The 121,896-nt window shown below is 40.4% G+C and overlaps 2 protein-coding genes and 1 long non-coding RNA gene across 11 annotated transcripts; 2 read left to right on the top strand and 1 right to left on the bottom strand.

The window, feature by feature from the left end:
* Positions 1-760: 760 nt before the first annotated feature.
* On the bottom strand, positions 761-47,393 carry LOC137442459 (granulocyte-macrophage colony-stimulating factor receptor subunit alpha-like). Of its 4 annotated transcripts, none has more exons than XM_068141274.1 (9): positions 47,351-47,393; positions 14,890-15,019; positions 14,622-14,797; positions 13,715-13,854; positions 11,947-11,976; positions 5,582-5,720; positions 4,937-5,024; positions 4,313-4,394; positions 761-3,425 (listed from the first exon to the last, which is right to left on the bottom strand). In XM_068141274.1, the coding sequence occupies exons 2-9, from the start codon at positions 15,015-15,017 to the stop codon at positions 3,357-3,359; spliced, it is 852 nt and encodes a 283-aa protein (XP_067997375.1). In that variant the 5' UTR covers positions 15,018-15,019; positions 47,351-47,393; the 3' UTR covers positions 761-3,356. The 4 variants fall into 4 exon arrangements, with proteins under 4 accessions (XP_067997375.1, XP_067997384.1, XP_067997365.1 ...); XM_068141283.1 differs by lacking the exon at positions 47,351-47,393 and adding an exon at positions 23,283-23,356; XM_068141264.1 differs by lacking the exon at positions 47,351-47,393 and adding an exon at positions 15,467-15,661.
* On the top strand, positions 42,947-70,153 carry LOC137442435 (interleukin-5 receptor subunit alpha-like). Of its 6 annotated transcripts, none has more exons than XM_068141208.1 (11): positions 42,947-43,033; positions 46,835-47,030; positions 47,365-47,519; positions 47,654-47,801; positions 48,394-48,502; positions 48,588-48,775; positions 53,582-53,718; positions 57,356-57,431; positions 60,381-60,468; positions 62,128-62,221; positions 65,883-70,153. In XM_068141208.1, exons 2-11 carry the CDS (start codon positions 46,928-46,930, stop codon positions 66,222-66,224), a joined length of 1,440 nt encoding a protein of 479 aa, XP_067997309.1. In that variant the 5' UTR covers positions 42,947-43,033; positions 46,835-46,927; the 3' UTR covers positions 66,225-70,153. The 6 variants fall into 6 exon arrangements, with proteins under 6 accessions (XP_067997309.1, XP_067997343.1, XP_067997304.1 ...); XM_068141242.1 differs by having other exon boundaries at positions 57,287-57,431; positions 62,128-62,218; positions 69,595-70,153; XM_068141203.1 differs by having other exon boundaries at positions 57,287-57,431.
* A 2,343-nt stretch (positions 70,154-72,496) lies between these two features.
* On the top strand, positions 72,497-95,723 carry LOC137441419 (uncharacterized). The gene is made up of 3 exons (XR_010987406.1): positions 72,497-72,604; positions 85,585-86,497; positions 95,002-95,723. It is a non-coding gene; the product is annotated as an uncharacterized lncRNA (long non-coding RNA).
* The last annotated feature ends 26,173 nt before the right edge of the window (positions 95,724-121,896 follow it).

Below are 121,896 nucleotides of genomic sequence, written 5' to 3'. Positions count from 1 at the left end.
GCCAGCTGAGCATGATCCAGCAGTGTGCCCAGGTGGCCAAGAAAGCCAATGGCATCCTGGCCTGTATCAGGAATAGTGTGGCCATCAGGAGAAGTGAAGTCATTGTACCCCTGCACTCAGCACTGGTTAGGCCACATCTTGTGTCCTGTGTCCAGGTCTGGGCCCCTCAGTTTAGGAAAGATGTTGAGTTGCTGGAATGTGTCCAGAGAAGGGCAACAAAACTGATGACGGGTTTGGAGCACAAGCCTTATGAGGAGAGACTGAGGGAGCTGGGGTTGCTTAGCTTGGAAAAGAGGAGGCGGTCTCAAGCTGCACCGGGGGAAGTTTAGGCTTGAGGTGAGGAGAAAGTTCTTCACTGAGAGAGTTGTTCGCCATTGGAATGGGCTGCTCAGGGAGGTGGTGGATTCACCATCCCTGGAGGTGTTCAAGAGGGGATTGGATGTGGCACTTGGTGCCAAGGTTCAATCATGAGGTGTGTGTTGACAGATTGGACTTGATGTTTTTTGAGGTCTCCTCCAACCTTGGTGATTCTGTGATTTGATGATTCTCTGATTCTATGTGGTGGGTTGAAATTACCCCCAAAATATAATTGCCAGACCAGCTCAGTTGAAAGCAAATGGAGCTATATTTACAAGCAGACTAAAATCCAGAAATAGGGAATGCAATGAATATGTACAAAATATACAATATTTACATATACTTACAATTCATAAACAACACAAGACCCCACCCCCCCCACCCCCGGACAAAACCAGGGGGTCTTCCTATCCTTCTCGGCCCCTGACCTCCCCTAGCCCCTGTATATGGGATGAGAGAAATAGCGGATGGTAACTTGTTAGTACTTAGCCACAAGAAGAATGCAGCCAAGGTCAGCAAGCCAGCAGAAACACCAGTTAGTATCTGCCAGAGTGAAGATATGAAAAGAGTGAGAATTAGTTTACACAACTAACTTTATGTTAGATACAAGAACAATAGGATTATTTAGACCTTATCATTATTTTCCCTTTTACATCCAATGGCAATTTATTTACATTCTATCACTTTCTATTCAATATCTGGAAAACTTTGTAGGAACAGCCTAAAATGGTCACAATACAGTAAATCTTATGAATTATCATAATAAAGTTAATAAATCTTAAACTGATGCCACTTCAAAGTTATATTGGACCCATAGTAGCATATTGAGTTAATATCCCTGAAATCCCTACACATAATTCCATTGACAAAATTGGGGACTAAGTTTGGATCTAGCTTAATCTAGACTCCTCTCTGAGAAGGAGTTTAGAAAAGCAAGAGGGTCTATTCTGAACCTCATGACTCCATGAGAGGATGTCCCTTACCTGTTTATTCTTTATATAAATAATTCTAGCCCAATTCTAGCTTGATTTTGCTTTGTCTGCTTCTTCCATATGGCCTTGCTATCAAAATCTGCTAAGCTGCACTCATAAAGATCCATATTAAAAATCACTTTTGCTAATATGTCTAGTGGTGATCCCTTAAATGATATGCATCTTTCTAAGCTGGATTTTGTGACAAATTATTTAATCACTTTAAAAGATTTAAAACACTATTCTATGACATTGTGAGATTATTTCAACCACATGAGATGACTTTAATGATCATGCCCTGATCGAAGCGCAAAATAGCCAGGTACAATCAAAACAGGAGAATTATAGTAATTACCATGAACAACATTTTGGTACAGATGCTGGACGAGATGACTGCAAAAGGTACTCAGCCAGATCTTCAACTAATTAAAGAACAACTGGTCACAGACTGTCATTGATAGTCTTGACTGTGAGTATCATGGTGCGGTGGACTTTAGGATCTTGAGAGAAAGAGGGTAGACTTCAGCTTGCACAGGACAGAATGGGATCTAAAATCTCTTAACTGAGAGACTGGCAGTAATTCAGAGACTTCCACTATGGATGTGCTAGACTCCTGCCAGCAGCTTGGGTTTAGCCTTCAATACGTCCTTCCTATTCTTTTCTGTGTTTTGGTTATCATGACATGCGTCACAGCTCATCCTTTACAGTCCAAAGTAATCTCTTTAAGCAGCTCATGGCATCTTCCATTTTTGCCCTGGTACACAATGTACTATAGAGAGTACTACAGAAGAGTCCTCATATACCAAGTTTCCACACCCTCTCCCACCACTTGCTTCCTCCTGTCCTTGTGGATCTGGCTGAAAAGTAGAGCTCAAAGGGTTGTAGTGAATGGGACTGCATCTGGATGGCAACCAGACACCAGCAGTGTTCCTCAGGCTCCAGTTCTGTTCAATATATTTATCAGTGATCTAGATGCAGGAGTTGAATGCACTATTAAGAAGTTTACTGATGATACCAAACTGGGAGATACTGTTGACTCTCTTAAGGGGCAAGAGGCCTTACAGAGGGATCCAGATAGATTGGAGCACTGGACAGTGATAAAAAGAATTATATTTATAAAGTCCAAATGCAGGATTCCTCATGTAGGATGGGTAATACTGGGCAAAAGCATAAGATGGTAGAAACCCTACAGAAAGGGATCTGGGGATTCTGGTCTACAGAAGACTCAATAGGGATCAACAGTGTGCCCTGGCAGACAAGAAGGCAAACTGCATCCTGGGGTGAAGTAAACTCAGCATAACCAGCAGATCAAAAGAGATGATTGTCACACTATACTCAGTGTTGGTGCAGCCTCACCTGGAGTACTGTGTGCGGTTCTGAGTCCCACAGTTTAAGAAGGATATGAAGGTCCTTGAATATGTCTGGAGGAAGGCAACAAAGTGGTGAAAAGGCTGGAAGTAATGTTCTCTGAGGAGTGGCTAAGGACTTTAGGTTTTTCTCATTTGGAGGGAAGGAGGGTTAGGGATGACCTTATTACTGCCTACAGCTTCCTGAAGAAATGGAGAAGGAGATGTTGATCTCTTCTCCTTGATATCTAATGACTGGATGTATGGGAATGGCTCAAAGCTGTGCCAGGTGAGCTTTAGCCTGGGTATCAGGAAGCATTTTTTTTTTTTTTTTTTTTTTTTTTTTTGTGAAGGGAGTGATTAAACTCCCTTAAGTTTGATAGTTCTTATTTTATTATTTTGCATGGTGTTGAAAAGCAAGTATAATATCTTCCAAAGCACTACTGATTTTTTTTTTTTTTTTCTGAGCCATTGCAAGAATACTTATCATAAGGAAAATAAAAAGTAAAACCAGCTACAATTATTTATGGAAAATTCAGTCAACTACAAAGAAGCTTTTTAAGATAGGCTCTTGGGGACTTCTCTCTACAGACAACACTATCATCCATGCTAGCAAGAGGGAGAGAATGTGAAAAACCTGTAAACTGCTGCCAACAAGGTACATGCATTCAATTTGCATGCATTATGTCACTTCAATAATTGTTATTAGTTCTTCAGTTTCATGCTTTATTATTTGATTGTTATGTTCTGCCTGTTAAAGGAAGAAAAAAAGTATTTCATTAGTGTTTCATGCATGAGATTAGCTATGAGTTTACAATTTATTACTTTGCTGTCATTCAGAGAGTTGCTATTTATTATATAGAAGCTGTAATGGGACTCTGTCAGTGAGAAGACTGAAGTAGACATGGCTCCTCCCCATGATGAGAAACAAGATTGTTCAACTCAGAAGCCAGAAAACTGATCTTTTTAAACATGAAAAAGTGAACATGACAAAGGAACAGAAAAGGCTCACCAGTGACATAGTGTGTTCTTGCAGACACATTTTGGCTTCCAGACTTGGCTGTAACAACTTGCAGTCTTTGCAAATTGCAGGAAACTTTGCAACACACTCTCTGAATGAACAGTTTCCTATCTAGATGTGTAGTATCTGCAATATAGGCCTGGCCCTTCTTCTTCTCATGAGTGTCTCCATCTACCTTCTGAAGTTAGAACCACCCAGCCCTCTTCTATACTTTTGTGCTTACCATGTCCTAGACAATTTTCCCCCTTCAGCATCATTACCAAATACTACCATAAGCCTCCATGTCAGCTCTGGTATAACTATTTTTGTCCAGCAGTAGCTTTCTTTGTCCCTTGTCTCTGCATGGATGACCAGCTGTCAGATTCTGCATTATAATTGTTCTGAGAAGAACAATTCTTCTGACCTCTGAGAAGAAGAATTGTTGTGCTCAGCATTATTCAACTGATAGTGTATGTCTTACAGGAAGAGCAGGGTAAATTGTATATTTTATTAAATGCTCCAGGTAGAATGATGAAAATTGTTTGAGAATGGAAAAGGAAAATCAGAATAATTGTTTGCCTATGGGCATTCTCTTTCAATATTCCATCTAATTTCTGGTAAATGGAAAGAAAACATACCTGGAAACCTGTTGAATAGAGTTCATGGAACGGGTCTCTTGGTTGTGGTATTGTAGCAGATGTTTTTCTCAAATAAATGCTTCTACATTGACAAAAAGGATTGGTGAAGAAAAGACATAGTATGCAAACATACCAACATGTACTGTATAATGGTGCTTGTGAGGTATTTTTCTATTCCTCTCAGACAAAAGTAGTGAAAGTTTAACTAAAAATCACAGAGACCAAATACAGTGGTATCATTTCATTAATCAGAATTTGGATGACAGCAATTTATTTTATGACTTCTTAAAGTATTATATGAAGCTGTTTAAGTACCCAAAAGGGGAATATTCTAAAAACAAGGGAATGAGTTCATGTACTACCTATCCACATTGCAGGGTCTGGAGGCAGTAACGTAGCACTGATACATACGCTGGAAAGTGTTGTGTTATATTGATCAAGTTGATTAAAATGTTGGCAACCAAAAATGTAGTGCCCACTTATAAGGAACACAGCGCAGCATAGATTTTTCTCCTTACCTCTTCTTTAAAAGGAGGCCAGATTTTTATTGTTGTTGTTGTTGTTGAGGAAAGATGTGTTATTTCAACTCCAGAATAAAAAAAATACACAAGAAATAAGACTTACACTGTGAAGAGAAAAAGTACAGGACTTGCTGCCAGCACCAGTATCAGAAGTAATACATATGATGAAATAGATGCAAATTGTTCTTTTCCTGAAAGACAAGCAATCATCAAAACATTGATTAGTATCACAGAACAGGAATGGTTGCACAGCAGTGTGTGATCTATTCTGCATGATGGTATTAAACACCAGTATGAAGTGGCTTCTTCTTTAGCTTAGCACCTCATTGCCCTGTGAAGAAATGGGATGGCTGACAGCATGTGGACTGCCTACAGTAACTTGAGACCTTACCAAGCATTTTGTGAGGAAATGAGGCCTACAAACTACTTCAAAATTCAATGTGGTAGAGAGTAATAGGGGAAAGAGGGGCATTTAGGCTATGAATGTTGTTAGGAATGAAAAGAGGTGGTAACAGAACTCAAAAAACTCTGATCTATTCTGCATCTCCTTACAAGAAGCTCCCAAAAGCACACCAGAGTGCTTGGACACCACCCTCATATTAAGAGATGTGCCAATCCATCCTTCCCTGTCAACTTAGCAAAATATTGTGCAAAAATTGATGTGCTTTCATCTTCGTGTATGAAGTAATAAATGAGGCAGACAAGTAATATCTGAGGGAAAACTAGGTCAAGTAATTTTCATTCTTACCAAACTCTACAGGTGTACTCCACTCTCCCCAGCTTTGGCTCACTAAACAACCATTGTCCGTTGCTCTGAGTTTGACACTGTACCTCTTCTCTGTGTTGAAGCTCCCAAATATGTAGGAGTTTCCTGTAATGTCTCTTTCCTAAATACAAAACAACTAGATTGAGAGATTTTCATTCCCTAGATGCACAGATGTTAAGAGAGAGTAAGGTTTAGAATAAACTTTAGAATAAACCAAACCAGGTTGGAAGAGACCTTCAAGATCATCGCATCCAACCCATCAAGCAGTCCAACCCACCCAAACAGCTAACCCATGGCACCAAGCACCCCATCAAGTCTCCTCCTGAAAACCTCCAATGACGGCGACTCCACCACCTCCCTGGACAGCCCATTCCAATGGGCAATCACACTTTCTGTATAGAACTTCTTCCTAATATCCAACCTGAACCTCCCCTGGCGCAGCTTGAGACTGTGTTCTCTTGTTCTGGTACTGGCTGCCTGGGAGAAGAGACCATCATCCACCTGTCTACAACCTCCCTTCAGGTAGTTGTAGAGAGTGATAAGGTCACCCCTGAGTCTCCTCCTCTCCAGGCTAAGCAACCCCAGCTTGCTCAGTCTTTCCTCATAGGGCTTGTGTTCCAAATCCCTCACCAACTTTGTTGCTCTTCTCTGGACTCGTTCCAGCAAGTCAACATCCTTCCTAAACTGAGGGGCCCAGAACTGGACACAGCACTCAAGGTGTGGCCTAACCAGTGCAGTATAGAGGGGGAGAATGACCTCCCAAAAATGATTACAGCAGAAAATGGTACATATACTTGGCTAAATAGACTGGAGTGAAATAACAAATGGAAAATGATCCCTTAACAAATCAGCTCATTCCATACTAACTGCTTTTGTCTGAGCATTATTGTTACTGGTGATATGAAGAGGAAATACGTAGTATGCTTCCCTGGCTTCTTAGCCTCTGCTAAAAAATGAGACTAGGATAAAATACAAAAAAATAAATTTTCAGTCTGTAAATTGTGATTTTACTAGAAGGTAATTCTTTAAAGATCTGACATCTGCTTAAACAGAAAGGAAGATCTTGACATGTATTGAGAAGAATATTCAGACGAATACTGAGTCTTCTTGAAAAGCTGATTTTATTTTTCTTCCTTCTTTCATAGTTTCATAGTTTCATAGTTTCATTCAGGGTTGGAAGGGACCACAAGGATCATCTAGTTCCAACCCCCCTGCCATGGGCAGGGACACCCCACACTAGATCAGGCTGGACAGAGCCTCATCCAGCCTGCTCTTAAACACCCCCAGGGACGGGGCCTCGACCACCTCCCTGGACAACCCATTCCAGGGTTTCACCACTCTCATGGTGAAGAACCTCCTCCTCACATCTAGCCTGAATCTCCCCACCTCCAGCTTCATTCCATTCCCCCTAGTCCTATCACTACCTGAGATCCTGAGAAGTCCTTCCCCAGCCTTCCTGTAGGCCCCCTTCAGATACTGGAAGGCGACAATTAGGTCTCCTCAGAGCCTTCTCTTCTGCAGACTGAACAGCCCCAACTCCTTCAGTCTGTCCTCATAGGAGAGGTGCTCCAGCCCTCTGATCATCCTCGTGGCCCTTCTCTGGACACGTTCCAGCACCTCCACATCCCTCTTGTAATAGGGGCTCCAGAACTGGACACAGTACTCCAGGTGGGGTCTCACCAGGGCTGAGTAGAGGGGGAGGATCACCTCCCTGGACCTGCTAGCCACACTTCTCCTGATGCAGCCCAGGATCTGATTGGCTTTGCGGGCTGCAAGTGCACACTGAGAGCTCATGTTGAGCTTTTTGTCCACCAGCACCCCCAAGTCTCTCTCCTCAGGGCTACCCTCCAGCCAGTCACTGCCCAGCCTGTATTTGTGCCTGGGATTGCCTCGACCCAGATGCAGGACCCTGCACTTGCTCTTATTGAACTTCATGAGGTTGGCTTGTGCCCACCTCTCCAGCCTGTCAAGGTCCCTCTGGATAGCCTCCCTTCCCTCCAGCGTGTCTGCTGCACCACACAGCTTGGTGTCATCAGCAAACTTGCTGAGGGTGCACTCAATGCCACTGTCCATGTCACCCACAAAGATGTTGAACAAGACAGGTCCCAGGACTGATCCCTGAGGGACTCCACTTGTCACTGGCCTCCACTGGGACATGGAGCCATTGACAGCCACTCTTTGGGTGCGGCCATCAAGCCAGTTCCTTATCCATCTAGTGGTCCACCCATCAAACCCATGTGTCACCAGTTTGGAGACCAGGATGTGGTGTGGGACAGTGTCGAAGGCTTTGCTCAGGTCCAGGTAAACGACATCAGTTGCTCGCCCCTCATCTATTAATTTTGTCACCTGCTCATAGAAGGCCACCAGGTTGGTCAGGCAGGATTTGCCCTTGGCAAAGCCATGCTGACTGTTCCCAATCACCTCTTCACTATTCTTTTGAGCGAGTAGTGACTCCAGGAGGATCTGTTCCATGATCTTTCCAGGCACAGAGGTGAGACTGACTGGCCTGTAGTTCCCTGGTTCCTCCTTCTTGCCCTTTTTGAAGATGGGGGCAATGTTTCCCTATTTCCAGTCTGTGGGGACTTCACCAGACTGCCAGGACTTTTGAAATATAATAGAGAGGGGTTTAGCAACCTCCTCTGCCAGTTCTCTCAGTACCCGTGGGTGTAACCCGTCGGGTCCCATGGACTTGAACACTTTCAGGTTCTTCAGATGATCACGAACCTGATCTGCACTTACAATGGGCAGTTCTTCCTCCCTGTCCCTGGCTTTGACTTCCATAACATCAGGAGTGTGGCTAGAGGCCCTTGCAGTGAAGACTGAGGTAAAGAAGTTATTAAGTACCTCAGCCTTTTCCTCATCACATGTGACCATGTCACCATTTTCCTTTCTGAGGGGGCCCACACCTTCCCTAGTCTTCTTCTTCCCATTAATATACCTGTAAAAGTTCTTAGTATTCCCTTTAATCTCCCTGGCTAGATTCAACTCAAACTCTGCTTTGGCTTTCCTAACCAGGACTCTTGCTGCTTGGGCAGCTTCCTTGTATTCCCCCTGTTCTACCTGTCCTTCCCTCCACTTCCTGTAGAGTTTCCTTTTAAGTAATAGTGTGTCCAGTAGCTCCTTGCCCATCCAGGCAGGCCTCCTAGCATTCTTACCTGCTTTTCTCTTTGTTGGTACACAGAGCTCCTGGACACAGAGGAGGTGGTCCTTGAATACTGACCAGCTGTCCTGGGTCCCTCTTCCCTCCAGGGCTTTGTCCCACGACACTTTGGCTAGCAGATCCCTGAAGCGATCAAAATCTGCACGCCTCAAGTCTAGGGTCGTGAGCTTGGAATACTTCCTCCTGATTGCCCTGAGGATGTTAAATTCAACTGCTTCATGGTCACTGCAGCCAAGGCCGTCTATGAGCCTCACATTGCTTACCAGCCCTTCCCTGTTGGTGAGAACAAGGTCCAGCATAGCACCATTTCTTTTTGGTTCCTCTACCATTTGGAGGAGGAAGTTGTCTTCTATGCAGTCCAGGAACATCCTGGATTGCTGGTGCCTTGCTGTGTTGTCCCTCCAGCAGATATCCGGGTGGTTGAAATCACCCATGAGGACCAGGGCATGTGACCTGGAAGCTGCTTCTATTTGCCTATGGAGGGCCTCATCTGCTTGGATCTGCTGGTCAGGTGGCCTGTAGGAGACCCCCACAGTAATATCTTCTTCCCCTGTCCTGCCTTTAATTTTGACCCATACACTCTCAACTAGCTTATCATCCCTCCCCAGTTGGAGCTCCACTGATTCCAACTGGCTATTGACATAGAGGGCAACACCTCCTCCTCTCCTTCCCTGCCTATCCTTCCTAAAGAGTTTATACCCATCTATGCCTACATCCCAGTCATGGGATTCATCCCACCAAGTTTCAGTAACAGCCACTATGTCGTGGCATCCCAGCAGCACAGTGGCCCTTAACTCATCCTGTTTGTTGCCCAAGCTGCGCGCATTCGCATAGAAGCACTTCAGCTGGGCTGGCCCTGTCCTCCTCTTGTGCCAAATCCCCTCGGTTTCCACAGAATGTCCTGGTGGATCATTCGTGGCTTGCCTCAGGGCAGCAAGTTGAGAGCCCTTACCAGCTCTCCTTCTCTCTACTGCTGGTGAGCTGCCCCTCTGTTTGTCACCAGCCAGCAGGAGACTATTAACCCCTTCCCCCTTCAAATCTAGTTTAAAGCCCTATCAATGAGCCCTGCCAATTCCTGCCCCAGGATTCTTATCCCACTCTGGGACAAGTGTGTCCCATGAGTTGTTTTCAGCTCAGGTGCCTTGAAAACCAATCCATGATTGTGGAACCCAAAGCCCTGTCGATGGCACCAGCCCCTGAGCCATGAATTGATCTGTTGGCCCTTCCTCAGTGTGTCCTCATCCATTGCTGACGTTAGAGGGATGGCAGAGAACACGACTTGAGCCCCTGATCCCTTTAGCATTTGCCCTAAGGTTCTGAAGTCTTTTTTAATAGATTGTGAGCCTCTCATTGTTACATCGTCACTGCCCACCTGAAAGACCAGCAGTGGGTAGTAGTCCGAAGGACTCACGAGGTTGGGAATTCTATCTACAACATCTTTTACTTGGGCACCAGGGAGGCAGCTGACCGCTCTACGAAATGGGTCTGGTCTGCATATTGGGCCCTCTGTTCCCCTCAGTAGGGAGTCTCCTATGACGATGACCCTGCGAGGTTTCTTTTCTGGGTAAGTTTTGATGGCTGGCCTGAGGCAACCTGTCATTGGTGCAGCTTCTGACCTTCTTGGGTCCTCGACCTTACCAATGACCTGTTCCTCCTGCAGATCCTCATACCTGTTCTGTAACTGCACTGGAGGCAGCGTGCTGCTCACAGGAGCAGACTTCCTTTGTTTGCATTTCTTCCGTCGGGCAGAGACCTGTTCCCATTGGCCCTGCTCATGGGGGTTACTACAGGGAGGTTGAGAATCTTGCTTCTGGGAAGGTATCAAACTCCCTGTTCCCCTAAGTGTTACCCCCTGTTCTGGTTTAGAAGAGATTACATTATGGGAATTATCAATTTTCTGCTCGCCATCTCTTCTAGCTCTTAGCCTTTCCACCTCTTCTTTTAGTTTGACCACCATGCTCATCAGATCACTGACCTGCTCACACCTGAAACAGGAGCTGCTCCCTCCAGCCTCCATGTCGAGTGCCAGGTTCCAGCACTCACTGCAGTCACCTGCCTGAACATCTGCATGCTTGTGTGTGGTCTCTGTTTGGGTGCCCACTGTCCTTCTGTTAGCCTTTGCTCTAGTGGTGACCATCTTGTAGTAACCACCCTCTCCACACGGCTTTTTTTTTTTTTTTTCCCTGTCAGTGAGAAGCTGAGCTGCGCTCCTCAAGCTGCCTCCTCTCTCCTCAGCCACGCGCTGGGGTCTGTTTGGTTTGCGCGCGGTCTCCGCGGCAACCCCCCCTCCAGCTACGTCACTGCCCTCCGGCAGGTAGGCAATCCGAGCCCGCTGCCCCTCCTCCTCTCTTTGGAAAGTCCCAAGCCACCAGCCCCTTACCGCCTGAAAAGCAAGGGAATCAAAGCCAAAAGCCAAACTCCCAGAGCTGCGCTCCTCAAGCTGCCTCTCTCCTCAGCCACGCGCTGGGGTCTGTTTGGTTTGCGCGCGGTCTCCGCGGCAACCCCTCCCCCAGCTACGTCACTGCCCTCCGGCAGGTAGGCAATCCGAGCCCGCTGCCCCTCCTCCTCTCTTTGGAAAGTCCCAAGCCACCAGCCCCTTACCGCCTGAAAAGCAAGGGAATCAAAGCCAAAAGCCAAACTCCCAGAGCTGCGCTTCTCAAGCTGCCTCTCTCCTCAGCCACGCGCTGGGGCTTATATATATATATATATAATATATATAATATAATATATATAATATTATATATATATATATATATATATATATATATATATAGGCTTAATCTCTCAGGTGACATTTTCTTGCCTCCTCCATCTTAACCCCTTCCAGAGATCATTACTCAAGAAAAAAATTATTCACATTTTTGTTGTCTAGCTGTAATATGGAATCACAATCCACATTTCTATATATACAGGAATTTGGTAGGAATTTAAAAGACTATATAATTGAAGACTTTCTGACTTGCCTAGAAGTAATATAAAGTTTCACATGTGTAGTGTTTTCCTTTGTGCCATATTTTACAAATCAGAGTTTCAAACTCTGAGTTTAGGGACCTTGCTAGTAAAGAGTATACATAATATACTACAACAGGGAGTGTGAAACTAAACCAATTTGGCTGGAAGATTCTCCAATATAGATGAAATTTCAACCCAGCATAAACATTGGACTAATATAGTAATAAAGACTTACTGTTTTAGATATGTTTTTCTTCAGATCCACCTAGTAAAAAGAGAAAAAAATAATTTTTTATGATTATTCCTTTTGTTACTATATTATCAAGGGTCTTGCCTTATGTACGTTAGGCTTTCTGAACAAAATAAATAATTAAAAAAATGTTTCCAATGTTTTAAATTTCATCTTTTAGAGACTGTGAAGTGAAGCTGCTCTTTCACTGAGTGGTTTTCCCACACCACTGGTCCTCTGAAAAACTGTACCCTTTAAATTTCATTGTGCAACTGAGTAACAAAGAACTAAGCAAAAAAAGACTCAGGTCATCCACCTATCAAAATTTTAAGTTTTACCTGTAAAAAACAAAGTATGTAAAAAACTACTAGCAACCTCAATGCTTTTTCCCACTACAACTTTTGTCTCTATAGCTTTTACATTTAAAAACATTTAACTTAGCTACGCCGTTTCATTTTTAAAATGAATGAACAAACAAAACCCCAACTTTTACTTCTTACTCATATATATTTCCACAAATATTGCAAACTTTGCTTTTGATGGATGTAATGCTACTTTCCAAATTCATCCAAATCTTCAAAATACTTACAATTCTGTTATAATATAAATTCAAAGACACTGATAACTGTTTTCACTGTAAGTTAAAAGGAAAGGACACCAAACTTAATACAACCCCACAGTGAACAGATGATGTACTACTGTTTCTTACATCTAATTGTGACACTATGCTACAACCACCTTGATGGTGTGTGCTGTAGATCTACTTTAGATAAACCTAGACTCCTAAAGTCCTTCAGCAATACCACACTGGTGTCAGTAAATGGAGACAACAGGAGAATGAAGAGAAATGGAGAACAGGCTGGATACACAAAGAGCAGGATGGATAATATGGGAGATATATAGCATATTCTAACTCACAGTTGCACTTTTGTAGTAAAGTGTGTGTTACTTCTTTGGATTTAATTTAGCAATGCTATAAACCTGACTGAACAATAGTGATGACTACACAAAGCAGGGACAAATGTAAAGTAAGTTTATGAAAGACATAATAAAAAGTGACTGATGGCACAGGAGGCTGAAGAAAAGAAAGCCACAGAACAAAACGTCCTGACCTACCTCCATCAAAAAACAATACAACTGAAAGACTACATTGGGACTCAAACTGCTTTACAGGGACACATGAAATTGATCACATCCAATTTAACAATATCTTTTATTTTTTTTTTTTTTTCCCCATAATGTATTAATTTGTAGTGTAGTTCATTTGGTGTATCCTATAAACTTGTCAAATTATAGAGTAGACTAGACTAGACTAGACTGGACTAGACTAGAATAGAATAAGCCAGGCTGAAAAAAACCTTTGAGATCATCAAGTCCAATCTATCATCCAGCATGATCTAATTATCTAAACCATGGCACCAAGTGCCCCATCCAGTCAAGTAAGCTCATCCATCTCCATATATGTGCTAGAACAGCTATTCAGCCTCAGTGTGGGGAATCATAGAATCATAGAATCAACAAGATTGGAAAAGACCTCTAAGATCATCAAGTCCAACCTGCCACCCAAGACCTCATGACTACTAGACCCCCTTGCCTAGTTTCTCTAAGGACCAACTGCAGAGTCAACTGAAAGCATTCCTTCAATTTGCTACCCGTTTGTGAGTGTCAGCACTCTTCAGATGTAAGACACACACTACATATCAAAAAGGAGAGATTAGTTAAGTATGGGGAAATAGAAGCATACAAAATAGTATTAAGTCTTAATTATTCTTACCTTGTTTTCTATTACAATTTCATACTTGAAGCAAGCATGTTTTTTCACATGACTTGTGTGAGGTGGCTGCCAACGAATTTCACAACTGTGAGAAGCTTCTGTACAGTTCACAGTGATGTTTAATGGAGGAGTGAGTATTTCTACAATAATATAATTAGAAATGCAGTTGATTAGTAATAAGTTCTATTTACTCTGCCTTTTAAAAATATCAGTAGATGCTCAAGCAGTTGGTCTAAAAAGATGCAATTCAGCTTTACCAAAATTGTTATGTGCATCCCATATTCTGAAGCAGGATTCCCTGGTTTTAAATGCCGGCCAAGGAGCATGGAATATCAGCAGCAGTAGGTAAAATTAAAACCCACAAACTATTTGTTAGGGCTTACTGAACTTAGCATATATATGTATGTTTGGTTGTGGTTTTTTGTTTGTTTGCTTGTTGCTGGTTTCTTTTTATTGCCTTTTTTTTTTTTTTTTTTACTGTGTTCATATTGAACATAAGTGTTGGGTTTTTTTGTTTTGTTTGTTTGTTTGTTTTAATTAGCATCATTCTTCCATTGGGGGAAAAAAAAAAAAGACAGAGATTTTTTTCACAGTCCCACTCAGACATCCTTAGCTAGTTAATCTCAGAGGATGACACCTTTCTGTCAGAGAATAAATATTGGACTGAAATGTTGTCCAGTTTGGGATTTTAGTCAGTCTCTGCATTCATTTGTTTTTATGTATTTTCATACTTTTGACTTCTGAGTTATCAAGGCTGTAGCAAGGGGCGGGGGGGGGGGGAAGACTATTCTGGGGAGCAGTATTTAAAAACAGATATATGCCTCCCCCCCCCCCCCCCATGGATGAATTCCCCACTCCCTTAACATAAAACTGGAAATAAAATATAAATAAATAAGTAAATTCTTACCAATTTTGTACAGAAAAATCTTCTTCTCAAATGACTGAATGTTTTGTCCGCTTCTAGACCCGTTTACCAGGAACTCAGCTCTCTTATGGTCTATTGTAACATTTTGGAATCTACATCCTGTGTGTCTTCCATAATTATCTTTGATGTAATTCTGGCATCCTGTGAAATCTTCTTTCCTTTACATGACATAGTGTATGAGTTAAGTATTGACCATGTGACATGTCAGACCAGAAATCAAAATTTCCTAGGTTCATATAGACCTACTTACCTTGGCGGCTTCCAGTACAGGTAATACTGGGTATCTCCTGAAGCAGTTCTGCCCACATGCCAAGTACAGTTCATGAAGGAAACATTAAAAATTACACAGACAAAATTTTCAATGGCTGTCCCGTTCATTCCTGAAACACAGGAAGAATGTCCCATGTCCACTCTGCAGAAAAACTGCATAACTGTTCAGGTCATGCACATCACTGCAAGCACATTAGTAAATTTTAGCCACCTCACTAGTAAATCAAGACGCTTATTGTGTGAGTCTTGCAGATATCAATTTCATTTGTGTTGAGCTGTAAGGATTATCTACTATCATTACAGATGCTGAAAATATGTCTAGGGTTTAATCAACTTTTTAATCAACTCAGGCACAGTAAAATAAAAGCTAATAACAAAGGCAGTCACTGTTGTCTCCTTTATTTAGATCTGCTGTTGGTCTAAGGTTCAGTCTACAGTGGAATATAAAGTGTACAGCCATGAACAAGGCAGGTTCTCTCTCCTGTTTTTGTATAAAGTCCTCTGATCCTTGACTGACTTATAAAGGACAAAAGATTTAAAAGTAAACTGTCCACCACCTTCTTCTGTGTGCAAGGGTGATTACAACCTAGCACTGAGAATTCTTCCTGAAGCTAGTCCCCACAGAAGTGTTACAGTTTTGAAGAGAAAATGGCAAATTTTTTTTTTCTGGAATTGAAAAGAGTTGACAATCCTTTCTGGTACTTCAGGTTAAAGGATAGGGGGAATTTTCTTTCTACTTGATAGAAGCAGGCTTGAATATCCATGCCATTAATAAAAAAACAAGACAAAACTGAAGCAGAAGTTGATAGCTTGCTGAAGTATCCTGGTTTGACCTAGAACAGAAAGAATGCTTTCTTCAATCACTTAACTTTTCAGGTCAGTCTATTCTAAATGATTGCACTTTCTGGAGTTAATGACACATTTGTGCTGACAATATCTCCTTCTAGATGTGATAGCACTCAGTGTTTGAGGTTACCACTGGTAGAATGTCATGTTAAAAGACTGTTGCTTACACTTGCTCCTATAGAAACCCAGGTCACTTCTAGATCTTGTGTACCACGTTGGAATGATGTAATTAAAAGAGTCATAATTAGTGAAAAGATCTCACTTGCAGGGAGAAGAAGACAGGGTGGGTGACCCAAACCTGGCATTCTATTCTATATACATCAGAATCAGTATAAAGCTGAAAGATCACAAGTGTCAAGCCTCCTTTTTCTATGGCCAGCATCCATGAAGATCTCTGTGTTCGTCTGCCCTCAATCCCAACTGTAATGTGGGAAAAGGCAAATCTTCTCCAGAAAAGAATAAACTCAAACATACTCTTGTACCTAATATTTTTTTTCATGGATTGCTCCTAGTGGCTACAGTACTGTCTGGAGGCTTTTGGGACTACTTTGCAGAATGAAATTTAGTTTATTTGGATGTACTTGAAATGTAAGCAGGGAATAAAGGATAATAACAGGATAACAGTTTTCAGAGGAAAAGGCTGTTATCTAGAAGACCTGACCTAATATTCTGTTGTATATCTTGGCTACAAGTAGTTCTGGATGAATTAAACCTCATTCCTCAGAATGCTCTAGTGAAAGGCTTTATGTGCATCACACTTGGAGTCAGCATGCACTAGGATAAATGTTAGGAACAGGACAAAGAAGTTCCAAGAGTAGCAAACATCTGATTGTTACACCTTTGGAAATAAAGAAATACTGTTCAAGAGACAATAAAGTTGTTGGAAACCTCCTGGATTTCTGGAAAACTTCCTCTCTTCCAAGAAGATTGAAACTCTTTCTAGGGCTTGGTTCAACAGCACTTCTTTTAAAAGAAGTATTGGTCTACATGTCCTTTGGCCTTCCCCATTCTCCATGGCTCCTTTCTGATTCTATCCTGCCTCCCTAATTGTGCTAGTGCTATTCATTGTGGGGCCTCGTAGACAGTAGTCCTGAAGAAATGATCTTCACTATAAATAATAATGTTTCTTCTTTAATTTTTTTTTTTCATGTGGCTTATCATCCTTTACCCGAACACACAATCAACTGAAATGACAGTGTGGGTTACTGACAAAGATCCAGAGAAGAGTTACCTAAGCTGTTTCTGCTGCTGCAAGCGTTGTTGGTCCCTTGCCTAGTCACTAGAAACACTCTTAGTATGGATTTGCTTATATCCAGTTCATGTCTAGGTCTGGAGAAGAGAAGGCTCCAAGCAGACCTAATTGTGGCCTTCCAGTATGTGAAGGGGACCTACAAGAAAGCTGTTGGGGGACTTTTTAGGGTGTCAGGTAATGATAGGACTAAGGGGAATGGAAACAAAATAGAAATGGGTAGATTCAGATTGGATGTGAGGAAGTTCTTCACTATGAGGGTGATGAGGCACTGGAACAGATTGCCCAAGGAGGTGGTAGAAGCCCCATCCATGAAAGTTTTTAAGGCCCAGATGGATGTGGCTCTGGGTGGCCTGATCTGGTGCGAGGTGCCCCTGCCCATGTGTAATGGGTTGGGGCAAACCCCCTCCCCACCACACGCAGAAATAACGACTCAGACAAACAGATTGCAAAAGTGATGGAAAGTTTAAATAGAGAACAGTGAGTGCATGCAGAAGGATAGAAGCACAGTGGCAAGAGAGACCCCAAAACAGTCCCAGAAAGATCCCATCCCCATTTGAGGGTGCACCCAACACCCCAAGGGCTCCTCCTTCCCCACCCCACTGCTAGACTAGTCTCAGCTGGCCAGATCTGAGACTGCCCATCCCCACCATGGCCTTGGGCCTAACCAGGCCCATGGCCGGGAGATCTCTTCCCCAGCTACCAGGTGTCAGAGAGAAAGGAAAGAGGAAGTGCCAGACCCCGCCGTAAAATTTATAGTGGTGCAAGGGATTATGGTGGAAATACATAATTTCCTGTGTCCACCCTTTGGGCTGGACTTCTGGACACCGGAAACACCCCCATAGCAGAGGGCACCCAACCCAAACTACGACACCATGGCAGGGGTGTTGGAACTGGAGGATCCTTGAGGTCACTTCCAACCCTAAAAATTCTATGATTCCATGTTTTTATATATATATATGTATAAGACAAACCACTTCTGAGAGTCCAGTTATTATGGTGCTGAAGTGGTGCAGTCTGCCACAGACTCAGATTATGGCACAGTGTCAATTAAGTCTGTGTATTTCCTCATTTACAAAAGAAATAGAGAAGTTTTCTTCTCATCAAGACAATGTGCGGTAAATGTAGCAGTCTGAAATATGACCACAGGTGCTGTGCAAAGGTCTTAAAGGCGTGGTCTTTGGTAATGCTGAAAAAAAACCCCACAACAACGGTTATTCTGATTTCAAATCACATCACAACCTGATTTGTATGTGGCCCAACAAGCAATTCAGTTGGCCGGTGACAAAAGAAATAGGGTGAAATGAACTCCCCAAATGGCATTGTGGTCAAAGAGAATGCAAATAAAATCACTGTCTTGGCCTCTTTAGTAAAGACCTCAGTTTTTATATCCAAGAGAATAATACAGAGATACACTCAGATGTTTGTTAATTAGTCCAAGTTCTACAGCCAGAACATTACTTTGCTTTCAGAACAGCCACGATCATGCCAGCATCAAGCACATGCTGGGAAGATCATTTTTGTGTTTGAGTCACTCTGTTCCCTTTGATGACAGAACTTCTTTCCAGGTTTTGAGGAGATTTTTCTTTTTTTTTTTTTTTTTTCTTTATTCACGTTTCTGTGGAAATGCAAAAGACAATTGTGAGAGACTAAATCTTATCTCTGTTGATGTGACTCAACAAAGATAAAATCACTTTTGCTGCTTGCCCAGACAATAGCTGATGTGTATTGGGCAGAAGCCACTGGACAATGACTCTCTGGAATGTGCATAGACAAGATCATCTCTACCCATCAGCTACCCCAGAAAGGGAGGATGATGCAAAGGATAAAGATTGCTCATGACTTCAGCTGCCCTGGAAATAATGGGCGAAGCCACTGTTATGGATACTGTCTGGAATACGCATATTCACCACCTGGACACATCCCTAAAAAGCTGTATAAAAGATCTCAGCAGCTACTGGCTCAGTAAGAGGAAAAGACCAGGGCAATGCTGCTCTGAAGAAAATCTAAGAGAATACCAGGAGAGAAAAGGACAGACACAGGGGAAAAGGATATCACCTTGTAGCCTGGAGGCAGCAGACCAGGAGGACCCCTCTCTCTGTGTCCTAAGTTCTGCCTGCTGCAACTCATGGAGCTTAAGAGGCTGATCAGAGGAGGACCTGGACATGGACTTTGGGGTCTCTCCCTCCCTCCACCAGCAGAGGACAGCACAGCCAACAAGGATGACGTCTCATCCATGCCAAAGCTGCAGCAGCCTTTCTCCACAGACCCAAACTGTCTTGGGGGTGAGGGGTGTGGTAATACAATTCCTTTCCTCTTCTCTCTCCCTCTTCTCTCTCACTCTCTCCTTCTGATCCATCCACTGTATTCTGTTAATAAATAGCCTCACTGTTGATATTTTGGCCTCATTTATGCCTCTAATTTCATAACACAGGAATATTCAAAAGAACTGAGTTTCTTTCCCTCTCTGGACTGGGACAACAATCTAGCAGAATAGACAAGTATGACTACTCTTCCTTTAACATTTATTTCTGAAATCAGTATAGTTTTACTTTTAGCAGCACCTGGAATGGGGCTAAATTTTCATGAGACATTTCTCTCATTATCTCCCATGTGGTGGTGAGAGAAAGTTCCCCCTCCCCCACAAAGAAACCACATCTAGCTCAGCCAGAGAAGCAAAGGATATGAGCTATATTTACAAGCAAGATGACATGCAGGTTATATATATACACAATACACAATATTTACAATATATACAGAAATACACAGCAAAGAAAGTAATACAGAACAAAACTCCCTCCTCCGGACAGAGGAGGGTTCCCCCCCTGTACCCCCTCTCTCCCCCTACCTCCCTTTTTTCCCCAAAAGGGCTAGAGATAGAGAAAAGGTAATTAATAAGGATGAAATTTTGTTAGGCCTCAAAGCACATGCAGGGATTAGTCCTCTTATCTGTTATCCAAGGTCAGCTCCGGCTAGTTGCTCAGAAGCAGACAGGTTGGAAAGGCAGAACAGACTGGAACTGAGAAAGATTCAAACTGAACTAAAACTTAAAGTTGCATTCTACCAATCTACCAATGAAATTCATTTAGACCTGTCTTTGTTTTCAAAATATTCAGCCAGAGTGTCCCAGCACTGTCCCTTTCTCAAAGGCACAGCCTAAAATGGTCACATTTTAATGAAACTGTGAAATTTTCTCTTTCCAATTAACTCTTGATGACTAACTAAATTGTTCTAGTGACTTCTTGCTTAACCACTCCTCTTTTACTTAAAAATGAGATAAGGCGATACTCTCATGTTCCTTTTCTATATGTAAAGAATAGTTTAGTTTCTTTGTAGTGTACCCTGCCTTCTGAACTGCCTTCTGTATTCTTTCACAATGATAATAAAATACATATGCAAGTATACAAATGACCTCACTAACATCCTCAATTTCATACATGAATAACTTATTTTCCCAATTTTTTTTTTTAATTTTTCCCTAAGTTTGAAATAAGAGGACACAGTCTCAGGCTGCACCAGGGGAGGTTCAGGTTGGATGTTAGGAAGAAGTTCTATACAGAAAGAGTGATTGCGCTTTGGAATGGGCTGCCCGGGGAGGTGGTGGAGTCGTCGTCATTGAAGGTGTTCAGGAGGAGACTTAATGGGGTACTTGGTGCCATGGGTTAGCTGTTTGGGTGGGTTGGATTGGTTGATGGGTTGGACACGATGATCTTGAAGGTCTCTTCCAACCTGGTTTGGTTTATTCTAATAAAGGTTTATTCTAATAAATCTTTCTTGGTTTTTATTATAAGTTTTCATACAGAGGCGAAGTACTTAACTGAGTAATACAGATGTGACAACTACATAGCAATGCAGATTTTAAGCATGGACAATGCTTTCTTGTATTTAATTTGTTATTTATTTTTCTTGAGTCATCTCAGATTACCTCCATCTCTTGGGTAGATGTTAGAAATGGTGTAGTATCTTTAGAAAAGGACTAGAGAAAAGAAAATTATACTCTGCAATCCTTTGTGGGAATCAGGATTATTAACAAGGAGAGACAGGACCTCACCTCTGGGCCTTGAGCCCAAGAGAAATTTTACTTTTATTCAGTAGCTCTTGAACAGAAAATGTATAAACTGCTCATGACTCTTGGGCACAAAGGATCAGATAATTTGTAAAGGATTCTTGGTATTGAAAATGAATAAAAGGAAACTAAAACACTTTAATCTTTTAACCTAATTCTGAAGATGCTGTCAGTTGTGGCATGGATTTTCTCTTAAGTAAACTTACCAAAGTACTGTATAGCTATGCCCACAGGGGAAGTGGTAATTCTACACCATCTTAACTGTGCCTGGAAAGAAACTCTTACTTTATAGAAAATTTATTTGACCTAGTCTAGGTCAAGATGAATGAAGGCTTCTCTACGTTTATTTCCTGCCAGTCACTGAAAAGATATCTCAGAGTGCTGAGTTTGGAAGAACTCCTTTAAGATTAAGTTATCCACCTTGGTCAGGTGAATCCAAGAGGATTCATTCCTTTCCCTTACCTCCACATGTAAGTACTAAACAGAAATACTGCCACTATTCTTTTCTTACTGAAAACTGAAAAATTATATTTGGCAATGTCTTTTCCCCCTTTTTCTTACACCATTCCAAGTATCATGTGATTCTTCTCCTTAGAAAAGCATTGGCAGTAGAATAGCAGTACTGTTTTCCTCAGTGGTGGTCCAAATTTTCTTTCACATCTCTAATAATTTCCTTGCAAATTATTGATCAAAATCTTAAGGAAACTTAAAGCATTTCTGTGTGAAGTTTTTCGTTCTGTACTGTATTGTATGATTTTTTAATGAAAATTGGCTACTGAGAGACTCCCTGCTATAGGGCAAGCCACTTTCAGTTGCTTCTCAGTGAATGCTGAATCCTCACATGTATGTGCAGAAGATGGTCATAGTAGGAATTTGGAAATATCAGTGAGGCTGAAATACTTTTGCAGTGACTATTCACATCCAGATGGATTTAGGAGTTGATCATAGGAGAGTAAAAGTTGTCCAATAACTTTGTAAGTAACATATAATCACAGAATCACCAAGGTTGGAAGAGACCTCAAAGATAATCAAGTCCAACCTGTCACCACACACCTCATGACTAAACCATGGCACCAAGTGCCATGTACAATCCCCTCTTGAACACCTCCAGGGATGGTGACTCCACCACCTCCCTGGACAGCCCATTCCAATGGCAAACCACTCTCTCTGTGAAGAACTTTCTCCTCACCTCCAGCCTAAACTTCCCCTGGCGCAGCTTGAGACTGTGTCCTCTAATCATGTATCTTATCATGTTGTGATGCTGCTATGATTTTTGTAACCAAAGAAATAAAAACCTTGCAATAGAAAAAACACCCCACAAACAAACCAAAACCACAACCTTCACACCAAACCCAAACCCAAAACACCAAAAAACCCCCAAAACCTAAACCAAACCAAAAAGACCCACCCCAAACCAGACAAAACCAACCCCAAACCAAGCCACCTAACCAAACCAAAACCCTACACTTTGTTTGGTTTTATATCACTGTTTTGTGTTAAGGGAAATGTATTATTTGCACTGGATATAGTACTCTGAGTTTTATTTCACAGCTTTGCCTGCAAAACACTAAAATTATTTGTGGTCAGAAGATTGCTTTTGATAAATAGAATTCCTAGTTGCATGTTGAATGTTATATGAGTAAAATTATACCTACATTCCTGTGACATTTATGGAGAATTGTGTATGTGTGAAATCTGCTTCAGTACTATAACTGTAGTAAGAGAAAAGATACTGACACTGCCATTCTACTAGTAATAAAGATAATGTTCCTAAAAGGGATTCCTGAAAGGGATTCACTCTTCATAGTGATTTTACTCTTTGGATGTAAAGAGCTAAAATTTGAGCATTTCCAGTTTGACTGCGTTTTCAAGAGAGAGAGCGTGACATAGATACTCTTCAATGCTGTAATGCAGACTTTATCTTAATGAGCAAAATACTGTTATGTAGATGAGGCCAGTAATAGTGGAAGCTCTTCTCATGTTAAAACATTTTTATATAACAATTTTCAGACTACAGAAAAAGTACACTACTAAAATTTTGTCAAAGGCATTTATCAGACAAGAGCATGTATTTGCAGATAGCGTCTATATACCCTTCACAGTTATTTTAACACATTAGCACAAATAACAAAATGAACCATTTCTTTGCCTAGCTTCTTTGGAGTAAAAGAAAACAGAGTACAAAACCAGACAAAAACAACATTAAACCTACCTCCTGCTTGAAAACCCCCTTCTCTGTAGCAGTTACAGTAATGAGGCACAAAAAGGAGGGAAGGCGTGAGTTTCCCTCTGAGGCATATTTCCGTGTGCTTTGACAATGTGATTTCATTACGAGGTTATTCTGAACCACTCATGTAACAGGGTGTAAAATTCCCGCCTATGCCTTACTCATTTCCCTTACCCTGTATTTCTGTAACATAGCTGGTAAAAGCATAGTTACAGATATTGTGTTAAGTATTTTTTGCTGTTGTTGTTGGTTTTGTTTGTTTGTTTGTTTTTTACAGGGAGACAAATAGGTCAGAATAGAGGGACAGACTGTTTACTACTCCATTCATTTGATATTCTCTCAGTTCTGTCACACATTTTTCATATAGATTTCTAAACAGGGCACAACCTCAAAGGCAGGGGAATATATGACTCTACCTTCAGGCTCAGGTATAGGTCAGGTGCCATTGTTTCAATCCATGCCATTGTTTTTTGCTTATTGCTTAGGGTCACTGCCCTGTGCAGAAGAATAAGCCTAGTGTTCTGCACTTCATTAACAGCTGTTTCCAGCTTTACCCTATCCAGCCCTCTGTAGGTGGGTAACAAATCAATGTCCCCAGCCAGCACAACTTTTCTCCTTGATCCGTACAGGCTTTTATGGGCTAAGTGAATTCAATGCCCAGACTAGGAAGAGTTTCTACACATTTGCACTTGTCTGTGAACTGCATTCAACAATGTAGTGCATCCACAGTGTGGTGCAAACAGTTGTACATTGCACAGCCACAGACCTCCAAACTGTCCTTGTTAACAGGTTCCAAAGTGAGTATTGGCGAAGGCTTTTTTTTGTCATCTTGACTGCTTTAGACACCAAAGAGTGCACCTGGGTCTTGAAAGCAAAGCAACTTTCTGTGAACTGAGAAATGCAGCACCCACCTTCTCACTTACCCCATAGTGTAGTCTGGTACAGAGCTTACCTTTACATTAATTGAAATAATTTGAACAGGAAAATTAAGTTGTTAAAATACACAATAGCATTTAATTCTGTTTGCTTAATTGAATGTACGAGTCTTGCTACACAAATCTGTCATGTCCTGTCGAAGGAATGATAAATCAGATTTGTTCTGCTTCTGTCTGTATCTTGTACAGTTTAATTCTTATCAGCCTTTGTTCTTGTTGCTCTTCTGGGCAGAGGAAGAATTGGGGGGCAGTTATTCACATGTTTCCTCTTCTTCAGGTCTCAATTCCTCAATTTTATTCACGGAACAGACAACAGGACACTAGTGTGTTCCCTGCTAAGACACAATTTCTGGACCTGCAGAAGTAATGCCTTTTGTTCTCCTTCCCACTTTCTGTTGTAGACACTTCTATAAAATTGGAGTGAATTACTGTTTGGGGATAGATTAGTATCAGTAAACTTGGAACTTAATTTTCTATTAGCTATGTGCAACTTTTCCAGATAGAATACAATAAAGCTGTGTAGATCGGAAGCTAAAAACCTGATTCTCACAGGTATTCATAAGTTACACAGAATGAAACAGGACTTCTGTGGAAAGGATGCAAGTATATAATCATATTAATGCCAAAGCTTGTCAGTATGGCAGGTGATCTGGTTTTGTGTGAAACTGGTAAAATTTCATCAAGAGATGGAGTCAGAGGGAGTCAAGTAGCATGCCACAATTAATATTGCTAATGAGCTTTTCTCAGTGTGATTTTCTAAGTGGCAGCAGGGTGCAGGTGACAGTTTTATTTTACTTCAAAGAGTGTCCAGTGTACTTGGAATCAACATTGTCAAAGGGATGAATTATGCAGGAAAACAACTGCACTAGTCCAGTAATTTCTTGGATATTTTTTTGGTCATGTTCTTTAGTCCACTGTTAGGATTGCTGCTTTCCAAACTGTCAGTTAATTCTGCATTCACTTTTAATGAATTTTTGATAAAGCACAAGGTCCTTGAACCTGTGAAGGGCAGACTGCCTAGGAAAAGAAAAGAAACTAAAAAACTAAAAGAATATAGAAAGGTCAGAGCAGAGAAGAGTGCAAATCCCATCAGCATAGTACATACAAACTCCTACACAGGGACAGAGGGAGAACTTGTTATTGGTTCAGAAATCAGTATTTAATTTATCTCCAAGATGTGTACTTGCATGATTTGCACTCACTACTCTTTTCTAAAACACAAGATGCAACTAAAACCCAAAAGTCTTGACCTAAACTCAGGAAATAAATGAAACTGACAAAAGATAAGAAAAACAGTTTTAGTGATGAGAGTTCTAGATAAGATACAATTTAGTTCATCTTTAGAACATCTGGCAGACCTTATGAAAACAAGATTTTCAGCACTGTTTCTCTTTTACTGTTCTACAGTGTATATAAAAGTAATCACCAAATTGTGAAGAGTCCTTTTGTATTATTATATTCAGATAGAACAAAGCTAATTGGCAATCTTGAAACTAGTGTGCATTATTCATTTGGCCACTGAGGAAATCTCATTACTTGTGCCTTGCAATGACTAGAGAAAATTCAGACAAATCAACTATGCCTCTGTGGCTCCTGGTGCAAGATGACAAGTTGGCACCAGCTTAACACTTTTATGACAAGCACTTTCATGACAATACAGCATACAAGTAACTCATGCTCTGTTTACTCATGATTTAAAGGAAAAAACTCAAGCATTAAGTGGTAGTCATTTCACAAGATAAAGATACCAAGAAAGGTCACTGTTTTGATTTCAAACAGAAACCAAGAGGGTCTCTTTGAGCCTTTGAGCAGAATGAGTAAACTTTTGTGAGAGTCAAGGGATTTCAGTAAGAAGACACAGGATTTGCTTAGCCTTACAAAGCTGATGCTACCTGTTGCTGAAATCTGTTCAACAAGAGAAACACCTTCCCAAGGCAGTGAGGAGAGGAAGTAGCATATGCCAGTGCATGTGGAACAACACTGGCACTGATCTGAAGAGAGCTATCTTATGTAGGTATAGTTCTAAAAGAATACTTGCATTAAGCACACCCCAAACCAGTAAGAAAATAGAAGTCCATAATTAGGTCGATAGTTTATTTTGATAAATAGTGTTAGGGTAGTATCTGGGAGGCTGAGTCATGTGAATTAGGGGCCAATGCATTTCTTTACTGCAATCACTGTCTTAATAAAACAGGAAACAGTAGAGGAGAAACACTAAGTTGTTCTGGTTGCAGTCTTGTAGAGGAATTGAAAGACTCCCACTATAAGATAAAGATAGCACTGAGACTTTTGTGTCTACTCAGCTTCTGTAATTCTTCAAACTGGACTCTGAAAATTCTTAAAACACAATTATTCTTGAAACACTGAGTTGCAGCACTGCAAAAGCTGTGTCATGATGAAGGTTACAGGCAACTGAGATGGTATAAAAGCCTTAATGTAATGTCAAGTGAATTTCCTTAATTATGAACTTTTTTTCATTGGAAAATTTAAAACTTTCAATATTTATACAGAATAAGCATCATTTAAGTACAGGTAATTTAACTAGATATATGGAATGTATGATTTAATGAAAATTCACAAAATTCCCAAGATCACATTGGCAGAGGATTTGGGGTACTACATATGTATTCTAGTCTTGTCATTCAGAGTCTGATAATCCGTATTTGATCAAGACATTGAAGTTTTCACCAAACCAGTTAACTTGAATCACAGAATCACAGAAACATTCAGGTTGGAAAAGATATTCAGGATAACCCTATTCTGCAAGGCTTACCCCTAAACCATATCCCCAAATACCACATCCAAATGACCCTTAAGCGCATCTACGAATGGCAACTCAACCACCTCCCTGGGCAACACATTCCAATGCCTGGCCATGCTTTCTGTGAAAATTTTTTTCCTAATGTCCAGTCTAAACCTACCCAGTCATATCTTGAGGCTGTTCCCTCCTGTTCTATCACTAATCACCTGTGAGAAGAGACCAGCACTGGCCTTTCCACTATGTCCTTTCAGGTAGTTTTAGAGAGCAATGAGGTCTCCCCTCAACCTCCACTTTTCCAAACTAAACAGCCCCAGCTCCCTCAGTTGCTCTTCATAAGATTTATTCTCCAGGCCCTTCCCCAGCTTCATTGTCCTTCTCTGCATTTGCTCCGGCACCTCCACATCTCCCTTGTATTGAGGTGTCCAAAACTGGACACAATACTCAAGATGTGGCATCACATCTCTACTCCTATTGGACACAGCACTTGTAATACAAGCCAGAATACCATTGGCTTTCTTGGCCACCTGAGCACACTGCTTGCTCATATTCAGTTGCTTGCTGATTAGAACCCCCAGGTCCCTTTCTGCCAGACAACTTTCCAGCTATACTTGCTCAAGCCTGTAGCATTGCTTGGGGTTGTTGTGATCCAAGTGCAGAACCTGGCATTTGGCCTTGTTGAAGCTCATACTGTTACACAGTACTCCTGGTAGGCAGGAGGGTTTGGCAGGATCGTGCTCTTGTGAGCCTGCGAGGGAACGGGAGCGTGATATCAGCTGCGGGCTGTGTGCATGGTGCCATTTTGGTTCGAGCACCTTTCGGCTGATTGCATTAAAAAAAAATATATATTTTTTTTTATCTCAACCAAACATTGAACTATGGTCGTCACTCAGACGAAGGGTAGAAAAACAGCATCTACCCAGACAGAGTTGCTTCATCAGCATGCTGGAATCCAAGCTCCCAGCTGCAAAGAGTGCTTGAGCCTGGCACTTGGAATGGAGAGGGAGGGAGAGAACACCTGTGTCAGGTGTGACCAGGTCAACTTTCTCCTCAGTCTGGTGGCAGAGCTGAAGGAGGAGGTATCTAGGCCAATAAGGGAAAGTGAAAGGGAGTTAGATTTGTGGGAGAAGGCTCTGCAGATCTCCCCTGCTGAGGGAAGGGTCCCCGGGAATGGGGAGGGATGGATACAGGTCCCTGCCAGGGGTGGCAAGAGAAATCCATCCCGGCCCTCTTCTCCTCTACCACTGCCCTTGCATAATAAGTATGAGGCCCTGCAGGCCGAGTGCAGTGGGGATGAGAGGGCTGAGGAGCAGCCATCCAGAGTGGAACCTGAGGCCAAGCGGTCCCCACCAACTATAACGACCAGCTCCACAAAGAAAAGAAGGGTTATAGTTGTTGGGGACTCTCTCCTGGGGGGTACTGACGGACCCATATGTCGTCCCGACCCATCCCACAGGGAGGTCTGCTCCCTACCCAGGGCGCGAGTTAGCGACATTGCAAGGAGACTCCCAAAGTTAATCCAGCCCTCTGACTATTACCCATTGCTGGTAATACAAGCTGGGAGTGACAAAATTGACAAGAAGGGCACCAGGGCGATTAAAAAGGAGTTCAAGGCCCTGGACAAGTGCCGAGTGCTGCCCTTTGGCCATGGCAACCCCACTCAGAACTATAGGCTGGGGTCAGACTAGCTGGAGAGCTCCCAGAGATGGACCTGGGGGTGCTGATTGACAGCTGCCTAAACACGAGCCAGCAGTGTGCCCAGGTGGCCAAGAGGGCCAATGGCATCCTGGCCTGCATTAGGAAGAGTGTGGCCAGCAGGAGCAGGGAGGTCATTGTGCCCCTGTACTCTGCACTGCTTAGGCCACACCTTGAGTCCTGTGTCCAGTTCTGGGCCACTCAATTTAAGAACAACATTGAGACACTTGAACATGTCCAGAGAAGGGCAACAAGGCTGGTGAGAGGCCTTGAGCACAAGCTCTATGCAGAGAGGCTGAGGGAGCTGGGATTGTTTAGCCTGGAGAAGAGGAGGCTCAGGGGAGACCTCATTGCCCTCTACAACTCCCTGCAAGGTGGTTGTAGCTGGGAAGGGGTTGGTCTCTTCTCCCAGGCAACCAGCACCAGAACAAGGGGACAAAGTCTCAAGTTGCTCCAGGGGAAGTTTAGGCTCGAGGTGAGGAGAAAGTTCTTCACTGACCAAGAGAGTCATTCGTCATTGGAATGGGCTGCCCGGGGAGGTGGTGGAGTCACCATCCCTGGAAGTGTTCAAGAGATTAGACGTGGCACTTGGTGCCATGGTCTAGTCATGAGGTCTGTGGTGACAGGTTGGACTCAATGATCCTCAAGGTCTCTTCTAACCTTAGTGATACTGTGATACTGTGATACTGTCTATAGTTTCCCAGATCCTCCTTTCTTTCTTGTAGATGGGTGTTATATTTGCTACCCTCTAGTCTGTTGGGACCTCCCCAGTTAGCCAGGACTTCAGGTAAATAATGGAATGTGGCTTGGTGACGACATCTGCCAACTCCCCCAGTGTACTCCCTTGGGTGTAGCCCATCTGGCCCCATAGACTTGTGTGCGTCTTAGTGGCACAGCAGGTCAGTGACCACTCCCTCATTTATTATGATGACCTCATTCTGATTCCCTTTCCTGACTCCTATTTCATGTGGCTGGGTGTCCAGGGAACTGCTGGATCCACTGCTAAAGACCAAGGCAAAGTAGGCATTGAGTATCTCAGATTTCTCCTCATCCTTAGTCACTATGTTTCCCTCTGCATCCAACAAAGGATGGAGGTTTTCCCCAGTCCTCCTTTGTTGTTAATGAATTTATAGAAACACTTTTTGCTATCCTTAATGGCTGTACCTAGGTTGAGCTCTAGCTGTGCTTCAGCTCTCCTAATTTTCTCCCTTCATAACTTCACTACATCTTTGTAGTCCCAATTTGAGATGTATCTCCTCTTCCAAAGGCCATAGACTCTCCTTTTGTTCTTGAGATCCAGCCAAATGTCCCTATTCGGCCAGGCCAGACACCTTTCCTGATGACTCCTTTTTCAGCACACAGCAACAGCCTGTTTCTGAGCCTTTAAGACTTACCTGTTGAAGTATGCCCATCCTTCCTGGACTTCTATATCCTTCAGCGTGTCCTCCCAAAGGAGTTTGTCAACCAGTCTCCTGAACAGGCCCAAATCTGCCCTCTGGAAGTCCAAGGTGACAGTTTTACTAATCCCTCTCCTTGTTTCCCCTTTTCCATCCTTCAAGTCTTACAAGAAGAATTTATAACCTTCCAAGAAACAGGGCTAAGATTCACAGATTGCATTAGGTTGCAAGGAACCCTCAAAGGTCAGCTTCTCCAAACCCCCTACAGTCAGCAGACACACCTCCAACTAGATCAGGCTGCCCAGGGCCACATCAAGTCTGATCTTAAATGTCTTCAGGGACAGCAACTCAACCACATCCCTGGGCAACCTGTTCCTGTATTTTGCCACTCTCATTGTAAAGAACTTCCTTATGTCTAATTTAAATCTAACCATTGCCCCTCATCCTATCACTACAAGCTCTTCTAAGCAGTCCTTCTCCAGTATTCTTGTAGGTCCGCTTCAGATACTGAAATGTAGGTATAAGGTCTACCTGGAGTGTTCTCCTCTTCAGTCTAAACAGCCCCAATTCTTTCAGGCTGTCTTAATAGCAGGGGTGCTTCAGTCCGCCTCTCATCTTAGTGGCCCTCCTCTTCTGGATGAGCTCCAGTAGGTCTGTGTCTTTCTTGTGTTGGGGAATCCAGAGCTGGACACAGTACTCCAAGTCAGGTCTCATCAGAGCAGAGTAGAGTGGCAGAATAATCTCTTTGTACCCGATGGCCGCACTTCTTTTTGATGCAGCCCAGGATGTGCTTTGCCTTCTGGGATGCAAGTGTGCATTGCTGGTTCATGTCTAGCTTCTCATCCACCAGTACCCTCAAGTCCTGTTCTGCAGGGCTGCTCTCAATTTTATTGTCCCCCAACCTGTATTGATATTGAGGGTTGCTCTGCTCTAGGTGCAGGAGCTTGTGCTTTGCATTATTAAACCTCATAAGAATCTGTTGGCTGAATTTGATTCAAGTCTGTAAATACCACCAGGTCTCTTCAAGCTACAGAATCAGTTGGTTTTGTCCAACGTCCCACCCTTCTCCCTGATTGGTGACATACAGCCAAAACTACTTATTTTTCTAATGAATAAGACATTCTGAGACCATCAAAAGGAGACTTGTTTAAACCTTTTGGTCCTTCTGTTTTGCAGTTTAGAAGACAGAAGGCAACTGCAGCTGATGATATGCTGACCTCACATGGTAAGAGGGTGTAAGCAGAAATTTGCTAGATACAAGTTGGTCTATTAACAGTGCAGAGCTCCAGACATCTAGCATATCTCAGTGTAGGGCTATCCAGTAGCTACACTAGATCACTCTATTGTGGATATTAGACTACTTGGAAGCTGAAATATAGCTCAGCTTCTCAAAGTGACTGGTCTCATGTCACTTACAAAAGTAATTTTTAATTTCCTTTGCCGTGGTGATTTAGATGTCTCTGATCCTAGGCTACCATCATGTGGCCACTTTGAGAATCTTCACAAAACCTGATTACTCAGCCTGGGAAGCAGCATTGCACTGCCTGCTTACAAGATGAAGGTTGTGTTTAGTTTTCAAAGGGCATAATTTTGCTTCTTGGCTTCACACAGTCATCCTTTACTTAAAAACTCTTCCCTTTAATTTGTGTTTATTTTGTTCTGTTTAATTCTTCTCTCACAAATACTGACAAAACATACCCTAATTTCAGAAGGAAAAAGTGCTGTAAGTAACAGCATTGGGCCACTCCATGCATTAAATTCTATGATATAGGTTCATCTATACTGGACATCCCAAACTCAGACTTTCAAATCATTATTGTAAAAATGCCTTCTGTAAGCCTATTAATATGGTCCCACCACAACATTCTTGAGGATAATATCCAAGATTGGAGAGATATCAATTTGACAGATGGACTTAGATGACTATGGAACTGGCTGGATAGCCACATCTGAAGACTTACAGCAGTCAGTGGCTCAATGTCCAAGTGGAAAGCAATATCAAGTAATGTCCCTCAGGGATTTGTAGTGGGACCAGTACTATTCAACATCTTCATCAATGACAGTGAGATTGAGTGCCCCCACAGCAAATTTACAGACAACACTAAACTGTGGGGTGCATCTGATGCACTAGAAGGAAGGATCCCATGCAGAGGGACCATGTCAGGCTTGAGGAGTGTGCCCATAGCACCTCATGAAGTTCAACAAAGCCAGGTGCAAGTTCCTGCACCTGAGTGAGTGCAATCCATAATCTCCTTACAGACTGTGGGACTCTGAAGAAAGTCTTGAGGATATTGGTGGAGGAAAACATTGATACAAGACAGCAATTTGTGCTGCAGCCCAGAAAGCCAGCTGTATTCTAGGCTGCATCAAAACAAGTGTGGCTGGCAGGTTTAGGAAGGTGATTCTTGCCTTCTACTCCTGTTTTGGTTTTGGGGTTTTTTTTTGTTTTGTTTTGTTTTGTTTTGTTTTGTTTTGTTTGTTTGTCTGTTTTGGGGTTGTTTTTGAGACTCCACCTGCGGCACTACATTCAGCTCTGGGGTCCCCAGTACCTGTAGAGCAAGTCCAGAGCCACAACACTGATCAGAGGGCTGAAACGTATCTCCTCTGTAGAAAAGTTAAGGGAGTTGGGGTTGTCCAGCCTGGAAAAAAGCAGGCTCTAGGGAGACTTTATTATGGCCTTTCAAGACACAAACTGGAACATAGGAGATTCCTTGTAAAGAAAAGGAAAAAAAAATATTTACTTCGAGGGTGGCCAAACACTGGAAAAGGTTGACCAGAGATGTTGTAGAGTCTCCACCTCTGGAGACACTCCAAAGCTTCCTGGATGTGTTCCTGTGTGATTTACTCCAGGTGATCCTGCTCCATCAGGGGCTCAGACTAGAAAATCTTCAGAAGGCCCTTCCAGTCCTCACTATTCCGTGATTCAGTAAAATATAATTGTAGAAAACACTCTCCACTTCTGAGCTATCATTTCAGACTGTGAATCCAAGCAGACAGATAGGGAAACATCTAATACTGTAGACTTGGAGTTGTCAGGGAAGGAAGAGAGATCTTGAGGTCAAACATGAAGATATCCTGACAGGCAAAACTTTGTGCCAAATGAAGGCTCATCTACTGGACTAATTTTTATTCATATAGTAATGGAAATAATATTTGAAAAAAACTACATGCTTATATATATTTATCACAGAACACACTTGTATTGTTTGTTGGAGCACTTAATCAGGAAATAATCTATGTTTGAGTCTGTCACAGTTTGAAATGTAAGTCCAGACTCCAACCAAATGGGATGTTTCATGCGGTCTTAATATTTTACCTTCTAACCCTTAATATCAAAACATATGTTCTATTAACAGTGTGTATACCAACAAGAAGCGGAAAAATGCTGAATTTTCAGGCAGACTGACTGACATTACAAAATTTTGCCTTTGTTCACAATCATTTTGTATATTACAGCTTCATACAGTGAATATTAAACAAGACCTCAAGGATGGGATCGATTTTTCACATGTAGGTAAAAAATACACTTTGTAGTAATCTATGCTTTATAGTATATTTTAGATGACTCTGTGCTCACTTCAGAGTCTGTGAAGAGAAATACTTTCTGGATGAAAATAGAGTGAGGGGAATGTTGTTTTGCCAGAGTCTGTTTCTTTCCACTGGCAATAATAACAGCTGAACCTGATTTGTGCAGATATAAAGATCTCTACTAAAAAGACATTTCTTCATTTAAGAATTCCTTTGATTTTCAAGTTGCAATGGCAATCATCTGATTATTCCTAGAAATACAATATGTATCATTCTGAAGTTGTGGTTACACAGTAGTGATGTAAGTACTTCCATTTCTTTCCTGTGTGCTCACTCTTACGTGATGACTCACAGAGAATTTTTCTCAGGTCATTCAGTCACTTCCAGCTTGGGCTATGCTGAGTATTGTGTGACATAATATGCAACTAAATTAATTATATTCTTCCTTTTCATATTTCTTAGTAAACTTGGGCTTATCATGTTGTAATTGTTGCTTTCTAGTGAGATTTTGCATTAGAGCAATTTTCTTAGAAGTACCTTAATCAGTGATGTGTTCATTTGTGAAATATATGATCCAAGCTAGTTCTGCTTTTCTTTCCTTCAAGACTTTTTGACAACTATCTACGCTGTTTTTCAAGTTGGTGTAGTTTCTCCCTTCAGATGTTCATAAAAGTTGCAGTAGTGTTCAAACTGTAAATATTGATTAGTTGTTAGCACTCTTTTGACCCACATGGGGGTTATTTCTCTGTTACAGCAACTCTGTTTTTAGCTGTTGACCATTTGAGACTACCTCATCTTCTCTGATACGTACTTTGCTGTATCACAAATGAGATCCCATTCCAACAAGACATAAATGGTGCGGTGCAGGTAGTAAGTTCTTGAAGGACTACTTGTTTGTTTCTATGGCATTTCAATTCAGGGAGTGCTGAGACATATTCTGGTATCCTAGTATATGGCATCTCTAATAACACACCTGGGGATGGTGATATGCAAAGCAGTGGCACCATGCCAGTAGTGCTCTTGCAGACATAATTGCTCAGAGACTTTCCTGTGCTTCAAATGCTGACAATCCCTTCTTACCACAGCCTTTGTTTCAGTGATAATGTCTATGTAGTTCAAATCTCATGCAAAGACAAATTAAAAGGCCTTGGTAGCCTTTGTCAAACCCAGATACCCTCAACACTTCAGCCAGTAGTTGCTACAGGTGGTGTGCCCAGGGAGGTCATGAATATCCCCTCTGTGAAGTTGTTCAAGGCTAGGTTGGATGAGGCCGTGAGCCTCCATGGGCTACAGTGAATCTCAGCTCAAAGATGGAGCATCTCCAACTCCATCACCTTCTCCAGCTTTGGTGTTCCTTTTGCTTTTTCTCATTGCTTTTGCTTCCTCCTCCTCCTCTCTCTATCCCTATTTTCCCACTCTTTCTCTTAAAAAAGTTTTCTTAGAGGTACCATCCCTTTGGTTGTGGGCTCATTTGTGTCTTGCACTGGATTTATTTGGGCTGACTGAAATAGGATACAGCATAGTCCCTGGTATCTTCTCACAGTCCTGGCCACACCTGTCATCACATCTGGCCACCTAAATGCAATACATGTTAAGTATGTAGTGTTTTAGTTTTGTCTTCCTAAAACAGAAGAGTGAATTAAAATTGAGCTAGAGGTGAACAACATTTTCAGTTACTCTCACCAGCGAAATATTTACAGGTCAGACCATGCAGGGGCAATAATTACCAGTCATGACAGGCTACTGGAAATTATAGGGGAGGATAAAATGTTGCATAGTCTTCATGTGAAGTATCCACAAGAGGCTTTGGTTTAAGTATTGGGGCTGTTTCCCCAAAGCTGAAATCGTAATAGATTTTGTTCAAGACAATTGCTACTAGGAAATTCATCCCAAACCTATAGGGTGGGAGTCATCTTTAATGTTAACCATATAAAATTACACCCAAGTGGTATCTATAGAGTCCTGCTCAAGAGGGCAAGACTTTGAATTATCCAAGGGGTAATTAATTTAATCTGCTCTATAGGATAAGATTAAACTTGTAGTAGGCACCTAAAACATGACAATGTTATTAGTCCTTAGTCTCTTTAACAGATACCTAAATAAAGGCAGATTAATCTTACCCACCTGATGCAGAGACAGATTTTTGCACCGTGCCATAAATGGCTTTTCCGGTAGCACTGGAAGTTCCAGTGGTTGGGCTACCTGCTATGAATTAACTAGCTCTATCACATTTGCACAGTATTTACTCTATTTTCCCCTTAGGTTTTTTCAGCAACTGGAAGACATAGTTATTTTTCAGAACAATTTTTCAGAACATTTTTGTTGAACTAAGGAACTACTGATTAAAAGGAAAACAAGTCAGGTAGGTCATCTTGAGTGCAATCACACAGCAATTACAGGATGGTCAAAGGATCAGGCCCACCCGGCATGGATTCAGGAAGGGCAGATCCTGCCTGACCAACCTGATCTCCTTCTATGATCAGGTGACTGCCTGGTGGATGTGGGGAAGGCTGTGGATGGAGTCTACTTGGACTTCAGCAAGCCCTTTGACACTGTCCCCCCACAGCAAACTCCTGGCCAAGATGTCAGCTTGTGGCTTGGACAGCAACACTCTGTGCTGGGTCAGGAATTGGCTGGAGGGCCGAGCCCAGAGAGTGGTGGTGAATGGTGCCACATCCAGCTGGCAGCCAGGGATCAGTGGTGGGCCCCATGCTCTTTAATATCTTTATTGACGATCTGGATGAGGGCATTGAGTCCATCATCAGTAAATTTGCAGATGACACCAAGTTGGGGGCAACCCCATGCAGTGTTACAGGCTGGGGTCAGAGTGCCTGAAGAGCAGCCAGGTACAGGTCTTGGTTGACAGTAGGGTGAACATGAGCCAGCAGTGTGCCCAAGTGGCCAAGAAGGCCAATGGCGTCCTGGACTGCATCAGGAAGAGTGTGGCCAGCAGAAGCAGGGAAGTCATTCTCCCCCTGTACACCGCACTGGTTAGGCCACACCTTGAGTTCTGTATCCAGTTCTGGGGCCCACAGTTTAGGAAAGATGTTGAGTTGCTGGAATGTGTCCAGAGAAGGGCAACAAAGCTGGGGAGGGGTTTGGAGCACAAGCCCTATGAGGAGAGGCTGAGGGAGCCGGGGTTGCTTAGTCTGGAGAAGAGGAGGCTCAGGGCAGACCTTATTACTCTCTACAACTACCTGAAGGGAGGTTGTATCCAGGAGGGGGTTGGTCCCTTCTCCCAGGCAATCAGCACCAGAACAAGAGGACACAATCTCAAGTTGTGCTAGGGGAGGTTTAGACTGGATGTTAGGAAGAAATTCTTCACAGAGAGAATGATTTGCCATTGGAATGGGCTGCCCAGGGAGGTGGTGGAGTCGCCATCACTGGAGGTGTTTAAGAGGAGACTGGATGGGGTGCTTGGTGCCATGGTTTAGTTGATTAGATGGTGTTGGATGATGGGTTGGACATGATGACCTCAAAGGTCTCCTCCAACCTGGTTTATTCCATTCTTCTGTTCTATTCTATAGTGAATATTATAGCTTTGAGAAATCACCTCAGGATGAGAATCATGTCTCATTGGGACTCTCCACCATGCTAAAAGGGGAATTCCTTAAGCTTTGTAGTTGGAAGCAGCACCACAGAGAGCTGTATTCTCTTATCTTTTTCTTTGGAAAGGTGCCTTTCCTTTGTGACTGAAGGAGTGTATCATGGATGGACTGCAACAGCTGTGAACCTCTGCCAAAGGTGATTCTTAACAATGTTCCTCTTTTAAACTTCAGGCAAGGTTCATTTTCTTTTTTCAAATTATTTCCAGAGGCAGAAACCCAGCTTCTCCTCCACCTTCTTTGTTTTCTATCCAGTAACACACAAGCAAAAATATTTATTGTTTAGTCAGAAAATTAATGTACCTTCCACTGGGAACTTCAAGAAAACCCCAACAAAACCCTTGAATTCTCAAATTATTTGCTGTTATGAGGGTGAGAAAGTTCTTATTAAAGTGATAGCAATAGCAGGTGAATCGACTGGTTTTCCCCTCTAGATTTGTCTGTGTAAAGGACTTCAATATGCTTTTATTTGGTGAGAATGTCACCCGCACCACACCTTGCCTTTCTTGATTAGGCAAGGAGCACTCCATGGCAGCTCTAGAATTCTCTTTATTGAATACCAGTTTGTGAGTTTTACAAACCTTCAGTAATCTACATAGGAAGCAGTATTTTAATAACAATTTGTGAATCAACAGAAGCTTTGCCAGTGCCACTCCTAGGTCTTAATGGTGGAAGAGTGAAAATGAAGACTTGAGGTTTAAAGATGTTATAGGGATTGCTCTTAATGAACTGAGATGTTTTCTGCATACCACCTAAGAAGGAAAATTGAACCATTTTGAAAGCCATTACTAAATGAACTGTAGAGTGGAAGCATGTTGAGAAATTAACAGTGCTACATTAAAGAAATTAAGAGGGATAAAAAAGTTTTTTTTTTTATCTAGAGCTGATTGCTTTTTTTTCAATCTATTTGATTGAGGAGGAGAAAATGTTGCATTTGTTACAATTCTAGGAGTCTGAATTTCAGTTGTAATGAGCAGAGATCTAATCAAAGTAGTTGACAATGTGTTTTATCAGATTTTATCATATGGGTCAAGCAGAAGGTGAGACGGCCTTCTCCCTCCCCTTCCCTCTTCTCTCTATTTATAGTTTACTCCTTACTTTAGCTGGATCTCCCTTAGCTGTAACAGAAACCTGGACCATTATCTACTTGTAGATATCACAGTATCACTATGATTGGAAAAGGCCTTTTAGATCATCAAGTCAAACAATTACCTAACTCTACCAGGGCTAGTACTACACTATATCCTTGACCACCATATCTAGACAGCTTTAAAATACATCCAGGAGTGGAGATTCAGCCACCTCCCTGGGCAGCCTGTTCCAGTCTTTGATAATTCTTTCAGCAAATTTTTCCTAATGTCCAACTGAAACCTTTCCTGTCATAACTTGAGGCCATTTCCTCTTGTCCTGTCAGCTGCAGCTTGTGAGAAGAGACCAATGCCCACCCCCACCTCTCTACAACCTCCTTTCAGATTGAAAAAGTCTCCCCTTAGTCTCCTCTTACATGTGTCTGCATGCTAGTCCTAGACTGTAGAAACTAAAGTGAAAGATTAATCCTATCCACAGACTTGTGACTGATCATGTATTTTGAGGCCTTTGCCACCTGCCTCCTCCCAGCAGTATCTGTTCACTCATTCATTCTCTGTCCATATGCTCCATGCTCCGTGTAGCTATAGTCCTGTGGAAGTGCAGTGCAGAGGGAAGATACTCTACAGACTGACGCAGTAATTTAGTAGCTCGGTTTCATTCTGTTAACTGGGAAAGCTGAGCAATAAACAGAATTAAAGAATGAAGCATTGAGGTCTCTGGCTTCTCAAGGTATACAATGGTATACATGGAGCTTAGCAGTTCCAATGGGCATTACACACCTGTGACCACGTGGAGCTGCTGTTTGTGGCATGACAGCCATCAAATGATTCAAACTAACTTAAAGAAAGGGCTGGAGTACCTCTCCTATGAGGACAGACTGAAAGAGTTGGGGCTGTTCAGTCTGGAGATAAGAAGGCTCCGAGGTGACCTAATTGTAGCCTTCCAGTATCTGAAGGGGGCCTACAAGAAGGCTGGAGAAGGACTTCTCAGGATATCAGGTAGTGATAGAACTAGGGGGAATGGAATGAAGCTAGAGGTGGGGAGATTCAGGCTGGACGTAAGGAGGAAGTTCTTCCCCATGAGAGTGGTGAAGCCCTGGAATGGGTTGTCTAGGGAGGTGCTTGAGGCCCTGTCCCTGGAGGTGTTTAAGACCAGGCTCTATCCAGCCTGATCTAGTGTGGGGTGTGCCTGCCCATGGCAGGGGGGTTGGAACTAGATGATCCTTGTGGTCCCTTCCAACCCTGACTGATACTATGATACTATCATAAATGAATGCAAATCGTATTTTGCTAGTCTCTTATTTGATTCCACAAGTTTGTAGTTAATAAAGTAAATACATCCAATAGTCTGTTGCCAATGCTTGATTTTCTAATCAGGAATATTTACATAAATTATTAATCAGATGCCAATATATAAACTCTTAAGTGTTTAGGAGATTTTTCTTTGTTAACCTATGTTCCATCAGTTCCTTTTAAATAAGGACATTGATTATGAAATAAAGTTTATATTTATAATACCACAGACTATCTTCCCAGAAACATTTAGGGTGCATATCCATTATATTCACCCTAAAAGACAAGTCATTCTTTCAAGCTTTAGTCTCTCAGGCTACTTGTCATCAAAATTATTGTGATTCATCACTGATCTCACCATCACCAGAGATGGAATTTGTGTGCTTAATGAGATACCAGCTCCTGATCACTGCTCTGAATTTGGCTACGCAGCTCACAATGTTTAAAATGGAAATTGCAGAATAGTAACAATTCCTAGGTATTGCTATTTCCAGGATTTGGAAAGCTTGTATAATCTCTTTATGCCTCAATTCCTCACTCAGAAAAGATTAGAGGTCTGGTTTTTTCCCATCTTTTCCTTCACTTTCTCTCTCCTGTTAAAAGTAGTGCATATCCTAAGGTAGGTGTTAAATGGGTCTGATTCAGTCTAATAGATTTGTAACCACAATACTACAAGCACTACCTTTATAATTCATACCTCACACTGATAACAAGCGTGCCTATATAGTATTGCACTCCTCTATAGGGCTCATTCTCACTCATGATGCAAAGTCAGCATACCCTACTATGTACGCCAAACCTCCACATTGCTCTCATAAATATCTGAATGTAGAATGCAACTGCAATTGACATTAACACTGACAGATGCTGAAAAAAAGAGAAACTATGACAGGGACATTTTATATGAAGTATCCCTTCATTGTCAACAGATGGCCATTTGCTGCAGCTGATAACTTTTCGAAAGTGAAGAGGTATCTTCTCCAAGAAATCACTTTGTCTGGCAAGCTTTGTATTGATATACATACATATGCATATATCTACTTTTAGAAGTGTTACCAAAGTAAGCCACAACAAAATAAATTTTATATTTTGAGACTGCACATGTGGAATAGAAAGCCACATGGTCAGCTGCCTTCCTGGCTGTGTGAAACAGAAACATGAGATCAGCTTCAGACCCAAATGGTGGTAATTTAGTTCCTGCAGTAGAAAACTGTAATGTCAAAATTCCTTTCCACTAACAAGCACATTTCACTTTCAGGACACTCCCTTTACCTTACCGCAAGCCTGCCACACCACCCTTTGCAGTGAAACCATTCATTTTCAATGGCCAAAATCTCTGGAACTTCTTTTTCACACCACTGCAAAACAAAAGATGAGATTCCCCCTCTCCCTCTGCTGATGTAAACAGAAGTGGAAGTAAAGAGCACCCCAAATGCCCCCAGCACATGATTGCAAACATTGGTTGTGCTCACTCAACAACCCACATTTCGAGGGAATGGAGATGGGAAACCCCATGTCCTTTAGTCAGATGCATAGGACTTTGCTGGAACTAGCATAGCACAGGGTTCAGATGATATGAAAGAAATGTCTGCTAAATAATAAGCACTGTTTAGAGCACTGGCTTTATGAATTGTTAGCAGTCACTGGTTCTACGGGCAGCTAAACTCAGGGTGAAGTACTGCACAGTGTGTTGGCTTTATGGATATTTTAAATTATATACATGCTGTTTTGATCTGCCCAAATCCATATGTGGTACATCATCTTGATACTTAAGTTCCATGAGATAGTCTACTAAAGGTGGAAAAAAGTGTTGGATTCCTACCATTCTTGCTTTTCCAAACAAATTAACAATGTATGATTTACATGTGATATTTTTAAAAAATGAAATCTATGAAGTGTAGCTTTCTTATTTTTTCTTTTTTAAATATTTAAATATTTTAAATAAGAAAACTCCAGAAAACAAACCACCAGGTATTAGTGGTTTTTTTTGTGTTTTTTTTTTGTTTTGTTTTGTTTTGTTTTTCTCTGAAGTCAGCAATAGTAGTATGATACTGTTGTAGGAAGAGAGGAAGAAACATGATGCAATTTCTAATGTGTTATCACAGTATTGTATTATCACCAAGGTTGGAAGAGACCCCGAAGGTCATCAAGTCCAACCTGTCACCACAGACCTCATGACTAGACCATGGCACCAAGTGCCACATCCAATCCCCTCTTGAACACCTCCAGGGATGGTGACTCCACCACCTCCCTGGGCAGCCCATTCCAATGGCGAACGACTCACTCAGTGAAGAATTTTCTCCTCACCTTGAGACTAAACTTCCCCTAGCACAGCTTGAGACTGTGTCCTCTTGTTCTGTTGCTAGTTGCTTGAGAGAAGAGACCAACTCCCTCCTGGCTACAACCCCCCTTCAGGTAGTTGTAGACAGCAATGAGGTCTCCCCTGAGCCTTCTCTTCTCCAGGCTAAACAATCCCAGCTCCCTCAGCCTCTACTCGTAGGGCCTGTGCCCAAGGCCTCTCAGCAGCCTCGTTGCTAAGATCAGTTCAACGTAAAAACTATGCTTAAACCAGACAGTATTTACATGTTTTGTTAATAAGCAGAAGACAAAGTGGGAAAATAAATTTTCTTCATTTGAAACATGAAGTACTGGGGCTGTGGTCAGGTTTGCTACTTTACTGTTGGATTTAAAATTCTATGTCACACTTGTCTCGCTTAAATGCAATATACTTCCAAATATAGTAATAGAATCACAGAATTATTAAGGTTGGAAGAGACCTGTAAGATCATCAAGTCCAACCATCAACCCAACATCACCATTCCCATTAAACCATGTCTTGAAGTGACACATCCACACATTTTTTGAACACCTTCAGAGCTGGTGACTACCACTTCCTTGAGCCTGTTCCAATGCTTGATCACTCTTTCAGTAAAAAAAACTTTTCCTCATATCTAATCTAAACTTCCCCTGGTGTAAATTGAGGCCAATTCCTCTCATTCTATCACTAGTTAGTTTGGAGAAGAGACTGTTCCCCACCTCACTGCAATCTTCTTTCAGGTAATTGTAGAAAGCCATAAGGTTTCCCTTCAGCTTCCTGTTCTCTAGACCAAAAAATCCCAGTTCACTGTACAACTCCTCATAAGACTCAATTTCTAGACCATTCACCAGCTCTGTTGCTCCACCAGCTCAGTGACCTTCTTGTAGTGAGGTTCCAGTTAGTGTTCATGCATACAGAGGTGCACTTTGGTCCCACAATGGGAAGTGGCACAGGTAATGGGCTTTTCTGAGGGGTTGTCCTGCAAAAAGGGAAGTATCTTGAATCTGTTTCTCATTTGTTTAAGACTATAGTCTTGAGACATTCCTCGGTGTTGATCTCTCCTGCTTCACAGCCCAAATTATGCACAGGTATCCAGGATTTAACAAGTATTGAAATGAAGGTAAGCTTTGAAAACTTGACTCCTCAGCTGCTCAGACTTTGCATTTGACCTATATTGTTTATTTCATCATTGCTTAATCAGTTCCTGCTGTCATATATGGGTGCTTTGAAAAATATGAATAAACAGTCTTAAATGAATCATAACTTTCAGGTAGTCTTAATCAGACAGTCATACTAATTGCCCCTAGATAGGACTGTGTGTTAGAGCCAATACTTGTGCATTGATAGGACTTACCCTCTAAATTAGGCATAATACATTCTTCAAGAGCACATGAAATAATCTTTTGGGATGATTTTGTTATATTTTTGCCAAGAAAATATTTTAAAATTCTGTTTCTTAAAACGCTAACTTTTGTATATAGGTATATACAATATCAGCCCCACAAATGTTCAAAAAATTAGTATGTTTAGACACTGTGGTGCATTACAATTCCTCTCCCCCTCCCCCATTAAATTTGCCAGACCAGCTCAGTTGGAAACAAATGGAGCTGTATTTACAAGGAAAACTGCAATCTACAATGAAATGCAATGAATATGTACAAAATACACAGTATTGACAATTTATACAGGTATTTACAATTAATAAACAGCACAGGAACTCCCCCTGGCCAAAGACCAGGGGAGCTGCAACATCTTATTCCTTCCTGCCTCCTTCCCTACTCCACTGTACACAAAGGGACAAGAGTAAAGAAAAGCAGAGAGAAGTAGTTAATACCAGTCACAACAAAGCAGTGCAGTCAAGGTCAGTAAAGCCAGAAGAAGCATCAGCCAGAGCCAAAGAAGTGAAAAGAGAGAGAAATTGGTTTTGTACAAGTAATTTAAGTCCCTTATCTTTCCAAGGGGATTGTTCAGAATTATCATTATTTTTCTTTTTTACACCCAATAGCAATTTATTTACATTTTACCACTTGCTGTTCAAGATCTGTGAAAAATTTTGGAAGGCATAGCCTTAAACTACCACAGACACATGGACAGTGAACAGATCTACACCTCAGGAAATTCTCATGTCTCTTGAATTTTTAAATTAAGTGGTTCATTCTCACCACACTACAAGTAGCAGCTATTGAATTTTGTGAAGGTTAGTTTTGCTACTTTCGTTTTTCTTGCCCTGACTGTCTGCTTCCCAGATTTACCAGGTGGGTTTTTCACAAATCCTTACAATCTGCAGCTGCACTGGCACTATGGGCTGCCAGCTGCTCTTATGTTCTTTACCCTTTCTCTTAATCCAGCAACCCACTATTGTAAACCAGATATTTGTTGTAGTTCGAGTTCAACAATGAAAACAAGGGGATAAATGTAAGATCAAAACCAAAGTGAAACAGACATGTATCACTGCTTTAAAATATTAAGAATACTTTCCTTCTTAAAAACAAACAATCAAACAAAACACAAACAAAAAAACACACCCCTAAACCCAAGCAAACTGAAAAATTGAGTGACAGCACAGTCTTTGGAAAGCAATAATTTTTGTTTGTGTGGTAGTTTTATAATTTTTTTTAGATTATTTAGATTCTTGAGACAATTTAGTTTAACTGGATTGTCTGTAAGTATATTTGGCTACAGAGACAAAAGGAACAGAAAGCCTTTATCAAAAGCATTTGTCAGGCAGTCGTGTCTATGTGTGTCTGAGAAGAAATATTCTGCCTTTCTGCCCATCTCTGCTGGCACAAATAGAAGTATGTATTCTTTGAGAAGCTGTGAGTTGAAAGCCTTTTATGTATGGATGGCTTTTCATTCCCTCCTGCTCATGTTGGTTGTCCTTATGTTAGTTATTGTCACTGTTTTCTATGGTTTAGTTAATTGCTTATAAACATAAGAAATACCCATGAAGTCAGCTCATCTGTCTGTCTGCTATTCCCTCTGCAACAGGCCACCTTCTCCAACCCATTCTCCCAATACTCCTCATCATCTACAGCTTCTGAATTAGAGACATTAGAGGGTACACCTGTCTCTTTTTAGCAGCTTTTCATGTACCTGTTTTTAATGAATTTGCCTAGTCCTGTACTCAGCTTACTGACACTGCTTACCATCAAAGCACCTATGAGAACAAGCCACTCCTTGCACACTCTCTGAAGACCCTCTCAATACTGTAGAAATGATAGTTCTAGGAACAAGTCACCTCTGCAAAACATCAATGATGTCTCCTGATATACCTGTCTTTGGCTCAGGTTGCTTGTTTTACTCTAAGTTTATTCAGACTTACTTTAAAACTCTTCCTATTCTGTTTCTGTATTTCCTCTCTCCAACTGAATGCATTTCTATTACCACACAGATGGTTAACATTTTTGTTTCTGACACCAAAATTTTTTGCTACTTTATGATTTATTTTGTTCCTTTTCCTGTTTCAGATCCCCTTCTGACTTGTGTTTTCCATAAAAGTCATATTGTTAGACACAAGTATTTTAATCTGCTTAGTGTTGTCCATCACTTTCCTCCTTCTATTAATTTTCATAAAGTATGTACATGGTTTTAGGACTATTTTTGATTGCTTCATCTTATGGGAATGGATGAGCCTTTTACAACCATTACATGTTAGATTTATAAGCCCTTTGAAAGGTCCCTGTTTTCATTTTATATTTTCACTGAGGGGTTTTTTTTTCCTTCCCCCCCCCCCCCCCCCCCTTTTTTTTTCTCATCACACGTAGTAGTAATCCAGTAGCACAGCTTAACTCCTACCTCTCCTGGTAGTTACAATTGTCTTCTGTCCTGGGCACACCATGAAGGAGAATTTACTCACTTTGTTGTTGTCTGTGAGCATGGTGTGGCACTTACACTACAGCTGCTGTTGTTGCTACAGCTGAGATTAGTAACAGAATAAAGGATTTCTGCCTTAAAACATTTTACTATGACTTTTTACAGAACTTCATAAACAATAATAGCATTCATTAAATGACTTCTTGTTGAGCACATTGTGCCAAATGGCTTTATAAATTAGTTAGTACATATGCACATTTGTATAAGTGCACATGTATGTGTAGTTTTTTCCTTCCTGACAACCTGATTGCAGATTTTTGGGATGTGCTGAACATTCACATATTTTCATCTGTATTGCCATCGCCACTTGTTGGTCAAAGTACTGTGGACATTCTGATATGGCTTCAAGTGTTCTTTTCCTCATCCCTGAATATTATACATAGAATATGCCAAAGGACTTAATATTGAAAACAATCACAGTAAAGATATATCAGTTAATTTGTGACCTAAATGCAGAATCATATGAATTCTGTGGAGAACTCAGAGGTCTCAGAAGTTGCTTTACATTAAAGTAAAATTTGAGTGAATACTAAGCTATCAGAGAAACAGCAATTATGTCTTTCTAAAACCAACTTTGGTCAGTGCAGAATTTATTTCCTCACTGCATCTCAAATTTACTAAACCTTTGATATGCACTCTTGCTGATATTAACTTTTACAAACGACAAGATCCACCTCTCCTCAAATAGTTAGAGTTCATATCCTTCTAAAGCAGGTAACTAAAACAGGTAATATGAATCACAACTTAGAAGTGCCACTAGAAGCACCACTAGAAGCTAGATAACTCATAGAGATACATCTGCTGCTTTTGTATTTAGCCAAAGTTATGTTAGGTAGCTCTTACCCAAACTGTCTGCTTCTGTTAGCAGCAGTGTTGTATCTATGGTCATGCCCGTATGGCACATATCTTCTTTGGTCCTGACATTGGTCTTAAATACAAACATCCTGGGAATAGAAGGTTCTGATCCACAGGACTCCTATGTGATTTCAGATTTACTTTGAAAATAACTTCAGTGGTGAAGTGACTGTTTAATATTATTATTTTACAGATGCAAAATGAAAACATCATGTTCTAATGGCTTTTTCAACCAAACTTGGAACTAAAGAGTCTTTATTGAGATCTCTGGCTCACAGCGTTTGCAATGGCTCATGTTACAATTGTTCCTGTCATGGTGTTATTAAGTTTTTTCCATCATAAGACACTATTTTCCACTAGCCTGGCAATCCAACAACAAGCTGTGGTGGGTAAGTGTTAAGTAACAGTTCATTCTGTGCTAACCATCCCAGATACTTAACCTGAACTTGTGGTCAAGACACGTTCTACGAGCCATGGAGATGTACAGAGTCCTGCACTAGAATAGTTGCCTAAGACAGGTAAAAGTGAATCACCTAACATTTTGGGAACTGCAGATCAGTGAACATGAACCCTAATGCTGAAGTTAGTCATATTCAACCAAGCTGAGAAACCACTTGTTCCATATAAGAACAGAGCTCCTGAGAAAGCTATGGGGTGTGCAAGCCTTGCTGAGAGCCAAATTCTTTGTGTGTACAGTGGTGGGCCTTACCATTGTAATTTCAGATGCACTTCGTCTACGTAATGTTCTGTGGATTACCAAGCATGAGTCAGGAGTCATTCTGTCCTGGAACAATAACCTGACAAAAGAAGAAACTGAGAAGTACATGGTGAAGTATATTTTGAGTTATAAATTCTTCAATACCAGTCACAAAAGGAAAGTAAGTTGTTAAATGGTTACATATAGTTTAAAGTGAAATTATATATGACTTCATTCAGTAGATGAATTTGCATAATTTCCATTTCAATACTTAGTATGGTCTATCTTCATGCAATTTCTTCTTCCTCCTTTTAGGAGAGACTGCAGGAGAAGACAAAAACAATACATGTGGAGTTACATTCTGGGTTTAATGCTAAAGTTAAAACACAACTTTTTGCAAAAGAAACAGGAGACTTAATTCAGGAGAGTGACTGGACAGAATTTACTTACGAGGCACCTCCAGGTCAGCTATTTCATATATGTTGTTAAGGCATTCAAGCATTCATGATAATGTCCTGTTTTACTTGGAGACATATAATTTCTAAGAGCTCATTATTATCTTATGATATGGGTCGTTTGTTTCTTTGTTTGATGGATTCATAATGATGACACAAAACACCTTGGAATACTGCAAAATTCTTGTCTTTATTTGATATGTTTAGATTCAGAAAATTCTAACTCTGCTGAGCAAGGTCTCAGAATGACCTTTCTCCATACTCTCCACTCTCTCCATACTCCCTAGAAACTCATGTCTCTTAAAGCTTGCCTTCTGCATCTCCTGCTTTCAGGAAATATTAAAAGAGCAGAACTTTTCAGCTACTACTCTGGACATTTTTTTCTTTAAGTGAGTTAATAAGGGTTTGGTGCTAGCAGCATGTGTGCTTCTTGCTTGTCATTTTCTAAAAAGCCAAAAGGCACATTTATTCTTACTGCTATTCAAGCTTCTAGAAATAAGTTATGCAATGGAATAGTAAAGGCAACTACCGTTTTGTTATAAGAAAAATGCATGTAAAACAAACATTGGCCTTCCTTTTTTTCCTCTTTCTGTGTTTCAGTATATATTTGGAATCTTTCATGCATCATATATAATATTTCTTTTTTAAATTGCTCCTGGTATATTAAAGCAGAAGCTCCTGAAGATATTCAGATCTTTTTTTGGTACAGGTAAGGATTTTTTGCAAAATAAGTATGAAGCCCTGTTTTTGTACCTAAGTCATTGATTTACAAGACTCATTATTGTTTCACACAGACATGTAGGGAAAGATTTTGAATGCCAGCAGTACATAAAAAACACAAGGAAGAAAAATATTGGATGCCACATGAAAGAAAAATATTTTCAACCATCAAAAAAAATTAATGTAAATATTACTGTAAGAGATCTGAGAAATAATTCAAGAAGACTGGCTTATTACAAAGCTTTTACACCCCAGACAATAGGTAGGTATTGTCCATTATTACCTATTATGAAGAAATAATTTATTATTATTAGGTCTGAAAAAGAATGAAAGTGAAAAGAAAATGGTGACCAACTCAGGATATTAATTCTAAGTTTTTATGCATTCATCTGTCTGGGAACTTTGCACACAAGTTAAACCTGGACCTGACCAAAGCCTTCGACACTGTCCCGCACCACATCCTGGTCTCCAAGCTGGTGACACACGGGTTTGATGGGTGGACCACTACATGGATAAGGAACTGGCTTGATGGCTGCACCCAAAGAGTGGATGTCAATGGGTCCATGTCCCAGTGGAGGCCAGTGACAAGCGGAGTCCCTCAGGGATCAGTCCTGGGACCTGTCTTGTTCAACATCTTTGTGGGTGACATGGACAGTGGCACTGAGTGCACCCTCAGCAAGTTTGCTGATGACACCAAGCTGTGCGGTGCAGCAGACACGCTGGAGGGAAGGGAGGCCATCCAGAGGGACCTTGTCAGGCTGGAGAGGTGGGCACAAGCCAACCTCATGAGGTTCAACAAGAGCAAGTGCAGGGTCCTGCATCTGGGTCGAGGCAATCCCAGGCACAAATCCAGGCTGGGCAGTGAGTGGCTGGAAAGCAACCCTGAGGAGAGAGACTTGGGGGTGCTGGTGGACAAGAAGCTCAACATGAGCTCTCAGTGTGCACTTGCAGCTCACAAAGCCAATCAGATCCTGGGCTGCATCAGGAGAAGTGTGGCCAGCAGGTCAAGGGAGGTGATCCTTCCCCTCTACTCAGCTCTGGTGAGACCCTACCTGGAGTACTGTGTCCAGTTCTGGAGCCCCTATTACAAGAGAGATGTGGGGGTGCTGGAATGTGTCCAGAGAAGGGCCACAAGGATGATCAGAGGGCTGGAGCACCTCTCCTATGAGGACAGACTGAAGGAGTTGGGGCTGTTCAGTCTGCAGAAGAGAAGGCTCCGAGGTGACCTAATTGTGGCCTTCCAGTATCTGAAGAGGGTCTACAGGAAGGCTGGGGAAGGACTTCTCAGGATCTCAGGTAGTGATAGGACTAGGGGGAATGGAATGAAGCTGGAGGTGGGGAGATTCAGGCTAGATGTGAGGAGGAAGTTCTTCCCCATGAGAGTGGTGAAACCCTGGAATGGGTTGTCCAGGGAGGTGGTTGAGGCCCCATCCCTGGAGGTGTTTAAGAGCAGGCTGGATGAGGCTCTGGCCAGCCGTGGGATGTCCCTGTCTATGGCAGGGGGGTTGAAACTAGATGATCCTTGTGGTCCCTTCCAACCCTGACTGATACTATGATACTATGAAATCAGATTATGGCTCAAAGGAAATATAATTGTTTATCTATAATTGACATTTTAAAATATGGATAGATTAGTGTGAGAAAATTCAATCTGAAAAACATTATACCCCTCTTCATTTTTTTTCTTTTCTGTATTTTTTATAATGTTGAAGAAAATATGACTTAAAAAGGAACATAAATCGAAGTCTCATTCATAGCTGAATTTACAAATATGAATGTTCTCAAATATTAGTAACATTTCTATTTTTTCTTGATGCTATTTTCTGTTGTTTTTAATTATCAAGAGTTTTGAATGATTATGCAAAATTAATTTCCTTTCTTCTTTGGGAAGTTTGACTTGATCTCATGGGTAAGAAATTCACCTGAGTCTTAACACTGACCACAGGTTCAAATACCTTTTAGATCGTGAACATATGGATCATATTCCAGACCTATAATATGGGAATCCCTTCAGTCATTACTCAGGGGATAGCAAAAACTCATTCAAAACTATCAAAGTTTATTCAGCATTAGATCTCATTTGTTGTATTCTAATGCCAATCAGATCCTGGGCTGTATCAGGAGAAGTGTGGCTAGCAGGTCGAGGGAGGTGATCCTCCCCCTCTACTCAGCCCTGGTGAGACCCCACCTGGAGTACTGTGTCCAGTTCTGGAGCCCCTATTACAAGAGGGATGTGGAGGTGCTGAAACGTGTCCAGAGAAGGGCCACAAGGATGATCAGAGGGCTGGAGCACCTCTCCTATGAAGACAGACTGAAGGAGTTGGGGCTGTTCAGTCTGCAGAAGAGAAGGCTCCCAGGTGACCTAATTGTGGCCTTCCAGTATCTGAAGGGGGCCTACAGGAAGGCTGGGGAAGGACTTCTCAGGATCTCAGGTAGTGATAGGACTAGGGGGAATGGAATGAAGCTAGAGGTGGGGAGATTCAGGCTAGATGTGAGGAAGAGGTTCTTCACCATGAGAGTAGTGAAACCCTGGAATGGGTTGTCCAGGGAGGTGGTCGAGGCCCCGTCCCTGGAGGTGTTTAAGCCCAGGCTGGTTGAGGCTCTGGCCAGCCTGATCTAGTGTGGGGTGTGCCTGCCCATGGCAGGGGGGTTGAAACTAGATGATTCTTGTGGTCCCTTCCAACCCTGACTGATACTATGATACTATGCATGATTTACTTTACCTAAAAATTTACACTGCAGTCAGAGCTATCAATAAGCAAGATACCTTTTTTTTTAACAAAATAGAACAGTTTAAAGAAAATCAGAAAGAAAAGAAAAGAAAAGAAAAGAAAAGAAAAGAAAAGAAAAGAAAAGAAAAGAAAAGAAAAGAAAAGAAAAGAAAAGAAAAGAAAAAAGAAAAGAAAAGAAAAGAAAGGGAAAAAAAGAAAATAAAAAATAAAAGAAAGGAAAAAAGAAAAGAAAAGAAAAAATAAAAGAAAAGAGAAAAGTAAAGAAAAGAAAAGGAAAGAAAAGAAAAGGAAAGGAAAGAAAAGAAAAGAGAAAAGAAAAGAAAAGAAAAGAAAAGAAAAGAAAAGAAAAGAAAAGAAAAGAAAAGAAAAGAAAAGAAAAGAAAAGAAAAGAAAAGAAAAGAAAAGAAAAGAAAAGAAAAGAAAAGAAAAGAAAAGAAAAGAAAAGAAAAGAAAAGAAAAGAAAAGAAAAGAAAAAAGAAAAGAAAAGAAAAGAAAAGAAAAGAAAAGAAAAGAAGAGAAAAGAAAAGAAAAGAAGAAAGATAGGAAGAAAGAAAGAGGGAGAAAAAGCAACCTGCAGGACTGTATTAGATGTTTTCATATTTGACTGGGAAAATGCTCACTTCCCGACTGTCTGCCTGAGTGTGATCCCACCCACAGACTCCAGAGATGATTGCTGCCATGGTAGAGTCTTAAGACCAAATGCTTCACACAGCAACAAAAGCTTTCAGATAATGTTCAGAGGTGATGCCTGAACTTCTCTAACTTGCCTGACAACCTCCTAAGAGCTCTCCCAGCCTCAGGTTGGCAATTTCACACCTTCTCCCACCTCAACCCCCCTACTCCCAGATAGGGTGTCTCAGAGGCATCCTCCCCAGGGAACACAGGGAGTGAGCAGAGAGATAAGCAGGAGGGAACAGTCTGTCCCTTCCTTGCTACTCTCTCCATCTGCTTGATCTCCTCTCCCAAATAAGAGTGGCCACTGCCTTCTCATTGCAGAGGCCAGACTATTAGCGCTCCCTGCCATTCTTCTGTTTGTGTCTTATTAATTTTTAACCCTCATCAGAGATGCATGTCCATCACAATTGGTTCAGCCAACAGATTCCCCTCCTGTCTTAGCAGCAGGCACCAATCCTGCAGCTCAATTTGCCCCAAAAACTCATTGCCAGGCTTGGGTGGGGCACAGAAAAATCCAAGTGTGCTTGAATGGGATGATTTTCATGCTGAAAATAGTGGAGTTACTCCCATGTGCAAGCCAATGTTGTCTTCCTCCTCCTGAAAAAGTACCCTTCATGTCACACATATGAAATAGTGTCATTTGAATCTGCACTCCCCCTCTTAAACAGGAAAGCCTCCATCTGGGTTTAGCCCTAGCTCTTTCATGGTCCTGGAGATCCCGGATATTCACCGTTCTGCTGCAGCTGACCAGCCCCTGCAATACAAACTTGCTTCTAGTCGCATGACATATGGTCTGACAAATGGAACTTATGCATCACATGTACATTTGGCAGCCCAAAACCCCCTTTTTTTTTTTTTTTTTTTTTTTTTTAAATGTCTGGCTCTGTGTGTGTGTGCTAAAGGAATTTCCAGATGACAGATGACAAAAAGGTGAAAAAATAATATTGTTTCCTACTCTTGGTATACTCACAGAGGAAAGAGATACTCCAGAAATAACATTTCAGTCTAAAATATCCTCACATTTTGTAGCTCATGGCGTGCCTCTACCCTCAAGGCAGATGTTGGTCATTCCCAACAGCCTTGAGGACAGGCAGAAGCTAACAATTTTACAAGCCCTGGGATAAATGCTTTTGCTGAATTTATGGGAACATTGCTTGAAGAGAGGAAGCTTCTAAAGGAGAGGAAGGAAAAAGACAAGCCAAAAATGAAACCCAGTATGACACACACATACATACACTTGTGAAACAGTCATACAGCCACAGCATCTAGAGCAAGGAAAACAGCTTCAAGGACTGATGGCTTCTGGGGTATGCCAGAAGAAACATGTATCTTGTATGGCAAGAAGCCTATAGCAGCTCAGAGGTCTTTATGACATCCACACAGACTCTGGAGAGTGAACTCAAGGGGATTGCTCCTCCTGCCCACCTTCGCTACCTTCCTTGGAAAGATATGTGACAGAAAAGACTGTCTCTTTATTTTGAGACAGAAATGGATGCCGCTTACTGATTAGCACTTTTAAAGGAAGTGTGTCACTCACTGAATGCCTTCTTTGGGTGTGTCAAACTCCAAAACTGTAATCTGTATTTTAAGGACTGGCACCCTGCATAAATATGAGAAAGATCATGAGGTATAAAAGGTCACTCTGTGTTCTTTTTTTTCAGAGAAACTAAACCCACCTATCAATGTCTCAGTTTCTCTTGAAAGCAGAAGTATTAAAATTCACTGGAAACCCCCGCCTACCATTGGGTCTGCAAGAAACAACTGTTTTCTGTACCAAGTGAAAATGACAGACCGTAAGGTAATCAGCTTTTTGGTAATGAATTTTGCAGAATTAAAATTCAAAGAAACTTTGCAGATAAATTTCAAGGTCTTCCATGGAGAATCCAACTTTTCTTGTCTTTCTGGTCAAAAGTGGAAAAATCAATATATTTTATGAAGTATTACATTGCCCTTGCATTGAAGTGGATTGGTTGGTTGGTTGTTTTTTTTTTTTCATTTTACTTAATTTTAAATTTACATTAGTACCACACAGGTTATTGATATTTAATATCAAAACCTATATTTTTATATATATACAAAGTATTGATACAAAGAGAACTTCAGAAGCTGCTTCCAAAGTGTTTTTTAAGATGTAGACCCTGCCCTTGTTATGCCTACAAACATCAATCAAAGAGTCACTCCTGTTGTTTGGATACATTATGTGTATTTAAAAGTCTTTCATGGTGTATTAGCAGTTGCTCTTAGTCTTACCAGTAAGAAATAGAACAGTGTTAGAGTTTAGGTTATGCTATGTGGTGACTTAATGATACCTGATGGCATTTTTAAATTACCCAGAAGTAAGAGCAAAAAGCTTCCATGAAAATTTTTACTTGAGTTCCCAAAGAGTGAAAAGCCAACTATTTAATTCAGAACATGATGTGTATTTGGAACGTGCATTTTCTGCATCTTTGATGGTTTTGTTTAAGCTGTCTTTGAAGCTGTGTTTTGGTGGTTTTTAAGAACTTAATTCTCAACTAATACACACCTCTGGGCACTCCAAGGCTTATCTAAGGCTTGTCTAAACTGGCTGCAAATGTTTGAAACACAATTAAACCCTGAAATAATTACAAAACTAATATGTATTCACTTTTTTATTAGAAGTAGAAGAGAGAAGTGCGATAAGGTAGACATATAATTGTTTGCATAATATCATCTTCAGCAGGGTTTGTTAATTCAGATGAAATACTAACAATGACAGACAGTATCTGGAACAAATCTAACCCTTCCCACATTCCCTCATTTCAACACATGCAAAAGAGTTTAGGTCTGTACATGGACATGCCAAAGCTTCCCAATCCTTTTTGGCTTTTTCCAGTGGGTAGACTCTTAGCCTCTTTCTAGGCCACATCTGCAAATAAGTATAATTCCCTAAACCATTCCCAAGTGCAGTACTCCAAAACCTTTGCCAGAGACATCTAGGGGCTTGTTCCAGTCCATCCATGAAACTTGTATCAGTAAAGGAAGAAGGAGCAGAGGAGCAGAGGAATAAGCAGCCCTTCTGGCCCCTTTCTGCCCATAACAGCACAGGTTTTTCCTGTTTCAACACTCAGAGCAAGGGAAGGGGAAGTGGGGTGGGCCCGGAGAAAGGGAATCCCTCCTACTGCAGGCCTGGGATGTGCCCAAGGAGATCCTGAAATCCATAATGTCCAACATAGCCACTGCAGCCCTTGTTTCCAACTTCCTAACAACTTCCAGTATCTGAAAGGAAATGTCAAACATGTAAAGCAGTCCAACATCCTTACTTAAACAGAGTAAGCCTGTTTTATTTTCCTTGTCTCACATATCTTCTCCTCTCGTTTGTACACATCTGTGGAATATAAATATAGGAGAGGAAAGCAAAGAGAAATAATTGGAGGATAAAAGTAAAGAAACACCTACAGCAATGGAAAATCAAGGCTTGGTGTTGTTTGTTTTGTTTTTTTCTTCTTTTCTTTTTTTTTTTTATACAGACAAAATTATTTGGGAAAGCAGGAGGGAGGCAGCTGCAACAACAACAACAAAAGATGTATTAAAGCACCAGCTAAGTGAGGGGGACCTTTAAGGTAGATTTGAGGAGTACCGCTGTTAAAGCTAGCAATGATTAAAATGGTAGTTACCAAGATGCACAAAATAATGGGGAGGGCAGGAGGAGCAACAAAATTTGGGAAGAAAACCGTAGCAGTATTATAGCAGACAAAGGAGGGAGAATAATGATGGAGCAACACTGAAATTCTATTCTGTGATCAAAGCAAGGGCTTAATTGCTGTCATGAAGGCTTAATGAGTTGAGGTATTAGGGTATCCATAGACAAGCTTGTAGATAGTTGTTGAAGAACAATGAATAGTACAATGACTAAAATATACATGTCTATATTTATTTATTCTGAACACCTGAAGAGATGACTTGTTGAATATTTATGCACTCAAATAATAATACCCTGATAAAGATTGATAAATCTTAAACACAAGAAGCTGATGCCGAATTTTGCCCCAAAAGGCAAGAATAACTGCCTAAGAGACTCAGTTTAAGTCAGATAGACAGGAGGTATTTTATTAGCAACGCGTTGGAGAAATCACTAAATGGATTTCTGCCTTTCCCGTAACAAAAGCATGTCTTTTATACAGTTTTGGATGTGGTATTGCATCAGATCACATACATAATCATATCTTTGCATACATATTCATAAGAGGCGTGGTGTAGGCGGAGCGTGGGCAGGGACATCTCTTTTGACGATCTTCTTGGTGGTCAATTCCCGGTGTGCCTGGCTTAGTTTTACTGACTGGACAAGGCTGTTAGGGTCAGTTTGACCTTTCTGGTTCTGAATCATGCTCACTTCGTCAGCCCTTATCACTTTATCTCCTTTTTCTGTCACAGTGTCCCAGGCCTTAGCGATTTATTGCTCTATGTGGTTTGTGCTTCCTTCAATTGCTTCACATTCTCGAAAGCTATCTGTTTTGGGGCTTCAAAGCTAAGTCTGATGGAAGCTGGAAGTTGGGAAGGATTAGCAAGTACTGTAGGAAACAAGATTAAAATTTGAAATCTAAAGTAAATTTGAAATCAGCAAGCCAAAATTCAGTAATGAGAAAATCCTACGACTAGGAAGTAGATGTCAAATGTACCAACACAAACTAAGGAATTAATGTATAGGCAGCAAAGGTGCAAGGATTCTAGGTCCCTCTATGTCCGAAGATGCATATTTTCTACTTCTTTGAAACATCTTCATATTTTTCTGCCTTTTTTTTTTTTGTTCCTTCTTAGATTCTTATTTTTCTATATTTACAGAGGCTGACTACAGTTTTCAAAAGTGAATGTTTTTGAGATTTCTGTTCTAAACTCTGAACCTGCTTGTGTGGGCTTGATCTTTTGAAACAATGTGGTTTCTTTTATAGGCACAATTGACAATGTTTCAAGATAGTCACAAAAACAGCTGGCATCCCTCACTACCAGTCTGCTGAAAAATGCAGCATTTTGCTCTACTAGACAAGCAAATATAGATCAGAATTCACTACCAAACCTTGAAACTTGCCATTTCATAGTTACTCTATTCACCATACACTTGGTTTGATGAAAAATGAAAGGAGATCTGGTGGTTTAAAATTCTTCCTGTCCTAGTACAGTTGATACATCCTTCCATCTTATCAGTTCCACTCTCTCCTTTGTTTTCAGTCCTGAGTTTTAACACATGCCAGGTAAAAGTCAGACTGTGTCTGGATATAAACATTTGTTCTGAAAATCTCTTCCTATGAGGTTAGAGATGCAAGTAGTAGTATTTGACATCTCTAGATTTATATATGTTTGAACTGCAATGTGAAATCACCTAAAATAACCACCTAAACCCGTCTCGATAGATTGTAGATGTCACTGCAGAGACATATGAGTATCCATTTCATAAGCCAGCAAAAAAATGTGCCACGCAGGTGAGGGTAAAGAAAGATACATGCATGAGAAACAAGATTTGGAGTGAATGGAGTGAACCAGTGTTTATTCCTGTTGGTAAGTTTTCATGTATTTATTATTAATAACCTTTATTATTATATATGTTATGACCATTCAACATAGTTACTTCTGTTTTACCTTGCTGTACTACTGTGCCATAACAGTGCTTATAGGTCCATGGAACACATGAGGCTCACATAGCTCTAGATGCTGTAGGGAAAGGCAGTCCTTGGTCTAATGAATTGTACTTCCTTGGTCCTGAGGCAGTCTAACACATGGCTGTTCTCCTAAGGTAAATTATATTTGATTCTTGATGGCCTTTAGAAAACAGTAATGGTTAGCAGCTGGAGATCAGACATGTCCAAAGACAATGGGGCTTTTCCTGGTGGAGCAACATAAACTTACTTGCTTTCTGCCAATCTCTTGCCAGTAGAAGAAAATGGAATTGAACAGTCATCTGTCCCGGACTATTTGGAACTTTTATTTTGGACTATGACAATTCTTTTTTTGTACTGGGAGTCTTGAAGAAGTCTGCAATGACCTGCTTTTTGTTTGTTTCTATGTAGCATTCCAACATTTTGCCTAGGAAATGTGCTACATTTATTTAAGAATGCATTTTTAAGAGGTATTTCAACTTCCATTAAAAAAAGCTGAAACATCAAAATGAAATAACATAATTCAAAACATAACTAAAATATTTGTTCTGAAATGTTTCTTTGACATGAAAAGAATTTGTTAATTTTCTCATGGGAAACATGTGCAGCCTCCATTGAAATTAGCATATGCCTTTGAAAAAACCTCACAATTTAAATCAAACTGAGCTGTTTAGTATAGAAACTTTGTGCTAAAATAAGAAATGTTTAATCAGCTTTATTTATATAGAGAAACTTGAAATAATTGGTCTAATTTTTAGAGCTGCTGAGCATTCATAGATTGCTTTGAAGTTAATAGTAGTTCAGAAGTGTTCTACAATTTTGCAAACCAAGCCACTTGTTTTTGTTTCAAAGTCCTGTTTTCTGTGACTAAGTTTAAGCATTTGCTTCTGAAGGAAAGCTCACTGAAAAATAGCCTACCTAAAAAAATATGTGTGCTTCTCTTTCTTCCTTAAGAGAAGCAAACCTCTTTGTGGTTTGGCTGATGTAAAGACCACTGCTTCCTCTTCTCCCAGATGTGTTTGTGATATGTGGTTAGCAGAATGATGCAGAAGAATTACCTTAAACATATGAATTTCTACTACACAGTTCAGAGATTGTTCAGACTATCCTTTTTGTGCCCTCCTCTTGAAAAACAACTTTCTCATCTTCAGGTGAACTAAGAATAGTTTTGTATTCAAGCAGAATGTAAAGGTTATTATGCACAGTTTTGGCAGAAGTTTGTGATATTTTTTTCTTGGGTTTATATAGATTAGAATAGAGTAATCCAGTTTGGAAGTGACCTTCAATATCATTGTGTCCAATCCATCATCCAACACCACCTAATCAACTAAACCATGCAACCAAGCACCCCATCAAGTCTCCTCCTAAACACCTCCAACGATGGTGACTCCATCACCTCCCCAGGCAGCACATTCCAATGGGCACTCTCTCTGTGTAGAATTTCTTCCTAACATCCAGTCTGAACATCCCCTGGTGCAGCTTGAGACTGTGTCCTCTTGTTCTGGTGCTGCTTGCCTGGGAGAAGAGACCAACCCCCACCTGACTACAGACACCCTTCAGATAGTCGTAGATGGCAAGAAGTACTCCCTTGAGCCTCCTCTTCTCCAGGTTAAGCAACCCCAGCTCCTTCAGTCTCTCCTCATAGGGCTTGTGCTCCAAACCCCTCACCAACTTCGTTGCCCTTCTCTGGACTCATTCCAGCAAGTCAACATCCTTCCTAAACTGAGGGGCCCAGAACTGGACACAGGACTCAAGGTGTGGCCTAACCAGTGCAGTGTACAGGGGCAGAATGACCTCCCTGCTCCTGCTGGCCACACTGTTCCTGATACAGGCCAGGATGCCAGTGTGGCCAGCAGGAGCAAAAAAAAAATACTAAAATTTGGAGAAAAAAAAAAATAAATGTAGAAACTGAAAATATCCTGGACTTAAACTACAGAGGAGTTCAAATAAGGAACTTTTGTTAAATTATTTTCTTCTCTGAACTTGATCTAGATTGATCCTAAACTGACTGTTTAACTGCCCTTGGACTATATTAACATTTTAAGATCTATTTCTGATGGCTTTCTTCAAAATACTTAGTTCAAAGCAATCCAAACTTGTTATGGCTCTAAAATTAAGTATTAAGCAAATAATAAAATTTTCCAGAAATATTTTTTTGAGTCAGCTGAAGACATTAATATTTGGTATTTGGGGTATTTGGGAGGAAGGAATGCAAGGTAAAAAGACCTAGTGTTTGTTGAACGGTACAAATATATATTGCTGGGGATTCTTTAGTACTATGCCTAGCAAGGTTTAAGAAGGTAAATACAATGAAAAACAAATGTTGCCTCTTCAGTCAAAGAGAGTGTTTTGTTTGACAAAAAGCTTTTATTTTCATTTTACTTTAAACCAGTTACAGCTGTGAAGGGGTGAGGAGGCAGTGGCAGCAGAGGTACGAAGATGGGAGGTAGCAACAGCAGGAATCCAGAAGCAGCTGGGAGAGTGCAGGAGTGCTAATAGCAGGTAGGCAGAGGGTTGGGTAAGTAGAGGAATCAAGACTGGAGCACTATATATAGTGGCAGGTCATGCCCAGCATAGGCGAGCTAAAATCCAACAAAAGGAAGGGATAGAGTCTACTTGAGCAGAGGAAACAAAAGAAAGTGTTGGATCAAAAGGGCAACAAAATTGAGGAGGAGGAAGGAACAGCGCAGAAGTCAGAAGCTCCTGTCTCCCTGAAGAACTGCAGGAAATTTCCTAGACATCTGTGTCAGTTCAGGAATAGTACAATATTTGTAAGTCAAAATATAACTAATACATTTGTGAACTACCCTTTCCCACACTATTAACATTACTTTTCCTTCTTCTTTTTAAGAAAAGACAGTGGACATGATGCTGCTAAGCCTCACGTCGTTTTGTCTCCTGATTTTCCTTGGAGGTTTTCTGACATGTGTATGTAAAAGGTAGTGTACATTCTGGAAGGTAGTAAAAATTTCTGGTGGAAGAGAGGTCAGGGTGAGGGTAAACAAATCATACAATGGATTAAATTCAAACACAAATCTTCTCAGATAAATGATGTTTACAAGAAGCTGTTACTTGTGCATTTCTGACTGTTGCTCTAACAAAGAAGTGCTAGGTGTTTATACCTAGTGTAAGATACTCACTGTCATCTCACAGCTCCCATTGCAGTCCCTGGAGCTCCAGTCTCACATCTTACTCTCAGATGTCTTTCTGCCACTCTAAATACATTTTTTTTTCTTCTCTGACTGCTGCCTTACTACAAGCAGTCTGGCTTTACCCCATGCTTTTGCAGATTCTGCTTTCAGGACCAAGGAAGATTAATCATGCCATTTCGTAATCCCTGGGTGTTACCAAAAGCAGGCATTTATTCTAAGATGGACAGTTTACAAGAAATAAATAAAAAAAGAAAGTCAAGCTGACGGAAGGAATTTGCTTTTCTGTACTATTAGCACAGTAAAGTAATAGCCCTGATCCTATACCCACCAACAGTTAATGTGGGTAACTGCCTCCATTACACTACTTTTCTGCCTGACTACATAGCTTTCCTATTAACATGGCAGAGAAGGATTTCTTGAAATGAAAAGTAAACTTGTTCAGAATAGGATGGTAGTTTAAGATGCCTCAATATTTGGAAAATGCAGTATGTAAATGGCACCTCTGTTAAAAGTAAATTGATTATTTAATTACTGACTACATAGTATTCCTCATTAGGATAAAATAAGTTATCGTGTGCTCTGTCTTTCAGTAAAGACTCAAGGAACTACGGAAAGAACTAATGCAAAAATACAAAATAAGAAGTTTCCTCTGGGGCAAACAAAGTATGTAATTAAAAGCCATCTGCATCTAAACACAAAACAACATTTGGCTCAGATAATGAGGAGTGACTCTGGCCTCAAGAGAGCAATAGAACTTTTCAGCAGAAAATTTACATAGTACTCAAACCCAATGGATAATCCTTTGTGATGAATCAAAATGTTTCCATGGCTCTGCACAGACACCATTCAGTCCCAGACTTGAATTCTGCTAGACCTCAGCAGACAAGTTAAAAGATATTTCTGATGTTGTGCTTGCTTCTTGTCATCTGATATTTCTTTCTCTGGTTATCGCACTTTATAGGCAATACTTTTAATTATTAAAAGGACATGTAGGAGTAATTTTTTAAAATATAGGAATAGTAGCATGCTACAAGCCCTCTCCTTGCTTGGAAATCACATGTTTGTGACTATCCATACCATTATTTTAAATCTCTGATAGGCTAAAAAGCCAGTAAGGTTGAAGAAGAACTGGGAAAATCATTGAGAAAAATTTTGCACCGAAAGAAAAAAGGGTAGAATGGCTTTAGAAATGGTAGCTGGCATTTTGCTGGCATAGCTACTACAAAGCATTGATCACTGATAGAATAGAATAGAATAGAATAGAATAGAATAGAATAGAATAGAATAGAATAGAATAGAATAGAATAGAATAGAATAGAATAGAATAGAATAGAATTAACCAGGTTGGAAAAGATCTTCGAGATTATTGAGTCCAACTTATCATCCAACACTATCTCTGTTCCTGCAGACGGTTAATAGTTGCGTGTCTGTCTCACTCTCTTCTAGGTATAGATGCCTGAAATTTATAACTATGCCTGTTCCACATCCTTCAGATAATATCAAAACTTGGTTAGCCGCAGATGAGACTCACCATCAGGTAGTATGTGTCTGTCTGTTTTCTCTCACTACATTGGCACATATGATATTACTTGCCTTTTTTTTTTTTTTTGGTAAAACATTATATTTGGAGCAGCAGATCATTTTTTAAGAAAAAAATTGAAAAAAATATGTACAGTATTTGTACTGAAGCCAGAGAGAATAGGAAGCTTGTGGAGCTTACAGGATAGTGATCTCAGTAGACAGGATGGAGAAAATCCTCAAGGGAGCATAATTCCTGGTATGCCTCAAAGTGTTTCACACCCAGTGGGTCAACAGTTTAAGGAGCAATCACTCTGACTCCCTGTAGAACAGTAAATTGTGAGATATTGCATGTATAAGCACGTGGGCAAGTTATCAAAGAAAGAGCTGCAAATCATTGGCTATATTGTAGTAAACGTGTACACATTCTTATAGCAAATAAGAGGAGGCTTTCCAATGGCCACAACAAAACCTACACAACCTACCCTATCTGTTCACCTATTGCAGGAGAAAATTAGGTACAATGTCTACTTTGGAAAAGCTGATGTGCTGTTAAGATTATATGCTAACTTATGTCATGGCAAATTACAAGTCTTTAGTCAACTGGGAAAACCAGAAAATAAATATTGGCAATATTTTGTGGCTAATCACTGTCTGTCATTGTGTGAGTTAGTGGAAAAAATGCACTAGTCAGGCAATGATCTAGATCCCTATAATTCTGGTGAAGCTACACAGTGAACTTTGCTCTGGCAGACATGGTAAGATTGCCTCTTACCAGGTTCTCCTGCAACATGTGATGAGAAGATGCAATTGTGCTCAAATTATTGGGTTTTGTGGGTTTTTTGTTTGCTTGCTTTTTGTTTTTCAGTATTTGTTTTGTTTTATTTTGAGAGGGAATCATTGCTGAATACAAAACTGTAATGAGTATTTTCTCCATCTTTTGTGCTCAAAACATTTGTTCATAGCCTCTGCAAGATTTCTATTAATTTGTGTCTATCCTATTTAATTATTATACTTACATTACAGTATCAGAATATCTTCTAGTAGTACATTCAGCAATGTAACCAACGATGGCCAGTGTGAGCTGTTATGGTATCTTCTCTCTCAGGGGAAAAATATATGCATTGTTTTCTGTAAAAATATACCCATGTGACTGCAAATTGACAGAAACCATATACTGTCTCAATTCATGAATCACAATTTGAATGGTGAGGCAAGAGGCTTAGGTTGTTTTAGTTTATTTTACCTTCTTAAAGACAAATTCACAGAAAAACTGTGATACACAATCATATTACAAATGACAAGATGGAAGTGTTTAGAACTTTCACCTGCAGTTCATTCCATAAGCTTTGGGTTGACTCCCAAGAGCAATCTATGCTTCTCTTCTTTACAGTCATCTTCTTGGAAAAAAAAAAGCCCAGGTCCTTTGGATTGCATCCAAGTCTTTTATTCTCAAGATTCAATGTAATTTCTATGACATTTCTGGCCAAAATTAACAAACTTTGACCCCTATATTTTCTGTGCAAAAATCCTTTGGTGCCCTTTTCACCATTAATGGTGTGAAAATTAATAATACTAATAGAATTGGCAGAATGGAAAGATTATATAGCCACCATCAGAATTGTATTCTGTATCTACCTTCTTCCCAGAGCAGCACACACTGTTATTTAGGAGTCTTTTAATTCTGTATATACAAAAAAAGTCACAGTAATCCACAATCAGTTAAAAAAAATAAAATAATGTTACTAACAGGGAAAGAAGAGATTTCTGTCCCCAAACTGTTACAAACACTGGAACACCTTTGACAGAAAGAACTCAGCATGGCTGTGTAATTACTGTCCAGATGATTACAAGTGGCTGAGATGGCACTTCTAGGAAAAACAAATTGAATAAAACATATGGAATATATCAGCATCTGCAATATTGTGGCAGATGAAATAGGAAAGAAACTGTCTTTGAACATCATGTAAGAGTTAAGATGACTGTGGATAATGATGTTGAGATAATCTAGTTTATCCAAAAAATAAAAATAACATCTGAAAGCTAGACATGACTTGGATGTAAACCTGAGGTACATACTCATGTCACCCTGGAGGGTAATGAGCGACAAAATTATGGCATTATGGCTCAGAACAAATAACTTATGAACTCAGTATTCCAGTTACATAGTGTAACCAGCCTGTACTAACCAGATACACCACATAACTATCATGCTTATAGCGAAATTCAGAATCAAATGCAGACATTGTGCATAACATAATTTTTATCCAACAGAAACAAATGTCAATGCAAACAGAGATGCTCTCAGAGTTTACTATGGGAATACCAGAAGAGAATGAAAATGAGGTGGTTCCACAACAGAAGTGTTTGAAGGAATCTGAATTAGAAGACCTGTGGGAATGATATACTTTTAAAATCTGCATGCAACAGTTACCTTTCTGTGAGGCAGAAAATAATCTGCCAGATCTAAGTATGGCTGATACTGCAGTTTGTCTGAACCAAATAATTTGGAGTACTTTGAGCTCTCTTAAAATGAGCTTTGGATCACAAAGGTAAAGCAGTGTCTTGAAGTTTGTCTCTTAAGTGCTACTGATCTTCATGCCTGTAAAATTACAGCATCTCAAACAATGTGATTTAATATTGAGGTCCACTTGGGTTAAAATGTCATTAAAGTTGCTGTTTCATAATGCTGCAATAGCTCTGAAGTACTGTCTGACAGACCAATGCTTTCGAAGACTGTTCATACAAATCTCACATTAGCTGTTCAACATCTGATTGAACTGGTTGTGAGAAGGGATGGAAGCAATGAATGATTCTGGAAACAACAGCAGAAGCTCACAAAGGTTCTCTGAAGCTCCAAGAAAAAAAATCACTTTCTGAGGCATCTCATTGTGTAAACAGACGCCAGCCAGAAAGACAGACATGTGTGAAGACATACGGTGTTTTAATTGCATGAATTTATTCCTTTCAGTTAGTAAAAGGATTAAAATTCAGACCAGATAAAAATCCCAAAGTTTTCAGCTGTTGCATGATTTTTAAAAAAAAACAAGTATAAATCAGAGAAGTTAAAGTTCAGAACTGACCAACTATTAGTATTTATTTTTCCTTTGAAAAAAATCATTCTTGACATTTCCATAAGGTGTTGTTATGCCATGCCAGTTTTCTGAGACAGAGATAGGGTTTCTTTGACTACATGTGAAGGAATATAAGAACTTCATTTTGCAAGGAAGATAATTCTGGAGTCTTTTTTTTTTTTTTTAAGCTACCTAAAAAGTCTTGTTTTCAATACTGGTAAAATCCTCAAATGTTCAAAATAATACTGTTGAATATTTGATTACACTTGAAATAACATATTTTGCATTATTGCAGAGGAAAATATATAACTTTCATTTGTTCTTTTGAAGCACTCAATTTATTAGACACATTTCTGTACATAGTTTGATTCATCTGTATATGCTTTCTTTTTTGGCAAAATTCCTCCCTCACAACCGCAGAGAGGATTGTGCTTTTTCTCCTTTAATACTAAGAATGTCTGGTTAGATCTCAAAAGCCTGAGATGGAAATGTCAGAATAGGAAAAGGACTATCATTGACTTTACCATAAGACCAAGTTCATGACCTCAGGATAAACAATCAACTTTACTAGGTAGTGTAACTTTTCATATTACATTCTATTTTTTACAGAAGGCAATGATGACCTTACCTTTGAACATAAGTGCACTTCCCTCCATACTTCTCAGCCTGATGCCCACTCAAATCACTAGAGAGAAGGTAAATCATAGATATCAGATACTTAATCAAGTTTCAGTAATAACAACTCTTGGAATGTCTCCTTTGTCTGTCTTGAGCGCAGATAGTAAAACCTGCAACCAGCATACTAATTTTTCTCTTGGATGGTCATACACTCTTCCTGTGGGTAAACAAAGCAGTGTATCCCATCATCCGTGGTCCAGGCAGGTTTTCTTGAGAAAAAGGCTGAGGCAACAGTTAATACTTCAGTTTAAAATCATTACAGAGTGCATTTAGAAAACAAGTGTCATGAACTTACACATTCCTTTTTTTGGTGAGAATACAGCACTAGTATAATGAAACAATCAGAATATATGTGATCTAAGTGGTGTAGAGAAGTACTGCATATTGACCAAACACATCTGGAAACCAGACTCCATCTGAAATCAGACCAAAGTGAGTAGCATATAGTTCCCTGAAATATATTTTATATAGATGTATTTTATACAGTTTTGGCTTGCAGTGCCCAAGCCCAAAACCAGTGCCAGGATTCAAAATAAGACAAAGAACTTACAGATTAAAGAAATTGTATTATTTTACATGAAAATAAAATAATTCTTTTAGTTTAAAATTGCTTTGCTTACAAATGGCCTCAATTTTGGTCAAAATACACAGTTTGCACACATAGATATCACAGTCTCTAGAGACATACCACATAAAATGAAAGTAATGTCAGCTGCACAGAAAATTAATCCTTAAATGAAAATTGATAATAATTAAATTAAAAAAAAAGTATGTGGACCCTTCCAAGACACACTTGACCAAATTGCTTACAAAATTATGTATTTTTTCCTTAAAATAAGAAAATTATTCTACACCAACCTTAGCCTTATTATTCAATGGGCAGTTTATGCACACACAGTAATATAATTATCCATAGGCAAAACTGTATCATCTTTAGTATGGCAATAAAACCTTGAGTGTATACAAAATACTCAGCAAATTTATAGATGACCCTGAGCAACAAAATGCCATCCTGGGGGACCCAGACAAGTTCTAGAAGTGGGTCTGTGTGAACACCATGAGGTTCAAAAAGGCTAGGGGCAAGGTCCTGCACCTGGTATGGGACAACCCTTTGTGTTAACACAGGCTGAGGAACAAAAGCATTGAGAGTAGCTCTACAGAGAAAGACTTTGGGGTACTGGTGGATGAAAAGCTGGACACAAGGTGGCAATGTTCGTTCAAAGCCTGGAAGGATAGCTGTTTCCTGGGGCTGCATCAAAAGAAGCATGTGCAGGAGATCGAGCAAGGTGATTCTGACCCTCTACTCTTGCTCTGGTGAGCCCCTATCTGGAGTACTGCACCCATCTCTGGGATCCCTCCTTCAAGAGAGACATGGACCTTTTATAACAGCTCCAGAGGAGGGCCACAAGAATGACCAGAAGTCTGGGACACCTCTCCTCTAAGAAAGGCTGAGAGAGTTGGAGTTGTTCAGCTTGGAGAAGAGCAGGTTCTGAAGACACCTTACTGTGTGCATATAGCATTTTTCCCTGAACATCAGTGACTAAACAGATAAAGAGGCATACCTTACTGTAGCTTCCGAAGGCACAACAACCCTTTCTCTTTGTTTTGAGAGGAGAATAATTACAAAAAGGCAAAGGGAATCAGCAAAACATTCTCAGACTTGGGACTCTACACCAGCTGATCAGATTGTCCATTACTGCCATCTATCGTACAACCAATCTGCTTCTAATGAGAATGATTCCAATGGTTTTCAAGTTGGTTTAGCTCAGGGCAGGTCAACCATTGACAGAAGCCTGTCTCCCTTTCTATCTTGAGGACCTACCCTTTATTAAACACAGGATCTATCTCCTCTAATTGTAGATTCCTCAAAGCTACGTGTCCTTTCAAGCAGAGCTGATCAGGGCCCTGGGGTATTGAGAGAAGACCTCCAGCATATACATTGTTCCAACCTTTAAGGCATCCAGGACAGGATGACTCTTCTTCCTGGTTATGCCCATCTACTTCTCATTAGACCCTAGAGGATTAGGCTGAGATTAGATGCCTACATTGATAAAACATGTTTCTCTTGATCTGGATATTCTGGTTCTTACCTACTCAGGTGAAAGGAGATGCTTTGGCCAAACAATGGCTTATCAGGTGTAGCTGTTGCATTTGGGAGCTTTTCCAGCACATTTGAAGAAATGACAGTTCATATTTTGTCATGTTTCAGACCAACATTATTAAACCAGTAACAGCAGCTCTGATCAGAAACAGCCATTATTTGGCTGCTGTAATTGGGCTAAAATCTGATTTCACAAGTCTATTATTTGCACTACCAGGCAGAGAGGCTGCACAACAGAAGCATCTAATTTGCACAGAATTGTGTAGTGTAGTAAGCTTCATCACAGTGAAGTGTATCAAACAGATTAAGAAAGAGTGTGCAAATGGGGGGGGTACATGTATGCGTGTGAAAGGAACATGGACAAGAAAATGCTGTCTGTGTGGCAAAAGGTACTAATGTTCCTCAGGGCCAAGTGTATGATGCATCTTGTGTTCTTAGCATCATGTCTGTATTTCTCCATTACTCCTGTACATGTTATCAGCTGACATTTGAATATCCAATGCTAGCTGAATGGTACAACTTGATCTACTTATATCTAAAGGAACCAAATATCTCTTATACAGTGAGATAAAGATGACATTGAGAAGATGAAAATGCTTTGGTGTCTGGTGCAGCACTGGGTTATACTAAGAGCTGTATTACTGCATCTCATCAGAACACACAAGTTGCAGCATATTTTCAGTGAACTTAAAAAAAAAATCCATGTGACAACTTTGAATGCTAATTGCATAGAAATTCTTTTGCCATTCTTCTGCTTCTTCTAAAATCTGGAGCCTGTCCAACCCCTAACTGTTGGACACATGAAGAATATCATTTTGATATTTAGTTCAGGAAAATATTTGGAGTAACATAGACACAGCAAAGCAGCCAACATCTCTGAATCAAAATTACTATAGCTTTACACAGTATTCCTATTACCAGCCTCTCATTTTGTAAAAACTTGTAAACAACCACAGTCATGCGGTTGAAGTAAGTTCAAAACATGTAAGCATAAAAAAGAATACATTCATAATGCACAGCAAAGCTAGACATTAATAAGGAAGGAAAGAAAAGGTGGAAGTGAAGGAAAAGAATGAAATAATTAGTAGTCTAGGTGATATGACAGCATGATTATGTTTTCATTACCTCACAAAATTAATTTGGATCCTGCCACTTTGCATTCATACACATGAAAAATTGCATTTTAATGCTTGTTTTCACTTATGGATGTTGTTTGTTTTCTTGACCAATGGACAAAACAAGAGATACAGTGATTATGTAAACATTCTAGACCACAATAGCTAACAAATACACATTTCATCACTGATTTTGTTTAAAAACAAAGGGAAACATTTTTCTGATTTTTAAACTATAATGCTGCATGCCACAGAGTGTTGAAAATCTAAGTAAGATCAAAAGGTACTTGGACAAAACCATGAAAAAAATAACCAACCAAAAAGGTCCTAGATACAAAATCAACTCTTCTGGGTCATGAGTTCTTCCACTCATAAATCACATGACACAGAAAGAATACATTTGCCCTTTTCTTAATTTCTTCCCTAGGTACCAGCTGCCAGCACTATTAGAGAGAAAATGGTCTAAGTCTTTCAACTCATCAACTACACCCATACTTTTAGAGCAATTGGTGGAATCACTGAGGCATCATATGAGTTTCCAAACTGAGGGACTAATGGTTGTACTGCTAATGTTGAAAATAAGAGTATGACTTCTGTCTTCAGGAAAACAGCAAGTCATGCTCTTCAGATAACATCTAAACCCAGAAAACTTCAGAACTGGGTGGTTTCATAAAGTCATCCAGTTAATCTTCGCTGTTTCAATGTGAGGAAACTTTATTTGCTAGGACTTTCAGTGACACATAATTTCAGTAGCATCTTGAATCGCAGCATATTTTTTTATAGACAAAAAAAAAAGATTAAAAGACATGGGATGGAAAAGCTTTATCCTTAATCTCTTTTGGACATTTAATAAAAAGGTACAGTGATGCATGTACTGTAGACTGTAAAACCTGCCCTACTTGACTGAAGAGTCTGTGAAGTATGAAGTTATATAAAATCTGTAAACTATTTGTATCTTTACATCTCTGAACTTATTTCTTCATGCAGACCAATAAAGAATAAAATAATAGAATATGCAGCATTTATTTTGGATTTCTTTAGATTGGTGGCAAGTGAATGCTAAAGGGAAAGGATGTCAGGTGAGAAGGTTTTTCATGGTAATTTTGTATTAAGAGGCTTCAGGGTAACATATTTGAGAAACTAATGTTGCTCATCTTCTTTCACATTCATAGCACAGTGATTTGTACTAAAAATGATAAGGAAACCAATTTCCAAACAGTAGAAATTGGGGCACTTCTGGGCTTTGTGGGAACACCAAGGTGCCAGGGTTGCCTCACTGGTGAGTAAGAGGTTGTTTCCCTCCAAGATGTAGAGCCATGAGTTAGTTGTACTAGCAGAGGAATATTTACTGTAAAGGCAGCACAGTTTGGATGATTAAGTTAGTGAAAATACAGTGATTATCAGGCCATGGTGATGATTGATTTAGTAACCCAGTATATCTTGTGATTCATTTAAATGCTTTTTTTCTAGGGCACCTGAGCCATCAGCTTGGAACATTACTGATGGGGTGATACTTTGAAACAACTGGGAGCTTTTCTCATGAGAGAGAATCCCCTTTATTTTTAATTACACTTATTTTTTTTTCCATGTGAGTAGACTTTAAACACTAGGTGTCAGTCAGTCACCTCACAACAGCAAGCTCTCAAGCCATAGCACATTTGTCTTTGGCAGTAAAACCTTTTAAAGAAAGCACGTACAATAACGTATTCATTAAACAATAACTGTAGCAATGTTAAAGCCAGGTGAGATGATTATGCCACAGGGCTGTTTAACAGCCATAGAGATCCTAGAGACAGGGAATGTGAAGAAAACCCTTTTGTAGAAAGACCCTTGCACATGCTGCGATGAACTTTCACACCTTTTCTGTAAAATCTTTGTTAATCTGTTGTTTAATGCTACAGTCAAATGGCAAATTCCTCTGGTAACCACTCATGCTACTACAGTTTCTGGAACATTTCTAAAATACTTGTTTCAAAAGAAAGGACACAGATCAACTAGATTGAAAAAACAGGAATTCAAGCAACACTCCTTCATATTTCCTCCTAGCTAAGTTAGGACTCTTTTCAAGGCGTCACACTACTGCATTTCAAGAAATTATTGTCCCCTACGGTTTTTCAGACCTTTGGAGGTTGCTCCCCACAGGGCATCATTGGCCTGCAGAAACTTATGCCTGCAGACAGGCCATTGTGACAGCTGAGGGCTGTTGAAGCAAAATGCTTGAGTTTGAGTACTACTCCCTTTGCCTTTTTTTCATCAAGGACAGTTACTTGGTGGTGAATTGCAGCAAAAGTTGCTGAATTTCAAGAGTCAGACCTCTCAGGCAACTCAGCATTTCCTACTATCTGCTCTTTTTTTGGTGAGGACAAGGTCCAGCATAGAACCTTTCCCTGTTGGCTTCTCAGCCATTTGGAGGAGGAAATTGTCAACATATTCCAGGAATCTTCTGAATTGCTTGTGCACTGCTATGTTGTCTCTCAAACATATGAGTGGTTTAAGCCTCCATGAGGATCAGGTCATATGACTACAAGGCCACTCCTATTTGTATATGAAGGACTACATCTTCTCTCTCTTCTTGGTCAGGTGGCCTCTAGCAGACCCCCACTATAATATCACTTGTCTCTGCATTATCTTTAGTTCTGACCCACAAGATCTCAGTCATCTCCTCATCCTTTCCCAGGTGAAGCTCCATGGACTCCAACTTGCCACTGACAGATGGTCACACCCTCTCTTTTCCTATCCTTCCTATAGACCCTATCTATTCTTTGAACTCTCCCTAATAGGCATTGTGGTTGCATGGCAGTTATCTCTTGATCTATAATACCTCCTGAAATTTACCCTTGAGGCAGAGAGATCTGATAAGAAAGACAGCTCACTGTATGAGCCAAATTTGCATCCTCCCTGAACTACAAATGTACTTCACATTGAGTGACTATCCCCTTGAGCAGAGACAACCATCAAGTGTTCAGATTCCTTACTAGAGTCTAAGAGATCCTTCCTCACCAAAGGAAGAGAGACACCTTACTCATAACAGATCCTTGACAAGTGGCTGATAGCACACTGAATCAGTACTAAATTAATCCATTTAGCTAATATCAGTAGATGTAAGCCATTGACCAAGTCTGGGTCTAAGTCTGGATCCAGCTGTATTTAGTCTCCTTTCTGAGAAGTTTCAAAAGCAAAGACACCCATTCTGAACCTCATGACTCTAGAGGAGGTTTTCCTTACCCTTTTCATTACTTATGTTAAACATTAACCATTTACCAAATCTGAGACAAAGATTAAGCACACAAAAATTCCATCAGCAGTTCAGAATTCAAGGTGTACTCTGAACCTTGTGGCTCAACAGGAGGATATCCCTTAACCTTTTTCATCTCTGGTCTCTATGCACATTCAAAATGGTTCCTAACTCAATTTTCCTTTCATGTTTCTTCCATGTGGTAAGTAATAAAGCAAACTCTGCTATTGAACTTTGTTAAGTTGTACTTTTAGAAATTATTATTAAAATCACCTAATCAGTGTCTGAAATTTGGCTTTGTAGTTACAGAGGGGTTTGTTACTCTCTTCAGCTACATTTTGATTCAGAAATTTTGATATTTCTTCAAAAATCTGTTACCTATTCTTGAAATATACTCAAAACAATTTTCTCTCCTGGAACCATACATATGTATCAATTCAACCACTCAACTACTTTTAAGACAGAGTCATTGTGCAGCTCAAACAGAAACTTATGTAGTGTATGAAGGAATGTATTTTACAGTTCTGAACTTTATGCTTTTATACATACATTTAAAATTACTTCATCTCTGCTGTGACTCTAAGAAGGCATATCTTCTATGACCTGCTCACCCAACAATATGCAATTTTTAAAAAATCTAGCCTGTGAGATTCCAGGATGCTAAGATTAACTGCTCTTGACTATCTAATCCTGCGGTACCGAAAACTGAGTCAGGGCAGATCTCTCAACATCTCAGACTGCTGAGAACAAATCATCAGAGGAGGCAAGGAACAGCTTTCATGTTGAAGAACAGAGCTGGATTTTTTGCAGCTCTTTACTTTGTGAAGTAGAATTCAGCCAGGTGCAGAGCCACCCCATGAGAGCAGTTGGATTTCCACACACTCTTCACTCATCCTGCCTGATCATAGGTCACTGCAGAAGGCGAGGGGGCTAGAGAACCAGTCCCTTTGATGTCTTGACTTTCACTGTGTTTAGGTCTTTTTAATATTATTTAGTTTGTTTGATCTCACATCAGGGCTTTAGTACATTTTTTTCCTGGTGATGGCAAGAAACAGCAATGAATTAGTTCCTTGTCTATGTACCTGTTTTTCTGCTGTGATCACTTGGCCATGCTTTCCTGTTCCCTTTACCTTAGGGTAGTTTTGCACCTGCACATCACCAAAATGGTCACGACAGTCCCTCAAATCAATAAAAACTAGACATATTTGTGTGGGAAACCTTCTACCAATACAAAGGCTATCATGTGAGGTTTAGTATGCAAACACCTATACACGAATTAATCCCATTTAAATGAGAGAGGTGCTTTGACTAGGAACCCAGAACCCCTCTGTAGCCCATGGAGAAAGTTGAACACCTTCAAAGGGTGGCTCATTCCACCTGAGGATATCTGTTTCCTTCAACTTTTCTCCCTGGTCTTGCAAGAGCTCCCTCTTTCTTTTACCTCTTCCTTTCTCCCTTACTGCAAGAGCTCTAGTTCAACACATAAAGTTAGTAGAAAAGAAATAGGGGAAAACCATTTGCTATATCAAAGATGCAGCAGCACATATAGAAAACATAGTTAAAAGGTAGAAAATGGAAAGGTATGGAAAAATCAGAGTTTTGGTGAATAAGAAAATGTCTCTCAGGTGTCTCAAACTTGTCATCAGAATGTGCCCTCTCTTGACCATGTATGCCTGCTAATTTGAGAGTTCTGCCATTTTTCTGATTCTTCTTTTAATCAGAGGCAAGACTGATAGCCATTAAGGAAAACGTCCTCTTGATTGCTTGAAATAACCAGTTATGATTTTTCCTAAGGTCATTTCAGAAAAGTGGGATGAATTTTGGACTCATTATTTGCTTGAAGCCTCAGACTGACCTGCTGTCATAAATGTCTTTGTCTCACTCAGAACCAGAGCTCAGGACATTAATCGTGTGATATTAAGCTGATTTTAGCTGTGAAATACAGCCACAAGAAAAAAAAATAATAATTATCCTTCCAAATAATGTTGTGTGTCTTTTTGTTGAAATCTCTTTGTACATAGTTGAATTTGGCAAATTACTCATGAAGGAAAACAAATGAGCACTGTAACAAAAGAGTTGTATGTCTCTCACCTTTCATGGTTATGAGGATTGAATGAGTTAGCCTGACACAGAATCTGTCCTTTCCCTTGATGACCAGAGCTTTAATGTTTGAGAACACTGAATATGTATCTGTCTTTTACCTTCAGTCACACTCTAGTTGGAGCTGGCTAGCAGGAGTTAAGCAAACGAGTAATTGAAACATAGGTACCTATACATAAAATATGATCAGTTCAATTTCATTTTCCTAATAAATCAGGCTCAAAGCTCTTGAAGACACACTACTATCCTGAAAAGTGAAATTATCAGAATAAATGCAGAAGATCTCACTTTCAATGGTGTTATAACAGGAGAGTGATCATGCTACTGTACCTGGCACTGGTGAGGCTGCACTTTGAACACTGTGTTCAGTTTTGGGCCCCTTGCTATAAGAAAGGCACGGAGTTGCTGGAGCATGTGCAGAGAAGGGCAACAAAGCTGGTGAAGGGTCTGGAGAACAAGTCTTGTGAGGAGTGGCAAAGGGAACTGGGATTGTTTAGTCTGGAGATGAGGATTCTGAGGGGAGACCTCATTGCTCTCTACAAATACCTGAAAGAAGGTTGTAGTGAGGTAGGGATTGTCTCTTCTCCCCTAGCATTGATTAATAGGACAAGAGGAAATTGCCTGAAAATGCATCAGTGGAGGCTTAAATTGGATATTAGGGAAAAGAAAAAAAAAAAAAAAAAAAAAAAAAAAAAAAAAAAAAAAAAAAGAAGAAAGAGATGTAAGGCATTGGAATAGATTATCCAGGGAGGTGGTGGAGTCACCCTCCCTGGTGGTGTTCAAGAACACGGCCACATGGCACTTTGGGCCATGGTGGTGCTAGGTCTATGGCTGGATTCAAAGATCTTAGAGGTCTTTTCCAACTCAAACAATTGTATGATTCTGTGGTTCTATAGATAAATTTATTGAACTCAGTTATTTTCACACATAAAACTTCAGCTTCATACTTAATGATAACAACTTTGAAGACTAAATTATATTTCTGCAATCATTAAGAAGCAAAAGAATTCTCACTCAAAATAGTGAAATATACTAAATAGTGAGCAGCAATGTACAAATGGAAAGCCGTTTCATGTTTTGAATTTTCCTCCATCTTGTTCCACCCTCCCTTATAAAGAAGAATGCTTGCCCAAAGATGCTTCCTGATCAATGATGTGAAGCAGAAAGTATCCATTTTGTTCAAAACAAAATTTTACACTTGTTCAGTGTGTTCTGCTATCTCTGTGTTGCTGCTTGATAAAGGAGATAATGAGATTAGAGATAAGGAGAAAAAGAAAAAAGGCCTATCTTAATCTGTTTGTTTTTTTCCCTTGTAAGCATTGTGCATTAGATATTGCTAAACTTTGCTTCCCTTGCTTGATGTTACATTGAGTTCAGCAGAAAGTATTACTCACTGTTGTTATTTCTCCAGTTTATCATCCATACTAATTTGAATTTATTCCTTCCTAATTTAAATTTGTATTTCAGCACAGAACTGGGAGAGACTGTCAGCCTGAAAGACTTTTAATTTGCTTCCCTTCATGGGATGGCAGAGATGGACTGCAGCCTGGACTGGCTCTGATACTAGCCCACAGCTCTCCTTACAGCATAAAGAGGGCTTCTTCCTTCACTGAACGTGTGAGGAAAATCTTGTCTTTGATAGTTTCATGGTTGATAATTGATAGATGGGGAGAAAAACTATAGAATTCCACTTCACAGACTTGCACTGAAGGCAACAATTTACACCGGGGGAAAGGAAGACAAATCCAATGTGTTCTATTGTATTCCGCTTATGCAAAAGAGCAGTGAAACAATGCCTGAGTTGCAAGGCACTGAATATTCAGGCTGACTCTTCCTTAGCTGCAAGTGAGGATGTCACAGCTTGATCCTCTTGTCACATAAGTGAACCAATATAGCTTCTACTGTGAAAGCTTCTCAGTTAAAACAACATAAATGGGTTTCTATGAGAGAGGTGTAGTGCAAAGGATGAGCAGCTGAAGTGGCAAACTTGCATTTATTATTTCTAAATCACTTGAAGATAGAATTTTATGCCTTTGGAAGTGCTTTTCATCAGCAATGCAAACTGATAGAGATGTGACATAACAACCTGTTGTAAGTGAATGATCACAGGAAGCCTTTTTTACTTAGACTTTCCAAGACTCGCTTTTACGACTCCTCTATATCAGTGAAGCACCTTCTTTGTAAGCATGTAAGCAAGACTAGGTAAGGATTTGTTCCTAGCTGGGCAGGGAGGGGGAATGGGACAGACTCAGTTTCCCAGGGGAAAACACCCTGCAGGGAGGGCAAAGCACTCACAAGCCCTCCCCCCCTGCTTCCAGGATGGGTGTTAACCCATCACATTAGTTCATTGCAGTAATTCATGGATTGATTAAATTCTCTGTAGCTGAATGGATTTCAGAACAAAAAAGCATCAGATATAACTATCTCACTATGAAATGTCAATGCAGCATAAAAACTGTATCTATGTGCATGGGTTCTGTCAAACACAACCACCAAATTAAAGAAGAAAATTTTCAGGAGAAGCAGGTACAACATTTCAGCATTCTTTTCCACACCAGTGCCACATTTTAGACTGAAATAAAGAGAAAAGAAAAGATGGTCTTGAAAAGATATTCTTTAACAAAAGCAAAATCCTTCTTTCCAGCCCCTGCATAAATATGACCTTGCCAGCACCTACTTGCCTTTTAAAAAATACTAAGAAACTAAAATACTTTAAATACACATTCTTCCCCTTTAGATTTAATTTGATAAAAACTGCCACCTTTCGTTCCCCATGTCTGCTGATCATGGCAATCACAAAGTTAATACTGTACCAGAAATGAGACCAACTTAACTCAAAACACGTGTTTGCCTGTACAATGTCATTTTAGAGAGTTACTTCTATTTCCCCATCTTCCTTTTCTATGGTTTGTTTGTTTAAAAGCAACATTTGCAATTCAATTACAATTACTTCAACTCTGAGAAGGGCCTCTGCTTCCTTTTTGAAACAGCTCACAGAGAAAACAAAATGGGGGCTGTCAAGAAAAGAAGGAAGCTGTTAATCTGCAAGGGGCTGTAGAAGCTGGCTTTCTCCTCTTTCCTTAAGGAAGATTTACCCGTTTAAGAATATTATTTTGTGCATATATCGCTTCCAGTTAGTCTTGTACTGAAGGTCCCTCTCAGCAGTGAGTAGCAACTACAGCTGGATCATATTGTAAAAACTCAGGATGTCCTGGCTGAAGAGTTCCCCCTTCAGCCCCAAAAGAATGGATATTTGTAATAAAACAGACGAAGATACAACTCTGTCTAGACACTGCTTTGAACACACAGTCCTCTTTTAGAGTATTTCTGTCTGATTGCTCTTCTTGATACAGGGAATCTTCAGTATAATTAGTCATTAAAAGACAGAAGAACATTTTGTTGTTAGTTCAGACAGCAAAAGATGAGTGACATGAATATATTCCCTTATTCCAAATCCTCTCCCTTGAGAGATAAGGATTACCAGATCTGCAGAATCCAGAACTGCATCTCCACCCCTTTTACTGCAGGATCATCTACAGAGTATATAAATATGTCTTTTAATTCTCCCTTCCATGCATAAGCAGTTCTCCCCTCAAGACGTGCTTTAAATTTTTAGTACTACATGGCGCACAAATAGCATAGAAGTAACAGTACAACAGCCTTCTAAAATTTGAGGTTCTGATACAAATTTCTATAAATACACATAAAATAGAATCTAAGGCAGCAGAAGCATCTTTACCTAGCTGTACAAGGGCCAGCCATTTGGCCAGTGCAAGGGAGTATCATTAAATGTCCATTTATCTCCCTTTCTTTGCCACTACAAATCCTTCTGCAGTTGCGATGAGCCAAAGATCACCTCAGGCCATTATAACCCATTCATTATAACCCAGTGTACTGAACTAAGCTAATGGTAGGCAGGATAGAAAGTTCTCATGAAACATCCAGCACCCTTTGTTGAGTACTGAGACAGAATTGCTATTAGGGAGACTCCAAAATGTCAAATGGATGAACATGACACAGGAGTTCTTAGTAAGGCATAGCGGATAGATGTAGAGTTTCCACTATACTGGGAACTCAGCTTTTATGAAATCAAAGGTGAGGAAAAAATAACTAAAACTATAGGCATGAAGTACAAATATTTAATTCCAGTGTAGTCTTTCACTTTTTATAAAAATAGAAAGAAAAGGTATGTATAAGAAAAAAATCCTGATGCTAAATTTTCATCATATTCTTTGTATTCTGAAAAAAGATACATTCTGTTTTCACAGGATGAAACAAACAGGGTAAACTGTTCAGAGTACAGTTCATTGAGTTTGTTGGTTTGGGTTTTTTTTTGGGTCAATATTCAAATCAGAAAAAGACTGAATGAGTGAAATTAACTTTCCTTTGCATTTTTGTGTGCATTAGCTTTTACACGTACGGGTTCAGTTGAGAACAGATGAAAGAAGTTGCAAACCTCTGCAAGTCTGACATAAACCAGCATAAATCTGTATCAACCGGTAGTGTGCAAAAGAGAAGTTTGGGCTTTATGAAACCTCAAGAAACTGAAAAAAAGTAAATTTCACTAAGCACTTCAGTTTTTTGCTACTTTCACTATTGCTTGAAAGAGTACATTTAAACATTTTAAAAAATAAATAAAATGTATGTCTAGAAATAAATGCACAGCACTAACCAGAACATGTGGTTGAGCAAGAGACAGATTTCTACACATAATACTAGCATATAGGTAAACAGAGATGCTTGAACTTCTCCAACCAAAACCCAGTCTGGAAAAACTGACAAATGACAAACCCCAAAGCTATACACAGCATATATACACTTACCAGAGTGGCCCTTTACAAGTGTTCAGAAGATTTATCTGAAATCAAGTTTTTCACTTTTAAATCAATTCTATTTTTGCAAAAAACACACCAAGGCAAAATGTTGCCAACCACCCTCCCCTCCTTCTCCCCCCTCCCGCCCCCAACCCCCATTTTTAGATTTAATTTCTAACTTTTCTGCAAGAAAAGTGAGAGAAAAAAAGGCAATTACCCATAAAGAAATAAACATGTCTATCATAGACCCATTTTTAAAAGGAAAATGTTAATATATTTTGTTCGGTTGTTTTGTTAGGTTGCTCAGGAATATGCAGTGACACAAGGTTTGTCAGGAAAGACATTGTCTTTTATGCAAGCAACTCACAGAAATGGAAAAATACAGAGAAGCTTTTAAGCACGCAAACCTTTTGCAAGTTTGCACAGAGGCTGCAAACAATTGCTAGACTTTAATGTAAGTACATTCATTAGAAAGTTGTCATGAAAAGAGATGTACCACAGGAGACAGTGGATAAGGCCTTCAACCTTGTCATAAAGAGAGGGAACTAATGTCAAATATTAAATAAATAAAACTGATTGATCATTGAAGAAACTTAAAAATAGAGGACTCTGAAACCATAGTAAACCATGGTGACTCATGGTTTCCTTTAATTTTCATACAGAGTAAATGAGTATTTAGGCTAACAGACCTAATGTATTTTCCTTGGATGATAGAAGAGGGGAGAGAAAAGGAAAGAAGCGGAGAAGGTGGAGTGTTTTGGCAACTTTGTTGTTTGTGTTTTGTTTTTCTTAAGTTTTGGGGTTTTTTTTAAAGAATGAACTCAATTGTTTCAATATTTTGGGAGCCCACTAGCATTCCAATTATAATTATGCAACACAAATCTCAAAAGCTGAAATGTTGGAATATGTGCTGTCAACACCTGGGGCAGAAAGAAGGACAGCTTAGGTAATATACTTCAGATCTCACTGCTGAACTTTTCACTGGGACCAAAGGATTGATCCTAAATTCTAATACCTTCTTTGATGTTCTAGAGAGTTAGTTTTTGCCAACATATTCCCTAGGTTTTGCAAACATGAAAATAGAAAATTTTAATAGTCCAAAATAATTCAGCTCTAATCAGAGCCTCCAGGCAATTTCCTAAATTCATGAATTCTCCTCATGACTTGCTCACACAGCCTGAAAGTAGTACAAGTGACAGGAATGATCCTCAGTAGGGGAAAAAAAAACCAAACCAACCAATAACAAATCAGTGACATTGGGTCTGGAAGATGTATCTTGCCAGTTTTGTTGTTTTCATTTAAGAGCTCTTTAAAGATTACTAAACTATTGATTTTATTACTTGGAATAGTCACAAAATTTTATTAAACATCTAGTTTATAATTTGAAACAATTATGAAATAACTGATTATAGAATATGGTATATAAACAGGTTATACAGTTGTAAAAGAAGTTGTTCTGGATCTTCTCTTTATATTGACATCTCTATATAATAATCATTAATACCTAATTATCATTGAGACTGCAGACAAAACCATCACCAGGAGCTATCAAATACAAAATTTTGCTTTTCACATTGACAAATGCATATTATAACTTAATTTGCAGCAAGTGCTGTGATAGAATTGAAGGTTTATATGCACATGCCCTTTTCAGATACAGAAAAACATCCAGACCATCAGGTGGTCAGAGCCCCCCTCAAATGCTCTGGATGATCACCACTGTCCAGTTGATGTTGTGGCACCATTTGACAGCACTACTCACACTGGGCATAAAAATGCAGCCTGGCAATCTTATGCTGCCAAGCATCTAAAAGTAGAATTATCAGACATCCTTCTGGCTAAAATTTTGGTTTGGTGTGTTGCTTCTCCGTTCCTTCCTCTGATCTGCAGCATTTAGGCCTGCTTAATTTACCAGTGGGACAACCAAAAGTCAGTATAAAAATTAAGACGTCTCCACACAGAACTTTACAAGATTTACCCACAAAGCTTGAGAAGTGCCAAAGTTAAAAAAACAAACCAAACAAACAAAAAACCAAAAAACACCACTTGTATTCTTAGCTAGGCATGTGTCTGAATTTACTGAGCTTATTTAATTTTATAAGTCATTTTGGGGTATAAGCTCTTAGAAATGCAAGAAACTCATGTAACGAAACTAGAATTTTATGTCTAGGAAAAAAATGCCAAGATTCATAACCATTCCCCCAGCTAAATTCTGCTTTGCCTGATTTTCTGTATTAAGTGGTGGTAATTATGTGCCTAATATGCATTCCTAGTTAACGTGCTTGTCTCTATAAATTCAGTAATTGCTTATTCAAACAAGGCAACAGGCATGTAACACATAATTGGCATGCACAATTACCTCATTTGCATCAGCAGTCACTGTAATTTCATGTCACACTGATTATGTGTTAAATCATGGAGTGTATTTTGGAAGACATTTGAAACCCAAATGGAAAACTGAGACACAACTTAAGTTTCTAAATCAATAAACTTTTCCTCTCACCTTTAAAAATATTTTACTTCCATGGTGCTTCATTTTTGAGCATTTAGGTGTGTTTATTTATTTATCTTTATTTTCCTCAGCTCACTGTCCTGTAATCAGGTCTTGTAGGAGATTATGAACTAGTTGCACGAGAGTCACAGAACTCCTGTATTCACCTGTGTTAGCTAAATGATCCTTCTGTTCTCCCACATATGTTCTGAGGCCAAACATTTTCAATAAACAAAGGTTGAAGCATTTTCATTCAGACATGTCTGACTTCTGAAAAGAAAAGTTTTCACAGAATCACAGGATTGTCAGGGTTGGAAGGGACCTCAAAGATCATCTAGTTCCAAGCCCCCTGCCATGGACAGGGACACCTCCACTTGATCAAGTTGCCCAGGGCCACATCCAGCCTGGCCTTAGAAACTCCCAGGGATGGGGTTTTCACCAGCTCCCTGGGCAAACTGTTCCAGTGTCTCACCACCCTTATGGTGAAGAACTTCTTCTTATCCTATAATATAAATCTCCCCTCCTCTAGCTTGGATCCATTCCCTCTAGTCCTATCGTTACGTGACACCCTAAAAAGTCCCTCACTGGCTTTCTTATAGACCCCCTTCAAATATTGAAAGGACACAATAAGGTCTCCTCAGAGCCTTCTCCAGACTGAACAACCCCAACTCTCTCAGCCTGTCCTTATAGGAGAGGTGATCCAGTGCTATGTTTTCTCTAAACATATTTGATATTATTGATGGCTATGTATGTGGTCTTCCCAATTACTGAATTCTTGTTGCTATATTTTTACACAGAATGACACAGAATGTTAGGGGTTGGAAGTGAGCTCAAAAGATCATACAGTCCAACCCCCCCTGCCAGAGAAGAATCACCTAGAGTAGGTCACACCAGAATGTGTCAAGGTGTTTTGATTAAAACCCATTTAAATATGTTGTTGCAATTATGAATTAATTTTTGTTTCAAGGAAACTGGAATTTTTGAGAAAATGCCACTTTCACTTCCAAAAGCTTTAAAAATAGTGATTTACATACTTCAATAATGTTAATTGATATGTTTGAATAATGTTTTTCACACTAATTTTGCTTGCTAATTGAATTAATATAATAATTTTATTGTTTGCTTTTACAAAAATATTGATTACCTTATTGATGAAAGTAAGGAAACTGCGCTCTGATTTTCATTGTGGAATGTAATACAGGGGGAAAGCAGAGCATTACAGCAGTTTAACAAGGTGAAACACAGGTAACTGTAGCCTTGCTAGTGTCTCTAGCATGGGAGATCTGGAGCAAATTCAACTTTTCAGCCCCTGTGCCTGGCTATATCACACCTCTCAGCTCTTGAACCTGAATATTAGTTTATAAAATTTAGCTGATTTTCAACTTTCCAGTTACTCAGTCATTCAAAGTCATATTATTTCTCTCTGTTCTCTGCAGTATCCACTTGAGCTCCATGAAACTGCTATTCTTTGGTCCAACATCTTAACTAGTGACAGTAGCGTACTAACTTAAGTAGATCCTATTTTCTCTTAAGAAGTATGTGCAGGACTTTTTCTCCACAGTTCATTTCCATTCTCACATGTAGTAGTTTGAGCCTTAACTGGGATTTAAGAGCTCAGATGGAGGGCAAGGCTGAGAATGCCTCCCCCACTCCCCCCTCCTCTCTCCCGATTGAGAGAAAAAGAAAGGGAAGGAGCAAAGCTACTGAGAAATAATTTGGAGTTGGTTTGGAAGTAGAGAGGTAAAATATATTTTTATATATATATATAAAACAATAAGAGGAAGGGTTCACAAGAGTAAGGAACAAAGATGGATGGGGAAAATATGTATACCAAAACCAGTCATTTGAAGTCCTTTGAAGAGGCATGGATATAGCAGGGAGGAGGAGGACCAAACCCAACCATGTAGAACCAGGAAGCCAGCAGCAATTATCTTTCATGCCCACAAGGCAGAAGTAAAAGAGCAAATGGCTACAGTATCTTCCTTTTTACAGACTTGCTGGACAGTGAGGGGGAGTGGAACAGACTAACTCAGTTTCCCAGGGGGAAAACCCCCTCCAGGGGAGAGCAAGGCTCTCATAAGCCCTCACCCCCCGCTTTCATGATGGGTGTAACCCATCACATCACAGTTGAAGGTGAGTATTCAAATGGTTGCCTGAGCATAGAGTATCTTCCTCCCAGAGATACTCTCAGCTGCACACTGGCTGAGGTCCTGAGGAGCACTGGGCATAGGCTGGTGCAAGCAGACAATGATGTCTCCCTAAGACCTCCCTGATAGACTGGGACTGGTGGAGACGGATCCCAGGACACTGGTGCTTAACCTCTGGTTAAACCTATGGAAAAAAATTCAGATTTGAGTTTAATCAGTGATGCTTGACATATGGAGTCAATCATATGTTGACACCTCTGTGTAGACAGAAACTTCACCTACTATATGCATCACAGAATGTTAGGGGCTGGAAGTGACCTTGAAATGTCATCTAGTCCAATCCCCCTGCCAGAGCAGGATTACCTATATCAGATCACACAGGAATGCATTCAGGTAGGTTTTGAATTTCTCCAGAGAGGGAGACTCCACAACCCCCTGGGCAGACTCTTCCAGTGTTCCATCACCCTTGCAGTGAAAAAAGTTTTCCTCGTGTTTCCATGGAACTTCCTATGCCACCCATTGCCCCTTGTCCTGTCCTGGGACATCACCGAGAAGAGCCTGGCTCCATCCTCTTGGCACTCACTCTTTGCATATTTATAAACAATAATGAGGTCACCCCTCAGTCTCTTCTTCTCCAAGCTAATGAGCCCCAGCTTCCTCAATCCCTTCTCGTAAGGAAGATGTTCCACTCCCTTAATATTTTTTGTGGCTCTGCCCTGGACCCTTTCAAGCAGTTCCCTGTCCTTCTTGACCTGAGGGGCCCAGAACTGGACTCAATGTTTGAGATGTGTCCTCACCAGGACACAGTAGAGGGGGAGAACCTCTCTCGACCTACTAGCCACACCCCTTCTAATACACCCCAGAATGGCACTGGCCTTCTTAGCCACAAGAGCACATTGCTGGCTCATGGTCAGCCTTCCATCCGCTAGGACCCCCAGGTCCTTTTCCCCTTCACTGCTTTCCAACAGGTCATTTCCCAACTTACATTGCCTACATGGAAGTCACACCTTCATTGTATGATCTTGAGGGCTGTGTGTGTTTGCAGGACTCAGATGCAGAAGCATGCTCATGCTAAACAGCTGTTTTCTCAGTTTAGAGGTAGCTTCAGGACTGTAAATCACTCTATTCCAGGCCCTGAAATGGTCTTCAATGCTTGATTTTCCTCTGTGCTGAGTAAGTTCCAAAGTGAGTAATTGAGCACTGTGAGATGGGACTAAATGGGGAGAAAACAAGAAAGTATATGTACCCTGCAGATAAAATGATAGAAAGAATATCAATAACATTACATGGTTTATTCAAAGATGGGAATAATATAGAAAGATATGACTTAAAAGGAGAAGCAGGGAAGAAATTTTAGGTATAAAGGTGCCTTCTTGTTGCTATTCTAACTGCTATTAGGAAGCATCTTTGAATACTTTTAAATGAACTTCATCTAGTATAACTCACCACATACACTATTCTTCTGAGCAAAATCATTTTGACTGAAAAATTCAATACCATGTATCTGTCAGTTTAGTGTTTGGGAAACTCATATCCTGTTCTTTAATAATTGTATATGCCTTAAGCATTTAGAGAGTATGCATCTGTTCATCCAAGTTGGTTCTTACTTGACCATTTGGCCATTGGGCAGAGCCACTGGAACAGCTCTTGGAAGGTGCGAAGGTAACATCACTCACTGGACCACAGCTGGCCTCACAACAATGGACCGAGGCCACCTTCGGGAATATGCATAAATCAAGATAATCCCCACCCATCAAGTACCCTGGAAAGGGAGGATGATGAGACAATGGAATGAGTGTGGGGGCATGTAGGTGGAGAAGGAGGAGGCGGAGGCCCCCCCCCCCCCAGATGTCTGCCCAAACACACAGGAATACATAGAAAGATTTCCTGGGGAACGATACCTGGATATTTACCTAAGGATGATTTCCTGGCCCCTGAATTCCTGAGGGACAATACTTGGACACATACCTAAGGACTAAAAACTGTATAAAAGACTTGAGCAACTACTGGCTTGGCAGAAGAAAAAGGAAGAAGAAAAAAGGAGATGTAGGAAAACACAGAACAAGGACCATGCCGCTGAGAAGGAAAGCATAAGAGAAGGAAAAGCCTGGGACAATGTTGCTCCGAAGGAAAGGGGCCATGGAGCCTGGAAGAAGCAGACCAAACCCTCTCTCCGTGTCCTAAGAGCCACCTGCTGCAACTCATGGAGCTGAAGAGGCTGCCCAGAGGACCACATCTCTTCTCCAGCCAAAGCCTCAGCGCCCTTTCTCTACAGACCCAACATCTCCTGCAGCACCTTTCCTCCACAGACTTGAACTGACTTGGGGTGTGGTAATATAATTCCTTTCCTCTTTTCTCTCTCTCTCTCCTCTCTATTCTCTCTCTCTCCCCTTCCGATCCATCCACTTAATTTATGCCATAAATATTCTAGCTGTTGATATTTTGGCCTTGTTTGTGCCTCTAATTTCACAACATGGGAATATTCAAAAGAACTGAGTCTCTTTCCCTCTCCGGACTAAGACAAGGGGACACCATTTCTTGAGGTAAGTTTAAAAAAGGTCATTTTACATGTGAATGCTAACAAATTTTACTCAATATTTTAGTTAGCATAGATCAAAGCTGGCTGGCTTGTGAATAAAATTTTAAAGAGTTCTCATACATTGAAACCCCTTTGAGGTTCATCAGAGTCCAAATCTTCTTCCATTTAGCTTGCCAAATGCTGGAGGCTTGCCCAGCCATTGCTTATCCTTGGAAGACATGATTTCTCTTGATCCCTGCAATGATATAGCTCACACATAATCCTGATCCTATAGAAGAGCCTCCACTCCGTGCACAGCCTCAAGCAATGCTTCAGAGAGCTGGGCACTTGCTTGAGTGCCTCATCTGCTTTTTTTCCAAGAAGCACAGCAGGCTTGCATGAAAAGTCAGACTGAAATCACATTTCATTAAATGCAGATTAAGTTACAATGGAAATATGGCTCTTTAGGGGTACATTTGGAATAGCTGATGCTTTTAAAAGTATTGGGAGAAGTGAAGAAAACAGACGACAGGATCTTCCTACAGCAAGTACAAAACTTAAAGGCCTTATTTAGTTCTTTTTTTAGGTGGCGCGACGTAGGCACCTTCTTGGCCTACAAGACAAGAGATCTCTGCTCCCTTCTTGCTGTTCATTGTAGATAATCTTTGGAGCAAACACTTTCCTTATAAAAGTCAATAATGTTTAGCTCTATAATTCTTCTTGGGGTCCTGTAAAGTTTTAGCATGATTCCATTGCCTTTCTCAAATCTTATACTCGAGCGAAAAACTACTAGTTTTCAAAGTTCTGGACATCAAGGAGCATTACTATATGTAGCAAATGCTACTTTTTTAGTGCAGGTGCTATTTGCACTGAAGGATCTGTTTCTATTTCCTTGCCTCAGTGAGGGTTACAAATGTGCCACTGTGACCATGGTGTATTTTCCTCTTGATGAAAAGATCAGCAGTGTGTATCCCTTTCACAGTTCCCTGATCTCATATTTGATTCCTAAACTGCCCACAACTGATATAAATCTGTTGTTGACTTCATTCTTAATCTAAATTCACTAAAAACTCCATTTCAAGGTCAAAGGAACACTGTTCAAGATATTTTGATCAGGTTTTTGTGAAAAATTTTAACCCACAAGCACTAACATATATTCAAATAATAATTGCACTTTACTATAGTTTTAGGATGGTGTCAACAACAATAGAGGTATGTGGGTGTGGTGGTTTGAGCCTTAACTGGAACTTAAGAGCTCAGATGGGGGCAAGGCTGAGAATTCCTCACCCGCTCCCCCCTCCTCCTTCCCAATAGAGAGGGGAAAATAAAAAGGAAGGAGCAAATCCACCAAGAAATAATTTGGAATCGTCTTGGAAGTAGAGAGGCAAAGAATTTTCTTTGCACAATATATATATATATGTAACAATAACAGGCAAGGTTCACAAGGGCAAGGAACAAGGATGGATGGGAGGGAGAAAAAAAAACCACGTGAATACAAAACCAGTCTGTCTGAAGAGGCGCGGAGGCAGCAGGGGAAGGATCAGGCCTGAACACATAACAGAGAAGCAGGCAGCCACCAGCAGTCCTTCTCCAAGCCAAGGCAGGGCCCAAGAGAGCTAATGGCTGCACTATCCTCCCTTTTATAGCCTTGCTGGGCAGGGAGGGGTGTGGAACAGACTAATTTAGTTTCCCAGGGGGAAACCCTCCTGCAGGGAGGGCAATGCTTTTACAAGCCTGTCCTCCCCTGCTTCCAGGATAGGCATGAACCTATCACAGTGGGAGTTTTCAGAAGTAGCAAGTTCAGTTGCATAAGAGATTTAAAATGTTATGAAAATTAGAATTAACTACTCGGTGTATCACAAGTACACAGGGCTTAGTTCCAAATGCCAGTTTTGCAGATCTTTCTGTCATTGAATTCAGGCATGCTGGAGGTGAAAAGTGGTGATTTTCAGTCAAACTCTATGTGGAAAAAGAAGTGTAGTGATTTGAAAAAATGAATAAAATTCTCAAAAAGAAAGTATCAACAAAGATCAGTTCCATTTCTGAAAAAAATGGAACTTGCCCAGTAGCTTCAGATGAATGAAATTTGTAGTATGCTGCAATGTTTGGACTTCTTAGACTTCTGAAGGATTAATCTTATCTAAAAAAATTATTTAAAAAACCAAATCAATAAACTGCCTGACTAATGAAATTAGTGTAGGACCTACATCTTTCAAAAAAATAGCTGAGAAAAGGATTAAAATGCTTTCCAAAGATAAGAACCTGCTGTCATTTCATTACATCCTAAGATTACTGACTACTCAGTCTAGTATTATTTCACACTGATCAGCTGACTTTTATTTTTCAAATATGGTTGGTTCCAGATAAAACAAATGGGTGAAAGCAGTGGGTGAAATGTGGTGGGGTTTGTTTTTTTCAGCATTTTTTAGCACTCTTCAGAAGAAAAATCCAATAGCTTCCATCAAAGTTAAGTTTCACAAAAGCTGACTGAGAACTGAATGCCACTACAGGCTCCAGAAGCTGAAATGGTGATAGTTATGAATCTCTTTCATAAATCAATGCACAGATTCTCAAATGTGGGATATGAAGTCAGACCTCTGGATCATAATCTGATACTCAAAATCTATAAGTAGGTTCAACCTTTTCCAATGTGTTCCTCTTTATTATCCATACTGATTAAAATTTTAGGTACTGTAGCAAGTCTTTTCTGATCATGCCAAACTCTATTTCTTGTGAATAGAGAAGTATCATTTTTCTCTTTCCTCTTTTATCTATTGTCCACTGTCTCTTATGTCATTTTTACTGGTGCTGGCTGTGTCAAAGTTCCTACATCTACCAGTTGTGAAGCTGCAATGTGCTCACTGTGGAGTACAGTCCACTGTTTGAAGATATATATTCATAAATACTGTTATTTGTTTCTTTCAATCTTGTTGCCTCAACTTCATTTATGAAGTCAGAAAGTCTCATGTTGTGAGAAGGCACACAGTCATTCTTTAGTTACCATCTCATTTTGCATGAACTTCTACAATTTATGCAGGGAAACAGGGAGGAGCAGTAACAGGACCCTCACTTTGGACTTCTGGAGGGCAGACTTCAGCTTATTTAAGCAACTTATTCGGAAAGTACCCTGGGTGGCAGTCCTTAAGAACCGAGGGGTCCGGGATGGCTAGACCTACTTCAAACAGGAGCTCTTGAAGGCACAGGAACTGGGAGTTCCCACGTGCCGAAAGATGAGCCACTGGGGAAGGCGACTGGCCTGGATGAGCAAGCAGCTCTTGAAGGAAAAAAAGAGGGGGAAAGGGGGGGAGGCAACTCGAGATACATTTAAGGATGTTGTTAGATCATGTAGGAGAAAAATTAGACAGGCAAAAGCCCAGTTAGAACTCAAGCTGGCCACTGCTGTGACAGACAATAAAAAGCATTTTAATAAATATATTAATGTGAAAAAGAGAGGCAAGAAGAACCTCCACTCCTTATTGGACCTGGAGGGGAACATTGTAACTAAAGACAAGGAAAAGGCTGAGGTTCTAAACACCTTCTTTGCCTCCATTTTCAACAATAAGGCAGGAGGACTCCAGGATAACAGGCCTCCTGAACTGGTAGATGGGGTCAGGGAGCGGTGTAGAACCCTTGAAATCCACGAGGAATTAGTTTGAGACTTGCCGAGCCACTTGGATACTCACAAGTCCATGGGACCAGATGGGATCCATCCTAGGGTGGTGAGAGAGTTGGCAGATGAGCTGGCCAAGCTGCTCTCCATCATTTTCCACCAATCCTGGCTCACTGGAGAGATTGTGGATGACTGGAAACTGGCAGGCATGATGCCCATCCACAAGAAGGGTTGGATAGAGGAACCTGGAAACTCCAGGCCTGTCAGCCTGACCTCAGTGCTGGGTAAAATTATGGAGCAGATCATCTTGGGGACCATCACTGCACATCTGCAGAATGGCCAAAGGCTCAGGCCCAGCAAACATAGATTCAGGAAGGGCAGATCCTGCCTCTCCAACCTGATCTTTTATGATGAGGAGACCTGCCTGGTGGATGTGGGGAAGGCTGTGGATGTAGTCTACCTGGACTTCAGCAAGGCCTTTGACAGCGTCCCCCACAGCAAACTCCTGGCCAAGCTCTCAGCCCATGGCTTGGACAGCATCATTCTGTGCTGGGTTAGGAACTGGCTGGAGGGCTGAGCCCAGAGAGTGGTGGTGAATGGTGCCACATCCAGCTGGCAGCCAGTCACTAGTGGTGTCCCCCATGATGATCTGAATGAGGGCATTGAGTCAGTCATCAGCAAATTTGCCGATGATACCAAGTTGGGAGCAATTGTTGATCTGTTAGAGGGTAGAAGGGCTCTCCAGAGGGATCTTGACCAGCTGGACAGATGGGCAGAGTCTAACAGGATGGCATTCAACAAGTCCAAGTGTCAGGTGCTGCACTTTGGTCACAACAACCCCATGCAGTGCTACAGGCTGGGGTTGGAGTGGCTGGAGAGCTGCCAAACAGAAAGGGACCTGGGAGTGCTGATTGACAGCTGCCTAAACATGACTCAGCAGTGTGCCCAGGTGGCCAAGAAGGCCAATGGCATCCTGGCCTGCATCAGGAATAGTGTGGCCAGCAGGAGCAGGGAAATCATTGTGCCCCTGTACTCAGCACTGGTTAGGTTACACCTTGAGTACTGTGTCCAGTTTTGGGCCCCTCAATTTTAGCAGGACATTGAGACACTTGAACATGTCCAGAGAATGGCAAGGAGGCTGGGGAGAGGCCTCAAGCAGAAGCCCTACGAGGAAAGGCTGAGGGAGCTGGGATTGTTTAACCTGGAGAAGAGGAGGCTCAGGGGTGACCCTATTGCTGTCTACAACTACCTGAAGGGTGGTTGTAGCCAGGAAGGGGTTGGTCTCTTCTCCCAGGCAACCAGCACCAGAACAAGATTACACAGTCTCAAGCTGCACCAGGGGAAGTTTAGACCTGAGGTGAGAAGAAAGTTCTCCACAGAGATTGTTGTTAGGCTTTGGAATGGGCTGCCCAGGGAGGTGGTGGAGTCACCATCACTGGAGGTATTCAAGAGGGGATTGGATGTGGCACTTTGTGCCATGGTCATGAGGTTTTAGGTGACAGGTTGGACTTGATGATCTTTGAGGTCTTTTCCAACCCTATTGATAACCATATGTTTGTATGGTTATCAATTCTTCACCCACTCATCTTTTCTTCAAGCTGTAAAGCACCATTCTCTCCGTTTTATTCTTACAAACGCTACTTCTTGTCTCTAGCTGACTTCACTCTTCGTTTGGAAAGCGGGAGATGAAGAAGTAACAGAATTCCAAAGCTTCAGGTGTGTAAAAACAAAGTGGTGCAAAGTTTCCTGTGTCTTACTGACATCATGGATTGGTTGAGGTTGGAAGGCATCTCTCAAAATCATGTAGTCAATTCCCCCTAGTCTAACATGGTCAAGTAGCAACAGTTGCTCAAGACTCTGTGCCATTGAGTTTTGAGTATTTTCATAGGGGATTCTTCAATCTCCCTGGGCAATCTGCGTCAGAGCTCAGCTACCCTCACAGTAAAAAGTGCTTTCTTGTGTTCAGATTAAATTTAATCTTTTTTAACTTCCACCTACTGCCTCTTGTCAGTGGGCGTCAAGAATGTGGCTCCATTGTCTTTACTTCCTTCAGCTATTTACATACATAAGATTGCCCTGAGCCCTCTCCAAGCTGTTGGCCTCTCTTTCTATGAAAAGTGCTCCTCCAGTATATTCACTCTTTTTTAATGGCCCTTCATTGGACTTGCTCTACATCTCTCTTGTGTTGGCGGGCCCAGCACTAAGTCCAGCACTCTGGATTTGTTTCACCAGGTCTGAATAGAGAGAAAGACACATCCTTTGATTTGTCTGCAACACTTTGCATAATGCCATTCAGGAGGCTGTTGACCTTTGCTGCTACAGTGTTGAAGGTTCCTGCTCATCTCGTACACTGGGTCACCAAGGTCCTTTTCTTTATAACTGCTTTCCAGCTGCTCAGCCCTTAGCATGTACTAGAGCCCAACATTATACTTCCCCAGTTAAAGGACTTCACACTTCTTGCTGCATTTTGTGATGTTACTCTCTGTTCAGGTCTCCAGCCTTTTGAGACCCCTCTGAATGGCTGCACAACCATCTGGTGTATTAACCACTTCTCCCAGGCTATCATGTGCAAATGAGAGTGCATATGTTCCAGCATCCAGGTCATTAATGAAGATGTTAATTTGTACTGGCAACATTTGTAGTTCCTCCATTACCCTCCTAAGGATTGAGTTTAGGCTGGTCAGCCTGTAGTTCCCTGATCCTCCTTCGTTCCCATCTTGAAGATAGGAGTGATATTTGCTTTATAGTTCTCTCCCGCTTGACAGCTCCATCAGCATTCATGGACACATCCACAGAACCATACAATGTTAGGGGTTAGAAGAGACCTCCAAAGATCAGCTAGTCCAATGCCTCTGCCAGAGCAGGATTACTAAACTTTGCCAGCTGCATATTTCCATTGAATAATTTATAGTGTAACCTGGAAATCAGAATGATTCTGATATGGAAATCCATATCAGAAAATTGGAATGGCTAGTAAGATATTTGTAATTCAGTGCTTAACAAACTTCAACTCCATATTTCTTTGGGAATATTAAAAAGTAATCTGGATCAGTAGGTCTCAAAATATCTTTCTTTCTGTACAAGGGAAAATCCAGGAATTTTCTGGTCAATAACTAGGAAACATAACTGTAAGGGTAATTAAAGCACATTCTCTAAGTTTTTGGGACATTATCTCAGGTTTTATTTTTCGTTAACAAAATTAATATGCTAACAAAGTATTTCCCATAATCTGATTTTTTCCCACCTTTTCCTATCTAAAATAGATTTTTTTGGGGGGACAAAGTTTCAATAGGACCATAAGGATCTGAAACCAATGCAACATGCCTATGATTTCATAAACAAAATCTAGCTCATCTCAGTTCTTCTCAACTAGCATTAGTGCATGATAATAAAAATATTATGATAATTTACAAGAGCCTGTTCTATTAATGATTCAAACAATAAGGTAGGTTGTAAAGTCCAGAATGTAGATGGTTGTCTACAAAGCTAGCTAGATACCTTAACTAAACCTATTTTTGTTGAGCAAATACATTTTCTGTCTGAATTACAAATATTTCAGCATATTTTTCTGGAATTTTACTGTGGGGGGGAAAGGAAAAAAAAAAAGGGGGGGAAGAAAGTAATTTTGATGTGTGCTGTTTAAGCAACATTCCTGAGCTGAAATGTTACATTCACCTAAGCTTTGGCTAAAAAGTTGCAATAATTTTATTGTATTTTATAGACATAAATGTCCTTTTATATATGCATAGCTATGTTCATATTGTACATAATAGATAGTATTCAGCATTCAGTATTCAGCATTCAGTATCACTAAGGTTGGAAGAGACCTCAAAGATCATCGAGTCCAACCTGTAACCACAGACCTCATGACTAGAGTAGGGAGGACACTACTGCTCACTGCAGGCTTGAACTCACAAACTTTCCATTAAGGGTCTTATGGGCTACCAACTGAGCCACACCAGAAATAAAACATAACACCCCCATGTACAAAATGTTTATTTTAAAAATATCCTATTATGGAGAAAATAAACCATAGAGATTTATTGAATTTTGAAAAAAAAAAATAAATGTCAAAAAAACCCACCCCTCCCATTCCTGGAGAACTGTAGAAAAATGTCTAGAGAGTGAAGAACAATATTTACGTAACAGAAAGATCCACCCTCAAATACTGAGAATTCCATCAAGCTTGGTACAAGAAGACACAGATTAGCAATGCTCATTACTTGTGTGTGCTGGGGGCACTGAGGGAACCCAAATATGACCCTGACCTCTGCTCTCCTGGTGCCTGCCATAGCCCATCTTTGATGGACTGTAGACGCTGGTAGTCCTTAGCCACACCAGGCTACACTTCCCCAGGAAGGATTCCTGATGCCCACACTACCCTCTTGCCCCAGCTCCTGACATGAAGAGGTGGGAGCCAGCAATGCCAGGCACAGTGCATCATCTGGTTGAGCCACTACTGAGTGACAGATGAGGGTATGGGAATCTCGATCCTGAAAAAACATATTTGAAGAGTGTAAGAAAATGTCTTTATGAAATTACAATTGCATACCTTCTGCACCAAATAAGAGCATAAAGATGAATCTGGTGCTTCATAACTGAATTTTAGCAATCCAGAACACAGTTGCTTTTCATTTATGCTGTATAATCAAACATCTCAGATACATATTAGGATTGGTTTCTCCTTTATGACATACTGAATGAAATGATTCTTTTAGCTTACACAGGTTATGGATTTATAAGGGCTCTAATTTGGTTCCAAGCTATTTAGGAGAGATAGATGCCTCCAACAAAACTCTTAAACTGTGACAAAATCCTGCAAAATACCTTGCTATTCAAATAAGAGTAATTTTCTTTACATTAGAAAAATTAAACTTTCTCACATGTCTTTACCTGTTAACCTAATGCTTATTTTGCAGGAGAATGCTGGGCAGCTCTGTGGCAAAATTCAAGAGCCTTTGCTCCACGTGGTTTGCTGAGTGGAATAGCAGACTGTCTTGCTACTTTCGACTACTGTTACGAACAGTGACGAGTTGGAAAGAGTGAATATGCGGCTTCCCTACTCGCCCATCTGCCATTTTCCACAATTTTAGCATCACTTTTTTCTTCTGTCCACTCTCCTCCCTTCCCGCTTCCCAGATGGTCACACAGCTGTGCAGTCTGTCTCTCGGAACAAGGTTGCAGCAATTCATACAAGCCTAGCTACAAATGAGCAAATTAAATGGCCAGAAAGCAAAAAAAATTGTTCAACTCCCCACAGTGAGAAGAAGGGTACACAGAAACTTTTACATCTTCCTTCTTATTTATTCAAAAGTTGTCATGTTCTTCAAAGGCATGAAATTCTCAGATGCTACATCATGTTCCTAATTATATCCCACAGAAAGGGAGAAACTGTGTATCATACTGGGAGTCCAGACTAATTGAACTGTATTTTCTCAGCATCGGAACACATTGTATATTTATTCCTCATGCAATTTTATGTGCTAGCTAAAGCAGTGATGAGCCAATTTACATTGATAGATTGAACATCTATACTGCTTGCTTTGCTTTTGAAGTCTGATTTTCAGAGAGAGAAAGAACAGGAGGAAATCACTTTTTTAAAATCAAAACAAGTAATAGGACTTATTTAAGCCAGTATTGGAAGTTTGCTTCTTTCCTTTGTTGTTTTTTTTTCTCTCTCTCTCTTTCTCTTTCTCTTTCTCTTTCTCTTTCTCTTTCTCTTTCCGGCCTCTTTCTCTTTCTCTTTCTCTTTCTCTTTCTCTTTTCTCTTTCTCTTTCTCTTTCCTCTTTCTCTTTCTCTTTCTCTTTCTCTTTCTCTTTCTCTTTCTCTTTCTCTTTCTCTTTCTCTTTCTCTTTCTCTCTTTCCTCTTCTCTTCTCTTTCTCTTTCTCTCTCTTTCTCTCTCTTTCTCTTTCTCTCTCTTTCCCTCTCTCTTTCTCTCCTTCTCTCTCTCTCTTTCTCTCTCTCTTTCTCTCCTTCTCTCTTTCTCTTTCTCTTTCTCTTTCTCTTTCTCTTTCTCTTTCTCTTTCTCTTTCTCTTTCTCTTTCTCTTTCCTCTTTCTCTTTCTCTTTCTCTTTCTCTTTCTCTTTCTCTTTCTCTTTCTCTTTCTCTTTCTCTTTCTCTCTTTCTCTTTCTCTTTCTCTTCTCTTCTCTTTCTCTCTCTTTCTCTTTCTCTCTCTCCTTCTCTCTTTCTCTCTCTCTTTCTCTCTCTCTTTCTCTCTCTCTTCTCTCTCTTTCTCTCTCTCTTTCTCTCCTTCTCTCTCTTTCTCTCCTTCTCTTCCTCTCTCTCTCTTTCTCTCTTTATCTCTCCCTTTCTCTCTTTATCTCTCTCTTTCTCTCTCTTTCTCTTTCCCTCTTTCTCTTTCTCATACTCTCTCTTTATCTCTTTCTCTCTCTCTTTATCACTTTCTCTCTCTCTTTATCTCTTTCTCTCTCTCTTTATCTCTTTCTCTGGAAAGCTGGCACAATGTGATATTGTTGGATGCTGAAAGAAAATGCACTTTGTATTTGTTCTTTTGCAAGATACACACCAACAGGGAAATTCATAAGAAAAGGGAAAGCAATCTGACTAGGAGGACAAATTGGTTGCTCGTGGCTTGGATGAGCACACACTCTGCTGGATAAAGCCCTGGCTGGGTGAAAAGGACCAAAGAGTGGTGGTCAATGGAATTAAATCCAGCTGGTGGCCGGTCACAAGTGGTGTTTCTCAGGGCTCAATGTTGGGACCACTTCTCTTTAACATCTTTATTGATGACCTTGATGAAGACGTAGAGTGTGTCACCAGTAAGCTTGCAGATGACACCAAGAATGGTGGGAGTGTTCATCTGCACCAGGGTAGGGAGGCTCTACAGAGGGACTTGGATAGATTGGATTCATAGGTCAATATTAATGGGATGAGCTTCAACAAGGCCAAGTGCCAGGCTACAGGCTTGGGCCAAGTATGTCTGGAAGGTGTCTCTCAGAAAGGGACCTGGGGGTTCTAATTGACAAACAACTGAAAAGAAATAAAAGAGAAAAAAAAAAAAAAATCCCTTGCTTGCTCATATTTGAGTTTGGAAAGCGCTGCCTCCTGATCTCCCCAGTCACCAATAAAGCCACCAAACGGTGGGGACCCTCTTCATTGAGGGTTCGGAGAACAGAAGGTTGAGCAAACATTCCTTTCTTTCTTCCTCCAGACTTTCCCTGTTATTTCTAGAGTCTGAGTGCTGGTCTTACCAGCAAAGGCTGAAGTTAGAAGGTGTTTGGTAACTCCACCTTCTCTTTATCCTCTGTAACCAAGTCACCCATCTCATTCAGCAGCAGGCCCACCTTTTTCCCTGGTGTTTCTTTTCCTATTAAAGTACTTGGGGAAGCCCTTGTTATTTTTTCTGTCCTTTCCCAGATTTACTTCCAAGAGGGCCTTTATATTTCCTTGTAGCTACATACTCTGGCAACATTCCTATAATCATTCCAAGTTATCAGGCCCTTTTTCCACATACTCCAAATTTTTCCAGATGATTCTTCCTCATCCATGCAGGTATCTTCCCTTCCTTGACTGATTTCTTACTCAAGGGGATGCACCAATCTTGAGTTTAGAGGAGGTGGCACTTGACTACTAACCAGCTCTCTTCAGTTCTGTTATCTTCTAGACTCCTAAACTGTGGAATTTGTCCAAAGACCTCTGAAGAGGTCAAAGTTGTCCCTCCCAAAATCCAGGGTTGCAGTCTAATTTCCCACCCTGTTGTTTCTCTGCATGATCCTGAGCTCCCTCTCATGATAACTGAAGCCAAAGTTGTTTCTAACCTTCACAACCCCAGCCAGATCATCTTTGTTAGCACAAGGTCCAGCAGTGCTCCTGTTTCCTTGCACAAAAGGTGCTTTAGTATCTTAATCATTTTTGTGGCCCTGTACTAGACCAGCTTCTCTACAGCTTTGTGTCTCTTCAACTGGGGAGCCCAGAACTAGACCCAGCACTCCAGATGTGCCTCACTAGTGCTGAGAAGAGGGGAAAGATCACCTCCCTTGATCTGCTCACAGGGTTTTCTACAGAGAGCAAAAAGCTGAACAAAAATGAAGAAGGAACATATCTGGGCAAGGAAGGGATGGCACACATGTCATACTTAGCTCTCAAACAGCAGAAAACAAACCCTTGTCATGCCTTCATGTGATTTTACTCTCAGGGCACTAAAAGAAGCAAGAGTTGAAGATGGAACACAACTGCTCTGACACCATTCATGCATTCTGTCAGCATTTGCATAGGCATTTGCAGCTCATTCTTTGAAGACAAAGAAGAAACTTTGCAAACAAAGTAGCCTGAAGGGCAAAATGATTTAGCAAACCTGATAAAAATGTCCTCTAAGATATAGATAAGTTATTGGACCACACACCAACATAAAGCATTTTAGTAGTATCAGATATATTTCTGTCCTTGCAGTGTTCTGACAATACAGTCACATGATACAATATTGCCTCTGGGTGTTTTGGAAGAACATTGTTATCACAACATCCTATGCTATTTTGCACAGAACTTCAATTTATTGCTCAATTACATTAACTTTTTAAATGCAAGAAGCCTTAAGGGGTCTTACAGACTGCATAACATGAATATATACATCATACCAAGGAGGGCTATAAGAAGTTCTAGACAGCTGAAGACAAAGAATATCCTTGATAGCCTTTAAAACTGACACTTCAAAGCTAGATGGAGATAGAGGTAGTCATATTTCTATAAGTTTCTAGTGAACACTACATCTTGTTTAAAACATCAATTCTGTAATCAACACACACATCACATTTTCAAACAGAAAATTATCTTCTTTCTGGTTAAGTGATGAGAGTATTTCTAAGCAGTCTATTTCTTCTACCAAACTCAACTTGACAATCACTAAGGACATTTTCCCTCAGAACATCCTCCAAAATGGTGATTCTTTCCAATGCAACAATGGAAACATTCAAGGTCATGATTGATAGGACTCTCAGCAACCTGACCTAGTTCAAACTGTTGCTGCTCAGTGCTGGGTGGTTTAATTAGATGGCCTTTAAAGGCTCCTTCCAATGCAAAGGAATCTATGAAATCTTTCAAAAAAACCAAAACAAAATAAACCCCCAAAACCAACAACAACAACAAAATCCCAACCAACAACCATTCGTCAAACAACCTTTCAAAACATGCCTACAATTAGGCAAAACAGCAAAGAAAACATATAAACCCACCAAATTTCCCTGGGTCTGTCATCACATTTTTCTGTTAGAAATAAGAACTTCTTTCATGTGACTGCTGGGAAGAAGTTAAGTAATCATTCACACACACTGCTTGTTTTGCCTCCATTCCCTCTTCAAAACATCTTCTGGTGGTCTGTTTTTAAGCATGATACACTTTTTGTCCTTCTTCCACATGAAAGTCAGTCCTGAAACTCAAGCCATAGCTTCCATGTGAATAAGGGATCTGCCCAGGAGGGTAGCAGAAATCTAAACCAAAATTTGATGTTTCAATAAGATAATATGGAACCACACAGACAATTGTCCCAATGAGATATTGAATGCGGATTCTTCTGATCTCAAGAAAGAAGATATTATTATAGTATGATTCACCAAATGATTAAAATAGTAGTAAATGAAAACATACCAGATATGATTTTTTTTTAAACATGGACAGAGACATTCCACATTGTTTTTATTTGTATTCTTTTAAGGCAGAACTTTTCTGGTCTGTGTTATTTTTAAAAATAAAAATATTTTTCTCTGAAGATTTCTTTCAAAGCTTTTATAACCATCCAGAAATTTTTAAAAGATAAATATCTACTTTTATGAGTGTGTCTCCATGTTTGATCAGCTCCTAAAATCAGGTCCCTGACATCAGTGGTGGAATATCTTGCAAGTTTATTAAAGAAGCTGCTGTCCAAAAATAAGATCAACGTCTATAAAATGTTCAGAATAACTTGCATGACAGATACCACTATTACAGCATAACCTCTTGTCTATGTGTAGCCTGTATTTAGGGCTAAACTATAGCAGTTACTCTATCACCCAGTGATTCCCCCCCAGAAGAGATGGGGAAACAGGAAAGGAAGACCCACAGGTTAAAATGAAAACTGATTTAATGAAATAGCCAAATTAATACCAGTGCCTGTACACAATATAAAAACTTATACTCATCCCAGCAAAGGGGCAACAGTCATACTAATTACTGAAGAGTAGGAAGAAGAGCAGGTTGAGAACAAGCCCAACCAGGAGCCTGCTCTTGCCTCAAACTTCCTCCTGAGTGTCTGTAATCCATACAAGTCTGTCCTATCTTATGGGTTTCACTTGTGAGCCATCTCAATTCAGCTGGCCTGGCTGACTCAGAACTGCTGATAGCCTGCAGCATATGTCTGACCTGTGATTCTGTCCCAACAAAACTCAGACACCTGGTTATAAGTGTCATATTCATACTTTGATTACATGACTACTTTATCATGTTGTTGTGCCAGAGGAATCAACATAGTTTATTATGATGAGGGTATGGAGCATTTTGCCAAACACAGTTTTAAATATAGCAGTTGAGAACATGTCATCAATGAATGAGTCTTCACCGAGTATTTATTTAAGCAATCTGGTAATGGAAATCTGGAAATCTGGTAATGTTTAGAGTGATTTTATAGTCAAGGAGGTAGGCCGAGGAGAAGATGTTAGCTAAAATTCACACCAAACTTGAACTATAAACCTGAAAACCCCCATGCCATAGGACTGCTAATGGAAGATTTTGTTACTTTGTTACTTTGGTGCTCAGTATAAATGGGGTAGCAACTTCTCAGAATGATGCTGCACAAAATATTCCTCATATCACATTACAAACTGTGGTGAAGAGGTTATTCAATTTATTAATATGAAATATTACTTATTAAAATATTATTTGTATTAATTATCAAACTATTAATAACCAATGAATCACCAACTTATATACATGTTCTAGTGCACGTTCGTGAAATACATTCCACAAGTGGCTTAGTGTTATGATTAGAACTTAATTGAACTAGGTACAGATTATTTCTATATTTATATAACAAAGAGTGCAGTTCCGCCACTTGGCCACTAGATGGCGACTCGGTGGGACACGGGTGGCTTCTGGCTATACACAGCAATATTACAATCTTTCTATGCATCAGCGCTTACTGTGATAGACATGGATACTTTGAACTGAGTGCTAATGGATGGAAAGCACGTGGATGATATTCTGTAGCTGTTGTTTGCAGCAAGGTGGGGAGCCTTGCAGACAGTTGCTGCTGGACTGGTTCCTAGTCGAGTTGGGATGGCGCTGTTGGGTTACTGTCTCCTCTCTTCACAACAGTGAAGAGGGAATAATGGAACCTGGGTTTAGCATGGAAGCAGGTTCCCTTCAGGACTCGGTCGATTCCCTCCAGACAGGGATCGGTCCTGGTTGGGGTCGGCCCGTGGGGTCAGCCCTCAGAGTCAGCTTGCAGGACGGGCGGGGCGATGGTTGCCGGTAGGCAGGCTCAGACGATGCGGCAGCAGGCAAAGCTATGGGGTCGGCCCAACCATGGCGGTTCTCAGGGCTGATGTAAACAGCCTCGGGGAGAGAATGCGGCTGCGCTAGGCGGCGGATTCTCATTTACTGAGCTTAAAGGAACAGCAGGACTCTCGGAGTGGTCCCGGGTTCGGTGCAGTATAGGCACGAACAATGCTTTAGTCTTCCCTGACATTCACAGGGCTCAGAGCAGCACACGGCAGCTCCTCTCCCGCTACAGCAGGGCTAGGCATACGTGGACTCGATATCGATCAAGTCCCTTCTCCCCGGCAACTGGGCAGATCTTACCCTCAGGGGTCGGTAAAGTCCTCCAGTGGCACGGTGGGCTCTCCTGGTCAGTACGACTAGCTGTAGCGACGCTGGGCTCCTCAGAGTCGCTAAGGTCCTCCCTCTGTGCTTCTCAGAATGCAGAGGCTTTCAGTATGCGTGCATGTATAACAGAAGCTAACAACAATAAGCTCAATGGCAAAGGCTGCAGCTCGAGAGTTGCTCTCTCGAGCAAGCACAGAGACAAAGTGAATGAGGGGGCAACTTGTTTACCAACTGGGGTGATACTTATAGGTTCCTTGAGGCTGGGCTTGACCAATGGGCACTCTCATAAACAACTGGCTTCAGCCTATAGAAAGCATGAAGCTAGAATTATGCCCATACTTGGTGTTTGCACAAGCACTGCATGCGCTGGGTGCGTGCTGGCCTGGCTAATGCCTTGGTTTTTGTCTTCCTCCTGGAGGAGGGGGAACTTGTCCACATGCTGGGACAAGATTCAGTATCTGGGCATAATGTGCCTTCACCACACAAACAAAAGAAAAAAAAAACAGTCATTGACATCTTTGTCTTGGAAACATTCTGTCACCTTCAAATCTTGATATAAAGATCCTATTTGTATGAGCACTGTGCCTTGTAATGTGCAAATTTGCCCACATCTAAATTACAAACTTGTGAAAAATCACATACTTCCTACCTCTCTGAAACCTTATACATACTCTGTAAAGTCTTGCTAGTCTCACAACTAATGTGATGCTCCTTGACCATGTGGCTGCTTTATGGGGCAGCTTCATCCCAGGCACTGCAAAGCATACTCTGCCAGCATTGCTCCTGGATTCCATGTGCACCTGCTCTGACCTTACAGCACCCTCTTCTGTGCCTGTGGCATACCATGGGAGAACTCACTTGGAAGTAGAATAAGAAATGAGGAAAAGGGTGGAAAGGTGAGATGGAGGAGTGAGGGCTAGAGATTTGAAAGGAATGTGGTAAAATGGGTAGTGTCAGGAGCTGCACAGGATTGAGATGGGAAATCCATTCCTGAGATGGAATTAAAGAGGAGCATTAAGAGCAGATAACAAGAGTGAGCAACACATGGTAAGGCCAGACACTGGAGGGAGAAAGAATAAAGGGCTGAAGCTAGAGTGGAGCAGAAATACAGAATATATTGCATCCCTTAGGGCGTGTTTCCTTTAGGACTGGGGTAAAGGAGAGCTGGGTACTGCTACATCCAAGGAAGCAATGATGGAGCTATTACATAGGTGTCTGTAATCAAGAACATATAGTGCATGTGTATTAAGACAAGAGGAAGAGTGCCACACTTTCCCTACTACTCTTCCAATACATACACATTCCTCAATAATTCAACTTGTGTAAAATCAACAGCTTTTGAATCTCAAGATTTTTGTTTTGTTATGCAGCTCCAAAGTCACTAGTCAAATGTGTTCCTCCACTTCCCTCTAGTGGGAGGTCTATACAGCAAGTGTTTTCTCCTTTTTCCAGGTTCCACCAAATTTTGAAAAATAGCTGCTCTGCACACCTGCCAAACCTGATTCTGTTTCAGTCATTTCACTTGTGTGAGGATACGTGTATATAAGGGTGCTGTTCACTTTTTATCTCCACATTCTCTGTGTTCAAATTAACTAGCTCTAAACTGCAAGGCTCCATTGAAAAATCTTTAAAAGGTGAAATTGCTCACTAGGACAACATTAGAAAATGTCCAAATAAAGTTAAATTTAATTCACCACTATATGAATTTGTGTTATGCCTGAGGATTGAAATTAAAGATCGTAAGATTCCCAGTTCATTCAAAACATATGGAATGAACAGGTCTTGGTGTGAATCAGTTTTGTCTCTTGACTGAAAATCACTTGATGATTTGGAGATGGATACCTCATGAGGAAGATGAACAAAAGGAACTGCAGTAAAAGTAATTGAATGCTCCGGGTACATCAGATTCCACCCTGTCTTTGTTGGATTTTCAATTAAAATCTTGCAAATTATCTCTTCTAACATTTTGGTCATACAATTGTGAAGAATTGCTGAGCTTTTGCAGCAGTCGCTAAGATGAATAGGAACACTACTCTGAGCATACATACAACTATATACTCTGAGAAATCAGACCTCAGGCATCTCAAATTACCACCCCAAATCAGCTGGCACTTTTGACAATTCCCCATCTGTAAAAGGGGGAGTATAATACCACAGGGACATTATGAAGATAAATTCATTAATTTCTGTTAATAAGTAGAGTACTATGAAAAAAGGCACCAGGGAAAAGCCCATTAGGAAATGAATAATTATATATTCAGTGTAACATTTGGAAGATGAGAAGAAAAAGAAATACTGCATGGTTGCTCATTTTGTGTGCACAGTCTGCCTTGTGCACTGAATGAGGCAAGGGTCCTGTGGGTGGATGCAGCTATGTAATTAAAGACTGCTTGATAATGTGTACACACAGGCCACTCTAATTCTCTTCTTTCTCTCTTTGCCTTGTGACTTTGCAATCATGACATTTCTTTAGAAGCCATATTGTGAGGTTATAAACATATATTTAGAATACAAAATAAATTGCTTAATGTTACAGGTGGGAAGTTGCTAGGTCCCAGCTTAAGAAATGCCAAGGCTTCACAGAATCACAGGATAGCAGGGGCTGGAAAGGACTTCTGGGAATATCTAGTCCAAGCCCTCTGCCAAAGCAGGTTCACATAGAGCAGATTGTACAGGACTGCATCCAGGTGGATTTTGAATATAATCAGAAATGCATAGTCTGCCTCTCTAAGCATCCTGTGACAGTGCTCTGTCACCCTCAAAGTTATTTTCCTTGTGTTCAGGTGGAACCTCCTGTGTTTGAGTTTGTGCCCATTGCCCCTTGTCCTGTCACTGGGCATCACAGAAAGGAATCTGACCCTATCCTTCAGACACCAACCCTTTAGATATTTAGATATTTATAAGATCCCCTCTCAGTCTTCTCTTCTCCAGGCTAAACATCCCCAGGTCTTTTGGTTTTACCTCATAAGTGAGATGCTTCAGTCTTTATTCATCTTCATAGCCCTTCACTGGACTTTCTCCAGTAGTTCCTTGTCTCTCTTGAACTAGGGAGTTCAGAACTGGACACAATACTCCACATATAGGGAATCATAGAATGCTTTAGGTTGAAAGGGACATTTAAAGGTAATCTAATCCAACCCTGGCGCATTAAGCAGGGACATCTTTAACTAGATCAGGTTGCTCAGAGTCCTGTCCATAATGACCTTGAAAGTTTCTAGGGTTGGTGCTATTACCACCTCTCTGAGTGACTTGTTCCAGTGTTTTCACCACTCTTATTGTAAAAAAGTAGTCTTCCTTGTATCTAGTCTAAATCCCCCCTCTTTTCATTTAAAGTTATTACCCCTTGTCCTGTTGGAACAGGCTTTTCTAAAATGACTGTTCCCATATTTCTTATAGTTTCCCTTTAAGTACTGAAAAATCATAAGGAGCCAAAAACCACTGCAGCCTTCTCAAAAGCACATTGATAATGAGGTATCCATCAGGATTTCCAGGTCCTTCTGTCAGCTGGTCAACCCTTAATCTGCACTGGTGCAAGGGGTTATTCTTCCCCAGGTACAGGACTCTACACTTGCCCTTTTTCAACTTGATAAGATTTCTCGCTGCCCAGCTCTCCAGCCTGTCTAGGTCTTGCAGAATTGCAGTGCAACCTTCTGGTGTGTCAGTCACTCCTCCCAGTTTTGTATCATCAGCAGACTTGCTGAGAGTATTGTCTGTTCATCCAGGTCATCATGCTGAACAAGGCTGGATGCAGTACTGACCCCTGGGGAACACTGCTAGCCACAGGCCTCCAGCTAGACTGTGTCTCACTGATCACAACTCTAATTCATCCAGTTCTCAATCCACCTCATTGTCCAGTCACTGAAGCCACACTTCTTAAGCTTATCTATGAGGGTTTTATTAGACAGTGTCAAAAGCCTTGCTGAAGGTGAGGTAGGTAACATTCACTGCTCTCCTCTAATTTACCCACCAGTCATGGCATCATAGAAGGCTGTCAGATTGATCAAGCAACACCTTTGTGTATACATGGTGACCACTCCCCAAACCACCTTTTCCTCAACATTTTTAGAGATAATGCCCAGAATAACCTGTTTGAACCAGGTATGGAGATAAGGCTGACTGGTCTGTAGTTTACTGAGTCCCCATTCTTGCTCTTTTTGAAAACTGGAGTGACACTGGCTTTCCTCCAGTCCTCAGAAACCTTCTTTATATTCCTCAGAAGCTGAAAAAGAATGAGGAGAGCTGGTATGCAGAAAGTTCTACTGCATTCACTGAGCACACTGTACAGAAAACAGAGGTAAAGCATTCTTTGAAGATAGAGTTTGTATGAGTTTTACTTTCATAAACATGTGCATGCAGAAACTCAGATATTTAAGTATCTAACCTCATAAGAAGTTTTGAAGAGGCAATTGCCAAAGTTCTACAGCCTTAGCAGGTATGAATTGATTTTCCTCTTTCCTCAAAGAAAACAGTAATTATTTCTTAGACATAATATTTTCGTTAGAATTTCAAGCCATTTTCACAGAGTAGACACATGAAAGATTGATCTATTTTCAAACCTTTGGAAAAACCCAAACTTTTAATAGCATTTCTCACACTGATCTGTCTCATCAGACTTCCCAAATTTCTGACTGATGGGGTATGAAAGTCTGGGCAGCAGACAGTGAGGAAAAGATTAGCAAATTTCAAAGTGGCTGGAAGCAGGAGCTACCATGGAAATGTAGCAGAAGTCTATAATTGTGTTACTGCCAACTGCAAGTACCACTGGTATGTAAAATTACAAATGCTTTCAGACATATTCTATAAAGAACATCAGGTGGATCTGGGATCTTCCCAGTAAATGTGGCTATTCTGCCAGCATCTCAGTAGTTGATTGTTTTGCTAAGCTACCTTATGATTATATCTCTGTATGTCAAAATCTGCCTTAAAGCCATCAAACAATTTGGTTCAAACCTCACTATAACCAGAATAAAAAAGTTAAAATTGTCTTCACTGCAGATAGTACTGGTTGGCACTCATCTGCTCAATTGCAGAGGCTGAAGGAGCTCATCAGTGGTTCCTGCATCAAGCTGGCAATGTCGGTGTGAAATCCAGCTATTCATCTTTTTGGTACTTGGAAGAGACCAGACTAAGGCCAGAAGGTCATTTTACCTTCTTCTGTTAATAAGGGCTAGATTAGGTTGCCAGATTAATCATAGTTTTTCGCAACTGAATAAAAAGTAGGGCACAAGAAGGTTATTGGCAAGCAGGTTCATGGTAGATTTTTTGCCCTAAATGCTGTAAACAGATGTTTTGTGTTTCAGGGTGCTCCAAACCCTCCTTGCACCACCTCCATCTGCAGAGGTTTGAATGGGGGAAGACAAAGATGTGAAATTGCCTTCACCTCCCGCTGGGGGCTTGAGCTGGGAAAGGTAAAAAAGTTGCCTTTCTTCCCACCTGGAGCTGACATGCCTTGTGTATTCACATGTATATTCACTCGTGATGGGATTTGGAATTGGGATAGGCTGGCTTAAATAGAGTGACCAGAAATGGTCTGAGACTCTCTCTGGACTCGGTTTCCTGGGATTTATGCTGGGACTCACTAGATTCACAGCAACATTAGCCAGTAACACCCAGGTCTGGCATCTCCCTGGACCTGGCTACCCTGGGGTCCTGCTCCTTGCCCTGTGCTGGAGTGACCCTGCCTGCCATAAACTGCATCTGTTGGCTAGAATCATGCCAGCAATGCAGCTTCTCTTGCCCTGCTAAGGCAGTGCTGCTCCACAAGATTTGCCATGTGGAGCCATGTCTAAGGACACTTTAACTTTGGCAGGTACTTTTCCCTTTGGATTTATGCCGTGTGATCCACAAAATGGATTCTAAAGCTTGCAGTTCTGGAAGCTGTCACCGAGAATAGATCCAAGGACCATCTCCAAATTCCTACTTCATTCTCATGAATAAAATCTGACTCATTGGCTTTCCCTAGGGTCCTGGCTTGCCTCTGATTTTATAAGTGGGGTAAAGCTATCTTGTGGCTTAGCTTTTTCCATTTTCTGAATTCTCTGAATTTTACTAAAGTTGCCCTTAAGCATCCTTGTAGAATTTGTGACCAAATAGTAATTTATAACCAGTTTTATTCATAATTTTGGGGTGGGTTTTTTGGAAAATAAAGGTAACTCTATTTTTACAATTCAGTATCACTAAGTTTGGAAGAGACCTCAAAGATCATCAAGTCCAACCTGTCACCACAGACTTCATGACTAGAGTAGGGAGGACACTACTGCCCACTGCAGGTTTGAACTTACAGACCTTCCCATTATAGTTTCATAGTTTCATAGTTTCATTCAGGGTTGGAAGGGACTACAAGGATCATCTAGTTCCAACCCCCCTGCCATGGGCAGGGACACCCCACACTACATCAGGCTGGACAGAGCCTCATCCAGCCTGGTCTTAAACACCCCCAGGGACGGGGCCTTGACCACCTCCCTGGACAACACATTCCAGGGCTTCACCACTCTCATGGTGAAGAACCTCCTCCTCACATCCAGCCTGAATCTCCCCACCTCTAGCTTCATTCCATTCCCCCTAGTCCTATCACTACCTGAGATCCTGAGAAGTCCTTCCCCAGCCTTCCTGTAGGCCCCTTTCAGATACTGGAAGGCCACTATTAGGTCACCTCAGAGACTTCTCTTCTGCAGACTGAACAGCCCCAACTCCTTCAGTCTGTCCTCATAGGAGAGGTGCTCCAGCCCTCTGATCATCCTTGTGGCCCTTCTCTGGACACGTTCCAGCACCTCCACATCCCTCTTGTAATAGGGGCTCCAGAACTGGACACAGTACTCCAGGTGGGGTCTCACCAGAGCTGAGTAGAGGGGGAGGATCACCTCCCTTGACCTGCTAGCCACACTTCTCCTGATGCAGCCCAGGATCTGATTGGCTTTGCGGGCTGCAAGTGCACACTGAGAGCTCATGTTGAGCTTCTTGTCCACCAGCACCCCCAAGTCTCTCTCCTCAGGGCTACTTTCCAGCCAGTCACTGCCCAGCCTGGATTTGTGCCTGGGATTGCCTCAACCCAGATGCAGGACCCTGCACTTGCTCTTATTGAACTTCATGAGGTTGGCTTGTGCCCACCTCTCCAGCCTGTCAAGGTCCCTCTGGATGGCCTCCCTTCCCTCCAGCGTGTCTGCTGCACCACACAGCTTGGTGTCATCAGCAAACTTGCTGAGGGTGCACTCAATGCCACTGTCCATGTCACCCACAAAGATGTTGAACAAGACAGGTCCCAGGACTGATCCCTGAGGGACTCCGCTTGTCACTGGCCTCCACTGGGACATGGAGCCATTGACAGCCACTCTTTGGGTGTGGCCATCAAGCCAGTTCCTTATCCATCTAGTGGTCCACCCATCAAACCCATGTGTCACCAGTTTGGAGACCAGGATGTGGTGTGGGACAGTGTCGAAGGCTTTGCTCAGGTCCAGGTAAACGACATCAGTTGCTCGCCCCTCATCTTACATGCTACCAACTGATTTAATTTAATCCAAATGAAAAAATATTAATTTTTAAGTTTTAAAGTTTTTATTTTCTTGTTAATTTTTTTCTTTTTCATTTCTGAGGTGGTGCCCACTGTCAGTCTGCATAGTACTCTCCAAAATGCAGTGGGGACAATTGTTTAATACACCTCACCTAAACACGAGGTAGTTACCTCCTGGGTATAATAAAAGCCCTTTAGAGAGTGACACGAGTTAAACAATTCTGTAAGTCCTTGAGTCTATTCACATGCTTAGGTGACTGAAACAATTGGGAACGTGAATTGTTAAAATGTTCCTTAAATGTACACTCTTCTGGAATTGTTTATACCTAAATTTCTCACAGTGTTGAAAGTGAAACTTTCCCTACTAGTCTAATATAATCATTTAATCATTTCTTGAAAAAAAATGTTTGGTATGAGATTTGTTTTTTCTAAGGAGAAAATTAATACACTTTTTTCTACAAATGAGTATATGCCTGAATGTACATCTAAATATGCATGTGTTTATATATACATATAAAAAGCCTAATTTCATCTAGTAACGTATTGGTTAGTCATCCAGTTCAGTAAAGATCACACAGCCCATTCTGAAGAACACCCTTTATAACTTTGGGTATTAGTAACCAAATTAAGTACCTCTGGCAGTTTGGACAGCATTAGGCTTAGTCAAAATAAATTCAAGGCCATATAAGCCTGACAAAAGACAGTGTTGACTGAAATGTGGAAAGGTTGCAATATGGAGTGACAGGCATGCTCGTTTTCCAACATAAAATGAGCATTTGTTTTGTTCAGTTTCCTGATTAAGCAAGTTAGCGCCAAAGCAAATTGCCAAGTAGTATGCAGGGGAGGACTTTGTTTGGCTTTTAAGTTTGTTTCTGTCATTCCTTTACATTTGGAAAAATAGGGACTTCTGCTTTATGTGAGGTTTCACCCTGCAAACAAGCCCACTTAACCAGTTCTTAGCTGAGTGGCATGTTTGCCTTATATGATCTCCATTTCTTATGTGACATGGTGTAATTAATTTCCTCTTTGTCAGGAGGCTGTGTAGTGATGGTCATTGGTGCTTAGTCATAAAATGTTAATTTCACAAACTGCAATAAGACAAAACTTTCGCTGTGTACAAGGCCACATAATTAGCTAAACTGCTGCATTAAGTGTGGCTGAATCACAGAAACAGGCTAAACCAATGGTTGTGATGGATGACGTGACAAAAGAATCTCTACTAAATAAGGGGTCTGTTCAAGAAAAATTAGGTTCCAGCTCTACTATTTTAGAGTGAGGGAAATTGAGTTAGTAATTTTAAAAGATCTAGTAATCAGCACAGGAATCCCAACTTGTTGCAAGAGAGTGAGAAGATGCTTGATACCCTGTTGTACTTACAAACATAGTGAGTTACATGACCTCAGAGATAAAGATCAGTGGCAACTTTCCTTTGTTGTCTATTAAGCACAAATCAGAGATGCTCTAAAATGCCTCTGAAGACCTTCCTTGGCACATGTTGTGTCAGAAAGGGTATGGAGAAGGATAAGAAAATGACCAGCGGCTAAATGGGACCCATGATGTATACGTGAAGTAGATGTGGCTTCCTCTGCCATTGCACATGCAGAATATATTGTGTTAGACCATCATTCAGAAGGGACCATTGGAGATGAGGTGAGCCATCTAGGAGAGATACAGTAGTAAGATATGGGGCATATAAATTGCAGGTATTTAACCAGGACTTTAACATTTCCACATCAATCCTTCTAGCTGTTCAAAATGGCCTTTCTGAATCCTTATCACATTTCAAGTTACTCTCTTTGTTCTAGAGCGAGTTTCTCAGTGTTCTGGACATTGTGTTGTCACTTCAAGATTGTATTTTTTTCCTACAAAGGCTGTCTTGTGATTTTTGTTACAGCTTGGAGCACTGATAGTCATCAAGCATTGCATTTATGCTTAAATAAATGCAACAGAGGGAAGAGAGAGGTAAGTAATTCCTTCACAGGCACTAATAAACTTGAAATTTCACTAGTTGCATTCTAATATTAAAATATTAATAGTGAATGTATTTTTCTTTAAAAATGATAATAAAAAAAAGAAGACTGTACTACAGGCATTGCTTCTTAAACTAGAACAGAAGATATATAAATTCAGAAAAGACTTATTTTCTCAAAATTAATATTAGCCAAACACTCATCATTTTCCTCCTCCGTAATTTGCTTTTTCAAGTTTCTCTTGCAGATTTGGAGCACAGAAGTTGCCTGTTGTGCAGGATTGGAGATGTTTAACAACATGGGGCATTATGAAAATGTTCATCATTGGGAGGGTAGTCAATCACTGGAATGGTGTCTTCAGGGAAGTGGTTGTGGCACCAAGCATGTCAGAGTTCAAGGAGCATCTGGACAGCATTTTTTGTCATATGGTTTTGTTTTAGGTAGTCCTGTGAGGACTAGGGACTTGATGTTCCTTATGGGTCCTTTCCAACTGTAGATATTTAATGATTCTATGATTCTATGAACATGAATTAATTCCACAAGGATACAACAAATACATGCTCTCTTTCCAGCACAAAGAAAGAGGAATAGTGTTTGATATACTCTTAGAGATCAGCAGAACAGAAAACAGTGAATTCCTGTTTCAGACTTCCTTGTGGCAGTATGAAAGAGCAACTACATAGTGAAACTGGGAACACCATTCCTATTGCAGTCACAAATTTGATAAGGAATGCCATCAGTAAAGGCACCTGTATCTCTTGGAAAGAGCTAAATGACCTTTTTTGTTTAAGCAACTCAGGAGACTACAGCAAGAAACCCTACAAACACACCAGATAACTAGACAACTGCCTAAGGCAACTTTCTGAACCTCAAAGCATCTACACTATTCAGGGAAACTTTATATCATCCAGTATTACTCTTAGTATTCAAAGTACCTGATTTGGGATTTAAGTTCACTGAATCTGTAGTATATTTTGCAACAAACTTTCCATGTTTCTAAATATCTTTAGAGAGACCTGAAGAGGCTGGAGAGCAGGGTAGATGTGAATGCCATGAAGTTTAACAAGTGCATGTATAGAGTCCTGCACGCGGGGAGGAACAACCTCAAGCACCTGTACAGGTTACAGGCTGACCTGCTGGAAACCAGCTTTGCAAAGAGGAGCCTGAGAGCCCTGTTGGACAGCAAATTCACCATGAGCCAGAAATGTGCCTTTGTGGTAAAAAAGGACAATGATATCTTGTGGTGCATTAACAAGAGTGTGGCCAGCAGGTTGAGTGAGGTTCTCCTCCACCTCTACTTTGCCCTGTTGAGGACGCACCTGGAGAATCATGTCTGGAGGATCATGACAAAGATGATTAGAGGACTGGAGCATCTCTCTTGCAAGGAGAGGCTGAGAGATCTGGGGCTCTTTATGCTGGGAAACAGAAGACCGAGAGGGAATCTTGTCAATGCATATAAATATCTGAAGGGTGGAGGTCATGAGTCTGGGGCTGGCCTCTTTTCAATGGTGGCCATTCATAGGACAAGGAGCAACAAGTGCAAACAAGAACACAGGAGATTTTACTTGAATTTAAGGAGAAGGGTTGAGGGTGACTAAGCACTGGAACAGGCTGCCCAGAGAGGTTGTGAAGTGTCCTTCACTGGAGACATTCAAAATCCATCTGGGGATGTTCCTGTGCAGCCTGATCCAGGCATGCTTGCATTAGCAGGAGGGTTAGACTAGATGATCTGCATAGGTGCCTTTCAACCCCATTCTATGATAATATTGTACCAACAATCACATGACCTATGCAAACTGAACTACCTTCATGTTCCCTCCCAGATCATGGTCTATTGCTTTTGTATGAAAATTGCTAAAGATAAGTTAGTGCACAGTTAGTGCAAACAATGGTGGTGAAAATGTGCATTACTTTAATTAAATCTTAGAAAATATCCACTCTTTACCACAAAAACACCAAGACTTCCACAAAAGGCAGAAAAAATGTAGCTCCTATTTATTTTAGTTGTTTATTATTTTAATTAAAACTATTTTTCTTCACAAACAGAATACCCTTGAAATGCATTTTCAAGTTTACCAAATTTGTTCAATTATAGAATAGAATAGAATAGAATAGAATAGAATAGAATAGAATAGAATAGAATAGAATAGAATAGAATAGAATAGAATAGAATAGACCAGGTTGGAAGAGACCTTCAAGATCATCACGTCCAACCCATCAACCAATCCAACCCACCCAAACAACTAACCCATGGCACCAAGCACCCCATCAAGTCTCCTCCTGAAAACCTCCAATGACGGTGACTCCACCACCTCCCCAGGCAGCCCATTCCAATGGGCAATCACTCTCTCTGTATAGAACTTCTTCCTAACACCCAACCTAAACCTCCCCTGGTGCAGCCTGAGACTGTGTCCTCTTGTTCTGGTACTGGCTGCCTGGGAGAAGAGACCAACATCCTCCTTTCTACAACCTCCCTTCAGGTAGTTGTAGAGAGTGATAAGGTCACCCCTGAGTCTCCTCTTCTCTAGGCTAATCAATCCCAGTTCCCTCAGTCTTTCCTCATAGGGCTTGTGTTCCAAACCCCTCACCAACAGCTTTGGACTTTGCAGCTTTGGACTCTGACAGACATCCTTCTTGCTTGGAAGGGAAAGAATTTGTTCTTTAAACCTTCTACTTCCTCAGAGTGTGGATTTTTTTATTTTTTTTTTTTTTAAATCTCATTTCTCTTCAGGCTTCTAGTGAGAGTGTCCTGTGTAATACAGTTTTCTATTTTCTGTTTGCAGCTGAAGCAGGTATAAAACATGAAGACATCTTAGTTTCCATCTTTAAAATTCTGAGATCCATAGAATTGCTCAAATAATATGCTGTCTTTTCTGACCTGTACATTAATATCTTACTCTCTCTAATTAAAATGATTGCCAAATCAGGCATTTTGTCCAAAGCCCTCTTGTTATAGATCTGCCTGTTCTTTTCTTTGACATATACTTTGTTTTGACTGTATCTTAAAATTAGTTCCATTTTACTAATTTGCATCCAATTAATTTTTTTCATCACTTCCAGTAATCTCTTATATTTGTTGTCATACTATTTCCAGGGTTCTGGCAGGTAATATCTCTTAGTTCTTGTTGTCTTTCTAAAGATGGGACACTTCAGTAGTAGAGATTTGTGTCAATCCTGCTTGCCAGAAGCTCAAAACATTAAATTTGTTTGATCTTTATAATTTTCTCTTGGAAATTTTTGAGAAGCACCTGTATGATTCTTCTGCTTTTATAAAGCTGAGGGATATATTTCTGCTCATTTCTGATTATGGGCAGTGAAGTGATGCTAGCAGCTGATCATTGAGAATTTGAGAGGGAGGGTGTCCGTGTATTATGCTTTATGACAGTGAATAATATGCATGCGTGCTAATTTTGCATCTCCTGGTTTTCCAAATACCGTTCAGAGCTCATCTTCCTAGCACTTTACCATTTGTGTTTCTTCCTTTCTCCAGTTCTCAAGTCACTTGACCTACAAGTGGCAGTTTATGGCATTTCAACAGTCCCCTGCTCCCTGCATTTATTAAGATAGCTTAAAAACAGTAAAAATAAAATAATTGATTCTGCCTATATGTCATAGGAAAAGTATTAATTTTATTTCCTCTTCAGATGACCTTTAACCTGCCTTTTCATTCTTCAGACTATGTCCTAAAATAAAACTGTCATTTAGCTAATAAAGTGACTTTCATTCTAGAGAATGATGCGTTTTGTGTGTATGTTATGTTTAATTATTTTTCATCCCAAACTTACAGATGGATTCTTTTTACAATACATTATCTGGTATATTATCCAGAGTTCATCCGGGAGGGAATGTCAGCCAGGACAGCCAGCTGAACCAGTTGTGAGAATGGCTGTGTGTGAACTCAACTTTTGCCTGAGTCTAGACTATAACATATATCTGTATCTGCCTATATTTCCTGTAAATCTTACTTTTTCTCTATAGGGCCATTTTGACCTTTAACTTTTATTGACTCACAAATGCACAGTTAATGGTTCCTTAGTTCAAAATACCCATCCACAGGCATTACCAAGTAATCCTTTATACAGGCCTACTTTCCTTTACCTGCAGACATGGAAATTCACCCTCACCCTGTGATGCTGAGAAACATCCATCCTGTCTTCACCTTAAAAGGCCCACTCAAAGGGTTTCATTCTGCCATCAGGGTGAGGATGCAGCATTGGATTAAGATACTGGTGTTTGGGTAGGACTGGGCAGGAAAGGGGGTTACTCTTGTTTCAGGCCATTCTCTTCCTCCTTTCTTATATTAATCTATATCTATTCTTTCTTCTTTGATTTAGAACTATGCTTTCAGTATCTACTTCATATTTCTGTTAAAAACAGTAGTACTTTTACTGGTTTAAACATTATGGTTCAATTATACTTAAATTCCCTCAATGACAGTTTCATGATTTTTATTTACCCCTTTTTAATTTCCTTGCTCTGTGATTACTTCTTTGTTTTAGATTTTTAAAATTACACTTCTCTGAAACAATGAAGCTTTTAACTTTGTGACAAATTTTGTTCATAATTTTCCAGATCATTGCCATTAACTTCAGTTTCTGTAGGACTGCATTCCTCTCTTTTCTCTCCTTTTGGATCTGCTTCTGTTCTTGATATGTCAAATACATGTGAACCATATTGAAATGAAGGTGCCCTTTGCCTTTCACTTGTTATTTTAAGATGGGCAGTAGACTCATTTAGTTCCTTTATTTTCCTTGTAGTAGGCTATAGGCATGAAGCACCTGTTCCTTATGCCCTTCCAGACTAAGACTTTCAAGGCCTTTTCAGAATCTGTTATTTTAAGCAAACTTACTATTGTGATCTTGGGTTTGTTTGAAAAGTAGTGTGGAAGGAGGCAGTTTGGAGACACCTATGAGAGTATGCCTTACTGTTACTTTTGTTTTCAGGTGCAGAAGACAGCAGATTGATACTTAAAACAGTTAACAAAAATCTCTCCACCAAGGGAAACAGCTAATTTTTAATTATTTCTTCCTTATCCCCTCCCCCTTCCCCCCCCCCCCCCCGAAAAAAAAATCATCAAATCCATACCTAATCATAGCTTTGAAGGTTTTAGTCACTATCTGTATTGTATTCTGATTGTGTTGACAATTAGGTACCAGATTACTGAAGTTAAACCAGAGAGGAAGGGGCAATACATTTTCCCTGGGACATCCATTTTATGGGGTTGTAGGGTCTACATTTAATTTTAGCTTTTGGTCACACTGTATTTGCTCAACTGATATGAAGTCAATTTGATCAAAAGGTCTGTATAATTCTGGCAGGTTTTTTTCATTTTGTGAAAATCAGTAAGTGAAGTTTTGTAAAATAGTTTGTTTTATTCAATGCACGCCATGATTTTGTTTACCCCTCTGCAACAAAACAGAGAGAAAATAGATGGAAGGAAAACACAATAAAGAGAACCAATTTGTTTTATAAACTGCAAGAGGGACAAAAATACATATTGATAGCTGAATGCAGTTCTGGTTTGATTAACTGCATGCAGTAGAATAAACCAGAAAAAAAGTGTTTTGCACAAATGTCCAGTAAAGTGGATGTATTAATTAACTACTTAAAATTTGCTTCATGGTGTACAAGAAATCTAAAACTGACTCCCCCAAATTCCATATTTTCCTGTTTGGCTATTTAAAGTTTCAGCCAGCAGTATTTTCTGCCTCTGCTATTCTTTTTTTTTTTTTTTTTTCATAAATGGAAAATATTTCTCTTCCCTTAATCCCCAGACCAAGGCAGAAATTATCTGACTGAATAAAGAGCTCTTTACCTTTCCTGATTTATTCCTTGTAAAGGTGATGGAGTGGAATAGGAAATTCTAAAACACAATTTATCACCTCGCCATAGTGAGTCAGGTGAATGATGAATTAGGAAGGCCATATCTCTCGATTAATTAGAAGGAATGAATATGATGTCCAGATCAGACATAAACTGCAAGAAGAATTACTTGTGGGTACAAGCTATACTTATATCTACAATAAACAGTGTTAAGTACTTATAGATGTGTATGTTCTTGAAACCAGAAAAGATCCTTATAATCACATAATCTGATTTTCTGCATAACTAGGACCTGGTATTTTACACAGTAATCCTCTCACTGAGACAAATAACTTATGATACAAAAAGTCCATTTTTTCCTTATCTGCCTTCCTGTTCCTCTAAGATCAAACTCTTAGATCATCGTCAGCTTAAATCTATGAGCAATGTTAAAAATCTATTTTCTACAGTCTAAGTCATTTCAATGATACAGCTAGTAGGTTTACTTTCTGCCCACAGCGTACCCCCTACTAAAAAGTATGTACTGCTTGCTTACTTTTTACAGCCCTCTTTTCAAAACAACAGAGCCCAATGCTCAATGCCCTGAAAAATCACTTCATATTTCCAAACTTAGGGGAAAAGTAAGATGGTTCAGGGTTTAGAGTTACTCTATTTTTGGTATTATATATATTTCACTATACTGTGGAACTGCTTTTGTTTTCTCGTTTTATTGTAGTGCTAAATTTGGCATTAGGTTTTAATAACTGTGCAGTGTTTTGAGACCATGCTGACAAGTATTTTATCATTCATCGTCAAAGTTACTATTCTATTATTACTATGCCCCAAGTCTCACCTCATTTTGAGCAAAGCCCGCTCATTTTTTGAGGAGTCATCACTTTTTCTTTCTATTCATTCACTCTCCCCTTTCCTCAGCTTTTTCTTTCTCATTGAGAAGAGTCAAATGAACAGCTCTTCCTAATGCATGGCTCCAGGCGCTGGCAGCAGGGGGTGTATACAGCCCTAGGGTATCTGGGTGAAAGATAAAGTCATTTATTTCTGCAAAGCTGCTTTCCATCTGGCCAGCTCCTAGTATACACTGGTGCATAAGGTTGTTTCTCCCTGGGTGCAGGACTTTGCACTTCCTCTTGTTGAATTTCAGAAGGTTCCTGTCAGTCCAATTCTCCAGCCTGTTTCAGTTCCTCTGGATGGCATCACAACACTCTGTCGTATCAGCCACTCCCAGTTTTGTGTAACTAGCAAATTTGCTGAAGGCATGTTGCCCCATCATCTAGACGATTAAGAAAGACTTAAACATGACTTGAACCTAGTATTGAACCCTGAAGTACACTGTTACTGGCCTCCAGCTACTCTTCCTACCACTGATCACCACCCTTTGAGCTTGGCCATTCATACAGTTTTTGGTCCAGATCACTGCTCTTCCAGCCTACACTTCATTAGCTTCTCTATGAGGATGTTGTGGTAGACATTGTGGAAAATCCTACTGAAGAAAAGCTAAACAATATCCACTGATCCCTCTACTAAGAGGAGAGAAAATACTTTCAGAAATTCTTTATCTAAGTTGCTGATGGAAGTCAGTCCAATAAACTCTCTTATGGTGTGGAATAAAAAGCCCCATCATTCATAAATTTTCTTTTATTGCTGCCAAGAGAATAGTCTCTCTGATCCTTCTTTATATAGAGAGGGAGAAAGGTAGACTTTTCTAAGGTAGACTATTTATTGAGTGCAAGTAGGGCACTTAGATTGGATTACTTATCTTCTACAAGTGCTTTTCTCTAAGTACAAAGACATCCTAGAGTGGTTACATCAGCTGATTTCCTACAGACAGATTGGCAGAAACCATACTAAAATGGAAAGTGCATTTTTCACCACTGCATACCTTAGCATTCTGCTGCCTCAGTGTGTTTAAGTAGAAATGTTCAACATAATTGCTAGTCATTTGGGTAGGATGCTAAGCACTGAGATGGTAATATTTGCAGATGATGCAATTACTGAAATGGCCAGAATTGAATTATCTGTCACTAACCTTTCTTGAAACAAAATATTAACTATGTAGATCACTACTCTGACTTGGCATTTCCTGTACAGTGTATTCCCTGCATGGTGCCCATACTGAGCTTTTATCACTTTTGACTGAAATCCGTAAAAAAAACCCAGCAGAAACAGCAGCAGAAAATTCTCCAGTGGATTCCATGCACTGCTCCCTCTTACAAAATCAAAGTTCTACTGAAGAGGAGACAGAATTCTGGTTTGGAGTTTGAGCATTTGGGGTGTGAGAAAAGCAGTGTATGGTTGTATTATGAACCTGACTTCTGGTCAAGAGGGTTTTTTGGTTTTTGCTTTACTTTTTTCCAAGAGGAAACTTTGAAAGTTTTCCTGACCTTTGCTGGAACATCACCTTATAGCAAAATACATCAGATGCATTCTGCCAGCCAAGAAAGCTTTATTCCTGTTTTTCATACATTTTACTCTGGATTCCTGCCTCAATGAGAGAAATGAGAAGGCTCAACCACTAAATTTTGTCCAGGAGAGAAGGATGATAATATCTTTCTTGCAGCATCTTAACACCTCAATGTCCAGTGCCAGGCAAAAAAAAAGAAATAAATAAAATCGACACTTACCAGTCTTGAAAATTGTCCTTTTTTCTGCTGTTCTGTTTGTTTGTTTGTTTGTTTCCTAAAACTTTAACATGCAAGCTTTTGGAGGAGCTCTTATTTTATGCACATCAGTTTTTCAGCTCTCAAAGCAAATTTAGCTGGTGAGTCAAGAGCCATGCAAACACTGGATACTTTTTTCTTTGTGCCAGTGGGATGAAAACTAAGAGAATACCTCCTGCCTATTCTCCTCATCTTAAAGGTAACTCTGTCTTTGGCATGGAGTAAGCATGGAGTAACTTTAATAACAACAGAAGACATAGTGCTGTAGCCCAGGTTCATAAGTTTCTTTTTTGTTGCCTTCAACAAAACCACCACTTAAATCAAACTCTCCTTAAGAAATGCTGATCTGCAGAATATTACCAGATGGGTCTCCTGCCTTCTGAAGAAAGGGGGAAATGAGAGAGCCTCATGTTTAACGGCATATGAAAGAAGAAATACAATGTGTAAACTTTCCACTGACGGATATAATAGTGTTCTCACTTTTAAAGAAAAACAGTACTTCCGAGCAGGAGGCCTGCAAGAAATTTAACAATTACTCAAGATTTAGTTGTACAGCATGGCATTTTCAAACATGTGCAGCATTCTGTTATTTTTTGTAATTAAATTAATTTAAATAATAAATAATGTAATTAAAATACATTTGGACTCTGCAATCCCTAGGGCTGGAACTGTGTGCAGAGAAGTGATGCATATTCAATGTGAAGTTTAATGAGTAAGAAAATGCAGAATCCTGGAAATCTGGTAATGTGCAATATAGTTTTGGCACCCTCCCCCTCCTCTCCCCTTCCTTTCCAGAGTAAATGAGGGCCCAATTTACCAAATCAGGTTTTAAATCATTCACGAGTCTCTTTTCCTAAAAAGGAAACATTGCTAATGTTTAGGGGTTTTTGGGCACAACATGTGGTTACCCAAATGTTTCCCTACAATACTAGTAGTGAAAAGTGAAAGGAAATTGACTCTGTAACCCTGTAATAGCAATGTTTACTTTACCCTCATCAGAATTTTACAGACTATAGGAAATCATTATTTGTATCTTCCCTACAAAGCTGACCCTCATAAAGACTCCTGAGGAGATTTTCAGGAAAGTCTGACAGAGATTTAGAGATCATAAACGTTCTTGATTTTCTGAGGGTGAATGACGAGCATTTTCTGAATATCAATCACTGTTAAGCCTGCAACAAAAACTGTGGGTCCCCAGCCCCTCTCACTAACTTGCTAAAGACTTTCAGTTTTGAAACTGCCTGTAAGGTAAATGTGACTTTATCTCTGTGATCCTGGCTGATGATCTCAGGCAGAAGGTCTTGGCTTTTCAGGAATGGTTTTCCCCATGACTGGCCCAGCCAGCTCTGCTTTTGGTCTAAGGCCTGAGCCTGTCTTGGGGTCAGGACCTACAATGCCTAGGCAGGGGTTCTATAAGGTATATTCCTCCCAGGTGCCAAGATTTGTTCCTTTGTGAAAAGGCAAGAGGAGCCCAACATAAGGTGTCTTTCCTTCTTCTCTTTTTGTTGTCTTGGAACGACAAAGGTCTCATGAGCCTGAGCAGTTATTCTGAATCATAGCTGCCATCACCCTTTTAATGGGACAGTATCTATGACTGAATGGCAGCATAAGGGGGCTCTGACATTCTGCACACTTTGGTGGCCTGCAAAAAGCTTGTACTCATGCTGCTGAATTTCCTCATTTCATAGCCACCCAACATTTAAGATTTTCATTGTTTTTTTGGGTTTTTTTTGGTTTGTGTGTGGTTTTTCACCCCAGGTCCTGCAGTCAGGCAATCACAGGATAAGCTGAAGTTTTCCTAAAAAAGTGTCTGCCAGAGTGACTGATGAAACTTTAAAACACAGAATTGTAAAGATTAAAAAAACAGATGAAGAAAACCCACACCAACCCAAACCCTTACCTCTTTATTGTTGTCTTAAGCACTGATGATTGTAAGTCCTGCCTAATGGTTTCAGGAGGCCTGAGTCAGGGGTTTGAAACCATTAGCAATATTGATGCCTTTGAGAAGTGAATGCTTAAAACTCTTTGGCTGGCCAAAATTGCTGC

The sequence above is a fragment of the Melanerpes formicivorus genome, unplaced genomic scaffold (assembly GCF_026170545.1).
Source record: "Melanerpes formicivorus ecotype bairdi unplaced genomic scaffold, bMelFor1.0.p_v2 SCAF_1, whole genome shotgun sequence".
Taxonomy (NCBI): Eukaryota; Metazoa; Chordata; class Aves; order Piciformes; family Picidae; genus Melanerpes; species Melanerpes formicivorus.
This window is presented reverse-complemented; position numbering and strand designations above follow the sequence as displayed.

Excerpts from the sequence above, each read along its gene's own strand:
- LOC137442459 (XM_068141255.1), bottom strand. The coding sequence starts at position 15,068 with ATGCAGTTTTTCTGCAGAGTGGACATGGGACATTCTTCCTGTGTTTCA. Across the intron at positions 13,855-14,621 it reads GATTTTTCTGTACAAAATTG|AAATACTCACTCCTCCATTA; the intron begins GTAAGAATTTAC and ends ATATTATTGTAG. Across the intron at positions 5,721-11,946 it reads AGAAAAACATATCTAAAACA|GAAAGAGACATTACAGGAAA; the intron begins GTAAGTCTTTAT and ends TTTTGTATTTAG.
- LOC137442435 (XM_068141203.1), top strand. The coding sequence starts at position 46,928 with ATGGCTCATGTTACAATTGTTCCTGTCATGGTGTTATTAAGTTTTTTC. Across the intron at positions 53,719-57,286 it reads TGAAAATGACAGACCGTAAG|ATTGTAGATGTCACTGCAGA; the intron begins GTAATCAGCTTT and ends CCGTCTCGATAG. Across the intron at positions 62,222-65,882 it reads ATGAGACTCACCATCAGGTA|AAGGCAATGATGACCTTACC; the intron begins GTATGTGTCTGT and ends TATTTTTTACAG.